Raw genomic sequence first — 144,179 nt, 5'->3', positions numbered from 1 at the left:
AAATCTAATAATTTAGAAGAGACTGTGGTCTCCTGGTCTAGATTATACATATATATATATATAGTTTTGTATCAAACTTTTGTAGTTCCTCTCCAGATGCGGGGACACGGATGATTCACCTGTGTTTCCGGTGTCTCTCATATAAATCAATTGGCAGGTGATGCTCTTGAGATTGTCTCCTTCCCCAGTTGAAGCCTGTTAGAAGGGCGAAACGCAGCGTAGGTTGGAGCCTATATTTTTCCAAAGACATTGCCATGTTTTAGCTTGCTGGTTGTTACCGAAGCTATTTTGATTTTAAAGATACCGCTTTTTGTTTCTGTGTAAACTGTTGCTTCACAAGTATCAAAACTGTGCTGTTCTTACTCAGAAACTTTTTTATTAAAGAAGTGTTTTGCTACAAAGTATTACACTATGAAGTCTTCCTTTTCTTTTTTCATTTTGTTGCTACTTGTTTCCTAAACACCCGGGGAGAGCTGTATATGCTAATCATCTCACTGCTGAGGAGTGGATTACAAGCGCTGCTGCACCTGAAGCACAGAACGCCAGATCCTGTCGGCTTGCATGAATTACAGCTCCCAGGTCGGGGATGACATGCCTATGAAATCGTCTCTCTGGTAAGAGGCTCATTTATCTGCACTTTCCACCGTATTATCTATACTGCATGGATGTAGAATTTTTTCCTATATTGAAGCAAGCTGATCGTTGGTGTCAGAAATTAGGAATTTTGGGGCGCATGCGCGGCGCTGAACAGGATGGTCGCCTGATGGAATAGCTCCGCAGCTACAGGGCTTATACTGGCTCACGGAGGGCTATAATCTTCTTTTACAACGCCAAACTGATCACCCCTCGAGCCCCTAGACTGTGGTGCATGTCGACCGCCAAGAAGAAGAAGAACAAGGGCACGGCTCAGAAGACCCTAACTCACTACCTACTCCGCACCCAGGAGACCTGCGGCATGTCTCAAGATGACGCCGCTGCACGTGGGGATGACTCGCTCTCCCGGTCTCCTCTCCCCTCCCAACTCTTTGCTCCGGAGCCCTCGGAACCTTGTGCTCCGGCCCTATCGAAGGCTGATCTGGACTCCAGCCTGGAGGCAATGTATTCTCGGCTGGCTACCAAGTTCCAGACGGAGCTCCACAAGACCTCTAACACCCTATCCCAGGAGATTGCGGCCTTGGGCACGAGGACGGACAGGCTCGAGACTAAACACGATGAGCTCGCCCTGGCCTACAACGATCTCAGCCGCGAGCATGAAAGTCTCGCCTCGGCATTCTCCCTTATCCAAGCCCAAATGGAGGATCTGGACAATCGCAATCGACGCAATAACCTACGTCTACGTGGTATCCCGGAGTCGACTACGGATCTGATCCCCGCGGTGGTCCGCCTTTTCAAATCCCTGCTACCGGACTGCAATTCGGCTGCTTTTACCTGCGACCGGATCCACAGGGTGCTTCGACCAAAACCCCCGGCTGACAAACCGCCCAGAGACGTTGTTCTCTGCATGAAAGACTTCCTGGTTAAGGAGGATATTCTCAGGGCCGCGCGGAACCAGAACCGGATTACCCTAGATGACCAGGTAATACAGATCTTCCCTGACATCTCCCAGGCCACCTTGGAGAGGCGCAGAGGCCTCAGAGAGGTCACCACGGTGCTCCAGGCTGCACGTATCCGGTACAAATGGGGATTCCCCTTCAAGTTAGTAATTCCCCACAACGGCTCCACCTACGTGGCTACTACCCTTCTCGAAGGCCAAGAAATTCTGGTCAAGCTGGGCCTTTTGGCCGCCGAAGCAGTTCGTCGTCTCCCTGCTACCCCCCGTCTATCTCCCCTGTGGCACACCCCCCCTCCACGCAGAGACCGCAGGCGGATCAGGTACGATCCCGGAGGTATGGTGAATGACTGAGAGCTGTGTCCGTTTTTTTTTTTTTTTTTTTCCTGAATTTTTTATGTTTCTGGTGTGCACCGTATTCATCACCCTGTTATAGCCCTGGCACCGCGGGCTCCCCTGTTTGAGCCGCTGCATGACCTCCCCGCCCAGCCACAGTCGGACCTATCCCGTTTTGGACCTGAGCACCCATGAAACTCGGATGCCTTTGCTCATTTTGCTCCGGTCTATCGCCTTATCTTCCCGGCGTGCTCCGGACCTTGTTGCTCTCGACTTATGGCTGGCCCTGAGACCTGGAGGTCTCTTTTGGTTACTTCTTTTTTCAGGTCTGAACTCTCCACCTGATCCAAAAGATTTTTTTTTCTTTTTACTTTCTACAAATCTTTTTTTCTTTTTTCTTCAGGATGTTATTTTTTTTTCCGGTTCTGGACGGTATATGTGCTCTATTTTTCTCATTTGGCTCTATGTTTTAGTATACATATGGTATTTTCAGGCCTGTATTGTCTGCTTTGTGTACATGAGGATGGGGGTTGTGGTGCGTCCCTTGGCTCAGTCACATGGTCCCCTACCAGGTTGCAGCGGGGATACATTTCAGTTCCCGCTGGGGCCTTTCATTCAGCTGCTAGCTCACTTCTGTCATCAGGATGGGGATTAAGTGCATCTCCCATAATGTCAAGGGGTTTAACACCCCTATTAAGCGGAAGAAAGCTTTTGCTCACTATTCTCAGATTAAGGCTAAAATACTATTGCTTCAGGAGACGCACTTCTCTGAATCCTCCCACCCTAAATTTTTTCATAGGCATTTCTCCCAATCTTTCTATACATTGCATTCGTCTAAGAGGCGGGGGCAGCCATATTTCTCCACTCCTCGTTACCCTTTGATGTCAAGAAGGTTTACAAGGATAAGGAAAGCAGGTTTGTCATTATACAGGGCCTGTTGAACAACAAAGAATTGACTATAGCTAGTGTTTATGCTCCCAATGACCCTCCTGCCTCCTTTTATACCACCTTCTTTGATTGTCTTGCTAGGTTCCAGTCCCCACACATGATAGTAGGGGGGGATTAGAACCTGGTTGCTAACCCCTCTCTGGATAGGACCTCAATCTCTGCATCCACTAGGGATTTCCCTAAATCGCTGGTACGGGCACTCAAAGACCACCAATTAATCGACTCCTGGAGGGCCCACAACAATTGGTGCCAAGGAGTTCACTTTTTTTTCACACCCCCATAAGAGTTCAGCCAGGTTGGACTATATTTTTGTCACTCCCATTATTATGGCTAACTCCAGGGATGCCTCAATACTCCCTTGTGCCTGGTCTGACCACCAGATCACCTGTTTTGACACAGACTTTATTGGTCTCGCCCCTATGCCGTTTGCTTGGCGACTGAACGAATCCCTCCTTTCGGATGCAGCGGTTCTGGGTACGGTTCAATCATCAATAGATCAGTATTTTGAGCTTAATTCCCTACCCGAAACCCCGATCGCGGTGATTTGGACCGCTCATAAAGGGGCAAGTTGATTGAACTGGCCTCGGCCCGTAACAGAGCCAACAGGCAGCGTATTCTGGATCTCACTTCGGAGCTAGACTCCCTATACAAGAACACAAATAAACTTTCACTAGATTCTGTCAGGGTTGAGATAGATAAAAAACGCCTGGAGCTGGACACTTTGCTCACCTCCAAGGCCGAGAAGGCTCTGAGGTGGGCAAAGGCGAAATTCATTTTACATGGCAGTTCCCCTTCGGCTATGTTGGCCAGAAGGCTAAACCGCCTCACCGCTCCCCCCCATGTATACAAGCTCAGCACGGGCTCGGGCCTGATGACCTCGCACCCCCAGGAGGTCCTAAAGGTTTTCACTAATTTTTACTCCTCCCTCCTGTCGAGGTCCCCGACGAATCCTTCGGTTGGGGATCTGGCCTGGTTGGATGCAATCCCGGTACTCTCTCTATCCCCTTCCCAGAGAGAGAAACTAAACTCCCCGATCTCACAAGAGGAAGTTTTGGCGGTAATTAAAGCCCTAAAATTAGGCTCTGCCCCAGGCCCGGACGGTTTTTCCTCTCTTTACTTTTTAATTTGCACCCACTCTTGCGAGCAAAATGGCCCAATTGTTCAACTCCTTCTTGCAAGGTCACCCCCTCCCTGAGGAGATGTTGTTAGCCAATATGTCCCTTATCCCCAAACCTAATAAAAATCACTCCCTTCCCCAAAACTACAGGCCCATATCGGTCATTAATAACGATCTTAAAATTTTCAGCAGGATTCTAGCGGACCGCCTGGCGGGTGTGATCTCTTCCTTGATATCCCCTTTTCAGGCTGGTTTTATTCCCCACCGTCTGATCACGGATAACATCCGCCTGGCATCTAATATAATCCAGGATGCAAATCTATACTCCAGAAAGGTGGTCCTGTTGAGTTTAGACATACAAAAGGCGTTTGATAGCGTCTCCTGGGATTATGTTTCGGCCCTTCTGGTCCGTATGGGCTTTACTGGGGAATTCCTACGAGGCTATCTGGCTCTATATAACAACCCACAGACCCGTATTAAAATCCCGGGGTGTAGCTCGGATTTTTTCAGTTTGGGCAGGGGAACGAGGCAGGGGTGTCCCCTCTCCCCCCTTATTTTTGCCCTAGCCCTCGAACCCCTGGCGATTGAATTGTTACGTAACCCGGATATCTCAGGATACCACAAGGGCAGTGCAGAATATAAGTTCTGCATGTATGCGGATGACGTGCTAATGTTTATCACCAACCCTTTGGTCACCCTGCCCAACTTATTTACTACCTTGTCTAAATTTGCTAGGGTCTCTGGCCTCGAGGTGAATGTTTCGAAATCTAGTGCTCTCCCAGTCGGCTACCCCCACTCAGAACTAGACCTTCTTAGGCATAACTTTAAATTCTCCTGGGCTGTTCACTCGCTCCCGTATTTGGGTATCAACCTTACTGACAACTACCATAAACTCTTTGAGGCAAATTTTCCCCCAATGGTTTCCAAAATTAAACAATTGCTCAGAACCTGGGCCCCTCTCCATATCTCCTTTTTGGGCAGAGTAACTGCCATAAAAATGACCTGTCTCCCGAAACTAATGTACCTTTTTAGATCCCTCCCCCTTAGACTACCCAAATCTTATGTCCTTAAAATTCAATCCCTTTTTAATAATTTTATTTGGAAAGGTAGGCCCCCTAGATTTGCGAAAGAGGTTCTCTACTGTTCCTCCAGGGGAGGTGGCCTTGGGGTTCCCCAGATCTGGCTCTATTATTTATCCAGTAGATTTTCCCAACAGGCCCAATGGACTATTGGTAATCCCAGAGTTCCTTGGGTTAGATTCGAAATGGACTCAATTCTCCCATTTTACCTCCCTGGCCTCATGTGGTCCTCTAACCCTGCAGGGTCTGCTCTCAGGTCCAGAAACCTCATAGTAGCTTCTTCCCTACTCCTCTGGGATAGTTATAAACTTAAGCTGAACATGATCTCACAGCCGCCCTTAAATGCCTCATATTTGGGTGACCCACGTTTCCCCCCAGTCTACTCCTGCCCTGAGGCTTTTCAGCCCTGGGTAGATCTGGGTCTGGTTAGACTTCGGGATTTCCTACATAACTCCAAGTTCATACCCTTCGCCACTCTACAGTTAAGGTTCGGGATACTGGAGGGGGAATTTCTTCATTACCTTCAGATCCGTCACTTTTTCCAATCGCATTATGGTACCCCCCCTCAGACCATCCTTCAGGCTTTGAGGTCATATGTAACTCTACTCCTAGGGGCAGGGGACTAATATCTGTGATATATTCTCTGATGGTCGCGGCTCTCCGACCCACTGGCTTGAGATACAGATCCCAGTGGGAATTGGAGTTGCAGTTGGCCGCTGGTGATTTAGATTGGCAGTCCTGCTGGTCCAATATGCGAAAATGTACGCTTTCCCTTTCTATTAGAGAAACGGCGATTAAGCTAATGACCCGCTGGTACTACACCCCTGCTCGCCTCCACAGCATGTTCCCGCAGGTTTCCCACCTATGTTTTAGGGGTTGTGGGATACCAGGCTCTTTTGTCCACCTGTTTTGGGACTGTCCCAAACTTAAACCCACATGGACTGAAGTAATGAAACTGATTGACACTCTAGCAGGCGAACATGTAGAACTTCAGGTGACACAATGTCTTCTCTTTGATAAGGTCGGGGAGGTACGGGGGCCTATGACCAGGTTGATTCATGCAGTTTGCCTGGCCATGTCTTGGGCTATTGCCCTTTGCTGGAAGAAAGATACTGTTCCTTTCTCGTTAATACCAAACAGATGATGTTGTCTGAAAAAATATATCATACTTTATATGACTCGTTACCCAAATTTGATGCCAAATGGAATCCATGGTTTCTTTTCAGACTCCAGGACTGATGTTTCTTTTCTTTTTTTTTTCTTTCTCTTTCTTTTCTCTTTCTCTTTCTTTCTCTTTCCTCTTCTTTCTAGCTTTCCACCTACTTTTTGAATACCCGGGAAGACCGTCCCTTCGGTTTCCTGTTGGTCTATAACCCTGGCAATCTATGTACACCTCGCAGGTTACAGTTTATTTCAATTAGATCTTGAATCAACACATAGTATCCTCTTTCTGTGTTCACTTTTTGGGATGCTTTGGTTACTACTGATACCTGTAACGAACGTTTGTACATTTTGGCGATATGTTTGCCTGTACCTTATTTGTAATGCTTTTTATACTCTTAATAAAGCCTGTTTTGAAAACAAAAAAGAAATTAGGAATTTTCTTTCTTTTTTTTTGGACTGCATTTGATTCTATGCACCTAATCTCAACAGTTTATGTTTTTTGGACTATTTTTTATATTTTATATAAATTTTCTTACACAGGAAAATTTAATTACAGACTTTATGCTTACTTATTTTCACATATGTAAACTTTTTTTCTTCACTTATATGTTTGTGGGTTGCGCATTATTACCATATTAACACCTTTTTATCGTTGTCTAGGGTATTTGTAGTGAGTAGAGCAGTAAACGAATGTCCAATCAGCCAGTAGGATTTTCTGAATGCTTTATTCTCGGCCCAACATGACCAACATCAACATGAGGGAGAGAGGAAAGATTGATGAAGTAAGAGAACTTTGCAGTATCAGGCCCGGATATGAGAAAGAGCAATCCTGCTCTCAGTAGTAGTAGATACAGTTCGTCTCCACTCTAGCCAGAGTGGGTGAAGTGCCTCCGGACAGACTCCTGCCACAAGCCTGGCAGCCGAAGTGTCACTTTAGATTGCTGGGAGGAACAGGCCTCTGAAAAAAGTAATAAAGTGATTCAGCGCTGGAAAAAAATATAATATAAGACTAAACTAAAATAGATTGCAAGCCACTGCAGATATACTGCAGACTGCAGATATAATCCAAAAAATATCTCAAAGTGAATAAATAAATAAATAGTGCAGCGCAAGTGAATATGCCTAAAAATTCAAATTTGCACTCTATGGACTTTATGTATTTATTTTTTATTATGTATCTATTTTTGATTATTTGAATTTTTAGGCATATTCACTTGCGCTGCACTATTTATTTATTTAGGAACAGGCCTCTGCCACAGACCCGGCTCTAGGGACCTCTGCCACAGACCTGGCTCTAGGGACCTCTGCCACAGACCTGGCTCTAGGGACCTCTGCCACAGGCCTAGTACTTGGATGAACTAAATGGATTGAGCGAATCCTCCCAGTAAATTAGGTTTGGGTCACCGGGTGACAGTGGAAGTGTACCTGTCAATGTCCCGGTCACCAGATCCCCGATGGTTCGTTCAGGCCCCTCAGATAACATGCCTCTGGGTTCTCCTTGAGCCGATCCCCCACCGCACAGCACACAGCTTGGGATCTTTAAATTCAGCTGGGGACCCAGTAAGTCACTGGGGCCCCTCTCAGCATCAGCATGGAGCTCCGCGTAGCCTGCGCGCCCGGCCTGGTAGGCCATATCGCCGTGGTCTGTTGGATGCGCACACCCTAAAGGTGGGTGCCGCACCTGGAACCCACGAAGAACCAAGAAAGATGGTGCCTGCCACAGATATACTCTCCCCCAGCATGCCCCGCGAGGGAAAACTCCTCTAATTGGCTGCTGGGGAAAAGTGGCTCTGCCAGAACCCCTCTAGCGCCGCCTGTCGCCCAGGGGTGGGAACGCACCCCTGGAGCGCAGACTGACCTACAGGACAGTTCAGGAATGACAGCAGCCCGAAATTTAACAAATTGTGAATGAGAGCAAAATAACTCTCCCATTCCCCACTAACTTTAGCGTAGTGCCCATACTGAAAGTAAGGGGGCGCTACACACTAAAATGCAATAAATTAAAGAATAAAAATAAATGTAATAAAAAAAAAATATATATATATATATATATATATATATATATATATATATATATATATATACACATATACATACATACATACATACATATGTTGCTTTAACCTCTTGCCGACCAGCCGCCTCAGTTTTACTGCGGCAGAATGGCACGGCTGGGCAAAACATTATGTTATGCCGATACACCTTTTGGGCACTAGGGTGTGAGCGCTCATCAGCGACTCACCCCTGGAGCCGATGTGAGTTCCCGGTGGGAGCGATGATCCCCTAGGCACCCATGATCGCTTGAGCCACCGGGCACCCCTGATCGCTCGTGACAGAGCGAGAACTGGGATCTGTGTATTTATAGCACTGATCGCTGAATAAATGTGAATGGTCCCAAAATAGTGTCAACAGTGTCCAATTTATCTGCCGCAATCCCGAAGAAAATCGCTGATCGCCGCCATTACTTGTAAATAAAAAAACAACAAAAAAATGCCTTAAATCTATCCCCTATTTTGTTAACGCTATGGGCTAGATTCACAAAGACTTACGAGGGTGTATCAGTAGATACGCCGTCGTAAGTCCGAATGCGGCACCGTCGTATCTATAAGCGTATTCTCAATCTGAGATACGCTTATCTGTTGCTAAGATATGACCGGCGTAAGTCTCCTACGCCGTCGTATCTTAGCTGCATATTTACGCTGGCCGCTAGGGGCGTGTATGTCGATAATGCAAATGATCAAGATACGCCTATTAACGAACGTACGCAAGCCTGTCGCATGTAAGATACGCCATTTACGTAAGGCGTTTGCAGGCGTAAAGATAAACCACCAAAAAGATGGCGCAGCCAATATTAAGTATGGACGTCGGATTAGCGTTGAATATTCCACGTTTTACGTCGTTTGCGAAAGTCATCCGTGAATGGGGCTAGGCGTAAGTTGCGTTCACGTCGAAAACATTGAGTATTTGCGACGTGATACTGAGCATGTGCGCGCATGCGCCGTACGATCGGCGCTTTATTTACATGTATGGTAATGAATCGTGAATTCATTACCATACAACACGCCCCCTACCTGCCTATTTTGAATTAGGCGGGGTTACGCCGGGCCATTTACGCTACGCCGACGTAACTTAGGAGGCAAGTGCTTTGTGAATACAGTACTTGCCTCACTATCTTACGTTGGCGTAGTGCAAAGGGGATGTGCTACGCCGACCTAAAGAAGCGCCGCCGTACCTGAATCTAGCTGTATAACTTTTGCGCAAACCAATCACTATACGCTTATTGTGATTTTTTTTTTACCCCAAAATATGTAGAACAATACGTGTCGACCTAAACTGAGGAAACATTTATTTATTTATTTAAATTGGGATATTAATTATAGAAAAAAGTAAAAGATTGTGGCCGGGATTCACGTAGATCGACGCATCTTTATACCGGCGTAGAATCACGTAGAATTCCCGTAGAATCGCGGCGGCGTAACGTATCGTAGATACGTTACACCGCCGCAAGTTTTCAGCGCAAGTGCCTGATTCACCAAGCACTTGCGTGAAAAATTACGCCAGCTGCCTCCGGCGGCCTCTGGCGTAAACCCGCGTAATTCAAAGGGGCGTGTGCCATTTAAATTAGGCACGCTCCCACGCCGGACCTACTGCGCATGCTCCCTTTTGAAATTCCCGCCGTGCTTTGCGCGAAGTGACGTCATTTTTTCGAACGGCGACGTGCGTAGCGTACTTCCCTATTCCCGGACGTCTTACGCAAAAAAGGAAAAAAAATACAATTTCGACGCGGGAACGACGGCCATACTTTATACAGCACATACGTGTGCTGTGTAAAGTTAGGGCACCCAAACGATGACTAACTTTGCGACGGGAAACTAGACTAGCAGCGACGTAGCGAACGCAAAAAAACGTTGTGGATCGCCGTAACTACTAATTTGCATACCCGACGCTGGTTTACGACTGAAACTCCCCCCGGCGTCGGCCGCAGTACTGCATCTTAAGATCCGACAGTGTAAAACAATTACAACTGTCGGATCTAAGGGTTAACTATGCGTAACTGATTCTATGAATCAGTCGCATAGTTAGGAAGACCCTAAAACAGAGATACGCCGTCGTATCTCTTTTGTGAATCTGGGCCATAATTCACAAAGCACTCGCTCCCAACGTTGCAACGGCATAACGTAAATTGGCCGACGTAAGCCCGCCTAATTCAAAGTAGGTGGAAGGTGGGCGTGATTCATTTAAATAAAGCGTGACCCCATGCAAATGAAGGGCTGAAAGAACGGCGCATGCGTGCGCATGCTCAGAATCACGTCGAATATACTCCCTAAGATACGACGGCTCAATACCTATGACGTGAACGTAACCTACGCTCAGCCCGATTCACGTACAACTTACGTAAACGACGTAAAATACAACGGCTGTTCCCTGGTCCATACCCTAACATGACTTACCCCTGCTTTATGTGGAATAACTTTACGCCAGATGTACACCTTACGTAAACGGCGTAGATGACTGCGACGGGCGTAAGTACGTTCGTGAATCGGTGTATCTCGCTCATTTACATATTCGACGTGTAAATCAATGGAAGCGCCCCTTGCGGCCAGCGTAAATATGCGCCCAAGATACAACGGCGTAGGAGACTTGCGTTGGTCGGATGGAGCCAAATTTCAGGTGTATCTTGTATTAAGAGTCAGGCGCATAGATACGAGGGCACATTCGTGCACTTGCGCGGCGTATCAGTAGATACGTCGGCATAAGTGCTTTCTGAATCCGGCCATTGTGTTTTTTAAAAAATTGGCACTCTTCTTTTGTTTATAGCGCAAAAAATAAAAACCGCAGAGGTGATCAAATATCACCAAAAGAAAGCTCTATTTGTGGGGAAAAAGGACGCAAAGTTTGTTTGGGAGCCACGTCGCACGACCGCGCAATTGTCAGTTAAAGCGACGCAGTGCCGCATCGCAAAAAGTGCTCTGGTCAGGAAGGGGGTAAAATCTTCCGGGGCTGAAGTGGTTAAAAGCTAATTAGGAGCATTTTGACGTCGCTTCTGCCCTGCAATGGTAGGAAGACGGGTGGGGGCCATCTTCCCTTCACTCACCTCCATATCACAGAGGGGACAGGATTTGATCGCCTTCGCCACTGCTGGCAGCTCGGGTAATTGGCGGAGGGCACCAAAAAGAGCGGCGGGAGGGGGGCCCCTCTCCCGCTGGCGATAAAAGTGATCTTGCAGCGAATCTGCCGCAGAGACCACTTATGTCTGAAAGCGGACTGCCAGCTGAAGAAGAGGATACCGGGGTTATGGTAGCTGCTGCAATAACAATGAGATTCATCTTCAAACAGCCGACATATAACTACGGCGGGCGGTCTGGAAATGGTTAAAAAACGCTTCTGACCTCCAATGCCCATTAACTTTGCATGTAAGGCCCCGTACACACGACCGAGTTTCTCGGCAGAATTCAGCCAGAAACTCGGTTGGAGCTGGATTCTGCCGAGAAACTCGGTCGTGTGTACACTTTTCAGCGAGGAAGCCGACGAGGAACTCGTCGGGCCGAAAAGAGAACATGTTCTCTATTTCTCGTTAGTCAATGGCCAGTCGGCCCGCCGAGTTCCTCGGCGGCTTCCACACTGAACTTGACGAGGAACTCGATGTGTTTGGCACGTCGAGTTCCTCGGACGTGTGTACGGGGCCTCAGAGATGTAAAATGGATGTTTTTCACCGCCGGTTTCCAGCATTCAGAAAACGGCCCCCGTGTACATGAACATCATTTTCACTCTTATTTGATGTTTTTGCACATCGGGTTGAAGGTGGGATTGGCGCCGGATTTCTTTTGAATTACATGTCTGTGTGTAGCGCTACCCTCTCAGGAGCCGCTGGTTGTTTTCGGGATTGGCATATTAAGTTACCTCTTACTGTTGTTTAGGGGTGCAGTTGGTGAGTAGAGTAGTAAACGAATGTCCAGTCAGCAGGTAAAGGTTTTCTGAATGCTTTATTTCTCGGCCCAACATGACCAACATCAACAAGAAGTGGATAGGAAAGGCTGATGAGGTAAAGGAACTTTGCAGTATCAGGCTTTTGGATGAGAAGAAAGCAGTCCTGCTCTCAGTAGTAGTAGATACAGTTCGTCGCCACTCCAGCCAGAGTGGGTGAAGTGCCCCCGGACAGACCCCTGTCACAGGCCTGATAGCCGGAGCGTCACTTTAAGTTGCTGGGAGGAACAGGCCTCTGCCACAGATCCGGCTCTAGGGACCTCTGCCACAGGCCTGGCTCTAGGGACCTCTGCCACAGGCCTGGCTCTAGGGACCTCTGCCACATGACTATGGTATAAATACATACACCCTTATCTGCTAAGACCCACATTTTACTCAACTTTTACCTTAAATAAATAACTGAGACCACTACTGTAATCTTTGGAGTAAAAACTGGCCGTAGCAGCCTCCATTTATTTTTAAATAACCTTTTTTAAATATTAAAGCACATTAAATAACATTTCCACACATAAACATAAGTAAACCTGAAACACAATATTAACACTACTGGTGCTGGACTTTGCAGGCACATTAAACCATTTTAACCATGCTAAAACTTTTATGAGCACTGCGATACCTAAATCTGGTCTTAGGCCTCAAGCCGAAAACCTGACTCAGAGACGACCTTACCTGACCGCAGTGCCCCTATTAACCCCTTCCCAGCTACACCTTGGTAGACTGGACTACCAGCCCCTTCAGAACCCATACCACCTCTGGGTAATGGCATCCACTTTAGGGTACTTTCTTCTCCTGCAAAGTCCAAAACACCCGCCGCCGCCACGACATCATAACTTCGCACCTGTGTGGAGAGACAGAAAAAAGAAAAAACAGGAAAGCACCCCAGACCACAAACACCATATCACATCCCCATTTTTACCCCCATAAACCAATCGCCCCCTCCAACCAACCAGCAAAAAAGGGAGGGTGGGTGGGAAACTTCGCCCCTCGTGCTGCTTAGCCCGGGAAGCGTGGGAGGGTGATTTATAACCTCCCCTCCCACCGCTCTCCTTCACTGCAACCCCTCCCACTGACCATGGCAGGGCTTTCCTTTAACCCCGTCATGGCCGGCCCTGCGCCTATGCTGTGGGTTTTTTGCTCCGGGCCTCTCTTGACTATGGTATAAATACATACACCCTTATCTGCTAAGACCCACATTTTACTCAACTTTTACCTTAAATAAATAACTGAGACCACTACTGTAATCTTTGGAGTAAAAACTGGCCGTAGCAGCCTCCATTTATTTTTAAATAACCTTTTTTAAATATTAAAGCACATTAAATAACATTTCCACACATAAACATAAGTAAACCTGAAACACAATATTAACACTACTGGTGCTGGACTTTGCAGGCACATTAAACCATTTTAACCATGCTAAAACTTTTATGAGCACTGCGATACCTAAATCTGGTCTTAGGCCTCAAGCCGAAAACCTGACTCAGAGACGACCTTACCTGACCGCAGTGCCCCTATTAACCCCTTCCCAGCTACACCTTGGTAGACTGGACTACCAGCCCCTTCAGAACCCATACCACCTCTGGGTAATGGCATCCACTTTAGGGTACTTTCTTCTCCTGCAAAGTCCAAAACACCCGCCACCAGCACCCAAAGGTAACTCCTTACCTTTGGGCGCCCCTCCACACCCTCAACGCTCGCTGGATCCCGTCTTGCAGGCCCAACACCCACATGTCAATCCCCACGTCGGTCAAATGTACTCCATCTTTCAGCTGATACCTCCACATATCCACCTTCAGCTCAGGGTGTCTAACCACCAAGCCCCCATTCCTGATCACAAACTTAGCCACGTCCCGATTGATCTTTCTCCTGGCCCTGTTCACGCCTTCCCACGATCTGGCCATCCGCCATGATGACCTGCCCACAATGTCGGACCATATCACTACCGTATCCGGGTAGGACATGCGAATTCGCAGAAAATCGAATTTGATGTCGCGTGCGACATCCAACATAGTACGAATCCCAAGGTCGTTGCCCCCCGCATGTATCAATAAAACATCCGGCGGGCGATCCAACCGTGCAAACTTGTGCACTTCCGGCACCACCCTGCTCCACAACATCCCCGGGAACCCCAACCACCGCACCATCGCTTCCTGTCTTGGGATCCCCAGCTGTCGACCGTCCGGTCGCCTATCTGCTCTTGCCGCCCCCCTATGAACGAAGGAGTGGCCCATTATCCAGACCAGCCCTTGTCCCGCACCTGAAAGACAGCAAGTAAGAAAACCATCACAAATAAGTCCCATCGGGAGACGAACCCCATCCCCGACCCCAACATGTTCCCTTAACCAAAAAACCCCCGTTCCACTCCCACCAACATTGGAAGTGGCCCCTTAACCTTCTTGGGACGTATGTTAACCTGCACCCCCACTCACCCCTAGTTCTACCAGGAGCTGGGGCCTAACATATAGTCGAAACCTCCTGGACTCCCATCTGCCAATCTTCTTCACCAATTCCTCATCCAAGCCACAACGGGCCGCTTCCGTCGCAGCCCCAATCCGAAAAGAATGCGCCGAGAACTCCTGAGCCACAAGGCCCAAAGCCCCCAGGCACCGTCTAAACACCGTCACGAATTGATACCGCGACAACGCCGTACCATCCTCATGCAGCAAAAAAGACCCGCCCAACTCCGGCCGTACGTCCAAAAATTCCTGCACCACCCTAACAGGGCATAATTCCGACCCCTCAATAGGGAAAACTCGCACCACTTTTCCCTTCCCTTTCTGGTCCGTCTTGGACCGACGTAGTAACATTTTCACCCCTTCTCGCGTCCATGCCACATCACCGGCCAACATGCCACCCTGTACCGTCTTCGAGGGGCTAACCAATTCCCCTATTCGAAAAGCTCCAAAAAACGCCAACGCGAACGCCACCCTAAACAATAACACCTCAAACTGGGACGAACAAACTGTCCCCAACTTTCCCATAATACCCTTCAATATTTCAAACGACACCGGGCGCCGAGAATCCGCCCGACGCCCCTGTTTCCTGTAACCTTTTAGGGCCTGCCGGACACAAAAGTCCTTCGTAAAGTCCGGACACCCTTGCCACTTAAACAGAAAAGCCAAGCCGGCCAATTTTTTGTCCAACATGGACTGAGACACCCCGGCCTCCATGTTCCTGGCCAAGAAATAAATCACCAATCCCTTGACCTCGGGACCGGCCGGGTCCACCTCGGCCTCCCTAACCAACGCCTGCCATTCTGCCCAAACCTTCTCATAAGCCCTCCAAGTGGTCACACTTACCGACTTTTTGATCCAACTGGAGACAATTCCAACGGAATCCTCCAAAGCCACTCCGGACAGGGTACCCCTTGCTCCTCTGCCTCCGGCGCCAGCTCCCGAAACCGGTCCCACTGAAAGCGAGACAGAGCGTCAGCCACTACATTCTCCACCCCCGGTAGATGCACCGCATACACAAATATGTTCATCTGCAAACAGCGCAGCACCAGGTGCCGTAATAGCCGAATAACTGGAGGAGAGGACGCCGTAACTCTGTTGATCACCTGGACCACCCCCAGATTGTCCCCATGGAACCGCACCTTCCGGTCCCGGAAGGCCGCCCCCCACAACTCTACTGCCAGCACCACCGGAAACAATTCCAACAGCACCAAGTTCTTTGTGAACCCCGCCTCCAACCAGGCCTGAGGCCAAGGGCCCGCACTCCATTGCCCCTGAAAGTATGCCCCAAAACCTGCGCCTCCGGCCGCATCCGTGAACAACTCCATGTCAAAGTTACTAACCGGACCGGACATCCACAATGCCCTGCCGTTGAAGGATTCCAAAAAGGAGTGCCACACCAACAAATCCTCCCTATGTTCTTTCCCCAGGCGCACATAGTGCCTGGGTGACCTGACCCCCGCTGTGGCCGCCGAAAGGCGCCTGCAAAAAACCCTCCCCATGGGGAGAATGCGGCACGCAAAGTTTAGCTTCCCCAGGAGCGACTGCAGCGCTCGGAGTTGCACTTTCCGCAAACCAACCATCTCCTGTATCTCAGCCTTGAGGCCTTCCAGCTTGTCCAGTGGCAACCTACATTCCATCACCTCCGAATCAATTACAATGCCCAAGAATTGGATGACCGATCTCGGTCCCTCCGTTTTCTCGGGCGCCAGCGGCACACCAAAACGCTCCGCAATGTGTTCCAGCGTGGCCAACAACACTGCGCAAATCCGTGACCCCGCCGGTCCAACGCAGAGAAAGTCGTCCAGATAGTGGATCACGGAGCTCACTCCAGACACATCCCGAACCACCCACTCCAGGAAAGAACTAAACCGTTCAAACAGCGCGCAGGAAATGGAGCAGCCCATCGGTAGGCACTTGTCTACGTAGAACTCCCCACCCCAATGGCAACCCAACAGCCGAAAACTATCCGGGTGGACCGGCAGGAGCCGAAACGCCGCCTCAATGTCCGACTTGGCCATCAAGGCCCCCCGGCCATACCGCCTAACCCAGCCCACCGCAGCGTCAAAGGAGGTGTAGCTCACCGTACACTCCTCCATGCTGATAGCGTCGTTAACCGACCCCCCCCTTGGAAACGACAAATGATGAATGAGCCGGAATTTGTTCGGCTCCTTCTTAGGCACCACCCCCAAAGGTGAAACCACCAAATCGTCCAAGGGAGGCGAAACAAATGGGCCCCCCATCCTGCCCAACGCCACTTCCTTCAGCAGTTTCTCCGAAACCACCTCCGGATGTTGTAACGCGGAACGCAAATTTTTTGCCACCGGGGGGACCACCGCCAACTTGCACGGAATGCTGAAACCCACGGAGAATCCCCTTTCCAACAACAGGGCGGCCGCCCTGTCAGGATATCTACCGAGAAACGGTCGCATCCTTTCCACCATCACCGGAGTCCTCCCTCTTACTTGAAGCATCTCCGGAACGGCCCTTGCCTTGTTTAAAACACCGGGAAGAGGGGTGATTGCCACCACAGCCGGAGCACTCGTGCTTGAACCGGCAAGACCCTCCGAACTTGCAGTTTCCTTCGTTGAACTGCCAGCAGACCCCCTTTTTCTTTCCGGCCGACTGTCCTGGGGAAGAGGTTCCACCGGCCCCCCCCTGAAAAAACGGCGTGGACGTCCGTGGGGCCGACATAAGCCGCATCCAAAGGCCGATGTCTTTAGTGTCCCACCTAATATCCGGCCTGATAGCCCGGCGTTGCCGGAACTGCTCATCATACCGGAGCCACCCAGTGCCCCCGTAGCACCGGTAGGCCTCGCTAATCGCCTCCTGGTAACTAAAAAGCGCCGAACAGTGTTCGGGGTTTTTCTCGCCGATCACGCTCGCCATGATCGAGTATGCCTGCGACCAGTTCGCAAAAGTTCTAGGTATAAGCCTATACCTCCTCTTCTCCTCGTCTTCTTTTTTGGACTCCTCCGGCTTAACCCTATCCAGGTTAAACTTTTCCAGCGGTAACAACGCAAATATCTCTACATATTCGCTCTTCCAAATCTTTTCCCGCACCTCCGGCTTCAAATGTGAACCCAGCGGTGCCTCATAACAGGTATACACCTCCCCTTTAGCTGCGTCCGCCAACCGGACCAAATCCCTCTTCTTTGCGGAATCGACCCCCGCATCTCCTTTATCCGCAGGCGGCACCCCATTCCCCGCTGCCACCGCCCCTACCTCTTGCCCCTTGTCCACAGGCACCACTGGCCCCGACACGGCGACCGCCACTGCAGGTGGCGTGACCCCGGACCCCCCCGCCGGACCCCATGCTGCCGCGGGGCTAACGGCGGGGCTGCTCCCCCCCTTCAGCTGGCTCACCAATGCTTCTAGGCCCACCAAAAACCGGTGCAAACCCCCATCCTCTCCCGACTGTTCCCCCAAGGCACCCGAACCCCCACTACTCGCCCCAGCGGGCACCCCTAAACGCCTACGGGGACCCCCCCGTCCCCCCACTGACACCCCCATATTTTGTACATTAGAAGACAAAGCCAAAAACGACTCACCGGGCTGTCTGGAAGCAATCCCATCAGCCGTCCGGCTTGGCTCCCGCGCTGCGACCTCCGTCCTGGGCACGACATCCTCCTCCGACAGCTCCCCTTCCGATCGATCTCCAGGGTGACCCTCCTCACCCGATGAAAGCCCACCAGGCGACTCGGGCCTGGGAGCCGTGGGCCCAGAGCTGGACTCGCTCTCGCTGCGCACCCTGGACCCGTGAACCGACTTCCTCGTTGCTTTCCTCGGTGCCTCGTACATTCTGCCGTCTTCCCCTCCCCCGCGCTCCCTCACCACGGGGCTGGATTGGAGGTGGCTAGCCGCGGATGCTGGGGAGCTAGCCACCGCAGGGACCGATGTGCGTTGCTGAGGCTCTCGGCCCTCCGGTGCAAAACCGGGGTTGGAGCCCGCATCCCTCCGATCGTCTCGCCGAGCGGACCTGGCCGCCGCAGAGGAGCCCCCTGGCCGCCCCCTCCCTGCCCCACGCTGCCGCTCAATGGTCTTCTCCTGGCGCCCCCCCGCCGCTGTACGTTTCGCTGGGGGGCCCGAGGGGGCCCGGATGGGGCTGCCCTCCCTCCTATGGGACCGGGTGGACGGACCAGGTGAATAACGCACAGGGGGCCGGGACACCCGTGAACGCGGGGTGTCCCCCCCCCCCCCCCCCCGGCCCGGTGAAATAGTCACATTGCCCCGCTCCGCAGGACGAGGCCCATGCGTTACTGTGGTGCCCCCCTCCCCCCCCCGGACGGGTGAAACAGACCTGGCATCCCCCTGTGGCATGAGCGGCCCCAGCAAGGACTGGAGCCACCCCTCTCCGCGGCGATCCGCCTCCTCCCTGAGCTGGGCGAGCATGGCCTCAACCCCGGACATGGTACCAGGCGGCTGGGTGGGAAAAAAATCAACTCCCCGGCTGCGGCCTAGCGGCGCTCGTTTTTTTTTTTTTTTTTTTTTTTTTATAGCTTGTACCTGTAGCAGGTAGCCTGGGCTAGCGCCCCCCGGTCGCGGCCTGCCTCTCAGCAGCGGTGTAGATGGTAGCAGGAAAACGGGCCCACCCGGCGCCCCTGTAACAATCCGATCGCCCGAAAATTTAGCCCCCGGTCGCGGCCTGCCCCTCCCTGGAAGTTCTGGCAGAGCAAAGATGCCCAGCAGCTCTAAGTCCGTCGATCCCGCAAATAAAGCCCCCGGTCGCGGCCTACCTCCCCCGGATGGTTCTGGCAGAGCAACAGAGTCCCCAGCAGAAACTTCGCCCCTCGTGCTGCTTAGCCCGGGAAGCGTGGGAGGGTGATTTATAACCTCCCCTCCCACCGCTCTCCTTCACTGCAACCCCTCCCACTGACCATGGCAGGGCTTTCCTTTAACCCCGTCATGGCCGGCCCTGCGCCTATGCTGTGGGTTTTTTGCTCCGGGCCTCTCTGACCTGGCTCTAGGGACCTCTGCCACAGACCTGGCTCTAGGGACCTCTGCCACAGACCTGGCTCTAGGGACCTCTGCCACAGACCTGGCTCTAGGGACCTCTGCCACAGGCCTAATACTTGGATGAGCTCAATGTATTGAGCGAATCCTCCCAGTAGATTGAGCTTGGGTCACCGGGTGACAGTGGAAGTGTACCTGTCAATGTCCCGGTCACCAGATCCCCGATGGTTCGTTCAAGTCTCTCAGACAACCTGCCTCCGGGTTCTCCTTAAACGGACCCCCACCGCACAGCACACAGCTTGGGATCTTTCAATTCAGCTGGGGACCCAGTAAGTCACTGGGGCCCCTATCAGCATCAGCATGGAGCTCCGCGTAGCATGCGACCCCAGCCTGGTAGGTCATATCGCCAGGGTCCGTTGGATGCTCACACCCTAAAGGTGGGTGCCGCACCTGGAACCCACGAAGAACCAAGAAAGATGGCGCCTGCCACAGATATACTCTCCCCCAGCATGCCCCGCGAGGGAAAACCCCTCTAATTGGCTGCTGGGGAAAAGTGGCTCTGCCAGAACCCCTCTAGCGCCGCCTGTCGCCCAGGGGTGGGAACGCACCCCTGGAGCATAGACTGACCTACAGGACAGTTCAGGAATGACAGCAGCCCAAATTTAACAAATTATGAATGGGAGCAAAAATAACTCTCCCATTCCCCACTAACTTTAGCGTAGTGCCTATACTGAAAGTAAGGGGGCGCTACATGTGGAATGGGAGGAAGCTGGACAGGAATTTCAGGACAGGCACTAATGATCCTGGGAAAATGGAAGATCTATGGGAAGTCATGTGATTTCTCAGAAGCCGAGTGCTAAAGAAAAGTGAAAGTAACATTGTTATCAGATTGGAAGACAATAACAGTCTGACTTTTATCGGAGACGCCCCACATTGCTGGGAAATACAAAGAGCGTCACACACACAGTGAGTACATTCCACCAGGGACGTACTTAGAGCATATGGCACCCGGGACGGATCCTGGCATCACCCCCCAACTTTACACACCTTTACATTACACAGACCCATGCACCTCTGGGCCCCTTTACATTACACAGACCCATGCACCTCTGGGCCCCTTTACATTACACAGACCCATGCACCTCTGGGCCCCTTTACATTACACAGACCCCTGCACCTCTGGACCCCTGCACATTGCACAGACCCATGCACCTCTGGGCCCCTTTACATTACACAGACCCATGCACCTCTGGGCCCCTTTTACGTTACACAGACCCATGCACCTCTGGGCCCCTTTACATTACACAGACCCCTGTACCTCTGGGCCCCTTTACATTACACAGACCCATGCACCTCTGGGCCCCTTTACATTACACAGACCCATGCACCTCTGGGCCCCTTTTACGTTACACAGACCCATGCACCTCTGGGCCCCTTTACATTACACAGACCCCTGTACCTCTGGGCCCCTTTACATTACACAGACCCATGCACCTCTGGGCCCCTTTACATTACACAGACCCTGTACCTCTGGGCCCCTTTTACGTTACACAGACCCATGCACCTCTGGGCCACTTTACATTACACATACCCATGCACCTCTGGGCCCCTTTACATTACACAGACCCTGTACCTCTGGGCCCCTTTACATTACACAGACCCATGCACCTCTGGGCCCCTTTACATTACACAGACCCCTGCACCTCTGTACCCCTGCACATTGCACAGACCCCTGCACCTCTGGGCCCCTTTACATTGCACAGACCCCTGCACCTCTGGGCCCCTTTACATTACACAGACCCCTGCACCTCTGGGCCCCTTTACATTACATAGCACCCTGCACCTCTGAACCCCTTTACATTACACAGCACCCTGCACCTCTGGGCCCCTTTACATTACACAGACCCATGCACCTCTGGACCCCTGCACATTGCACAGACCCCTGCACCTCTGGGCATGGGCGTAGGAACCGGAGGGGACGGGGGGGACGCATCCCCCCCAGGAAATAATGCGGGGGGGACAGGTATGGTAAAATCCCCCCCAGGTTAGGAGGACTTGGAGCACTGCTGCCCAGTGGCTTATCCAAGGTATGGCAGCCATGGCAAGTACCATGGGCGCCATGTGGGGGGGGGGGGGGGGCGACAAAAAAAGAAACCAAAAAAAAATTCCCACCCACACCCGTCCTCCTGCGGGCCGCCTCCCACACTATAGCCCCCGGTGAAGGCACAGCACTTCACTTGTAGTACTCTTACTTGGCTGGATGGCAGTGTTTTCGGAGAGTGACAGGTGCGGGCACCCCCATGCTTGTAGATGAGTGTGACTGTCCAGACCATCGTGATTCGGCTAATTGGCGGTGGCGGAGGCGGAGATTTCCTCCTCTGCGCGGCTTTCATCTTCTCCCCGAGCGGGTCGGTGACGTCACGTGAGGTCGCAGTCACTGAGGAGAACTTCAGCTGACAGAGGAATTGGACTCTGGAACCCGAGCCCCCAAGCCAGGCAGCACTGCAGCAGCGGCAGCAGGTACAACATAGCTATCATCATGTGCATATGATGTGACAGTGTGCCAAGCCAGCCCACCTGCCAAGCAGCCAATCAAATATGGTGTCTGCTTGCTCAATATGGATTAAATAAACTGTAATTATGCATAGCCATAGATATCATAAATAAAGTGATTTGTGCAACAGCTGGTACTACTTTCACAAATCACTTTATTTATGATATCTATGGCTATGCATAATTATAATTTATTTAAACAATTTTGAGCAAGCAGACACCATATTTGATTGGCTGCTTGCTTCTGTTTGGGCCTGTGCCTGGCACATTTATGACTATGACTAGGCTATTTTCACACTGGGGCTTTGCGCCGTTGGCGGTAAAGCGCCACTATTTTAGCTGCGCTTTACTGTTGTTTTTGCGGCGCTATTCAGCCACTAGTGGGACGCCTTAAAGATGCGGCTGGCAGGAGTTTTTTGAGCATCCTGCCAGCGCACCACTAGCTGCCCAAAAAAGGTTAAAACCACCCGCAAATCGCCGCTTTGCTGGCGCTTTGCTGGCACTTTGCTGACTGTTTGTGGCGCTGCCCATTGATATCAATGGGCAGGGGCGCTTTAAAAAGCAGTGTTTACACTGTTCCTACAGCGCCACAAAGATGTGGCTAGCAGGAATTTTTTGAGCGTCCTGCCAGCGCACCGCTCCAGTGTGAAAGCCCTCGGACTTTTACAATAGAGTAAGAAAAGAGACTCTTTTAGGGCGCTTTGCAGGGCTTTCCCTGAGTGCTTTCACACTGGAGCGGTGCGCTGGCAGGACATTAAAAAATGTCCTGCAAGCAGCATCTTTTAAGCGCTGTAGGAGCGGCTCCTAAAGCGCCCCTGCCCATTGAAATCAAAGTGGCGCTTTGCGGGCGTTTTTTTTTTACCTGTTCTCGGCCGCTAGCGAGGGTTTAAAGAGCCACACTAGCGGCTGAATAATGCCGCGAATAAGACGGTAAAGCGCCGCTAAAAATAGTGTTGCTTTACCGCCAATGCCCCCACCTCCCAAGTGTGAAAGAGGCCTTAAAGCAGGGCTCAAGTCCTGCGGGAACACGTGGGAACGGAGTCCCTGCACTTTTTTCACAGCAGGAACTCAGTTCCCTTTGCAGGACTAGAGCAGCCAAGCCGCCCGAGCCAATCCTTCACTAAGCGGCGATGCCCAGCTCGAGTCACTGTCAGGGGCAGGCGAACCTTAGTAATCCTTTATGTTACTGGTCGCTTCCTGTATATGCAATCATCAGGTAATGTGCAGGTATTCCGTCACTTCCTCGATGCCGCAATGTCTCCTGGGAGCTTTTGTCATTGTTCCCAGGAGACATTGCGGAGGTCTGCCGCGAGTTATCGCAGGATTTAGAAAGAACTTGCTTCTTTCTAAATCCTGCGATAACTCGCGGCGGACCTCCGCAATGTCTCTTGGGAACAATGACAAAAGCTCCCAGGAGACATTGCGGCATCGAGGAAGTGACGGAATACCCGCACACTACCCGATGAATCCATATACAGGAAGCGGCCAGTAACAAAGGATTACTAAGGTACAGTGGATCGAAAAAAAAAAAACATGCGGTTTAGTAATTATGCATATGAGCATGAGTGTCAGAGGCGCTGGCGCAGCAGTGGCAGAGGACTGTATCCATTATGAGGAAACATCCCCTGCACTGCTGCGTGTCCCTGATCATCACAGTGCCACTGCCAGTGAGTGTGACCTGTCTTTGTTCCACTGCGTGCAGTCACTGTCTCTGATGTTCCGTTCCACCTGGCGAGTAAAAATGCTGTCCCCCCCAGATTTGTAAGGGTTCCTACACCCATGCCTCTGGGCCCCTTTACATTACACAGACCCATGCACCTCTGGGCCCCTTTACATTACACAGACCTATGCACCTCTGGGCCCCTTTACATTACACAGACCCAGGGCCGGCACTACCACTAGGCGGATTAGGCAGCCGCCTAGAGCGCACTGCCCCCTAGAGCGCAACTATGGCTGGTGTGTATACACAGCTCTCTGCCGAGAAGATGACACAGCCGTGTGTGTGTAGAGCCGGGTGTCAGTAACAGGACAGACAAGTGCGAGGAGGGGGGAGGAGCGCAGAGACGGCTCAGTCACTGGGGAATGCAGATTGTTAGTGGAGCCGCTCTGCAGTACATGTGTATGGGAGAGATCTGCGCTCCTCTCCTTCCTAGGAACAATACACAGAGCAGCCTGGAACTCAAGCGTCTTCCGCCCAGCTCCCGACACTCATCCTGAAACTTTCAGGACTGGATTATATGATACCAGCCTTCAGTTCAGCTCTTCCTCCTGATAACCCCCCCAGCTCCTTGGAATGTTCCACCCCCTCCCCTGGTCACATTGCACAGGTCACAGCATGGCAGGTTTTGGAAGCAGAGGATGTGGGTGAGTGATCAGTGCCCAGCTACACCTGTTATTACTGATATCAGTGCTGTGCAGGGCGGTCAGTGTGTTGGGTCTCTTTATGTTTCTTTCTTCTGCTGGTGACCCCCCATGGAAGACATTGCCTACAGATCAGGCTGCTGCCCTGGTTACTGCTGATACTGCCTGGGGGTGCAGCATTTACCAGAACTGGGCTGTATTTTTTACAACCACTGTGCCCATTATGAGGGGTTCCCACCAACCCTGTGCTGAGTTCCCGGGTCTGTACACCTGCAGCGCCCATTATGAGGGGTTCCCACCATCCCTGTGCTGAGTTCCCGGGTCTGTACCCCCCGCTGTGCCCATTATGAGGGGTTCCCACCATCCCTGTGCTGAGTTCCTGGGTCTGTACACCCGCTGTGCCCATTATGAGGGGTTCCCACCATCGCTGTGCTGAGTTCCCGGGTCTGTACACCCGCTGTGCCCATTATGAGGGGTTCTCACCATCCCTGTGCTGAGTTCCCGGGTCTGTACACCCGCTGTGCCCATTATGAGGGGTTCCCACCATCCCTGTGCTGAGTTCCCGGGTCTGTACACCCGCTGTGCCCATTATGAGGGGTTCCCACCATCCCTGTGCTGAGTTCCCGGGTCTGTACACCCGCTGTGCCCATTATGAGGGGTTCTCACCATCCCTGTGCTGAGTTCCCGGGTCTGTACACCCGCTGTGCCCATTATGAGGGGTTTCCATCATCCCTGTGCTGAGTTCCCGGGTCTGTACACCCGCTGTGCCCATTATGAAGGGTTCCCACCATCCCTGTGCCGAGTTCCCGGGTCTGTACACCCGCTGTGCCCATTATGAGGGGTTCTCACCATCCCTGTGCTGAGTTCCCGGGTCTGTACACCCGCTGTGCCCATTATGAGGGGTTCCCACCATCCCTGTGCTGAGTTCCCGGGTCTGTACACCCGCTGTGCCCATTATGAGAGGTTCCCACCATCCCTGTGCTGAGTTCCCGGGTCTGTATACCCGCTGTGCCCCATTATGAGGGGTTCCCACTGATAAGCTGCCCTGATGGAGGTGGAACTCCATATCGCTAGCCTAGAGCACACATCAGTCAGGGGCGCCGTACTGATGCCCCACACCACCTTCAGGCTCAGTGACTGACCCCCCCCCCCCCCCAAGAAAAAATGGTAGCAATCTAAAAAAGGTGGGGTATACATGGGCAGGAAAAAGGGGTGGAGCCAAAGGGGGGGGCGCAAAATGAGGTTTCGCCTAGGGTGTCAAAAATCCTTGCACCAGCCCTGCACAGACCCCTGCAATGAGATGATCAGAGACTGCAGACATAGCACAGGAGATTTTCAGAGACTGCAGACATGGTACAGGAGATGATCAAAGACTGCAGACATGGTACAGGAGATGATCAGAGACTGCAGACATAGCACAGGAGATGGTCAGAGACTGCAGACATAATACAGGAGATGATCAGAGACTGCAGACATGGTACAGGAGATGGTCAGAGACTGCAGACATAGCGCAGGCGATGGTCAGAGACTGCAGACATAGCGCAGGCGATGGTCAGAAACTGCAGACATGATTGATTCAGGAGATGGTGTCCCATTGTGTTTCTTACTGTAGGGGGGCAGGGCTGGACATGTGATGTCACTGATCGTTGTTCCCTTTAACAGGGAACAGACGATCAGTGTCAAGCCACACAGAAGAACCGGGAAGGTTTGTTAACACTCACCTCTCCCCGTTTTTCAGCTTCTGTGACTGAAATGGTGGGACACTGGCAGCGATCGGGTCCGCGGGTCGCGAGTGTGTCGCCAGCGTTGCACTCGCGACGACGTATATCGGCGTGAAGGGTTCCTCAGGTGGTAAATGGGTCTGTGAATCTTCTAGCCTGATCCAGCAGTAAATCCTCCATAAAAAAGAAACAATCAAACAATCAGCGCAGCACGCGCAGAGCTCTGGCTAAATTGCTGATTAGGAGCTGAAATGGTTAACAGCGGCAGCAGCGTCTTCCTGAGATCTTATCAGTGTGATCAGGCAATGTGCAGGTCAGGTTATAGGCAGATAAAAGAAAACAAAGTAACCAGCAAGACTAAGGGGAGGGGAGGCTGATCGGTAACATAGGAAGACACTGCAGCCGACCAGCTACATGTTACTGAGCTCCGCACGATCCTGTTGTTTCTATTTAGCCACAGCTGTGTGTCCTGCAGAACTTGTATTGGGTGGCAGCATTTGATGGCACAGTGGCAGCATTTGATGGTACAGTGGCAGCTATTGATGGCACAGTGGCAGCATTTGATGGTACAGTGGCAGCTATTGATGGCACAGTGGCAGCATTTGATGGCACAGTGGCTGCTATTGATGGCACAGTGGCTGCTATTGATGGCACAGTGGCAGCATTTGATGGCACAGTGGCTGCATTTGATGGCACAGTGGCTGCTATTGATGGGCACAGTGGCTGCATTTGATGGCACAGTGGCGGCAATTGATGGCACAGTGGCTGCTATTGATGGCACAGTGGCAGCATTTGATGGCACAGTGGCAGCTATTGATGGCACAGTGGCTGAGGGCCACAAAATATATATCCAAATTACCAGGGGGGCCCACAATAAACCTGGAACGGGGGCCGCAATTGGCCCTCGGGCCGGACTTTAGACATGCCTGCTATAAAGGTATTTGGAGGAATTTAGTTCCATTTACAAGAAATGAAATCACTGTTCTAAGGACAACCCCTCCAGCATAGAAAGTGAAAGAAAAGCAGATATACTATATAAATCAGGACTAAGTATCTCAGGTTTCTATCCTTAGTCCCGGTCTACAAGTACCATTCAGAAGGAGGGTGAGTTAGTTTCACTTTCATTTCTACACGGGAAGCCATGAGGATACAATGTTACTCTTCTTTACTTTCTTCTATTTCTTTAGGTCTTTATTGTATTATGGCTTTATTTTTATTTTTATGGCTTGATGTCTTTCTCTTTATATCATTATGGCTCTATATATTTTTTTTTATAGCTTTATGTTTTCTACGTCTTTATTGTACCATATCATATTATCATATGGCATTATCTGGACAATTCATGACTATTGTAGTCTGATATTGCAACCCTGTTATTAACCTTCCCCCCTTTTCACCCCAACCCCCCTTTTCCCTTCTCTTAACCCTCTTACCCAGTAAGGACACTGACACAGTAAAATTGGAGTAAATTGGCCACAACAGCCATTTTTATTTTGTAACCAAATTAAATTATATTTTTAACCAAACGTGAAATAGGAATTTCCAACAATTCCAACTTTATTATTAACAAATATTTTATCAAAACTCTTTTATTATTTACACCAGTCCCAATTGGTCTTTGACGGTAAACCCCAGTTAACCTTTTCCTTCACCACCACCACTGCGTTCCATTACCATAACCGGCCTCCAGCCGACCCAGCTCTGAGACACCCCTTTAACCTGCAGTGTACCATCACCGTATTACAGCGGACACCATTCCACTGTAATAACCCCGTAAGGGGGGAGCCATCCCACCGATGAGCCCCCCAACCATTTCCATTCCATCCGTTAACTGCCACCATCAAAGACCAAGGACACCGCCACAGCCCGAAAGGGAAACCCCCCTTTTCCTTACGGGCCCCTCCACACCCGCAGGGCCCTCTGAATTCCCTCCTGCACTCCCAGGACCCACAAGTCCGTCCCCACGTCGGTTAGGTGAACACCATCCCTGAGCAGGTACAGCCCCAAATTAAGCTCCAATTCTCTGTGTCTCACCACTAGCCCCCCATGTTTGGCCACAAACCGCCCTAGCACCTTATTTACCTTTATTCTCCCTTTGTTCACCCGGTCCACTGACCTTGCCATACGCCAGGTAGTTCGCGCGACAATGTCAGACCATACTATCAGCATTCTCGGGAAAGATGCCCGCAACGTCAAGACGTCCGCCTTGACTGCCGTCATCAAGTCCCCTATCGGCCGGATCCCCAAGTCGTTTCCCCCGACGTGCAACAGTAGCACATCAGGAGGTCGGTCGAGCCGAGCATAGCGCTGCACTTCAGACAGCACCCTGCTCCAACCCATCCCGGGGATCCCCAACCACCTGACCGTTGCCTCCCGCCTGGAAATCCCCAACTGCCTACCTTCTGGCCTAGCATCTGCTCTCCTGGCCCCCCTACAAACATATGAATGCCCCATTATCCACACGAGGCCTGGCTTTTCTCCACCTGTAAAACAAAATAAACAATGATCATCCACACCCTAAACATATTGCAATAAACCGGTCCTTTTTTCCTGATCCCACACCTCTCACAAATCCAACGCCAAGTGTGGGCGCACGTAAGAGCGAAATCTCCTAGATTCCCATCTCCCGATTCGTTTTACTGCTGTCTCATCCAACCCGCACCGGGCCGCCTCGGTCGCCGCCCCAATGCGGAAGGAGTGCGAGGCAAACAGCCGCTCGTCCAAACCCGCCTTTTTCAAACATTTTCTAAACAGGGCCGTAAATTGAAACCGTGAAACAAAAGACCCGTCCCCATGCATCAAAAATGGGCCCCCCAACTTGGGGCGTACCTTAAAAAATTCCCTTACCACCCCTACCGGACAAGCCTCTGAACCCGGCAGCGAATACAAAGATACGTCCACCCCTTTTCCCCCTTGATCCGTTTTTGAGCGCTTAAGGCGAAAAACCACTTTGCCCTCTGCTAAATGAACGTCGTTGACCAATAAACCCCCGGGAACCCGCCTGGAGGGACTTACTAGCTCCCCCACCCGAAACGCACCGAAAAACGCAACCGAAAACCCCGCCCGAAACAACCGTATTTCATATGCGGACGAACAAACTTCCCCCAATACCCCAAAAATTCTGCGTAGTACGGAAAATGTCACCGGCCTCCGCGCATCACTGCTCTGACATCCCTTCTTGTATCCCTTTACCGCTTGCCTTACCCAAACGACTTCGTAAAATCCTCCCTCCCCTCCAGTTTAAACAAAAAGGCCAGGGCCGCCAGCTTCTTTTCCAACGCAGAGACTGACCCCACCTTTTCCATGTGTCTGGACACAAAATACACCACTAACCAGCCCATCTCCATGTCTGCCCGCTCCACCTCCGCCAACCGCTTAAAACCAGCCCATTCCGCCCATACCTTAGCATATGCCGTCCACGTCGGCCCACTCACCGACCTCCTGAGCCAGTCTGCTGCGGCTCCAAAGCAAGTCCCCACATCCACCCTGGGCAAGGAACCCCTTCCGCGTCGGCCCCTGGAGCCAGCTCCCTGAACCTGTCCCACTGGAATCGAGACAGGGCGTCAGCAAGCCTATTATCCACCCCCGGAATATGCACTGCATACAGGAAAATATTCCACTGAAGACAACGTAACACCAGGTGCCGCAGCAACCGCACCACCGGAACCGATGAACCGGAGATACGATTGATGACCTGCACCACCCCCATGTTGTCGCAGTTCAACCTGATCTTCAGATCCCTGCATTCTGCCCCCCATAGCTCAATTGCCACCACCACTGGGAATAGCTCCAGTAGCACCAGGTTCTTTTCAAAACCCGCCGCCACCCAGGACTCCGGCCATGCCTCCGCGCTCCACCTTCCCTTAAAGAAGGCCCCGTAACCTGTGGATCCAGCCGCGTCCGTGACCAGATCCAAATCAAAATTGCTGAAGGGGCCGGACATCCAAATGGCCCTCCCGTTGTATGTCTCTAGAAATGTGTCCCACACCTGTAAATCAGCTTTTAGATCCCTTGTCAACCTAATGTAGTGCTTCGGTGCCCGAACACCCGCGGTTGCTGCCGACAGCCGTCGGCAAAAGACCCTGCCCATAGGGATGATGCGGCAGGCGAAGTTCAATTTTCCCAATAACGACTGCAACGTCCGCAACTGAACTTTGTCCTGCCCCACCATCCCCCGAATCTCCATCCGGAGATTCTCAACCTTGTCCCTCGGAAGCCTACACTCCATTTTTTCTGAATCAATCATGATACCTAGAAACATCAATTCCGTGCGCGGGCCCTCCGTCTTGTCGGCCGCCAGCGGCACTCCGAACTTCTCCGCAATGTGCTGCAATGTTGCCAGCAAGACTGCGCACACTTTGGATGACGGGGGTCCCACGCACAGGTAGTCATCAAGATAGTGGATAACTGAATCCACCCCTGCCACGTCCCTGACCACCCACTCCAAGAAGGAACTAAATGTCTCAAACAGTGCGCAGGAAATCGAGCATCCCATTGGCAAACACTGATCCACGTAAAACTCCTCTTGCCACCGGCAACCCAAAAGCCTAAAACTGTCCGGGTGAACCGGCAGCAAGCGGAACGCAGCCTCAATGTCCGACTTCGCCATCAGGGCGCCCCTCCCGTAACGCCGCACCCACCGCACCGCCGCGTCAAACGACGCGTACGACACGGAGCATGCTTCTGGATCTATTGCGTCATTCACCGACCCCCCCTTTGGAAAAGACAAGTGGTGAATGAGGCGATACTTGTTTGGTTCCTTCTTGGGCACCACCCCCAGAGGTGACACTACCAAATCCGGCAGTGGCATCTCCGTGAACGGCCCAGCCATCCTGCCCAGTTCCACTTCTTTTGCTAGTTTTTTCGATACCACTGAAGGATTCTCCAAGGCAGACCGCAGATTCTTCGCCAAGGGTGGCACCTTCGACAAAGAACTGGGAATGACAAATCCCTCGGAGAACCCCGACGCGAGCAGCCGAGCTGCCGCCCTATCCGGGTACCTATCTAGAAAAGGTCCCATCTTTTCCACCCTCACTGGCGTTACCCCCTTTGCTAGCAGCGTCCCCCCCCCCGCTTGCCCTTCTTAAAACACCGTGACAGGGGGTGAGCACCCCCGCATCCGGAGCACTCGTGCTTAAAACGACAGGTTCCCCCAAACTTGCAGGAACCTTCGTTGAACTGCCAGCACACCCCCCATTTTTTCCCGGCCGGCGATCCAGAGGTGGGTGTACCCCCGGCCCCCCCCTGAAAAAACGGTGTATTAGTCCTGGGAGCGGAAATCATCCTCATCCACAAGCTAATATCCTTATGGTCCCAACGCAGAAACGGGCGAACCGCCCGCCGCTGCCGAAACTGCTCGTCGTACCGCAGCCATCCCGTTCCCCCATAAACCCGCTGTGCTTCCCCTATGGCGTCCATGTAGCAGAAAAGCGCCGAACAATGCTCCGGGCTTTTCTCTCCAATGACGCTGGCCATGATTGCAAACGCTTGCAACCAGTTGCTAAACGTACGGGGAATCAATCCATACCTCCTCTTTTCCTCATCATCCTTTTTTATCCCATCCGTTTTAACCCTGTCAAGATTGAATTTTTCTAAAGGCAACAGGGAAAAAATTTCAACATACTCACCCTTTTCTATCTTATCCTTGACCTCCTGTTTCAAATGGGACCCCAGTGGACCCTCAAAGCATACATACATTTCCCCTCTCGCCGCATCTTCCAGCCTGACCTCATCCCCCTTTCCCCCCCCCCCGGGCTTCCCACCCCCTGCGGCGTCTCCTGACCCACCCTCGGGTGCCGCCCCCTTTTCCCCACCAACCAGGGCTGGTGCCCCAACCACTACGGGGGGCACAGCATTAGCCCCCAACCAGGGCGCAGCCTGCGGCGGCGTCACCACCCCGCCCCCCCCGGCAAAACGTTGCATTAGCTCCCCCATACCCCTCAATAACTCTTGCAGCCCACCAGGAGAACCCTGGGCGGCAGGCATTACCCCCGCCACCCCGGGGCCCCCGGAAGGCGGCAGGACATTACTCCCCACATTGCCCCCTGTTACCTGAGGCCCGCCCCCCCCAACCCCCAACAATGAGCATAACAAAGCAGCAACATCCCCAGAAGTAAAATTAGTTAACTTACCAGGCTGACCAGGAGCATCCCTCACAGCCGACAACGGAAGCTCCACCGCTGGCGAATCCTCCACCCGATCTTCCTCATCCGATCCCGATGACTCCACCTCAGAACGACCTTCCAAGACCGGCGTTGCCGACGACGTCAGCCCCCCAGGCCCGGTAAGCCTGGAGGCCGAAGACCCCAGCCTCTCGGCGGGTCGTCCTCTCCCCCTCAACCCGGTCGTGGACGCATCAAAATGTCCGCTCTGTCCCTGGGATCTACCGGACACCTCCCTCCGCCTTTCAAGTGAATCCGGCCTCCCCGCTGACCTGGAGCCGGTGGTCCCGATCCGTGAGGACCCCCCGGCCGTTCCATTGCTTGTCTCTGGTTGGGGCCCCCCCCCTTTTGTTTCCGTCTGCTCCTGAGGGACCCGCTCCTGCTGCTGTCTTCTTTTTGGGCAAGACACGGGCGCCATTACGGCCCGATGCCCCGCCCGCAGGGCCCAAATTGAGTGGCGTATTGCGTCTACCTGCACCCCCGGCCGAAGCATGAGAGCGCTTGGCCGGCGGGGGTGACGGATCCTCCCGAGGGCTCCTATTATGGCGCTGGGTCCTGGCAGTTGTTGCGGGGGAATAACGATCCGGCGCTCGCGACCGCCGAGCATGTGGTGTAGCTACCTCTGCGGCCTGCGACCCCCCCCCCTTCTACTGGAATAAGGGCCCCCATCTGCTCCTCAAGCCATCCTGGTTCTCTATTCGCCGCTGCTGCGCGCAGTTTTGCCAAAAATAAGTCAATTTTCTGCATTTTCTTTTGAGTGAAAACGCTGCTGTGCAGATGGGAGAAAAAAAACTGTCCTCCTTGTCTGCTTCCTTCCCGGGGCTGTGCACGTGGCCCGCCCCCGCCCCCCTTATATACCACTCCTCCCCCTTCTTCCAATTGGTCCCCAGCCTCCTCCCTTGCTACCACCTCCTTCCTTAACCCCTTGGTTGCCTGCATCCACCACCAGTCATGCCCGGCCCTGCATTATATTTCCTTTGTGTTTGTCATTCCGGGCCTCACTGACTGCATGATGGGGCGGAGACTGATGCGTGTGGTTTATTATAGTTATGGGTGTGGCTTAGCATCATGCATGACTCACCAATGGGCGGATGGCAATGAAAAATGGGCGTGGTTATTATAAATAAGAACATGGCTTGACATAATGCATGACCCATCAAAGAGTGAATACCGATGAAAAATGGGTGTGGTTTATTATAAATATGGACGTTGCTTGACATAATGCTTGACCCACTAAGTGGTGGTTACCAATGCTAATGGGGGGGGGGTGTTATTAAAAATAAGGGGTGGTTTGACATAATGCATGACCCACTAACAAATGGATGCCAATGAAAAATGGGTGGGGTTTATTTTAAATATAGATGTGGCTTGACATATTGCATGACCCACTAAGGAGTGAGGGACGCCTACTAGCATACGTATGTAGGCATAGGACACGCCCCCTGACACACCCACTTAAAGGAGAATTAACCAAAAAAAAGGTCAATTAAATCTACAAGGGCTTTTTTTTTTACCACAACTATTCCTTTGTATTGGTTTTTAAAATGTACAAATGCAGAAATGTAGAGATTGGATGAAAGGTTTAGCTCTGAGAAACACTTTTTGATAGATAAAAAGTGGATTTTATATACAACTCTATAGACATCTGTGTTTTGCTTGGAGATCAAATACTTATTTTACTCACTGAACTGCAACTCCATTGATAACATTTGTATCGTGTGATCTCTCTGGAGTTTTGGTTGATATTCTGTCTCTATCATATAAAATACACCTAAAATTATAGACCCTTCATTTCTATGTAAGGGGGGAAATTACACAATCTGCAGGGGAACAAATATCCCCCCCCCCACACTGTGTGTGTGTGTGTGTGTGTATATATATATATATAGATCTCCCTCTTTCTTATCTATCTATCTATCTATCTATCTATCTCTCTATCTATCTATCTATCTTATCTATCTATCTATCTATCTATCTATCTATCTATCTATCTATCTATCTATCTATCTTATCTATCTATCTATCTATCTATCTATCTTATCTATCTATCTATCTTTCTTACCTATCTTATCTATCTATCTATCTTATCTATATATGTATCTTATCTATCTATCTATCTATCTATCTATCTATCTATCTCTCTATCTATCTATCTATCTATCTTATCTATCTATCTATCTATCTTATCTATCTATCTATCTTTCTTACCTATCTTATCTATCTATCTATCTTATCTATATATGTATCTTATCTATCTATCTATCTATCTATCTATCTATCTATCTATCTATCTATCTATCTTATCTATCTATCTGTATCTTATCTATCTATCTATCTATCTATCTATCTATCTTTCTTACCTATCTTATCTATCTATCTATCTTATCTATATATGTATCTTATCTATCTATCTATCTATCTATCTATCTATCTATCTATCTATCTATCTATCTATCTATCTTATCTATCTCTCTATCTATCTATCTATCTATCTATCTATCTATCTATCTATCTATCTATCTATCTATCTATCTATCTTATCTATATATGTATCTTATCTATCTATCTATCTATCTATCTATCTATCTATCTATCTATCTATCTATCTATCTATCTTATCTATCTCTCTATCTATCTATCTCTCTATCTATCTATCTATCTATCTATCTATCTTATCTATCTATCTATCTTATCTATCTATCTATCTATCTATCTATCTATCTATCTATCTATCTATCTATCTATCTATCTATCTATCTATCTTGTCTATCTATCTATCTATCTATCTTATCTATCTATCTTATCTATCTATCTTATCTATCTATCTGTCTTATCTATCTGTCTTATCTATCTATCTATCTATCTATCTATCTATCTATCTATCTATCTATCTATCTATCTATCTATCTATCTATCTATCTTGTCTATCTATCTATCTATCTATCTTATCTATCTATCTGTCTTATCTATCTGTCTTATCTATCTATCTATCTATCTATCTATCTATCTATCTATCTATCTATCTATCTTATCTATCTATCTTATCTTATCTATCTATCTATCTTATCTTATTATCTATCTATCTATCTATCTATCTATCTATCTATCTATCTATCTATCTATCTTATCTTATATTATCTTATTATCTATCTATCTATCTATCTATCTATCTATCTATCTATCTATCTATCTATCTATCTATCTATCTATCTATCGTATCTATCGTATCTATCGTATCTATCTTATCTATCTTATCTATCTATCTATCTATCGTATCTATCGTATCTATCGTATCTATCTTATCTATCTATCTATCTTATCTACATACTGTATATATATATATATATATATATATATATATTCTCTCTCTTGGAAATAGAAAAAATGATATACAAACATTAGATATTTCCAAATCGATCGTTTTCGGCTAATAACTGGTTTGCGCCCGTCTTTAGGTAGGAACGATCACTATATATACAGTACAGACCAAAAGTTTGGACACCCCTTCTCATTCAAAGAGTTTTCTTTATTTCCATGACTATGAAAATTGTAGAGTCACACTGAAAACTATGAAGTAACACATGTGGAATTATACAGAACAAAAAAGTGTGAAAGAACTGAAAATATATTTCATATTCTAGGTTCTTCCACCTTTTGCAGCAGACACATCTCTAGAACTGGTAAGAGGAGACGGTGTGAATCCGGCCTTCATGGTAGAATATCTGGGCCGCACACACGACCAGGCCATTTTTTGCGATACGGTCGTGCTACACTGTACCTAAACAATTTTTTTTTATCATTTTGTTACAACAAATAGAGATTTTGGTGGTATTTGATCACCTCTGGGTTTTTTTTTTGCGCTATAAAACAAAAAAGCAATACAATATTTTTTAACTTTTTGCTATAATACATATCCCCCAAAAAATAAAAATTAATTCTTTACCAGTTTAGACCAATATATATTCTTCTACATATTTAAACAAATTAAATAAATGCAAAGAGTGTATATTGATTGGTTTGCGCAAAAGTTATAACGTCTACAAAATAGGGGATATGTTTATGGCATTTTGATTATTTATTTTTTACTAGTAATGGCGGTGACCTGCGATTTTTAGTGGGATTGCGACATTACGGCGGACACTTCAGACACTTTTGACACATTTTTGGGATCATTGACCATTGACAGCGTTCAGAGCTATAAAAATGCACTGATTCCTGTGTAAATGTCACTGGCAGGGAAGGGGTTAACACTAGGGGGTGATCAAGGGGTTAAATGTGTTCCCTGGGAGGTGTTTCTAACTGTAGGGGAAGGGGACTGACTGGGGAGGAGAGAGATCGCTGTTCCTGATCACTAGGAACAGATGATCTTGCTGTAATCCCCTGACAGAACGTTCTGTCTCTCGTTCCCGCAATCACGGGTGGCCGGGGGACATTGCGGCCCCCAGTCACGAGCATTGGCTCCCCCGCTGTGCTGCGGGCATGCCTGTGGCTATGGCTCCTTAAAGGAGCCGATGTACAGCTGTAGCGATTTGCAGGAACGGCGTACACCTATGGCAGTTTGCGGGAATGGCGTACACCTATGGCGGTTTGCGGGTACAGCGTACATCTATGGCGGTTTGCGGGAATGGCGTACACCTATGGCGGTTTGCGGGAACAGCGTACACCTATGGTGGTTTGCGGGAACGGCGTACACCTATGGCGGTTTGCAGGAACGGCGTATACCTATGGCGGTTTGCGGGAATGGCGTACACCTATGGCGGTTTGCGGGTACAGCGTACATCTATGGCGGTTTGCGGGAACGGCTTACACCTATGGCGGTTTGCGGGAACAGCGTACACCTATGGCGGTTTGCGGGAACGGCGTACACCTATGGCGGTTTGCAGGAACGGCGTATACCTTTGGCGGTTTGCGGGAATGGCATACACCTATGGCGGTTTGGGGGTACAGCGTACACCTAGGGCTGTTTCAGGTATTGGCTTACACCTACGGCGGTTTGCGGGAATAGCTTACACCTATGGCGGTTTGTGGAAACGGCGTACACCTATGGCGGTTTGCGGGTACAGCGTACACCTATGGCGGTTTGTGGGAATGGCATACACCTATGGCGGTTTGCGGGAATGGCATACACGTATGGCGGTTTGCGGGAACGGCGTACACCTATGGCGGTTTGCGGGAACGGCGTACACCTATGGCGGTTTGCGGGAATGGCATACACCTATGGCGGTTTGCGGGAACGGCGTACACTTATGGCGGTTTGCGAGAATGGCATACACCTATGGCGGTTTGCGGTAATAGCTTACACCTATGAGGGTTTGCGTTTACAGCGTACACCTATGGTGGTTTGCGGGAACGGTGTACACGTGGTGTTATTGGATAATGGTAGACAATACCCAGTTTTATTGGATAATGGTAGAAAATACCCAGTGTTATTGGATAATGGTAGACAATGCCCGGTGTTATTGGATAATGGTAGACAATGCCCGGTGTTATTGGATAATGGTAGACAATGCCCGGTGTTATTGGATAATGGTAGAAAATACCCGGTGTTATTGGATAATGGTAGACAATGCCCGGTGTTATTGGATAATGGTAGACAATGCCCGGTGTTATTGGATAATGGTAGAAAATACCCGGTGTTATTGGATAATGGTAGACAATGCCCGGTGTTATTGGATAATGGTAGAAAATACCCGGTGTTATTGGATAATGGTAGACAATGCCCGGTGTTATTGGATAATGGTAGACAATGCCCGGTGTTATTGGATAATGGTAGAAAATGCCCGGTGTTATTGGATAATGGTAGACAATGCCCGGTGTTATTGGATAATGGTAGAAAATGCCCGGTGTTATTGGGAATTTAGATTAAAATGCTCAATGGGTCAGTGGGAGAAAATTGCCACGTGTGATTGAGCACTAGTAAAAAAAAAAGGCCAGTCATCATTGGTCAATCAGAGAAAAATGCCCAGCATTATTGGATAATCATACAAAAATGCCAGGAGTTATTGTATAATAATTCCTGGCATGGGTGATCAGACCCATATGCAGTGTTGTAACTTGGAAATACATTTCTGAGCTTTACGACTTTGTGTACCAGTGGTAGGCAGTCTGGGGTTTTCCATTGCTGCCCAGTTCTCAGTAAGTACAGTTGTCCATGTCGGCAGAGGCCCAGTTTGGTGAAGGTCTATAAAGCTTATGGTGGGATCAAGGCCCTGATGAAACTTGTAGGATGGAGTGGCCTGGGGGGGGGGGGGGGCACACAGAGAATCTTAGATGAGAAGAGACCATGGGAAGAAGGAAGTGATTGGATTGGTGCAGGGTTCTACTTCTTGGTTTTTATTAGGGCTGTGCGTTAAACGCGATATTAACGGCGTTAACGCAAACCCATGTTAACGCCGTCAATATTTTTATCGCGCGATTAACGCAGGAGCCCTCGGGGAGGACATGCAGAGTGTGCAGCGGCACGGCGCGGCTTACCTTCTCGCTGGATTCACAGGCAAGTTACTCACCTTGCCCCTGGATCCAGCGATGCCACCCCGCTGTGTGATCGAGCGGGTCCTCCTTGCTTGGCGGGTCCTCCTCGCTTGGCGGGTCCTCCTCGCTTGGCGGGTCCTCCTCGCTCGGCGGGTCCTCCTCGCTCGATTCACAGTGCCTGTGTGCCGCCGAGCTCCGTTCCCTGCGACGTTACGACGCACGGGAGCGGAGAACGGCGCCAAATTTAAAAAAGTAAACAAACACAATACACACAGTATACTGTAATCTTATAGATTACAGTACTGTATGTAAAAAATACACACACCCCTTGTCCCTAGTGGTCTGCCCAGTGTTCTACATGTTCTTTTATAAAATAAAAACTATTCTTTCTGCCTGAAAAACTGTAGATTGTCCAAAAGTGTCCCTTTATGTCAAAAATGGTTTTAGATCAGCTAGAAAACAGCGATAATAAATTATAATCACTTGCAGAATTGTGCGATATTTGTGGGGAAATTCGTCATAAATTAGAGCGATTAATCGTGAGTTAACTATGACATTAATGCGATTAATCGCGATTAAAAATTTTAATCGTTTGACAGCACTAGTTTTTATACATACTACACTTTGCTGTCCTTTCGTTTCTGTGCTGTTTGAGTTTAACAAGGAAGTGCAATGTAGGACAAGTCCCTATCGTATGTAGACATTTTTTTATCTCAAGGTCCTCATGTTCTGGTGAGTGGTTTGCTGCACACTAAGATAGAAAGTTGAACAGAAACATGAGCAGAGTAAAGGGGAAGACCCGAATGTCTAATAGGAGCAGATGGCGACTGCACTATATACCGTATTTATTCGAGTATAACGCGCACCCGTGTATAACGCGCACCCCTAATTTTCAATTAAAAATCGGTATAAAATCATTGTAATTGCCAAAAATCATTTATGTCCAGCCATGCCCCCTGTATGTCCAGCCGTGCCCCCTGTATGTCCAGCCGTGCCCCCTGTATGTCCAACCGTGCCCCCGTATGTCCAGCCGTGCCCCCTGTATGTCCAGCCGTGCCCCCTGTATGTGTCCAGCCGTGCCCCCTGTATGTGTCCAGCCGTGCCCCCTGTATGTGTCCAGCCGTGCCCCCTGTATGTGTCCAGCCGTGCCCCCTGTATGTGTCCAGCCGTGCCCCCTGCATGTGTCCAGCCGTGCCCCCTGTATGTCCAGCCATGCCCCCTTACCTTTAATCACGCGGCGCGCGGGAACATTACAGACAGCGTTCGTTTGAACAGCTGTTTTCCCTGCCACGCATAGACACTCCCCCTCGTTCGCGATTGGACAGATCCGTCCAAGGGGGAGTGTCTACGCGCGGCAGGGAAAACAGCTATTCAAACGAAAGCTGTCTAATGTTCCCCCGCGCCGCGTGATTAATGTTGTAGCGGCGTTTGTGGCTTCGGTGGCGGCGGCGGTAGCAGCGGCGTGTGCGGCGGCGGTAGCAGCGGCGTGTGCGGCGGCGGTAGCGGCGGGGGGGAAAAAGTCCTCGAGTATAACGCGCACCCAAACTTTGAACTTTTTTTTGGGTATAAAATTTTGCGCGTTATACTCGAATAAATACGGGTATATGAGAGCTGTTATGTGGTTTACAGTGTTTGCTAAGCTCTGGGAAAATGTTCTTGTAAAGTTCAGTCTAATTGCCTTCAGTTACACGGTTGTGGTGATTAGGCAATGAGCTCGGATTTTCTGTTTTTTCTTTTAATCTGAAGAAATAAGAATTAGCATGATTTTTAGCAAAGCTCCACCATCATTTATTTCTAGCAAGATTTTAAATTACAGTAAAACCTCGGTTTGCGAGCATAATTCCAGAAACATGCTTGTAATCCAAAGCACTTGTATATCAAAGCATTTTTTTTACAGGGTATAAAACAGAAGAGAGGCGCCTCTAAGTGTAGCAATAAGTTGCTAAATGTTGTCCCTTCATTACATGTAACCATATTGCTACACTAATGGCGCGTACACACGATCATTTTTCTGCATGTCCAAAAAACAAAGGGCCAGATTCACATATAAATGCGGCGGCGTAACGTATCGTCTATACGTTACACCGCCGCAAGTTTTCATCGCAAGTGCCTGATTCACCAAGCACTTGCGTGTAAACTTACGGCGGCGGCGTCCGGCGCAAGCCCGCCTAATTCAAATGGGGCGTGTACCATTTAAATTAGGCGCGCTCCCGCACCGGACGTACTGCGCATGCTCCGTTTTGAAATTCCCGCCGTGCTTTGCGTGAAGTGATGTAATTTTTTTGAACGGCGACGTGCGTAACGTACGTTCGTATTCCTGGACGTCTTGCGCAAAAAAAAAAAAAATTTGAAATTCGACCCGGGAACGACGGCCATGCTTGTCTAAAGTTAAGCCATGAAATAGCAGGCTTAACTTTGCGACGGGAAAAAAATTACTAACGATGACGTAACGAACGCGAAAACCGTCGTGGATCGCAGTAAAACCTCATTTGCATACCCGACGCTGGAAAACTACGCGAACTCCACCCAGCGGCGGCGGAAGTATTGCATCCTAGGATCCGACGGTGTAAGTCAATTACACCTGTCGGATCTTAGGGATATCTATGCGTAACTGATTCTATGAACCAGGCGCATAGATACTCTCAGAGATACAACGGCGTATTAGGAGATACGCCGTCATATCTCTTCTGTGAATCTGGCCCAAAGTTTTTCCAACTTCATCATTAAAAACGACGTTGCCCACACACCATCGTTTTAAAAAAATGATCAACAAAGCGCGGTGACGTACAACACGTACGACGGCACTCTAAAGGGGAAGTTCCTTCGGATGGCGCCACCCTTGGGGCTGCTTTAGCTGATTCCTTGTTAGTAAAAGACGATTTGCGCTTCTCTGTCTGTTACAGCGTGATGAATGTGCTTACTCCATTATGAACGGTAGTTTTACCAGAACGAGCGCTCCCGTCTCATAACTTGCTTCTGAGCATGCGCGGGTTTTTCACGTCTTTTTAGCCCACACACGATAATTTTTTACAACCCGAAAAACTTCATTTTTTAAAACGACGTTAAAAAATGCAGCATGCTCGAATTTTTTTTTGTCCTTTTTCATGCCAAAAAATGATCGTGTGTATAGTGTATATTAGAGGTTCCTCTCTTCTCTTTTATACTCAGATGTGACATGACGCTACTCTTATTTCAAGACATCGCTTGTATGTATGTATGTATATATATATATATATATATATATATATATATATATATATATATATATATATGTGTATGTATATATATATATATATATATATATACTACCTCTCTCTCTCTTTACTCTCCCTCTCTCTCTTTACTCTCTCTCTCTTTACTCTCTCTCTATACTCTCCCTCTCTCTCTCTTTACACCCTCTCTCTCTTTACTCTCTCTCTATACTCTCCCTCTCTCTCTCTTTACACCCTCTCTCTCTTTACTCTCTCTCTCTCTATACTCTCCCTCGCTCTCTCTCTATACTCTCCCTCTCTCTCTCTATACTCTCCCTCTCTCTCTCTTTACTCTCTCTCTATACTCTCCCTCTCTCTCTCTCTCTTTACACCCTCTCTCTCTTTACTCTCTCTCTCTTTACTCTCCCTCTCTCTCTCTTTACATCCTCTCTCTCTCTCTCTTTACTCTCTCTCTATACTCTCCCTCTCTCTCTCTATACTCTCCCTCTCTCTCTCTCTCTATACTCTCCCCCTCTCTCTCTCTCTATACTCTCCCTCTCTCTCTTTACTCTCTCTCTATACTCTCCCTCTCTCTCTTTACACCCTCTCTCTCTTTACTCTCTCTCTACTCTCTCTCTCTTTACTCTCCCTCTCTCTCTTTACATCCTCTCTCTCTCTCTCTTTACTCTCTCTCTTTACTCTCTCTCTATACTCTCCCTCTCTCTCTATATACTCTCCCTCTCTATACTCTCCCTCTCTCTCTCTCTCCCTTTACTCTCTCTCTCATTACTCTCCCTCCCTCTCTCTCTCCCTTTACTCTCTCTCTCTCTCTTTACTCTCTCTCTCTCTTTACTCTCTCTCTCCCTCTTTACTCTCTCTCTCTATACAATTCAATTCAATTCAATTCAATTCAAATAAGCTTTATTGGCAGGACCAAATACATGTTAGCATTGCCAAAGCAAGAAAAAGAGGAAGGGGGTAATATAAAGGGGAAGGGGGGGTAATATAAAGGGGAATGTCTCTCATGTCCCTCTCAGTCTGTGACACGCGGTCACATATTGGGCAGCTATCTTCACCATTGGCTCCTCTTCTCCCAGTAGAATTTGGAATTTCCTCTTCTCTTCTGTAGAATTGAAGTCCGGGATGAGAGCGGAGAGTCTCTGGAAGTGAGTGTCCCTCACTGATGAGTACTTGGTGCAATGTAACAGGAAGTGTTCCTCATCCTCAGGGACCCCCTGGTCACATTGTAGCAGGAAGTGTTCCTCATCCTCAGGGACCCCCTGGTCACATTGCTGGCACAGTCTGCTCTCCCTGGGCTTGTAGGTCTGTCTGTGCCGCCCTAATTCCATTTCCAGGCTGTGGGCGCTCAGTCTGTACGGCTCATTGTCTGTCTTTGGGGTCTTGTAGCACCTCCAGGTACGGGGCCAGTTTGTATTCTCTCTGCAGTGACTGGTAAATTGTTAGTTTTTTGGAGTTTGTTATTGCGTGTCTCCATTCTCCAACATGTTTCTCTTTGGAGTTATAAGTTATGATTTTTATTTGAGATTTTGTCAGGCCGCATTGCTGAGAGTTTTGGGGAGACAAGGTGTTGATGAGTTGTTGCAGGCCACACGGCTTGGACTGGTTCTTACTGTCCAGTAAGGCTTGATGGTGGTAGGAGTTGGGACTGCTGTTTTGTAGGTGGTCCCAGTATGATAGCGCCCTCTTCTGTACTGCGAGAAGTAAGGGAAATCTGCCCAGCTCGGACCGGCAAGCACTGTTGGAGGTGCTCCGATGAACTTGGAGGAGGTGCTTGCAAAATTCCAGATGGAATATTTCTGTTTGGCTGGGGTCCCATTTGGATTGGTCTGGGTAGGTGACAGGCAGGGCCGGCGCTACCACTAGGCAGATTAGGCAGTCGCCTAGAGCGCACTGCCGCCTAGAGCGCAGCCACGGCCGCTGGCTTAACTACACTCCACTGGGAGGAGAGGGTGCCTGGAGCATATCAATGTGCCTCATCCTCTACCCGGCTGTCAAGCACCATGTGTGTGGCTGCGCGGCAATCAGTAGCACCCTTGGGGAGGCGTGGGCGGCTGGGCATCCATCGCTATAATGGCAGTGAACAGCGAGGGGCCAGCCGACTCAAACGCAGATAAGCCCGGGATTCGGGAGAAGAGCTCCACCGTGACACCGCCTCCTCCTTGACCTCGTCCTCTGACCCCGCCTCCCCAGGAGACAAGCGGGCACAGCGTACCCCATGCTGCCTTCCAGAGCATGGACTGCTCCAAGTTCCTCCGCATGCTCTGATGTGAGGACCGGAGCTGACAGGCTCGCCGCTCACTGGGGGCACAGAGGACGGGCAGGACTCAGGCTGCTGAGCCTGCGGGAGCCACTGGAATTGGACGGATTGTGCAGGAGACTGACATCATTGCATGGAAGGTACTGTCTGTCGTCAAACACACCTGCAGACAGAGACTGGGACAGAGGTGGGACTGCAGGGACAAGGCTAGGAGTCTCTTATCTCCCCCCAACTCCCCCTCCCTTTCTCAAGCCCCCTCCCCTCTTTCTAAGCCCCCCTCTCAGTCCTTCTCTCTCGATCAGCCCCCTCCCTATACCCTCAGCCATCTCTATACCCTCAGCCATCCCTATACCCTCAGCCATCCCTATACCCTCAGCCATCCCTATACCCTCAGCCATCTCTATACCCTCAGCCATCCCTATACCCTCAGCCATCTCTATACCCTCAGCCATCCCTATACCCTCAGCCATCCCTATACCCTCAGCCATCCCTATACCCTTAGCCATCTCTATACCCTCAGCCATCTCTATACCTTCAGCCATCCCTATACCCTCAGCCATCCCTATACCCTCAGCCCTCCCTATACCCTCAGCCCTCCCTATACCCTCAGCCCTCCCTATACCCTCAGCCCTCCCTATACCCTCAGCCCTCCCTATACTCTCAGCCCTCCCTATACCCTCAGCCCTCCCTATACCCTCAGCCATCCGTATACCCTCAGCCACCCCTATAAACTCAGCCATCCCTATACCCTCAGCCATCCCTATACTCTCAGCCACCCCCCTCCTTTCTCTCTCAGCCCCCTGTCTTTCAGCCATCCCCCCTCTCTCAGCCCTCCCTATTTTCTCAACCCCCGTCTCTCTCTAAGCCCCTCCCTTTTCTCCTAGCCCTCCCTATTTTCTCAGCCCCCCCTCTCTAAGCCCCCTCCCTATTCTCTCAGCCCCCCCTTAGCCCACCTGTCTATCAACCCACCCATCTCTATCAGCCCCCCTCTCTTAGCCCTCCCTCCATTCTTAGCACTCCCTCTCTCAGCCCCCACTCTCCTAACACCCCCTCTCTCTCAGCCCCCCTTCTCCCTCTCTCTCAGCCCCCCTTCTCCCTCTCTCTCAGCCCCCCTCTCCCTCTTCTCAGCCCCCCTGTTCCTCTCTCTCAGCCCCCCTCTCCCTCAGCTCCCCTCTCCCTCTCTCTCAGCCTCCCTTCTCCCTCTCTCTCAGCCCCCCTCTCCCTCTCTCTCAGCCCCCCTGTTCCTCTCTCTCAGCCCCCCTCTCCCTCAGCTCCCCTCTCCCTCTATCTCAGCCCCCCTGTTCCTCTCTCTCAGCCCCCCTCTCCCTCAGCTCCCCTCTCCCTCTCTCTCAGCCCCCCTCTTCCTCTCTCTCAGCCCCCCTCTCCCTCAGCTCCCCTCTCCCTCTCTCTCAGCCCCCCTCTCCCTCTCTCTCAGCCCCCCTCTCCCTCAGCTCCCCTCTCCCTCTCTCTCAGCCCCCCTCTCCCTCCTACCTCTCTCTCAGCCCTCCCTCCTACCTCTCTCTCAGCCCTCCCTCCCTCCTACCTACCTCTCTCTCAGCCCTCCCTCCTACCTACCTCTCTCTCTCAGCCCTCCCTCCTACCTACCTCTCTCTCTCAGCCCTCCCTCCCTCCTACCTACCTCCCTCCTACCTACCTACCTCTCTCAGCCCTCCCTCCCTCCTACCTACCTCTCTCTCTCTCTCTCTCAGCCCGCCCTCCCTCCTACCTACCTCTCTCATGCCCCATCTCTCTCAGCCCCCTCTTTTAGCTCTCCCTCCTCTCTTAGCCTTCCCTTCATTCTTAGCCAGCCCTCCCTCTCTCAGCCCCCACTCTCTCAACCCCTCTTCTCTTAAAGCCTCCCTCTCTTACAGCCGCCCTCTCAGTCCCCCTCTCTCTTAGCCCCCCTCTTCCCTCCTCCCCAATTAGCTGGTCGTGCCTAGGGCACAAAATTGGCTAGCACTGGCCCTTTTCAGGTAGGTCAGTGTATGTGTCAAGTCACATGTGTTACAAGGGCAAAGGGGGTGGAGTCAGGGGCAGAGCCAAAGTGGGGGGCGGCAAAATGAGGTTTCGCCTAGGGTGTCAAAAATCCTTGCACCAGCCCTGGTGACAGGACCCCAAACTTCGCTGCTCTCCCTCTCTCTCCCTTTACTCTCTCTCCCTTTACTCTCTCTCTCTCTTTATTCTCTCTCTATACTCTCCCTCTCTCTCTCCCTTTACTCTCTCTCTCTCTCTCTTTACTCTCTCTCTATACTCTCCCTCTCTCTCTCCCTTTACTCTCTCTCTCTCTTTACTCTCTCTCTCTCTCTCTCTCTCTCTCTCTCTACTCTCCCTCTCTCTCTCTCTCTCTTTACTCTCTCTCTCTCTCTTTACTCTCTCTCTCTCTATATATATATATATATTGATATATATACTCTCTCTCTCTCTCTTTACTCTCTCTCTCTCTTTACTCTCTCTATACTCTCCCTCTCTATACTCTCCCTCTCTCTCCCTTTACTCTCTCTCTCTCTTTACTCTCTCTCTCTCTCTTTACTCTCTCTCTCTCTCTTTACTCTCTCTCTCTCTCTTTACTCTCCCTCTCTCTCCCTTTTCCCTCTCTCTCTTTACTCACTCTCTCTCCCTTTACTCTCTCTCTCTCTCTCTCTCTCCCTTTACTCTCTCTCTCTCTCTTTACTCTCTCTCTCTCTCTTTACTCTCTCTCTCTCTCTTTACTCTCTCTCTCTCTCTTTACTCTCCCTCTCTCTCCCTTTTCCCTCTCTCTCTTTACTCACTCTCTCTCCCTTTACTCTCTCTCTCTCTCTCTCCCTTTACTCTCTCTCTCTCTCTTTACTCTCTCTCTCTCTTTACTCTCTCTCTCTCTTTACTCTCTCTCTCTCTCTCTCTATACACTCCCTCTCTCTCCCTTTACTCTCTCTCTTTTCTCTCTCTCTCTCTCTCTCTCTTTACTCTCTCTCTCTCTCTCTCTCTCTCTCTACTCTCCCTCCCTTTACTCTCTCTCTCTCTTTACCCTCTCTCTCTTTACTCTCTCTCTCTTGTAAATAGAAAAAATGATATACAAATATACAAACATTAGATATTTCCAAATCGATCGTTTTGGGCTAATAACTGGTTTGTGCCCTTCTTTAGGTAGGAACAATCAATATATATATATATACACACAGATATACACAAATATAAAATACATTAATAATTAAATATAAATAATAAAATATAAATATTCAATAATAAATACATATTGGGTAACCACATGAATCAGCAAACCTCTGAAGAGAAATCCTCGGCAGAGCAGGAATTCCGGGGGGGTGATAGAAGGTAGAATGTGAAACCACTGAACAGACTGCAGTGATGAGAAACAGAAGTGAAACCAAAACGTGTGATGCCTCATACACGCCATCCGAAAACCGGCCGACAGATCGTTTATTTTTTTTCTTGCATGCTAGTCACATATCGAAAATGGAGAGGATACTAAAGTTACGGAAATTTCCCATACGACAGAATAAAAAAGCGGGAAGTGATGTGACGTGTTGTAATGTATTTGTGTTGTATTTTCGGACGACAACAATACTGACTAAACGAAAATCTGATCTGGAAAATGTTTGTATTTGTCTGATCAGATAATAATATCGGATGAACTGTCGTGATCGGCTCTCGAAATCTCCGATTATCGTACGATCGTACGTAGGGGTGCAACGGATCGTCATTGATCCGTGATCCGCACGGATCAACCTATTCGGATCGGCACACATGTGATCCGTATGATCCGTACATTGCGAGCTCCCTCAGCCTCCTCTCACTGCAGTACACTGACTGACAAGAAAGAAGGAGGCGCTAGCACTCGGCCAATCAGGATGCAGAACAGAAGCGACGACCCAGAGTTGCCCTGCCTCCAAACCAATCAGCGGGCGCGTTACAAGCAGGCAGAGTGTGTTAGTGTTTTGGCCGGAGCCATGTGTGAAGGGAGGAGGAGTGCTGCGGAGCCCGGGGGGGGGGGGGGGGGGGGGGGGGGTGGCCGAGTGTTTGTTATTGTGTTCCTGGACGGGGGACGGGGGAGGATGCTCTTCGGCATCACCAGCACTGGACGAGGACGAGAGCAGAACACATACGGTAGTTAATACATTGCGAGTATATGACACATTCCTCCCCTCCACACTGTGTCCCCTGTCATCACACACACACTACGGGGACACCATCATACCCCACAATAATCACTGACAGGTGAAGCCCTGCTGTGTCCTGCTGTGTGTGTCCGATCATATATTTTTTTATAGTTATTTTCAACACAAAACTGAGCTTATGTGCATAAATACAGTATTTAAAAATCCAACGGACTGTTTAGTTTTAAAAGCAGCAGCAAACCTCACATGCTTAAAGCGGTGGTTCCCCCTTAAAAACAACATTTTTTTATTCCACTGCCCCCCCACATTCCATCACGATTAATGCTCTTAATATTTTTTTCCTGCTGTACATACCTTAGTACAGCATCTTCACCCGTCCATCCGGGTTGCGAGTCCCGCGGGAGTGGGCGTTCCTCACAGGCTGTTGATTGACGTTTTCCCCAAAAACGAGCTCTCCCCCCCGTCGCGTAAGCCGCGTCACGGTTGGCGAAAGGAGCCGAACGGCGAGTCGGCGCTATACTGCGCATGTGCATCGCCGTTCGGCTCCTTTCGCCAATCGTGACGCGGCTTACGCGACGGGGGGGAGAGCTCGTTTTTGGGGAAAACGTCAATCAACAGCCTGTGAGGAACGCCCACTCCCGCGGGACCCGCAACCCGGATGCACGGGTGAAGATGCTGTACTAAGGTATGTACAGCAGGAAAAAAATATTAAGAGCATTAATCGTGATGGAATGTGGGGGGGCAGTGGAATAAAAAAATGTTGTTTTTAAGGGGGAACCACCCCTTTAATAATGTGACAGAACACCTCTGATTTTCACATTTAGTTAAATGTGAAAATCAGAGGTGTTCTGTCACATTAGCAAGCATGTAAGGTCAGCAGGTTTGCTGCTGCTTTTAAAATGTAACATTTAAACAGTCCGTCGGATTTTCAAACACTGGGCCAGATTCATGTACAATGGTGCAGATTTGCACCGGCGTGGCGCATCATTTTTAGACTACACCGGTCCAGCGCGGAGAGGCAGTTAGGTGATTCAAGAAACTTTTTTTGTCTACGATGCCCCAGCGGGGCGGATTTTAGACGGCGTAAGGCGGGGTAAGGCCAACTGGGAGTCACCCTATGCTAATGAAGCGGGGAGCGTGGCGCAGGGGTCACGCCGGGGCGCATCTTAGACCGCACATGCTCAGTGACATCCAGGGGTAAATGCCCCAATCTGCACATGCTCAGAACTGCGCCCCGGCGTGATCCCTGAGCTACGCCGACCCACTACCAAAGCCCAGTCCCTGAATCAGCCCAGACTTCCGCCCTGCAGGTGCAAATGTACTGAAGCTTTTTTTTTTCTAAGCTAGGTTGTTTGCATTGTGGTGGGGCAGTTATGGCTGATGAGGAATCCTCAGGTGGGCAGATGACCAATTTCAGCCCAGAGGAGAGGGCTGTAATTATTGAGGGCCTCTCCCAACATGGGGACCGCCTCTATGTGTTGTCCAGCAAGTGTTGTTGCTCAGTTCGTTTGTAACGCTGCTGCTTTAGCTGCTCTCCAGCTGACCTGTGCAAGTTTGGTGCAAAGTTACCCCTGCTTTTATGAGGTGTAACTTTGCACCGGAAATTTCAGCTCCGCTCACCGGGAGTAGCCTGCGCCGGACAAGCTTAAGTTGATGAATCGGCCCAAAAACCTCATTTGCATATTTAAAACACAAAAACCATGGCCGCGCCAGATCCGACCAGCATAAATCTGCGCCAACGCCGCGCCGGCGTGGAAAGGTTACACCGAGGCGATGAAGTCTATTTGGAGGCGTAATCTGGTTCTCTGGGTAAGGCGCAGAGAAAAAAAACGGTGTAAGTGCTTCATGAATCTGGCCCACTGTATTTAAGCATATAAACTCCATTTTGTGTTGAAAATAACTATGAAATATAAAACTCTGGTGGGTGTAACAAGATTTGTCTTTTTTTTTTTTTTGCTGATCCGAAAATGATCCGATCCGTGACTCCTGATCCGAGGATCGATCTGATCCGTGAGTTTTTTGATCCGTCGCACCCCTAATCGTACGATTTGATGCACAAAAAATAAAAACCGCAGAGGTGATCAAATACCACCAAAAGAAAGCTCATATATATAATATATATAAAAAAAAATTGGGGTACAGTGTTGTACGACCGCGCAATTGTCATTCAAAGTGCGACAGCGCTTAAAGCTGAAAATGGGCCTGGGCAGGAAGGTGCGTAAGTGCCTGGTATGGAAGTGGTTAAGCACGGTTGATGCAGTCTGACCACACCCACAGTTTTTTCCGTGGTTTTGTATATAACGATCCCCCGGAAGGAGCTGCTTATGTTTGTTCAGTTTGTTACTCTGCCTCTCAGCCCCAAAGGACCGTCTCAGCCCCCCTGCACACCCAGCAAACAGTCTACTAACAAACACAGTAAAACAGACACAAATATAGTGAACAGGAAGTTTGTTTACTGGGAGACTTTCCACAATCAATCAAACAGTGATCGGGTGACTCAATAGTCGAGGGTGGCAAACTGTGGTCTTTAAAGGGGTTGTAAACCCACATGCATCCTATGCATTAAAGTGAAAAAACTTCTGGCAGTCACCGGCCCTCCCAGCCCCCCCGTTTTTACTTACCTGAGCCCCGAATTTCCCGCGGCGGGGACGCGTTGTCCCTTTCTCCACGGGTTCCCGGCTCTTGATTGGATAGATTGATAGAAGCGCAGCCATTGGCTCCCGTTGCTGTCAATCAAATACAAAGACGCAGGCACCCGGGGGGCAGGGCTGAGACTGGCATTCGTGTCTATGGACGCAAGTGCTGGACTTGGGAGCCGCAAGGTAACCCCCCCCCCCAGGAGAGCATTTCTCAAAGGGGGTTATCTGATGTGGGGAGGAGCCACGAGAGCCGCTGAGGGACATCAGAAGAGGAGGATCGGGGCCACTCTGTGCAAAACGAGCTGCACAGTGGAGGTAAGTATACCATGTTTATTTAAAAAAAAAAAAAAGAGCCTTTACAACCCCCTTAATGTTGTTAAAGCGGGGGGGGGGGGGGTTCACCCCAAAAAAAAATTTAACATTACATTCAGGCGAGTTGTTAGAATGACAATCGGCTGTTTTTTTTTTTAAATCCTTGCCGTACATACCGTTTAATATATATATGTTCACCGCGGCTTCCGGGTATAATCTGCGGGACTGGGCGTTCCTAATTGATTGACAGGCTTCCGACTGGCGCATACAGCGCGTCACAAGTTGCCGAAAGCACCGTCGTAGCAACTGTGGGCACCCGGTTGTGTCAGCTTATGTCCTCATGGTTGGGCACGCACTGCACATGCACGAGCCATGCTGCGCTCTGCTATTCACCAGCCAATATTCTGGGACCTGTCCCAGAAGATCACTGACAGGGAGGGACTACCTAGGGCGAGAGGAGTCACCTAGGTGGCCATAAAGAGGAAGGAGGAAGTGGGACAGGGTCCCCCACTCCCCCTCCAAAAAATGACATGCCAAATGTGGCATGTAAGGGGGCAAGGAGTGCTTAAAGTAGATCTTCGCTTTAACTCAGTCAGTGAAAACAGGAAGAAGGGGGTAAGGAGGACCAGACATGACAGTCAGCTCACTCCCCTCTTTGAGGCTGGAAAGCCTGTGTACATAGTCATATGTGTTAATCTAAGTCTTTGGCTGCAATTCCCTCTGCATATACATACTACACCCACAGTCTTGGGTAGTGGTTTTATACGTGCTACACTAGGCTGTACTTCAATAACTGTGTTTACATTTGACAAGGAAGAGGAGTGAATAAACATGTGAAAAGTTAAGGGAAGCGATCTTCAATTTTGATGTAAAAAAAGAGAAGTTTTTCAAGAACTGTAAGTCCCGATCCCATATAGACCTCTTTTATGGGCTAAAGGTCGTAGTGAGTAATTTGGTAAACAACAAAGGAGGAAGTTTGCTCGGCAAGGATAAGCAGAGAGGAAAAATAAGCAGAGAAACGATGTACTTTGTAGGCGGACTGTTCTAGATATGGGGTCTATGACAGTTGTTTCCTTGTAGAAGTGTCCTGAACACCTCTAGCACAGTCAGTCAGTGTCAGCGGTGGAGTAGGGTGCTTCGGACCTTCCGCTTACGAGCCTGCTCTCACCCAGACCTGGCAGTCAGAAGCTAGGCAGACTCTCCATACCTGCGCTGCACAAGGAACAGCTCCTAGGAACCAGGAACCAGCTCCTTTCTCTCCTCGTGGACTCCTCTTTCCTCCGCAGGTAAGACCCTGTCTCTCAGGGCCTGACATCCTGGGGAACCACTGGCGGCCGTCCTTCTCAGGGCAGCCGTCACACAGACCCTACACTGCGGCTTCTCTGCCCCGTCTTTCGCCCGGCATCGCCGCCCGCACGGCCACCCACGATTGTGGTGGCCCCCAGACACCCCCCCCTGGGTGTATTTTCGGCGTTTCTACACGCCCGCGCCAGCCTGCTCCTTTTCGCGGCCGCCGCGCCTCAGGAAAGCCCGCGGCTTCAGCCGCGGCCTACCGGCGCGCCGACCGTTCTCCCTGCACTTGCTACCAATAGTGCAGATCGCTCTGGATTTTCGCCCCCGCACCCCTAGAGGTCCCCTCCACCCCCTGTTCAGCAACCAGATCGGTAAAATTATTTTTTTTACCAAAGCTGACAGCCCCCCCAGCCTGGGTCCTGTGTTTGCCTGGCGGCCATCTTGGTACACCCCAGCAGCAGTGACAACCAGCATCCCCCCCTTCTCCCCTCCATAAACCAACAGTCTTTGATCCAGGGTTTGATCCGATCGCCTTTAGGGATCAGGAAGGAATTTTTTTCCCTGCCGCAGCACATTGGCCAGCTTGCCCAGGGTTTTTTTGCCTTCCTCTGGACCAAAATTCCCTCGAGCGAGGATTCTGCGAATCCTCTCTCACCCAACACCCGCACCCCCGCCCACAGTGACTGGCAACAATGGTTAAATTGCGATACTCTGCAGAAACCATTTGGGGTCTGAGACAATTCGCAACAATATTACCTGCCGTCACCACAAGAGCCTTAAAATCAGATCAACTTTTGAGATTCGATCGTCGATCGATCATCAAAAATTTCAACCATTCAACACAGCTCAAGCACATATCATGTGCGTTGCTTAACACTAGATCGGCAGTAAAACACCGATCAGAAATCCATGATTTCTTACTACAAAACGATCTAGACTGCCTCTTTATTACAGAAAGTTGGCTGTCAGACGACTGCAACACCATTCTCGGAGAACTGGTACCAGCAAATTATCGCATCTTAACGGAAAATAGAATAGGGCAAAGAGGAGGAGGCCTGGCGGTGATTCATAAGTCTCATATTGCAATCACTAAACCGGTCCTTCAAAATCCTCTACCCTTTATGGAAACCCTTACGCTTCAACTTCAATCTCACTCCCAGGAGACCGTTCACATTCTCCTCTGCTATAGGCCCCCTGGGCCCAAATCGCAGTTGCTACCAGCATTAACAGAGTTCATATCCACTTACTCCCTTAACAGCAATCATCTTTTGCTGCTCGGGGATTTCAATCTGTGGGCCAACTCCTCACAGGATCCCATCGCGGACGCCTGCATCGACCACCTGGAAGGGTTAGGACTTCAGCAACTTATATGCGGACCCACGCATGCTTCAGGTCACACACTCGACCTAATTTTCAGACAAAATCTGAAAATAAACATTTTGGGTAATGAACCTTTGCCATGGACAGATCACCATGCAATTAGCTTCATAATCCCCAGAATTCCACTAGTTATAAAAGCACCCAAGCCGGTGACAATACACTGGGCTAGATCTCAGAAGAAGCTCCACTCGGAACTCTTCAGATCTACCCTGGGAAACCGAATTGGGGCTATTCCTCCTCAGCTAGCAGCCTCAGATACACTGGACGCCATAAATGCAGCTCTGCTACAGTCAGCCGACTTAGCAGCACCAAAGCGCAAAGTCCGCAGCCGGGAAAAAAAGTCCAGCTGGTTCAATAACCAGCTGTCGCTACTGAAGCAAGAGCGCAGAAGGGCGGAAGCCGCCTGGATAAGAAGTCCTTCAGAAGACCGCCTCAACTTCTACAAAGCAGTAACAACACGATATCACAAAGAAATTTTTAAAGCCAAAAAACATCACTTTTCCATGGTGATTAACAGCGCATTGAATCGCCCACGCGAACTCTTCAGGATGGTCCTATGGACCCAACTCACCGCCGTCCCATAACAGGCCTAAATGTTCTCTCCAAGATAATGGAGAAAGTGGTGGTAAAACAGCTGCAACAGCATCTGGATACCCACAACCTACTTGATCCATTTCAATCCGGGTTCCGTCCCGGACACGGGACAGAAACGGCCTTACTGAAAATATGGGACGATGCGCTCGAGGCCGCAGACGAAGGAGAATCTTGTCTCCTGGTTCTGCTGGACCTAAGCGCAGCCTTCGACACAGTAGACCATAAACTGTTACTGAGACGACTAGCAGAAGTCGCCGGAGTCACAGAAGATGCTTTACCATGGTTCTCCTCTTTTCTCGGAAACCGATCACAAACAGTGAAACTGGGATCTTTCACGTCGGAAAAACGCACGGTGCCATGTGGGGTCCCCCAAGGATCCCCCCTGTCACCGGTGCTGTTTAATATCTATCTTCGTCCTCTCTTTGATATTATCAGTAGCCACGAACTACTCTATCACTCTTATGCAGATGACACGCAACTGTATTTTCGCATCTGCCACAAAAAGGATCATCATCTCAGATTAGAGAAATGTCTCTCTTCAATAGAAAACTGGATGACTAAGAGTTATCTTAAACTCAATAGCGCTAAAACAGAACTCTTTATGTTTGATGCCAGTCGGAAGAGTCAACAGGCAACAAACTGGACTCCATCGCCCATTCTGGGTCAAATCATCTCCCCTAGCTCCAAAGTCAAAAGTCTAGGAGTCACGTTTGACACCTTCATGACAATGGACGCACAAATAGGGTCAGTAGTTAGCGGGTCGCACCATTTGATGCGCCTACTACACAGACTTATTCCATTTATCCCCAAAGAAGACGTAGCAGTCGTGGTGGGAACAATCGTGAATTCCAGACTGGACTATGCAAATGCCCTTTACCTCGGGCTCCCCAAGTACCAAATCGCTCGTCTACAAGTCGTACAGAATACGGCCGCTAGACTGGTGACTGGGAAAAAATCTTGGGAATCAATCTCACCTTCTCTGAGATCCCTTCACTGGTTGCCAGTAAAAGACAGAATTGTATTCAAAGCACTCTGCCTGACACATAAGTGCATCCATGGGAAGGCTCCAAGATATCTTTGCGACAAGATCAAACCTCACAATTGCAACCGCATTCTGCGATCCACCGACCAAAATCTGGTCAAGGTTCCAAAAACCAAATACAAGTCCAAAGGAGAAAGAAGGTTTGCTTTCCAGGGCCCCAGGCTTTGGAATGCTTTACCAACCAGCATTCGGTTGGAGCAAAACCACCTGACTTTCAGAAGGCGGATCAAAACCCTGCTTTTCTGATGGCATGAGACACTAACAACCAGCGCCCAGAAGCGATTCAGTTCGCATGTGCCGCGCTATATAAGTTTTTCATTCATTCATTCATTCAAGTTCTCTTAGGAGGTGACTGTTAACCACTTAAGCCCCGGACCTTTAGGCAGCTAAATGCCCAGGCCAGGTTTTGCGATTCGGCACTGCGTCGCTTTAACAGACAATTGCGCGGTCGTGCGACGTGGCTCTCAAACAAAATTGATGTCCTTTTTTTTCTTTTTGCTATAATAAATATCCCCAAAAACATATATAAAAAAAAAATTTCCCTCAGTTTAGGCCGATACGTATTCTTCTACCTATTTTTGGTAAAAAAAAAAAATCGCAATAAGCGTTTATCGATTGGTTTGCGCAACATTTATAGCGTTTACAAAGTAGGGGATAGTTTTTATTATTTTTTTTACTACTAATGGCGGCGATCAGCGTTTTTTTTCGTGACTGGCGGACACTTCAGACAATTTTGACACATTTTTGGGACCATTGTCATTTTCACAGCAAAAAATGCATTTAAATTGCATTGTTTATTGTGAAAATGACAGTTGCAGTTTGGGAGTTAACCACAGGGGGCGCTGAAGGAGTTATGCTTCACCTAATGTGTGTTTACAACTGTAGGGGGGTGTGGCTGTAGGTCTGACGTCATCGATTGTGTCTCCCCTATAAAGGGGATGACACGATCTATGCAGCCGCCACAGTGAAGCACGGGGAAGCCGCGTTTACATACGGCTCTCCCCGTTCTTCAGCTCCGGGGAGCGATCACGAGGGGGCGGTTAGAAACGCCCTCATCCCGGATCGCTCCCCGACGATTTCCGACCGCCGCATGTAGCGGGGGGGTCCCGATCGGACCCCTGACACGCGGAAAGGCAGGGACGTACATGTACGCCCATATGCTTGTACGTGCCATTCTGTGGACGTACATATACATGCGGCGGTCGTTAAGCGGTTAAAGTAGTGTTCCGGCCCCCAAAAAAATTATAAGCCAGCAGCTACACATACTGTACAAATACTGCAGCTGCTGTCCTGGAGTCCAGCGATGTTGGCACCACAGCTAATGTTTCCATCATCTGTCGGGTGCTGCCGCCGCCATTGCGGGTAAGGGTACCGGGCAGTGTAGCCTTTCAGCTTCACCTACTGAGCATGCGCGAGGCCCCGCTCCTCTGTCCTACTGGCCCGGGGAAGAGGAGGGATCCTGTAACCGTTACAGGATCCCTCCTCTTCCCCGGGCCAGTAGGACAGAGGAGCGGGGCCTCGCGCATGCTCAGTAGGTGAAGCTGAAAGGCTACACTGCCCGGTACCCTTACCCGCAATGGCGGCGGCAGAGGAGGTGACGTCACGAGCCACAGCCCGGACTCCTGGAAGTGGGAAAGGATACCTGTCAAAGGTATCCTGTCCATCCCTCACCCCCAAAAGGTGCCAATTGTGACACCGGAGGGGGCGGGGGAATCAGATAAGTGGAATTGCCGGCAGTATTAACCCTTTTTCGGACGCTAGCGGGGGTTAAAACCGCTGCAATTCCGATGGTATAGCGTCTCTAAAAATTAACAGGAACGCCACCAAATACATTTTTACATAGTTACACAGTTACAGTAGAGAAGAGCAAAAAAAAGAGAAACAGAGGAGGAGGAGCCACTGTGGGACAGAGAAGGAAGAGCCGCTACGGGACAGAGGAGATGCTGCGGGACAGAGGAGGAGACATTGCCGGTCAGAGGGGACGCTGCAGGACAGAGGAGGAGCCGCTGCGGGGCAGAGGAGGAGAGGCTGCAGGACAGAGGAGGAGCCACTGCGGGACAGAGCAGACACTGCGGGTCAGAGGAGGCAACACTGCAGGACAGAGGAGGAGCCGATGCGGGACAGAGGAGATGCTGTGTGACAGAGGAGGAGACGCTGCGGGACAGAGGAGACGCTGCGGGACGGAGGAGGAGACGCTGCGGGACGGAGGAGACGCTGCGGGACAGAGGAGGAGACGCTGCGGGACAGAGGAGGAGACGCTGCAGGTCAGAGGAGGAGATGCTGCGGGACAGAGAAGGAGACGCTGCGGGACAGAGGAGGAGGCGCTGCGGGACAGAGGAGGAGACGCTGCGGGTCAGAGGAGGAGACGCTGCGGGTCAGAGGAGGAGACGCTGCGGGACAGAGGAGGAGACGCTGCAAGTCAGAGGAGGAGACGCTGCAGGTCAGAGGAGGAGACGCTGTGGGACAGAGGAGGAGACGCTGTGGGACAGAGGAGGAGACGCTGCGGGACAGAGGAGGAGACGCTGCGGGACAGAGGAGGAGACGCTGTGGGACAGAAATTATGGCTGCTCTTTAAAAATGATGATTTAGCCCTGGTTCACACTGCTGCGTTATGACATGCGATTTGACATATCAAATCACATGTCAAATCGGCGGCATTTGAAGGCAATGACACCGTCCTAATCGATCTGCAGAATCGGTGCATCTGCGGCGCTGCACCGATTTCAAAAATGAAATCCACCTTGGCTGAAAGCACAAACCCCATAAAATAAAACTGCGATAGCTGCAATTCTTTTAAGTCACACGATGTTAGCACAGCATTATATCAAAGTTCAGTTAAAAAACAAAACAAAAACAAAAAAAAACACTAAAGATAATTCTAGCTGCACACAAACACAATACACTGTATTATGCAAATTAGTAAAATATAAAAGATGGAGGTTTTGTTGAGTAAAAAAAATCCTGAACGTGCCGAGAAACTTGCAGCCTTGTGTGACGAGCGATTAGGCGACTGTAAATACTTTCTTCTAAAAATCCGACAGTCAGGTGTAAACAGGCTGCTAGCAGGCAGGAGTGAGGCTGCGCTCCATTGGATGTAGTAATATACATCCCAGGTGGTGGAAGGGTTAAAAATAAAGGTCCATACAGGAGTTTTTTTGGGGGGGCAGGATCCTCTATTTTCATCCCCAATAGACTTCCCCAGGAGAACCTCAATGGACGGTCCCCTTCTCTTCTCTTAGAATGCAGCTTCTCATTCCATGAAACAAAAGCAATCAAAGCAGAAAAAAATTGCAAAAATAGAGACCACCAGAGACCCCGAGGCTGGATTGTGCATCAATGTGACCTCCACCCTGGAGGGAGTGTTATCAGTGTGCCAATCCTAATGATGATGTATTGCAGAGATTTAAATATCACATGACTTCTCAGAAACAAGTCCATTTACAGAAAGAGTCTTGTTATAGAAAGTGAAAGTAAATTCTCCCTTCAATATTTAGAATAGTAACAGAGGAGGTTACATATCATTCAGAGAAGCAGAGAGCTCTGCAGGCAGGGTGAGTACCTCCGACTCTTCTTATTTTATGTTACATTGTTTACATTTCTCTTGTGGTTTTATTTTCTGCATCATGTTTGTACCCTGTCCTCTTGTAGCTCTGCCTTCTTTCATATTACCCCCCCCCCCCCCCCCCCCGACCACCTAAATTATGGAGGTTTGATGCTCCTAAATTCACAGAAGGGGTAAACTTAGGAGGGAGGGGCTTTTCAAATCAAGGGCGTGGCCTGATCAACTGTTCAGATTTTGGATGCAGCACAAGCAGAACACGGCAACACCTGGGGGGTTATTTACTAAAGGAAAATCCACTTTGCACTGCAAGTGCAAACTACAAGTGCAAAGAGAACTTGAAATTGCACTGAAAGTGCATTTGGAAGTGCAGTGGGTGTAGATCCGAGGGGGACATGCAAGGGGAATAAAAATCAGAATTTTAGCTTGTATATGATTGGATATTAAAATCAGCAGAGCTTCCCCTCATTTCAGATCTACAGGGACTGCATTTCCAGGAGGGTGACCACGTGTCCCGGATTGCCCGCATTTTGCAGGTCTGTCCCGGGCACCTTCATTCCAGGACAATACAGTGTCCCAGAATGAAACTGACACAGCCACCCCCCCCCCCCCCGGGCCAATCTGATGCCCCCAAAAAAGGGCGCCACATCACCGCTTTACTCACTGACAGTAATTGTCCTGGCCGGGATTTTACTGGAGGAGCACAGTCCCCGCCCCCTGCTTGTGATTGGAGAAATTATAAATCCCGCCTCTTGTGTCCAATCACTGTGCTGTGATTCGTTACACCACAAGCTGATTTTTGGGAAGGGGGGGGGGTGTCCCTGAATGGTAGTTTGGAAATGTGGTCACCCTAATTTCCAAGTGCACTTGTAGTGCGAAGTGGATTTGCCTTTTGGTAAATAACCCCCCTTGATTGCTTCTCGCAAAGATGTCAAGAGGTGAAAATGAAAAGTAATAGCTGGATTCAGGTAGGGCGGCTCACTTTTGAGGCGGCGTAGCGTATCACATGTACGCTCCGCCGCCGTAAGTCAGAGGCAAGTGCTGTATTCACAAAGCACTTGCCTCCTGAGTTACGGCGGTGCGCCTAATTCAAATGAGGATGGGGGGGGGTGTTTTATGTAAATTACTCGTGACCCGACGTGATTGACGTTTTTTACAAGCGGCGCGTGCGCGTCCGTGGACATAACCCAGTGTGCATTGCTCCAAAGTACGCCGCAGGGGCGTATTGGTTTTGACGTGAACGTAAATTACATCCAGCCCCAATTACGGACGACTTACGCAAACGATGTAAAATTTTCAAATTTCGACGCGGGAACGACGGCCATACTTAAAATTGACTAGGCCAGCTATTTGTTGGACTAACTTTACGCCGGAAAAAGCCTTGCGTAAACGACGTTAAAAAATGCGCCGCGCGCACGTACGTTTCTGAATCGGCGTATGTAGTCATTTGCATATTTTACGCCAAACTCAACGGAAGCGCCACCTAGCGGCCAGCGTAAATATGCACCCTAAGATACGACGGCGCAGGAGACTTACGCCGCTCGTATCTTAGCCTAATTTAAGCGTATCTGGTTTCCAGAATACGCTTAAATTTACGACGGCGCAGATTCAGAGTTACGTCGGCGTATCTGAATCTAGCCCGAAAATACAAAAATAGGGATTTATTTAAAGAAAGAAAAAAAAACATCCAGTCAATCTGCATTCATTTGTTAAAGCGGAGCTCCACCCTAAAGTGGAACTTGCACTCATCGGAACCCTCCCCCCCTCCGGTGTCACATTTGACACCTTTCAAGGGGGGGGGTGCAGATAACTGTCTAAGACAGGCATTTGCACCCACTTTCAGCCACACAATCTGCGGGTAGACTGCGGGCAGGACGTCAGATCACGTCCCCCCAGTTGTGTTTTTGGAAACACACGGCTCCCAGAACATAGCGGGGACCAGTGAGCACGGCGCAGCGCGACTAGCGCATGCGCCATAGGGAACCGGGCAGTGAAGCCGCAACGCTTCACTTCCTGGTTCCTTCACCGCGGATGGCGGTGGGGGGGCAGCAGAGGTAGAGCGGTTGCTCGTCCTCTGCTGCTGACATCGCTGGACTCCAGAACAGGTAAGTGCCCTTATATTAAAAGTCAGCAGCTGCAGTATTTGTAGCTGCTGGCTTTTATTATTTTTTTTCGCCAGAGATCCGCTTTAATTCCCTCTAGTGTTCTCTAAACTTGTTACAGTAGGGGGTTATTTACGAAAAGGCAAATCCACTTTGCACTACAAGTGCACTTGAAATTGCCCTGAACGTACATGTAACGGGAGTCACTTTTGGACACAGATTGAGCCATAAAATAATGGACATGCAGAATATGGCCCAGATTCACAAAGCACTTACGCCGATGTATAACAAGTTACGCCAACGTAAGTGCAAATGTGCGCCGTCATATCTGTGCGCCGGACCCACAAACAGACATGCGCCTAAACCAGGCTACACCCCACCGATGTAGCTTGCACACGCCGGCGTAGGGTGGCCGCACATTTAGGCTGGGCGCATGGTGCCGCTCCCATTGATTAGCCATTTATACATGCAAATGAGGGCGCATGCTACGCGAGATGCGCGTAAGTTGTACGTCCGGCGTGAAGTTATTCCCCATAAAGGAGGTGCACATGCACAGGTCTGCACCAGGGAACACAAGCCGGCGTATTGTGCGTTGGACGTGTGTCTGGCTGGGCGTACGTTATGTTCACGGCGTACACAGTGATCCGGCGTAGCTTAGGCAGTTTTGCCGGCGTGGTTGTGAGCAGGCGCATGGGGGTGCGTCCACGTCACAGCGCATGCTCAGTTCGTGATACGTACCTGTCTGGCGCTCGGCCCATCATTTGCATGGGGTCACGCCCACTTCCACCTACGCCGACGTGCGCCTTCGGAACCCATGACACACTGGCTTGCTAAATGCAATGCTTGCCTCTGCGCTGCGTTGGCGTAGCGTACAGTGTTTGCTCTATGGCGGCGTAATGTGCGCCCTGCTCTCTGTGAATCTGGGCCTATGTCTTGGACTGCAGCCCACCTGTTTGTCTGTTGTGATGTAAATGAATCTAGGATGGCTTCTAAGGATCTTTCATTGTGGCCTGTGCTAATTGAATGAATGAATGAATGAAAAACTTATAAAGCGCGGCGCATGCGAACTGAATCGCTTCTGGGCGCTAGTTGTTCGTGTCTCATGACATCAAAAGAGCAGAGTTTTAATCCGTCTTCTGAAAGTCAGGTGGTTTTCCTCCAACCGAATGCTGGTTGGTAAAGCGTTCCATAGTCTAGGACCCTGGAAAGCAAACCTTCTTTCTCCTTTGGACTTGTATTTGGTTTTTGGTACCCTGACCAGATTTTGGTCGGTGGATCGCAGAACGCGATTCGAATTGTGAGGTTCTATCTTGTCGCAAAGATATTGCGGAGCCTTCCCATGGATGCACTTATGTGTCAGGCAGAGTGCTTTAAATGCAATTCTGTCTTTTACTGGCAACCAGTGAAGGGTTCTCAGAGAAGGTGAGATTGATTCCCATGTCCTTTTCCCAGTCACCAGTCTGGCGGCCGTATTCTGAACGACTTGCAGACGGGAGATTTGGTACTTTGGGAGTCCGAGGTACAGGGCATTTGCATAGTCCAGTCTGGAATTCACGATTGTTCCCACCACGACTGCTACGTCTTCTTTGGGGATAAATGGAATAAGTCTGCGTAGTAGGCGCAACAGATGGTGCGCTCCGCTGACTACTGACCCTATTTGTGCGTCCATTGTCATGAAGGTGTCGAAGATGACCCCGAGACTTTTGACTTTGGAGCTAGGGGTGATGATTTGGCCCAGAATGGGCGGCGGTGTCCAGGTTGTTGCCAGTTGACTCTTTCGGCTGGCGTGAAACATAAGGAGTTCTGTTTTTGAACTGTTGAGTTTAAGATAACGCTTAGTCATCCAGTTTTCTATCGAAGAGAGACATTTCTCTAAACTGAGATGATGATCCTTTTTGTTGCAGATGCGAAAATACAGTTGCGTATCGTCTGCATAAGAGTGAAAGAGTAGTTCTTGGCTACTGATAATATCAAAGAGAGGGCGAAGATAGATGTTGAAAAGCACCGGTGACAGGGGGGATCCTTGGGGGACTCCACATGGCACTGTGCGTTTTTCCGACATGAAAGATCCCAGTTTCACTGTTTGTAATCGGTTTTCAAGAAAGGAAGAAAACCATGGTAAATCACCTTCTGCGACTTCTGCTACCTTGGCTAGTCGCATCAGTAACAGTTTGTGGTCTACCGTGTCAAAGGCTGCGCTTAGGTCCAGCAGAACCAGGAGACAAGATTCTCCTTCGTCTGCGGCCTCGAGGGCATCGTCCCATATTTTGAGTAAGGCCGTTTCTGTCCCGTGTCCGGGACGGAAGCCTGATTGTAATGGATCCAGTAGATTGTGGGTATCTAGATGCTGTTGCAGCTGTTGTACCACTACTTTCTCTGACACTAATTGACACTGTATTGTGTGAAGGAGTCTTGTTCCCCCACAATCCATACCAGACCCGTATCTGAGCACGCCGCCCGGCCGGTCAGGAAAGGAGTGGGGACAAGCGAGGGCCCCCCCTCCTAAACCGTACCAGGCCGCATGCCCTCAACATGGGGGGGGGGGTGGGTGCTTTGGGGCAGGGGGGCGCCCTGTGGTGTACCTTTGGCGTACATCGTACCCCTACCCATTCACCTGGAGGAAAAGTGTCAAAAAAAATAAACACACAACACAGGTTTTTAAAATCATTTATTAGTCAGCCTCGGGGGTCTTCTCTGCTCTACGGTGTCGTCTCGGCGCTCTCCGGTTCTTCTCCCACTCGCTCTCCGGTGCCTTCTTTGGGGCTGGCCGCCGGCTATCTTTTTTTAAGCTCTTTCACTAGCGGCGGCCAGCACGGTCTTCTTTGTCGCCTTCTGCCTTCTTCCCTCTTCTTTTCTTCCGATGTTGACTCGACGCTCCCTCCCGCTGTACTGCCGGGTGTGCGGTGCGCAACCATTTATATAGGCCTCTTATGACATCACAATCCCAGCATGCCTCGGGACCCACGGCGACAAAGAAGACCGGGCTGGCCGCCGCTAGTAAAAGAGCTTCAAAGAAGATAACAAGATTGACACAATATCACCGTCACCGTATATATTCTTCGATTTCTTGCAATTTTAGTCATGGATTTGTAACATATTTAATTTATTTATTTATATTTGATATATATGTCGGTGTGACTTTGCTAGATTTATCATCTATTTAGAGCCAGTTCACACACAGGGGCGGCACGACTTTGGGGGGCGACTTGGCAAGGCGATCTGAAGACGACTTCAGAGGCAACTTGCAAAATGACTTCTGTATTGAAGTCAATGCGAGTCGCCCCCAAAGTCACACAGGAACCTTTTCCTAAATCTGAGCGACTTGCGTCACTCCTATTAGAACGGTTCCATCAGCAGCGGTGCATCCATAGAGGGCACAGGAGCACCGCCCCCTCTCTCCCCTGCGCCGTCACTCAAATTAGTGTACAATACATAGAGATTCCTGCATTGCACGAATCTCTATGTATTGTCGCCACTGCCGCCCACTATTCAGATGGCCGGCCCCCTGGTAAACAACCATCTGAATAACGGCAGCTGGTTGGCTGTGTGGAATGTCTATCAGAGCCAGCGGCTTACCAGGGGATGCAGGGGTGTGCATTCCCTGGTTAACACTGACACTCGTCTCGGCCAATCAGGTTCACCGGGTCTGGTTACCGGTAACCTGATTGGCAGAAGCGACATCGAGGGTGGGACTCGGGAGAAGACATCGAGGGAGGATGGCTGACCTGAGAAAGGTAAGTGCTCAGGGACGGGGGGCAGCAATCTGGTGTTTTTTGAGGGGGCAAACTGGCGGCAATTGATAGGCACAGTGGTGACAATTGATGGTCACAGTGGTGACAATTGATGGCACAGTGGTGACAATTGATGGGCACAGTGGTGACAATTGATGGCACAGTGGCTGCGTTTGATGGCACAGTGGCGACAATTGAAGGGCACAGTGGTGACAATTGATGGCACAGTGGCTGCGTTTGATGGCACAGTGGTGAAAATTGATGGCATGGCACAGTGGCGACAATTGCTGGGCACAGTGGCTGCATTTGATGGGCACAGTGGCGACAATTGATGGCATGGCACAGTGGCGACAATTGATGGCATGGCACAGTGGCGACACTTGATGGCACGGCACAGTGGCGACACTTGATGGCACAGTAGCTGCATTTGATGGCATGGCACAGTGGCAACAATTGATGGCACAGTGGTGACAATTGATGGCACAGTGGTGACAATTGATGGCACAGTGTCGACAATTGATGGCATGGCACAGTGGCGACAATTGCCGGGCACAGTGGCTGTGTTTGATGGGCACAGTGGTGACAATTGATGGCATGGCACAGTGGCGACAATTGATGGCATGGCACAGTGGTGACAATTGATGGGCACAGTGGTGACAATTGATGGCACAGTGACTGCATTTAATGGCATGGCACAGTGGCGACAATTGCTGGGCACAGTGGCTGCGTTTGATGGGCACAGTGGCGACAACTGATGGCATGGCACAGTGGCGACAATTGATGGCATGGCACAGTGGCTGCATTTGATGGCACAGTGGCGACAATTGATGGCACAGTGGCTGTGTTTGATGGCATGGCACAGTGGCGACAATTGCTGGGCACAGTGGCTGCGTTTGATGGGCACAGTGGCGACAACTGATGGCATGGCACAGTGGTGACAATTGATAGCACGGCACAGTGGCGACACTTGATGGCATGGCACAGTGGCGACAATTGATGGGCACAGTGGTGACAATTGATGGCACAGTGGCTGCATTTGATGGCACAGTGGCTGCGTTTGATGGCACAGTGGCGACAATTGATGGCACAGTGGTGACAATTGATGGCACAGTGGCGACAATTGATGGCACAGTGGCGACAATTACGGGGCACAGTGGCTGCGTTTGATGGGCACAGTGGCGACAACTGATGGCATGGCACAGTGGCGACAATTGATGGCATGGCACAGTGGCTGCATTTGATGGCACAGTGGCGACAATTGATGGCACAGTGGCTGTGTTTGATGGCATGGCACAGTGGCGACAATTGCTGGGCACAGTGGCTGCGTTTGATGGGCACAGTGGCGACAACTGATGGCATGGCACAGTGGTGACAATTGATAGCACGGCACAGTGGCGACACTTGATGGCATGGCACAGTGGCGACAATTGATGGGCACAGTGGCTGCATTTGATGGCACAGTGGCTGCGTTTGATGGCACAGTGGCGACGATTGATGGCACAGTGGTGACAATTGATGGCACAGTGGCGACAATTGATGGCACAGTGGCGACAATTACGGGGCACAGTGGCTGCGTTTGATGGGCACAGTGGCGACAACTGATGGCATGGCACAGTGGCGACAATTGATGGCATGGCACAGTGGCTGCATTTGATGGCACAGTGGCGACAATTGATGGCACAGTGGCTGTGTTTGATGGCATGGCACAGTGGCGACAATTGCTGGGCACAGTGGCTGCGTTTGATGGGCACAGTGGCGACAACTGATGGCATGGCACAGTGGTGACAATTGATAGCACGGCACAGTGGCGACACTTGATGGCATGGCACAGTGGCGACAATTGATGGGCACAGTGGTGACAATTGATGGCACAGTGGCTGCATTTGATGGCACAGTGGCTGAGTTTGATGGCACAGTGGCGACAATTGATGGCACAGTGGTGACAATTGATGGCACAGTGGCGACAATTGATGGCACAGTGTCGACAATTACGGGGCACAGTGGCTGCGTTTGATGGGTACAGTGGCGACAATTGATGGCATGGCACAGTGGTGACAATTGATGGCATGGCACAGTGGCGACAATTGATGGAATGGCACAGTGGTGACAATTGATGGCACAGTGACTGCATTTGATGGCATGGCACAGTGGCTGCGTTTGATGGCACAGTGGCGACAATTGATGGGCACAGTGGCTGCGTTTGACGGGCACAGTGAGGCTGCAATTGATGATTTTTTTTTTGTTTGCGCCCCCCCAAAAATTTGGAGCACCAGCCACCACTAGATTCCATTGAATAGAGCGGACCGTGACTTGTAAGGCGGCTGAGTCGCCTGACAGGTCGCCCCTGTGTGAACCGGCTCTTAGGAGAACAACACCTAAAAATAAATGTTTTGAAATCAGCAGAGCTTCCCCTCATTTCAGATGTTCCCCTCAGATTTACAGCAACGGCACTTCCAAGTGTACTCTCTGTGCAATTTCGAGTGCATTTTGCACTTGTAGTTTGCATTTGTAGTGCAAAGTGAGTTTGCCTTTCGTAAATAACCCCCAATGTATCTCTTGTTACATTCCTTTTCTCTTTTACCAACAATACATACAGGGGTCAAGTCCTGGGGAAAAAAGTGTGGGAACTCCCACCCAAGATCCACTCCCCCACCAAAACAAAAAATGATACGCTCATATGCATATATATTTCACAGAAAATAAAGTGCAACATTTATTGTAAAGTGCCAGTTTACAAAAACAAAATAAGTTAACATGTCAAACAGAATAATCACCACAATGGGTGATGATCTTTCCCTCGCAGGGAATTTCTAACACAAATACTGTAGTGTATAAAAAAAACAAAACTGAACACACAGCCCATTAGAAAATACCCCACAAACTGGAATAACGTTGTCCTTGTCGTGCAAGATTATCAACCTTACGAGATCTAGTATCATCTGCGCTGCGATGTGTGGTCAGCCATTTTGTGACATATGGTAAAGGATCCCATAAATGCACAGGGGGGCCAATGAGACTGATAAACATAAGAGAAGACATGCGTTCAATGCCAAGCCCACTCCTAATGGGTGACATCACCAAATTCATTGTACTGAAGCCCCTTTCACAATCACCGGATGTCACTTGACTAGTGTAGTCCAATATTGCAACCTTACCTTTTACCATCCCCATTGTAACCTTCCCCTTTACCAACCCCCCTTTATCCACCTCTATTGACCCTCTTACCCAGTAAGGACACTGACACAGTAAAATTGGAGTAAAATTGGCCACAACAGCCATTTTATTTTGTAACCAGAATTAAATATTTAACCAAACTTTGATATAATAGGAATTTCCAACCATTCCAACTTTATTATTAACAATACTTTTTTCCAAAAACTCTTTTATTATTTACACCAGTCCCAATTGGTCTTTGACGGTAAACCCCAATTAACCTTTTCTTCACCACCAACACTGCGTTCCATTACCATACCAGGCCTCCAGCCGACCCAGCTCTGAGACACCCCTTTTTAACCTGCAGTGTACCGTAACCGTATTACAGTAGACACCGTTCCACTGTAATAACCCCATAAGGGGGGCCATCCCACCGATGAGCCCCCCAACCGTTTCCATTCCATCAGTTAACTGCCACCATCAAAGACCAAGGACACCGCCAACGCTGTTGCGACAATCCTGACATCAACCTGAAAGAAAAGAAAACAAACGCACAACACCAAACACACAACAAAACAAGGGAGGGTGGGTGCTAAAACCTGTCCTCCTGTGCTGAAAACTCCCCGGGCTGTGCACGTGGGCCGCCCCGCCTCCCCTTTTATACCGCTCCTCCCCCTCTCCAGAAAATGAACTGCAGCCTCCTCCCCTGAGAGCAGCTCCTTCCATTAACCCCTTAGTTGCTTTCTTCCACCCCCAGTCATGCCCGGCCCTCCATTATTCTTCCCTTTTTGTCTGTCATTCCGGGCCTCACTGGAAGACTGTTAAATGCTGTCACCACTGGTTTCAGCTTTTCAGGAATCTCTTCACCACCATTGTCAATGTAGTCTCTGAAACCTTCACAGATGGACTGATAGCTGAGACGCAATCTTTTGCACAGCTGCTCCAGCTTCACTTCACCTTCAAACCACGGACTGTCTACATTGATTGGCCAGCGTTGTGAATTCAGGATGTCAATTTCAGAGACAAGACTTTCAAATTCACCTGACTGTGATGAAGCTGCAGGTCTGTTTCTCGCAGTTAAAGCAAAGAGTCTGGAGCGCAAATTATCCACCAAACATTGGTAAAATCGAGGTAGATTTATCTTCACTTGACCTCTTGAACTCTCTCGATTCATGGTCACACCTTTGAAATTCCCTTTCTCCAGCGATTCCATGACTTCTTTCAGATGTTTGCCAGGCATGTCTTTCATTTTTTCAACTTCACGAATTGAGCGATTTATCAGCTGATAGGCTCGTGGAAGTGTGATGTCATCTCTTTGTAGAGCTTCAGATAGCAGTCCCATTTCCTGAACAGCATCTGCAACCCCTGCAAGGTTTAACAAATAATCTTCTGATGTAAGGACCTTGTTAAGGCCACTAAATAGAGATTTCTGTTGACTGTTATGAGCTGAGCTTAAGCTTGCTTTCAAGAAATGACTATGTAGTGCAGGATATGACTCCCAAACTGCTCGTATAGCTCTCTGGCTTGAAGCAACCCATCTAACTGAAAAAACTTTTCCAATTTTAAGAATTTGTACTTCTAACTCTTTTGCACATTCGGAGAGCTCTGCCAGACTTTTTGGTGACTTATGATACACAGCATACAACTTCTCAAAAAAAGATGTTAGATGATGAAGACCAGGAATAGAATCAATTGTATCAGAAATGGACAATTCGAGCCTATGACACAAGCAGTGCCATTTCACAAGCTCTGGATATTTTTGACTGAGTCGTTCCAGAACACCTGACTTTCTTCCAAGCATTACACTTGCACCATCACTGCAAGCCCCAATCCAGTTTTTGTCAAGAAAGTCATTACTGAATCCAAATTTAGAAAGAGAAGCTAGAAGAGTGGCTTCAATAGACTGTGCATCTGCTTTAGGCAAATCAAGCAAATCGAGAAAGAAAGTAACTGGGTCTTTTCCGTTAACAGAGGCACGAATATAAACGATTAACACTGAATGGGTAGAAACTGTTGTAGACTCATCAATATAAACAGAAATTTTTGAAGCCTGCTCAACAATTGCTTTGCAAAGCTTTTTCCTCATTTCACTAGCAATGCAATCTATTATTTGTGCTGCTGTGTACTCGCTATGGAGAATACATCCTAAGTCAGCTCCATTTGTAACTTGCAAGCTGATAAGATCTGGGAAGTCTGTGAAAGGGCGATTTTTTTTCGCACAAAAATATGCAGTGCGAAAGACTTTAGTGGTGGACACAAACTTATGCTTCTGCTGTTCTGCAATATTGGATTGCAGTATCTCCTTTCTGGATACTGCTTGGATATTTCCTGCCTTTTACATGTGCTTCTGAAATCCTATGTATGTGGATTTTTTTACGCAGCGATGTCAACATATCTTTTTTGTTTTGCCATATGGAGTAATTGTACCAGTGCTCCATTCTTTGGAAATGCATACACCCTATGAAACAGATACTCCAAGATGTTTAACCTCACGACACACTTTGCACCCTAAAAGACCATTTTCTACAAACAGCCAAGGGAATTTTTTTTTTTTTTCTAGCCACTGATTCTGGTCCCAACATTCTGGAAGAATAATGATATCACTGACATCTGCAGTGGTATCTTCAGCCACATCGGTAATAAAGTCAACGACCGATTCACTGACTAGTGTAGTTTCTGCAGCGGACACCGCCTGCTGAAGCAAAGGCTCAGCCTGAGTTGAGCAACTTGCAGAATCAGCATGAGATTTCATACTGGATGCCTTTGTGAAGAAATCTGTAATGCTGCTTTTTCGTTTGCTCATTTCTGTAATGATAAAAACAAAAAGAAAATGGTGTAAAAAATTTCCTGGGGAAAAAATCTGATAAAGTGACCTATTTAGGGAAGGAATTCCACATCCGTTCTGTCATTACCTCCTATTGTGAAGAACTCTTTCCTCTGTTGTCTCTAGTGGCAGTAGTGGGGGTGGTCCGGTGACTGTAAGGTGCAGGGTAAGGCACAAATGTATGAAATAAAATATATCATTATTCTAAAAATTATAAAAAAAAAACAATGCCCAATCTGTCTTGTGATCTCCTACTCTGTCCACTTTCAGGCGATCCCTGAAAACTCATCTCTTCAGGGAGGCCTATCCTGCCTCCAGCCAATCAAATCTTATCAGTTCATCTCTCAAAAACACTAACTTTGTTTGACCAGACCCTCCCTCTTAGATTGTAAGCTTCAAGGAGCAGGGCCCTTCTAATCCTCTTGTTTTTTAATTGTACTGTTGGTGTATTGTCTCCCTTTATATTGCAAAGTGCTGCGCAAACTGTTGGCGCTATATAAATCCTGAATAATACTAATAATAAACAAAGGTAGTGGTATTAGGGTTATTCGATTTTTTTTTCACTAGCCCCCCACCCCCTCCATCCACCCTCCCCCCCCTTCTCCAACCACCACCCCTCCCTCCCACCACCCAGCCCCCTTACCCTCATCAAACAAGTAATAGCTCCCCTTATATATGTACTTACAGTTCTGAAGACTTGCTCAACTTGAGTTGAAGACTTGGCTCATACTTGACTCAACGATCAGTGCTGTGTTGGGCTCAGGGTGCTGGCTGGCGTCGGGGTGCTGGCCTGGCTGGCCTCTGGGTGCTGGTCTGGCTGGTCTCAGAGTGCTGGCTGGCTGGCGTCAGGGTGCTGGCCTGGCTGGCCTCAGGGTGCTGGTCTGGCTGGTCTCAGGGTGCTGGCCATGCGGGCCTCAGGATGCTGGTCGTGCTGATCTCAGGGTGCTGGCTGGCCTCAGGGTGCTGGCCTCAGGGTGCTGGCCTGGCTGGCCTCAGGGTGCTGGTCTGGCTGGTCTCATGGTGCTGGCCGTGTGGGCCTCAGGATGCTGGCCGTGCTGATCTCAGGGTGCTGGCTGGTCTCAGGGTGCTGGCTGGCTGGTCTCAGGTTACTGGCCTGGCTGGCTGGTCTCAGGTTACTGGCCTGGCTGGCTGGTCTCAGGTTACTGGCCTGGCTGGCTGGTCTCAGGTTACTGGCCTGGCTGGTCTCAGGTTACTGGCCTGGCTGGCTGGTCTCAGGTTACTGGCCTGGCTGGCTGGTCTCAGGTTACTGGCCTGGCTGGCTGGTCTCAGGTTACTGGCCTGGCTGGCTGGTCTCAGGTTACTGGCCTGGCTGGCTGGTCTCAGGTTACTGGCCTGGCTGGCTGGTCTCAGGTTACTGGCCTGGCTGGCTGGTCTCAGGTTACTGGCCTGGCTGGCTGGTCTCAGGTTACTGGCCTGGCTGGCTGGTCTCAGGTTACTGGCCTGGCTGGCTGGTCTCAGGTTACTGGCCTGGCTGGTCTCAGGTTACTGGCCTGGCTGGCTGGTCTCAGGTTACTGGCCTGGCTGGCTGGTCTCAGGTTACTGGCCTGGCTGGATGGTCTCAGGTTACTGGCCTGGCTGGTCTCAGGTTACTGGCCTGGCTGGCTGGTCTCAGGGTACTGGCCTGGCTGGCTGGTCTCAGGGTACTGGCCTGTCTGGCTGGTCTCAGGGTACACAAAAAATGGATTCAAATCAGTGCCGCAATGGATGCCAATCAGTGCCCACAATAGGCATCACTGATTGGCAGGCATTGTTTGGCACTGATTGGCATCCATTAGTAAAACACATACAATAGTGCCCATCAGTGCCGCCTATCAGTGCCCATCCGTGCCGCCTATCCGTGCCCATCCGTGCCGCCTATCCAAGCCCATCCATGCCGCCCATCCAAGCCCATCCATGCCGCCTATCTGTGCCGCCTATCAGTGCCTATCCGTGCCGCCCATCAGTGCCGCATATTAGTGCCCATCAATGCCACCACATCAGTGCCACCTCATCCGTGCCCATCAGTGCCACCTTATCAGTGCCCGTCAGTGTAGTACCATCAGTGCCCATCAGTAAAGGAGAAAACTTACTTATTTACAATGTTTTATAATGGAAACAAAAAGAAAGTTTATTTTTTCTAAATTTTCGGTAATTTTTTATTTTTTTTTGCAGAAAATAAATATCCCAGAGGTGATCAAATACCACCAAAAGAAAGCTCTATTTGTGGGTACAAAATGATAAAAAATTTGTTTGGGTACAGTGCAGCACGACCGCGCAATTGTCATTCAAATTGCAACAGCGCTGAAAGCTAAAAATTGGTCTGGGCGGGAAGGTGTATAAGTGCCCGGTATGGAAGTGGTTAACTGGTTAAAAAATAAAGGAAATGTGATGAAATCTGTGACTACTTATCTGATTACTTAGTAATGATTCAGCATTACCATAGAACTATACGAGTTCTTCCGCATATAACTGACTCTTTATATTTCTTCCAGGAGGAGAAGTCACTTCACAATCTACAATGGCGTTCAAATCACAGGTGAGATTCGAAAGATTTATTGGATTTCTTTTTTTATACTTCTCTGAACGCTGATCACCCGTTTCCTTTGTTATTCTGAATGTGATAAATCTACATTAACAAGGAGGAGATGTAGAGGTGCTCTAGGAAAGGTTGGGCCAGGGCTGTCTTAATAAGAGGGCACACCTGGGCACTGCCCAGGGGCCCCCGCTGCATGGGGGGCCCCTGCACTTTCCCCAAAGCAGCTGGTCCTTGAGCCCACGCTGCCCTGAAATTGGGGGCCCCCCATGATGGCACTGAGAGTGATAGATACACAGGGGAGGCAGTCTGCCTCCTACCTACTTGATGTCTGTTTACCTGCACTGTCATCATTGTAGGGGCCCCAGAGCATTACTTTGCCCAGGGGCCCATGATGCTATTAAGATGGCCCTGGGTTGGACCGATTTTGGGATGATTGGAGTTTATTCACATTGAGGAGTTTTCATCCCCTTGAGGAGCAAAGTCTAATTCCGCGTACACACGGCCGTTATTCATGTCATGGAAAAAAAACAACGTTTTTCTCGACGCGATTTCTCTCAAGCCTGCCTTGCCTACACACGATCGTGATAAAAAATGGCCGAGCAAAGCGCGGTGACGTACAACACGTATGGCGGCACTATAAAGGGGAAGTTCCATCCGAATGGCGCCACCCCTTGGGCTGATTATACAAATTTCCCTTCTCATAACTTGCTTCTGAGCATGCGTATTTTCCCCCCGTCATTAACCCCCGGACCATATTGCTGCCCAAAGACCAGAGCACTTTTTGCGATTCGGCACTGCGTCGCTTTAACTGACAATTGCGCGGTCGTGCAACGTGACTCCCAAAGAAAATTTACGTCCTTTTTTCCCCACAAATAGAGCTTTCTTTTGGTGGTATTTGATCACCTCTGCGGTTTTTCGTTTTTGCGCAAAAAAATAAATAAAGCAACAATTTTGAAAATTATAAATATTATTTACTTTTTGCTATAATAAATATCCCCAAAAAATATATATATAAAAAAAATTATTCCTCAGTTTAGGCCGATACGTATTCTTCCACTTATATTTGGTAAATAAAATCGCAATAAGCATATATTGATTGGTTTGCGCAAAAGTTATAGCGGCTACAAAATAGGGGATAGTTTTATCGCATTTTTATTGATATTTTTTTTTAACTAGTAATGGCGGCGATCAGCGATTTTTTTTCGGTACTGCGACATTATGGCGGACACTTCGGACAATTTTTACACATTTTTGGGACCATTGGCATTTTTATAGCGATCAGTGGTGTAAAAATGCATTGGATTACTATAAAAATGCCACTGGCAGGGAAGGGGTTAACACTAGGGGGCGGGGAAGGGGTTAAGTATGTTCCCTGGGTGTGTTCTAACTGTAGGGGGGATGGCCTCACTAGGGGAAATGACTGATAGCTGTTCATACATTGTATGAACAGACGGTCAGGCATTTCTCCCCCTGACAGGTCAGGCATTTCTCCCCCTGGGAGCTGAGTGTTTACACACACAGCTCCCGCTCCTCGCTCTCTGTAACGAGCAATCGCGGGTGCCCGGCGGCGATTGCGCCCGCCGGGCACACGCACAGGAATCACGGGAGTTAGTGGCCACTTAGAGAGCCCGACGTATAGCTATGGGCTCTCGCGCAGGGGAGCCGACCTGCCGCCGTATAACTTTTATACGGCGGCTGGTCGGCAAGTAGTTAAAGCCTACACATGACCGTTTTTCACGATGAGAAAAACAACGAGAAAAAATAGTACAGGTTCTAAATTTTAGTGGCCATTTTTCTCATCGCGAAAAATGCTCTGGAGCCTACACACGACCGTTTTTCACGACCAATTAAAAAAATGTCATTTTTATCGTCATGAAAAATGGTCGTGTGTACGCGGTATGACACTCTCTTCAGACATTGGATGGGGTTGGGCCATCATTGTTCACCCAATGATCGTACATTTACACATGGTGAACATGTATGTCTGTTCCTATAGGACAGTGATGGCAAAACCTTGGCACCCCAGATGCCTACATTTCCCATGATGCTCAACTACACTGCAGAGTGCCTGAGCATCATGGGAAATGTAGTTTCAAAACATCTGGGGTGCCGAGGTTCACCATTACTGCTATAGGGGAGGATGATGGGAACACTGGGATTGACCTACTTCAATGCAGCTCGTAGGGCACCATGGACAGCTGAGGGAAGGGAAGGGCAACTACAGCCTGACCGTAGGTAGAGCACCTTATTTCTCTCCTGATGATGGTGCTGGCTTGTCTAAGGACAAGAGAGCCAAAGGAATTAAGGAATATCTCATGCGAAGTTGGTTTTGTGTGGCAGATACCCCAAGGGAGTAAGCTTACAGCTCACCCTACTACAGGTGGTTGACATCAAACACAAAATGAGGGCAATTTACTAAACCAATCAAGTAGATACAGAGTTGGGGTAAGGCCAGGGGTTGAGATGGATAGGAGGCAGATGTTGTTGGTAAACACGAACAGGTAAGGTTATAACCAAGAAAATCAGACAGCGTAGTGGCAGGCAGTGACGGCCCATCCATTAGGGTGCCGGATGCATGGATTCCAATGGGGGGAGTTTTTTTATTTATTTTTTACACAAGTGATTAGAGCCAGAGGCTCTAGTAGGCTTCAAAAAATGTTGGGCTCAGGCCGCAGAGAGTTGCACTCCAAGCCCACCTGGATGTGTGACATTGTGTAGATCGCTGCACAGGATTGCGACAATCTTTCCATAGAAGTGGGAGCAGATACTTGTTTTTGACTGGTATCCGCTCCCCCCCCCCCCAAAAGATGCCAAATGTGGTGTGGCACCGAAGGGAGGGGAGGAATCCGTGGAAGTTCCACTTTTGGGTGAAACTCTGCTTTAAGGTATACCAGGGATGGACTGGCCATTGGGACTACAGGGAGTTTCCCGGTGGGCCGATGGCTCAGTGGGCCGGCTTCAGTGACAGCGGACCGCCGCCCCCTTCCGCTCCCCTGTCTCACCCTTCCCGCAGCGCTCACCTCTTCTCCCTCTCTGCAGCGCTTACCTGGGGGGAACAAAGAAGCAGGGGGAGGACCAGAGGAGCAGGGGGGACGACAGAGGAGCATGGGGGGAGGGGACAGACAGCTGACTCAACAGCTATGGCCTGGTAGTTTCTCACTTCTGCCTAATCTTGTCCCATAAGGGGGGGGGGCACCGAACTGATTCTTTGCCCCGGGTGAAATAATGTCTAGCTTCCCCACTGGCACTGCCTATAAGAGTACCAGCTGTTCTACTCTAATAAAGTAGAATGGCTAGTGGCTAGTGAAGGGGGAGGGGGGGCTTGGGTGGCCGGGGGGGGGGGATGTGGTAGTTGTCCGGCCGCCATGGGAGAGACCTGTCAAAATGGGCCAGTCTGGATGAAGTCCAGGGCCAAATTTTTGTCCCAGTCCAGCCCTGAGGTATACAGTGCTGTGAAAAAGTAATTGCCCCACCCCCACACCTTGCTAAATCATGAATGAACTGACCCCACATTTTTTGGAAAGCTGAGTTAAATTTCACTTACCGCACCCAGACCTGTTGAATTGTGAAATCACTTGAATAGAAGTCGTCTAAATAGCAACCTAAAACAGTGCAAAAAAAAATTCTTATTTTTGAGGTTTTTTTTTTTATACACGGACAGGGCAGCCATGAGGAATTATGGGGCCCCTTACACAGCTTCAGGCATGGGCCCCCTGGAGCTCCAGAGAACCCCGGGGGGGGGGGTGCTGCCGCCTCAAATTGAGAAGCGCGGGGGGGGGCTGCCGCTAGTTGAGAAGCAGGGCGGTGCTGTAGGGGGGTTGTCCTAGGGACCTCTAGGCCCCTTACAAAAAAAAGAGGGGGACCTCTGGACCCTTTAATAAAAAAAAATATATATATATATATATATATATATATATATATATATATATATATATATATATATAAAATTTACCTTATTTTAAAAAAAAGGGGGGGGCTGCCATCCGGGGCCCTGGGGACCTCTGAGCCCTTTAATAATATATATATATATAAAACATTATAAAAACACATTTAAAAAAAGTGGGGTTGTACCTTACAGGTGTACTGCCTGTACCCCCCTGATGGCTGCCCTGTACATGGTGGACAGTGTGTTACATTCTTGCATACTGTCAGTTTAAACTTTTCAAATGACTATTTTTTTATGCATTTTTTTCCCCTATTGTGTAAAAAAAAAAAAAGCAAAAGAGTAAAATCTAATTTACAGATATTAGCGGCTCATTATTACTGACTGAAAAGCAGCCTGAAGTGAACGGTTCTGATGGCCTCACACACAGGAGATTTTATCTGCCCCGGGTCTGCATGGACTGGTTCTTTGTCTATAAACAAGTTCCTGATCCAACAATCCTCATTGTAAGCTCTGTGTAACACACAAATCTGTATTCTGGTTTATCCCCCATGACACCCTGCTCTGTGTAAAATTATAACAAGAAGATACTTTGTTTATTTTTGGATAATCTTTATTAAATATTTAGTATCCATGTACTGACTATGGTAACATTTATATGTTGTAGGTTACAATAGTAATGTGCACACTATTGCTGCCTGTGTCCTGCTTGGGTAAGTAGAACTTTTTTACTTCTTAAAGGACATTTCCAAATGTCTGGTAAAGAATAGAAAGCCAAAAATATATAGAGGACTTTTACGGGAACTCTAACATGCATACAATTTACATCACAGTTAAATGTCAACATTTTAACTTATAAACATGTTATCACTGTTTTTTTAATATACAGTTAGGTCCATATATATTTGGACACAGGCACAATTTCATTTATTTATTTACCACAACCTCTTCAAGCTATATCTCTATAATGGATATGGGCTGAAAGTGAGGACTCTCAGGTTTAATTTGAGGGTATGTACATCTAAATTGGAAGAAGTGTTTAGGAATTACAGATCTTAAAGTGGAGGTTCCCCCTAAAAAATGTTTCTAACAATACATTGAGAAGACTGATTACACTGCGGGTAGGCTGGGGTTTTTTTTTCCGTACATACCTCGATATCGCCGTTTCATCCCTCGGCTTCCGGGTATGATTCTTTCGGGTCTGGGCGTTCCTAGTTGATTGACGTTCCTCCGACCGACGCATACTTGACGTCACGACTTTCCGAAAGAAGCTGAACGTCGCTGTGCAGGCGCCGTATAGAGCCGACTCTATACGACGCCTGCGCAATGACATTCGGATTCTGTCGGAAAGTCGTGACGCACAGTATGCGCCGGTCGGAGGAACGTCAAGCAACTAGGAATGCCCAGACCCAAAAGAATCATACCTGGAAGCCGAGGGATGAAACAGCGATATCGAGGTATGTACGAAAAAAATAAAAAAACAGCATAACCGCAGTGTAATCAGTCAGCTCAATGTATTGTTAGAATTTTTTTTTAGGGGGAACCTCCACTTTAAGAATAGCCCCCCCTTTTTCAAGGGACCAAAATTAATTGGACAATTTAATCAAAAGCTGTTTCATGGCCAGGTGTGGGCTACTACTTAATTGTTTCTTCATCAATTAAGCAGGTAAAAGTTCTGGAGTTGATTCTAAGTGTGGTATTTGCATTTGGAATCTATTGTTTTGAACCTACATCATGTGTTCAAGGGAGCTGTTCATACAATGGAAACTGGCCATTGGGAGGCTTCAAAAATGAAACAAATCCTCAGAGAGATAGCAGCAACATTAGGAGTGGTCAAATCAACAGTTTGGTACATTCTTAGGAAAAAAGAATGCACTGATTAGGTCAGCAACATAAAGACGCATGGACGTCCATGGAAGACAACAGTGGTGGATGATCGCAGGATCCTTTTTATGGTAGGACATCCAGACAAGTGAAGGACACACTCCAGGAGGTGCAGACAAGTGAATGACAATCTCCAGGGAGGTGCAGACAAGTGATGGACTCTCTCCAGGAGGTGGAGACAAGTGAAGGACACTCTCCATGGAGGTGGGCACAAGTGAAGGACAATTTCCAGGGAGGTGGAGACAAGTGAAGGACACTCTCCGGGAGGTGGAGACAAGTGAAGAACACACTCCAGGGAGGTGCAAACAAGTGAAGGACACTCTCTGGGAGGTGGAGACAAGTGAAGGACACTCTCCGGGAGGTGGAGACAAGTGAAGGACACTCTCCGGGAGGTGGAGACAAGTGAAGGACACTCTCCGGGAGGTGGAGACAAGTGAAGGACACTTTCCAGGGAGGTGGAGACAAGTGAAGGACTCTCTCCATGGAGGTGGGCACAAGTGAAGGACACACTCCAGGAGGTGCAGACAAGTGAAAGACACTCTCCAGGAGGTGGAGACAAATCAAGGGCACTCTCCAGGGAGGTGGAGACAAGTGAAGGGCACTCTCCAGGAGGTGGAGACAAGTGAAGGGAACTCTCCAGGGAGGTGGAGACAAGTGAATGACACTCTCTGGGAGGTGGAGACAAGTGAAGGGCACTCTCCAGGGAGGTGGAGACAAGTGAATGACACTCTCTGGGAGGTGGAGACAAGTGAAGGACACACTCCAGGGAGGTGCAGACAAGTGAAGGCACTCTCCAGGGAGGTGCAGACAAGTGAAGGGCACTCTCCAGGGAGGTGCATACAAGTGAAGGACACTCTCTGGGAGGTGGAGACAAGTGAAGGACACACTCCAGGGAGGTGCAGACAAGTGAAGGACACTCTCCAGGAGGTGGAGACAAGTGAAGGACACTCTCCATGGAGGTGGAGACAAGCGAAGGACACTATCCAGGAGGTGGAGACAAGCGAAGGACACTCTCCGGGAGGTGGAGACAAGTGAAGGACACTCTCCGGGAGGTGGAGACAAGCAAAGGACACTTTCCAGGGAGGTGGAGACAAGTGAAGGACACTCTCCGGGAGGTGGAGACAAGCGAAGGACACTCTCCGGGAGGTGGAGACAAGCGAAGGACACTCTCCAGGAGGTGGAGACAAGCAAAGGACACTCTCCAGGAGGTGGGTCTATCATCGTCAAAGTCTACAATCAAAAGAAGACTTCATGAGAACAAATACAGAGGGTTCACCACAAGGTGCAAACCATTCATAAGCCTGAAGAATAGAAAAGCCAGATTAGACTTTGCCAAAAAAAATCTAAAAAAGTCAGAGCAGTTCTGGAAAAAAATTCTTTAGACAGATGAAACTAAGATTAATCTGTAGCAGAATGATGGGAAGAAAAAAGTGTGGACAAGGCTTGGAACAGCTGATGATCCAAAGCACAGAACGTCATCTGTGGTCACATGGTGGAGCTTGGTGTGTGATGACATGCACATGCATGGCTTCCAGTGGCACTGGGACATTGGTGTTTATTGATGATGGGACAGAAGCAGCCACAAGAATTCTGCCGTGTTTAGAGATATACTTTCAGCCAATGGACAATGATCCAAAACACACTGCAAAAGCAACCCAGGAGCTTTTGAAGGAAAAGAAGTGGAATATTCTGCAATGGCCAAGTCAATTACCTGATCTCAACCCAATTGAGCATTTCACTTTCTGGGCAAAACTAAAAGGCAGAAAGACCCACAAACAAAGAACTAATGAAGACAGCTGCAGTTAGAGCCGGGCAAAGCATCAGAAAGGGGGAAAGCCAGTCTTTGGCAATGTCAATTGGTTCCAGACTTCAGGCAGTCATTGCTAGTAAAGGATTCTCAACAAAATATAAAAAAATAACATTTTATTTATGATCACAGTCAAACCTTGGATTACGGGCATAATCCATTCCACATTGACTTCTATGGCATTGTCAGAACCATTGGTATGCTTCTACAATCAGATATGAACAATGGTTGAATATTCGGATAATATTTACATTATATGACAAGGTATATGCATAGCTCTTATTTAAATCATCTTGACGTATTTAAAACCTTTTAGCTTTTAGTGACATAACCTTGACCTTGTATTATTGTATTTATGAAAATATGTAAATCTGTGCTTTGGGAGATATACTATTTTCCTACCATCCAAAATATCAAAATTATTTTATCCGTGCTATTTTGAGGACAAGCAATACAAATGAATATTTAAAACATATATATTTATTAACCAAAGATATAGTGCAAAAACTAAAATCAGGTACAATTCGTGTTACAACACATAATTGGTATGCTTCTACAATCAGATATGAACAATGGTTGAATATTCAGATAATATTTACATTATATGACGAGGTATATTCATAGCTCTTATTTAAATCATCTTGACGTATTTAAAACCTTTTAGCTTTTAGTGACATAACCTTGACCTTGTATTATCTCTTCTCAATGACAAACAGATCTCTTGCTACTACTTATTATATATGTGTACAGAACAAATGTTATATTTGTACACAAGCTCTGCAATGCAAACAAGCTTAATTTTAAATTTAAGAAAAATTTATTTTCACATACCTCACTCCAAAACTGATTTACCATCGTTGGCACTTAGCTTTTCAAAGACAAACGTAATATGTATGTCTTTAATATTTGGAATACAATTACGTCATACTGCAGTTAGACATAACCAACTCCCAAATTATATTTGCCAAGTATATTTAAACGGTCTTGGTTGTGTGTATGTGGAAACCTTCAAATTACCAAAAGGTAAATAATCAAGATTATACATTACCAGTATGTAAGAGATCTTGCTGTTTGAGAAGTGAGAAAGTCCTACTGAAGGACTTCTGTGAGCCCCCTACATGTTTACGGCCAATCTCTGCCTTCCAGCTTCCTTCAGAGATCAGAGATCAGATCAGGCTCCAGCCATCAGCTCCCATCAGCCTTGCCATCTCTCTCCCACCAAGCTTTTTCCGAGATCCCCTCCTGTCTTGTGTAATCACTTTTTATCTCCCCAAAGAAGTGGGTGTGTATTTTACTATCACATGACTGGCGATGTCACATGACAATATGTTTTGGTGGGTGACCATCTTGAACCATGCCGATATTAACCTGTAGGGGGCAGTGGTGTCTAAAGAATAATTCCTAATTTGAGGGTTATTCAGAGTTAATCAGGATTATGGGCCTATAAAAACCGCCATAAGTTGTCCTGTATGTCAAACAATTGTCAGACATCCTGGCACTTCTTAGTGAATTGTGGGTTGGGAATGTTTACATATCATTAGCTCATACATCTGTTTAATTTATAAGACAAGTGAAAACCTTTGAAGTACCTTTACAGGAGAACCCTCGCTCCTCAAATATAGATTCTTAGTGTCACTTGTGATCTCACACTTGTAAGGATTATAATATATGTATATGTGCTTAACGAGTTATACTCTATGAACTACTAATACACATATATTGTTAAGGCATTTCAAATACACAATACTATTTTAGATATATGATATATTATTCCACCGGGATTGTGAATAAGCCCCATGACCTCAGTATATAAAGACAATACTGTGTTGTCATGCTGTGCATGGCCTTTTATCTCCCATGAAACCAGAATTCCTCATCATTCTCTTATCTTATAAGTGTCAAACCCAAAGAGATATGACCTGGGAGATGGCACAGGCAAGGTTTATACACCCCCCCTGTGAGACATAAAGTCCTTCTGGTAACACAGCCTTATTCACAGGTTTAGAACTGTGACTCAATTTAAGACACAAAATGGCATCTCTTCTGCTAAACATAATATGAATATGGAACACTATGAAACATATAAAATGTGCGATCTTATATGTATTCTTTTAACCCCAAATGTTCTGACAGCATGCAATACCGCATGTGGCCAGAGGTGGCGGGGCGCCGGAGAGACTTGGAGATCGTTCGGCTGCCCTTGGGAACGGAGTGTTTCCGAGTATTTCCAAATAGCTCCGGTGCCCCCGCACCTCTGGCCAAATGCGGTACTGCACACCGCAGAGGCTTGAATCCTGCTCGTATTCGGAAACGCCCGTTAACTGCAATCTGAGGTTCCACTGTATATTCATTTCTCCAATTACATTTGAGCCTCTGAAAATGGGGGGGGACTGTGTATAAAAATGGTTGCAGTTCCTAAAATTTGTACTTGCTATTTATGTCCAACCCCCTGAATTAAAGCTGAAAGTCTGAACTTCAAATTAATTTGGATTGTTTCGTTTTAATTTTATTCTGGTGGCATATAGAGCCAAAAGTATGAAAACTGTGCCTGTGTAGAAATTTAGATGGACCCAACTGTATTCTGTACCTATTAGATTGATCTATTACTGCTCTTGCAAAATAAAACAAGGTTACTTTTTTCCTTCTGATGGAATTTCCTAATGCTTTCTATGTAATAGTTTATTGGTTTATTCGTTGCTCTATTCGTTACATTTTTACATTGTTATGTACTCCTTTTGTTCATAAATTGATATGTTTAGCTTTATTTATTATTATGTATCAATTTGAATATTGTACCACCATCCTTGTATATACTCAATTTGTCAATCTTTGTTATAGTTAAAAAAAATATAAACACATTTGGCTAGAAGAGGTATTCATATCCCTTGAAATTTCCCACATTTTTGTCATGTTACAACCAAAAATGTAAATTTATTTTATGTGATAGACCAACATAAAGTGGCACATAATTGTGAAGTGGAAGGAAAATAATAAGTGGTTTTCAACATTTAAAGGGGTATGAATACTTTTTCAGGCACTGTAAATATTGGGATATTTCTTACCTTTTAGTCATGAATACATGAAATGCATTTAAACATTCAGGGGTAGATTCAGGTAGATTGGCTTATTTATATGCGGGCGTAGCGTATCTCAGATACGCTACGCCGCCGTAACTTAGTGAGGCAGGTTATGTATTCAACAAGAACCTGTGCCCTAAGTTACATCGGCGTAGCGTAAATCTGCCGGCGTAAGCGTGCCTAATTCAAATTGTGAAGAGGTGGGCGTGTTTTATGTAGATAACATGACCCCACATAAATTATGTTTTTGACTAACGGCGAATGCGCCGTCCGTGAAAATAGCCAAGTGCGCATGCTCCAAATTAACCCGCAAAAAGCCAATGCTTTCGACATTAACGTAAATTACGCACAGCCCCATTCACGGACGACTTACGCAAACAACGTAAAATATTCAAAATTCGACGCGGGAACGACGTCCATACTTAACATAGGATCTCATATAGCAGGGGTAACTTTACGCTGGAAAAAGCCCAACGTAAACTACGTAATAAAATGCGCCAGGCGGACGTACGTTTCTGAATCGGCGTATCTACCTAATTGACATATTCCTTGGGTAAATCGACGGAAGCGCCACCTAGCGGCCAGCGTAAATATGCAACTAAGATACGACGGCGTAAGAGACTTACGCTGGACGTATCTTAGAGAAATTCTGGCGTATCTGATTCTTTGAATCAGGCGCCAGGATACGACGCCTCACACTCAGAGATACGACGGCGTATCTGGAGATACGCCGTCGTATCTCCTACATGAATCTGGCCCTCGAAGTTTACAGTAGCTCTTAAAAAATAAAAATAAAAAATAAAAAAGTCAACATTAAAATTTTTGTTCTTTGAAAACATTGATTCTGTGATCCAATAAAATACGGAACGTCAGGGCCTTGAAAATCCCACAAAGATGCTTGTGTGTGATTTTCAAGGCCCTGACGAAGCGGGGCTACCCACGAAATGCATAGGCCATACTTTTGATACATCTGACCAGGATCTACACACCCTGGACCAAAGTAACAGTAAAACTGTATTTTGTATCAAACTGTGACATATTGTTTTAACGAATTCCATCCAAGGATGGTAAATAAAATCTTTTCTATGTTGTTTTAAAATTGTGATACAACTTATTTACTGCAGGCCAAACGTCAAGTCACTCCGTGTACTGCAGGCCTAGCTATGATTTTAAAGCCTCCTAATAAGGAGCACAGGCGTGCTAATCAATAGATAGAGTGCCTTGACGTTTGGCCTGCAGCTTAAACAGGTATTTGCAAATACATGCAACTAAACCTCTGTTTTTAATGACATACAGTTAGACAGATCAATTTGGTTTAGTGCTTTTTTGTTTGGCAACTTTGACCCTGGCTATTATGGAAAAAAAAATTATATTCCATATATATATTTAATCGCATACTGCTAAAAACGCATCTCATTCAAAGTCCCAACTCTCCCCCCTTTTTTATACATTTACAGGGATGGAGGCCTGAGGTAGTGTCTATCATATGCCTCATTCAAAGTCCCAACCCTATCCCCCCTTTTTAGCGCCTCTAAGTGTAGACTGTAATATAGTTTAATAAGTTCATAATTGTAGCAACTCACATAATGTAAAACGTAGGAAGACTCATCAATGCTAAAACTCCATGGAATGGTCGGTACTGCACCATGGGGGGGGGGGACACTGGAGGAGTGTTGATGTACAGCACTGTCGGGGACATGGAGCCAGCCGAGACCATCTTACATAGTAGTTAGAGAAATGCTTACATAGTTGAGTGAGTAACTTGTATAGCGCTACAAATGCAAACTAAATCGCCTCAAGGTGCTTATTTCCATCCAGTGTCATCTTTATCCTTCAGAAGAGATGAGTCTTGAGTTTCTTCCTGAAGGCCCGATGGTTTTCTTCCATGCGGATGTTTGTGGGAACAACGTTCCATAGCTGAGGTCCTTGGACTGCACATCTTTGTTCTCCCTTCGATTTGAAGTGGGATTTGGGGATGTGGAGGAGGTTTTGGTTGGTTGATACAGATTCCAGTTAGTCAGGTTGAAAAAAAAGACACAAGTCCATCTAGTTCAACCATCTTTCATCAGGCACTGCACCATCAGTGTGGTGTCAGCATGGTGATGTCACTGGGGAGGAGATGTGACGCTTTCTGAGCATGTTCAAATACATTCAAAATTCATATAAATTAATATTTGTAGATATTTATTTGTAAATCATCTTTTATAAATATAAGAATTTTAAATGTATTTGAACTGAGCATGCTGGGCACTGCAGTGCCATGCTATTCAGAGCCCGCCTCCTTGCATCCACTTATAAGGCTCCACTAGTCCTCTCCCCTCCAGTTTGAGAAAGGAGCGTGCTTGCCTTTCCAGACCTTGCGCATGCTAGGAAACGCATCGCATCTCCTCCCCAATGACGTCACCATGCTGATGGGGCGGTCCACGGAGCGGTCCAGCCCTCAATCATGATGACAGACAGTCTTGGCCGGCTCCATGTCCTTGTCAGTGCTCTACATTCATCCCCCATGGTGCAGTGGCGGCCATTCCATGGGGTTCTATCATTGATGAGCCTTCCTATGTTTTACATTATAAGAGTTGCTACAATTATGAGCTTATTAAACAATATTACAGTCTACAATTGGAGGCCACTGGGAAACCAGCGGCTGTAGCTGTGCCCTAGGTGACTGCCTAGTTTACCTAACGGTAGCACCGTCCCTGCCCATATGCTGAGCACTGATACACCTTTATGGCCTGTATTTTATAAATAGGATGCCAATCGTAGCAATGGTCTTCTCTTATTTTCTCCCTTTTGGTCTGTAAAATAAACCATCAAAAAAAATGTTAATATATGTGCTCAATAAGACAAATAAATACCCGTTGGTCCTGCCAGAAATCCAGTGTGCTGATAAATTCCTGTGCTCTCTTCATGTGCTGCACTCCTGTTGGCTATATTGTTTGCTGGCATCTTTACAGAACTCCTTCCTCTATGTTATTGAGAAGAGGAGGGGGGTGCTCTGTAGAATTGTCTTTTTTCTGTTGTCCTAATACAGTAAGGTCAGGGGGCGTTGTCACCCTAGGACAGGTCACCAGGTAAAAGTAAAGGTGAAAAACCCCTGGAAAAAAGAAAACCAATGGAGCCATCATGTCTAAGGGTTTGTGAGTCGGGCCGAGCTGCTCTGTGTTCGTCAATAGATACAGAGAGGGTGGCTCGAGAGTGAGCCCACACAAGTGCCCACATAGAAAACTGATTTCTATAGGGCCACTCACTGAAGAGGAGGAGCCAGGCGTGTCGGCGAGGGACCCCAGAAGAGGTACAACCATTGCACAGAGCCCGGTAGGTATAACATGTTTATTATTTTGTTAAAAAAAATCAAAGCTTTACGAACACTAAAATGTACAGATTGTTACCTATAATTTGGTTAGGATCTGAGGAAATTTTGTGTTCTTTTTCGTTTTATTGTTGTATTTATCTCTGCACTGGAGACGTTATGATGTATTTCCCTAATGTATGTTGATGAGGGACTTTTTCTGAAATGATGATGAACCTAATGACACACTTTGTAAGAATGTCTCTCTACCCTAAGTGGAAATTATTGTAGGTAGATGCTGGTAAAGTGAGTCACTGTCTGACTTCTTATATCTCCTGGGAATCAGGAAGATTTTTCTGTTATTTTCCACTTCTGAGATTCCAACCTACAGACAGAAACCACTCGTATCCTACATTATAGAGGAGGATGTGATGTCACTGCAATGACTCTTCTGAAGAATTACACATCGTAGGGGCAATTCGTGGCAACAGAACAATATCCTCCCTGACCACCAGACAATATCTTTCCTGGCCACGGATTATTAAAACCTTTCTGGCCACCAAACAATATCCTACCTGTCCACCAGACAACATCCTTCTTGGCCACCATACACCCTTTCTGGCCACCAGGCAATGTCCTTTCTGACCACCAGACAATGCCCTTCCTGGCCACAGATTAATAACCTTCCTGGTGGCCACAATGTCCTTCCTGGTGGCCACCAGACAACATTCTTTATGGCCATTATGCACCCTTTTTGGCCACCAGACAATGTCCTTCTTGGCCACCATACACCCTTTCTGGCCACCAGACAATGCCCTTCCTGGCCACAGATTAATAACCTTCCTGGCCACAATGTCCTTCCTGGTGGCCACCAGACAACATTCTTCATGGCCATTATGCACCCTTTTTGGCTACCAGACAATGTCCTTCTTGACCACAAGATAACATCCTTCCTGGTGGCCACCAGACAACGTCCCGACCACCAGACAACTGTGGGTATATAATTGGGTATATGGGATTGTATGATATTTTTTATTTTATTTTTTTATGGTTGAACTGGATGGACTTGTGTCTTTTTTAACCTGACTAACTATATAACTATGTCCTTCTTGGCCACCATACACCCTTCCTGACTACAAGACAATGTCCTTCCTGACTACCAGACAATGTCCTTCCTGACTACCAAACAATGTCCTTCCTGACCACCAGACAATGTACATCCTGGCCACAGATTAATAACCTTCCTGGCCGCAATGTACTTCCTGGTGGCCACCAGACAACATTCTTCCTGGCCATTATGCACCCTTTTTGGCCACCAGACAATGTCCTTCTTGACCACAAGGCAACATCCTTCCTGGTGACCATACACCCTTTCTGGCCACCAGACAATGTCCTTCCTGGCCACAGATCAATAACTTTCCAGGCCACAATGTCCTTCCTGGTGGCCACCAGACAACATCCTTCCTGGCCATTATGCACCCTTTTTGGCCACCAGACAATGTCCTTCTTGACCACAAGACAATATCCTTCCTGGCCACAAGAAAACATCCTTTCTGGTGACCATACACCCTTTCTGGCCACCAGACAATGTCCTTTCTGGCCACCATACACCCTTTCTGGCCACCAGACAATGTCCTTCCTGGCCACCATACACCCGTTCTTGTCACCAGACAACATCCTTCTTGGCCCGCATACAACATCCTTTCTGGCCACCAAATATATTCTTACTGGACACAGAATAATATCCTTCCTGGCCACACAATATCCTTTCTTGCCTCTGACTAATATTCTTCCTGGCCACAGCACAATATCCTTCCTGACCTCTGCATAATATCCTTCCTGACCACTAGATAATTTCCCTTCAGGCAACAGGACAATATCCTTCCTGGTCATAAGGCAATATTTATCCTGGCCACCAGACAATGTCCTTCCTGACTACAAGACAATATCCTTCCTTGCTCAACACTGTATCCTGCCTGGCCACCATAATCCATGCTTCCTGGACCAAAAGACACACTCGTTTGCCCCGTACACACAATCGAGTGAGATGAGAGCTTTTGGTTGGGAATCCCGACCATGTGTATGCTCCATCGGACTTTTTCCAACAGGAAAACGGCCAAAAAAAGCCGGCAAAAGATAGAGAGCTTTTTTCACGTCGGAAATCCTTCCTGGCCAATGGTCAATATTCTTCCTGGTCACCAAACCATACATTCTTCCTAGTCACCAAACCATACATTCTTCCTGGTCACCAAACCATACATTCTTCCTGTTCACCAAACCATACATTCTTCCTGGTCACCAAACCATACATTCTTCCTGGTCACCAAACCATACATTCTTCCTGGTCACCAAACCATACATTCTTCCTGGTCACCAAACCATACATTCTTCCTGGTCACCAAACCATACATTCTTCCTAGTCACCAAACCATACATTCTTCCTGGTCACCAAACCATACATTCTTCCTAGTCACCAAACCATACATTCTTCCTGGTCACCAAACCATACATTCTTCCTGGTCACCAAACCATACATTCTTCCTGGTCACCAAACCATACATTCTTCCTGGTCACCAAACCATACATTCTTCCTGGTCACCAAACCATACATTCTTCCTGGTCACCAAACCATACATTCTTCCTAGTCACCAAACCATACATTCTTCCTGGTCACCAAACCATACATTCTTCCTGGTCACCAAACCATACATTCTTCCTGGTCACCAAACCATACATTCTTCCTGGTCACCAAACCATACATTCTTCCTGGTCACCAAACCATACATTCTTCCTGGTCACCAAACCATACATTCTTCCTGGTCACCAAACCATACATTCTTCCTGGTCACCAAACCATACATTCTTCCTGGTCACCAAACCATACATTCTTCCTGGTCACCAAACCATACATTCTTCCTGGTCACCAAACCATATCCTTCTGGCCACAGGATACTATCCAGAACCTCCACCGATCTCAAGGATTTGACAGGCAGAATGCAAATCCTTCCATCTATTGTCTGGTTGTGTATTACACATGCTTGATGTGTAGTTTGTTGGTTCAGCTACTAAGGTTTGATACAAAATTGAAAATGATTATATATATATATATATATATATATATACACACACACACAGTATCTCACAAAAGTAAGTACACCCCTCACCTTTTCGTAAATATTTTTGTTGTATCTTTTCATGTGACAACACTGAAGAAATTACACTTTGTTACAATGTTGTGTAGTGAGTGTACAGCTTGTATAACAGTGTAAATTTGCTGTCCCCTCAAAATAACTCAACACACAGCCATTAATGTCTAAACCACTGGCAACAAAAGAGTACACCCCTAAGTGAAAATGTCCAAATTGGGCCCAATTAGCCATTTTCCTTCCCCGGTGTCATGTGACGTGTTAGTATTATCGTGTTAGTATTACAAGGTCTCAGGTGTGAATGGGGAGCAGGTGGGTTAAATTGGTGTTATCGCTCTCACTCTCTCATACTGGTCACTGGAAGTTCAACATGGCACCTCATGGCAAAAAACTCTCTGAGGATCTGAAATTAAGAATTGTTTCTCTACATAAAGATGGCCGAGGATATAAGAAGATTGCCAAGAGCCTGAAACTGATCTGCAGCACGGGGGCCAAGACCATCCAGCGGTATAACAGGACGGGTTCCCCTCCCCCCGCCTCGCTATGGTCCACCATAGAAGTTGAGGTCACGTGCTCAGCGTCATATCCAGAGGTTGTCTTTGGGAAATAGACCTATGAGTGCTGCCAGCATTGCTGCAGAGGTTGAAGGGGTGGGGGGTCAGCCTGTCAGTGCTCAGACCATACACTGCACACTGCATCAAATTGGTCTGCATGGTTTTCGTCCCAGAAGGAAGCCTCTTCTAAAGATAATGCACAAGAAAGACCACAAACAGTTTGCTGAAGACTAAGGACATGGATTACTGGGATTACTGTCCTGTGGTCTGATGAGACCAAGATAAAGATATTTGGTGTCAGATGGTGTCAGGCGTGTGTGGGGACAACCAGGTGAGGAGGACAAAGACGAGTGTGTCTTGTCTGCAGTCAGGCATGGTGGGGGGAGGGTCATGGTCTGGGGCTGCATGAGTGCTGCCGGCACTGGGGAGCTACAGATCATTGAGGGGACCATGAATGCCAACATGTACTGTGACATACTGAAGCAGAGCATGATCCCTTCCCTTCAGAGACTGGGCCGCAGGGTAGTATTCCAACATGATAATGACCCCAAACACACCTCCAAGACGACCACTGCCTTGCTAAAGAAGCTGAGGATAAAGGTGATGGACTGGCCAAGCATGTCTTCAGACCTAAACCCTATTGATCATCTGTGGGACGTCCTCAAACAGAAGGTGGGGGAGCGCAAGGTCTCCAACATCCACCAGCTCTGTGATGTCATCATGGAGGAGGGGAAGAGGACTCCAGTGGCAACCTGTGAAGCTCTGGTGACCTCCATGCCCAAGAGGGTTAAGGCAGTGCTGGAAAATAATGGCGGCCACACAAAATATTGACACTTTGGGCCCAATTTGGACATTTTCACTTAGGGGTGTACTCACTTTTGTTGCCAGCGGTTTAGACATTAAGGGCTGTGTGAGTTATTTTGAGGGAACAGCAAATTTACACCATTATACAAGCTGTACACTCACTACACAACATTGTAGCAAAGTGTAATTTCTTCAGTGTTGTCACATGAAAAGATAGAAGAAAAAATTTACAAAAATGTGACTGAGGGGTGTACTCACTTTTGTGAGATATTGTGTATGTATATATATACACACACACACATTTCTTAGTATCATAAATGAAAAAATAATACACACATTACACAATGTAACAATCAGAGATCACGTGAAAGAAGTTCAGAATGAGGCTGATTGTAGAAAGGATTTTTATCGAATATTTCTGTTCTCCTCCACAGATGAGACTGAAGTGGTGGCTTCCCTCTATGGAACTGTCACCCTCCGGTGTTGGTTTCCCTTTATACAAGGACGGGAAGGTCTGTCGGTGGTCTGGGAGAAGAATGATAAGGATGGGAGAAGATCGATCGCACACAAGTTTATAGATGGCCAGGATAATCTCAGAGATCAAGATATAAACTACACGGGACGCACAGAATTGTCTGGAGATTTCTCCTACGGAACAGTGGACCTGACACTGCGAGAGGTCACCTTCAATGACGAAGGAACTTATTACTGCAGAGCAGCCAATAGAAGAGGCCATTGGGACAAGAAGGTGGACCTAACCATAGGCAGTAAGTTCTGCTCCACCTAGTCTTTGGCCTAATATACACAGCTTTTCTGGTTTCCCATTCCATCAACTCTATACTGTCATGTATGGCTGCAGATTATGGGCCCACCATGCAGCCTGCACGTATGATATTGGCATACCTCCCAACTTTTCAACTTCGGAATGAGGGACAAATGAGCATACCCCCCTAAACGAAGTTGTTGAGCGGGGTCCGCGGATGAAAGTTGTTGAGCGGGAAGGGGGGGGATTCAAGTTGTTGTTGAGCGGGGGGGGGGGGGTCCGCGGATCAAAGTTCTTGAGCGGGGGGGGCCCCGGATGAAAGTTGTTGAGCGGGGTCGGAGGATTAAAGTTGTTGAGCGGGGGGGGATTCAAGTTGTTGAGCGGGGGAGGGTCCGCGGATCAAAGTTGTCGAGCGGGGGGCGCAGATGAAGTTGTTGAGTGGGGTTCGGAGGATTGAAGTTGTTGTTGAGCGGGGGGGGCCCTGATCAAAGTTGTTGAGCGAGGGTGGGTACAGAGGTCAAAGTTGTTGCGCGGGGGGGTGGAATTCCATGGATCTGAGTTGTTGAGCGGGGGGGGGGGGGCGCTGATCTATCGGGATCGCGGGATTTACCGCGAATCGCGGTAATCGCGGGGGGGAGCCAAATTGCGGGACAATAGCACTGCTCGCGGGATTTAACGTGAAGCGCGGGACATTTGCGCGAAATCCTGGATGGTTGGGAGGTATGTGGCGCAGTATTCACCAGAGTACCCTGATATAATGGCCAGAACAACTCCCAGGTTACAGCCCACAAATGCACCCATGCATGCTACAGCTGACCAGTTATCGGAAAGGAAGTAGGGATCTTGGAGGTACTTAAAGGGGTTGTAAAGGTAAAAAAAAAATCCTAAATATCTTCCTCTACCTTAGTGCAGTCCTCCTCCACTTACCTCATCCTTCCATTTTGCTTTTAAATGTCCTTATTTCTTCTGAGAAATCCTCACTTCCTGTTCTTCTGTCTGTAACTACACACAGTAATGCAAGGCTTTCTCCCTGGTGTGGAGTGTCGTGCTCACTAACACACAGCTCCTTTCTCTATCTGAAAAGTATAGAGCATCCTGACTCTCCTGTAGTCCAAGGGAGGGGGCGAGCACGACACTCCACGCTATTGACTCTGGTGTAAGGGGTAATTAAAGCGCTTGACTTGTAGTTTTGGTAGCTGTTTTTTTTTTGTTAAGGTTATCTGAAAGATGGGTTTCAAATATTTTGACAGGGGCGCAGTTTCAGTGCTTGCCATAGGCGCCATTTTCACTAGATACGCCTCTGCTGACATTTATAGGTAAAGTTGATCCGGGGAAAATCCGATTGCCTCTCGGGGAATCAGGAAGGAATTTTTTACCCTGCTGTAGCAAATTGGATCTCATGCTCTGCTGGGGTTTTATGCTTTCCTCTGGATCAACTGTGGGTATAGAATTGGGTATATGTGATTGTATGATATTATTATTGTTTTATTTATTTTGGTTGAACTTTATGGACTTGTGTCTTTTTTCAACCTGACTAACTATGTAACTGGGGCTACATGTGTGCTAAGTTTGGGGTCCAGGGGAAATTTTCGTTTAACATGGGAGTCTACGGAAGGCGTGCCCGGCTTTGAAAAATCGGTGCTCCCTGGCCGTAGGTCCCCCGGACAACAAACTTTGCGCACTTGTAGAGGAAGAGTGGGGCTAAGGTACATGTGTGCCAAGTTTGGTCAGCCGGTACCAGGTTCCCAAAGTCTGGGAGATCAGGCGCAAAAACTGAGATCCCTTCATTGGTTGCCAGTAAAAGACAGAATCACTTTTAAGGCACTGTCTAACGCATAAGTGTATTCTGGGAAATGCCCCCCAATATCTATGCGAAAAACTAAAATCTCACAACCCCAATCGCGTTCTGCGATCCACCAACCAAAATCTACTCAAGATACCCAAAGCCAGATACAAGTCCAAAGGAGAACAAAGATTTGCGGTCCAAGGACCCAGACTATGGAACGCTCTACCAACCAGCATACGGTTGGAGGAGAACCACTTGGCCTTCAGGAGAAAGATCAAGACCCATCTCTTCTGAGGGCCCAGGGAATGAATACCAAGCGCCCAGAGGCGATTCAGTTCGCATGTGTTGCGCTATATAAGTTTCTCACTCACTCAAAAAGGTGACTCAAGTATAAAATGAGGGGGGGCATTTTCAGCACCAAAATATTTGCCGAAAAACTCGGCTTATACTCAAGTATATACGGTAAACGTAAGAACTGAATTGAAACATTATAGAACTCTATTACGTCTTAGGCCATATAGACCAATGTTTGTAAAACTTAATGCATTGTAGAGAATTAGTTGCTATATGGCCCCGTACACACGACCGAGTTTCTCGGCAGAATTCAGCCAGAAACTCGGTCGGAGCTGGATTCTGGCGAGAAACTCGGTCGTGTGTACACTTTTAAGCGAGGAAGCCGACGAGGAACTCGTCGGGCCGATTAGAGAACATGTTCTCTATTTCCTCGTTGTTCAATGAGGAAAGTCGGCCCGCCGAGATCCTCGGCGGCTTCAACACTGAACTCGACGAGGAACTCGATGTGTTTGGCACGTCGAGTTCCTCGGACGTGTGTACGGGGCCTGAGACGTTCAATTGTGTAGTTCCTTTGGACTGCTTTTGTAACATCAGAGAGGTTTATGGAATTTTTGATTTTTCCAGTTATGTAGTATTAGTATTTGCGTTTCCAGTAGGATGTGAGTCACGACTGGTCTATAGTCCAGTGGAAACTTTTCTATGCCTAATGCCGCGTACACACGACCGTTATTTATGTCATGAAAAAAAAACAAGCCTGCCTTTCATACACACGTTCGTGAAAAAACAGTCGAGCATAGCACAGTGACGTACAACACATACGACGGCACTATAAAGGGGAAGTTCCATTTGAATGGCGCCACCCTTTGGGCTGCTTTTGCTAATTTCCCAGTATCATAACTTGCTGCTGAGCATGCGTGTTTTTTCCCCTTCGTTAAATCGTAAACATGACCGTTTTTCACGACGTGAAAAACTACGAGGAAAAATAGAGCAGGTTCTAAAAAAAAAATTTAGCCATTTTTCTTGTCGAGAAAAATGCTCTGGAGCCTACACACGTTACGTTTTTCACAACCAATTTAAAAAATTGAATTTTCTCGTCATGAAAAACAGTCATGTGTACGTGGCATAAGTCCTGGTTCACACTACCACGACTTGGGATCTGACTTGTGTCGCCCCAAGTCGTGCAACATGAGAAATTCAATTGAAGTGAATGAGAGCTGTCTTAATATACACGTCGCTCTGACTTCAGAAAAGGTTGCTGTACTACTTCAAGGTGACTTCTAGGCAACTTGTACCCATTGATTTCAATGGAAGTCGCCTCCAAAGTCCGATCACTGTTTTAACTGAAGCAACTTTACAGGAAGAGAAAATAGTTTTCTCAGGCAAACCCCTCCCTCCCACAGAGCTGATTATTGTTTGATTGGCCACTGGCAAAGTTTCCTGTACTGGAGGCAACTTGAAGTTGCCTCCAAGTTGCCCTCAAATTGCCTTGAAGTTGCCTCAAGTTGCCTCAAAGTCCTGCCGTCTTTCATGTCGCTGTAGTGTAAACTGGCACTAAGTTTAGAATTGCTGAGGTTGGGGCAGGAGGGGGGCAGTATTTCTGTGAGGGAAGAGATTAATTGTAATGTTTGGTTCCACAGACTTCTTACATTTGGGCATTGCCATAACATGTGTAGCAAGTTTCCTATTTGCCCACAATTAGAGTTGAGCGAATCGGGTTCGGTACGGACTTTGGGTTAATAATTGGAAAAAGTTCGGGTCCGGGATCGGAGTTCGGGGAAAAAAAAATGTGCGGAGATCCCTGCAAATTCACTAACCAGACCCTTTAGGTCTGGTTATGGATATTAAGGGGAACCCCGCCGGCAATTTAAACAAAAAAATTACGTGTGGTTCCCCCTAAATATCCATAACCAGACCCGTTATCCGAGCACGTTTACCTGGCCGGCCGCAGAAAAGAGGGGGGGACAGAGTGCGGCCCCCCTCTCCTGAACCGCACCAGGCCACATGTGTTTTTTTTTTACAAGAATTTACACTTCCTTCGTGAAATGGTAGGGGTACAGTGTACCCCATTACCATTTCACACAGGGGGGGGGGGTCAGGATCTGGGGGTCCCCTTTGTTAAAGGGGTCTTCCAAATTCTGATAAGCCTCCCGCCCGCAGACCCCCACAACCACCGGGCAAGGGTTGTGGGGATGAGACCCTTGTCCCCATCAACATGGGGACATCCTCCCCATGTTGAGGGCATGTGGCCTGGTGTGGTCGGCCAGGTCAACGTGTTCGGATAACGGGTCTGGTTATGGATATTTAGGGGGAACCGCACGTCAATTTTTTTTTTAAATTGACGGCGGGGTTCCCCTTAATATCCATACCAGACCTAAAGTGTCTGGTTATTGAATTTGCGGGGACCTCCGCGCATTTTTTTTTCTAAAAGTCCCTGTCCCATTGACTACTACTTTTTTTTTAAAGTTCGGGTTCGGACCCGAACATCCAGGTGTCCGCTCAACTCTACCCACAATCTCTTCAGCATTGTGGTGATGATCCTAAGTAGTTTGCTAATCTTCTGATTAACTTCTTCATTGCAAGAAACCATTTCCCCTGGAGTTCCCGCCCCCCTGGGGCTTTATTTTACTGCATGTTAAGACAAAACAGAGGAGAACTGGCAGTGGAGAGGACTTTCTGTAAGGGACAGTGCTGGAGACACCCATTGGGTACCTGCAGCAATCCTGTTCTATTCTTAAAATGAGTGGTCAACGTATTTAAAACAAAATGTGAATCTGGAGTTCTTTTGTAACGTTAAGTTTCTTTTATTTTTAGATTTAAATGCAGAGGAGTCAACAGTTACTGTCATTCACATTGATGGGAAGAAGCGTCTGAAGTGTATCGCTATCGGCGTGTTCAGGAATCCCTGGGTCAAGTGGTATGATGAGAAGGGCTTCCATCTGTCCGAACATGGAACGCGTAACATAACCGACATCCGTAATGGCCGTAAGATGGTGGAGTCTGTGCTGAACTTGGATGTGGAAACAAATAAATCATACTTTTGTCTGCTGAGAGAGGGGAGACTGAAGAGGACCGCCCGAGCTGTGCTATCAGGTATTATCACCTAACAAAGTCTAATATAAGGGGGGAATTACAACAAAGAAACGGGGAGAAAGACCAGAGGAGCAACTAGAAGACCCGGACACAGCCAGCACAGATATGAAAGTATATCTAACATGGGGCTAGATTCAGGTACCGCTGCGCACTTCTTACGGAGGCGCAGCGTACCGTTTTTTCCCTGCGCCCCCGCAAATTATCTGCGCTTCGCTTCATTCACGAAGCAGTAGCCACGTAATTTGCGTGGGCGCTCCTCAAAAATGCCCGGCGTAAGGGCGCGTAATTTAAATGATCCCGTAGGGGGCGTGGATCATTTAAATTAGGCGCGTTCCCGCGCCGAACGTAGTGCGCATGCTCCGTTGGGAAACTTTCCCGACGTGCATTGCGGCAAATGACGTCGCAAGGACGTCATTTGCTTCAAAGTGAACGTAAATGGCGTCCAGCGCCATTCACGATTCACTTACGCAAATTACGTAAAATGTAAACTTCGCGACACAGGAACGACGGGTATACGTAGCATTGGCTGCCCCTGCTAATAGCAGGAGCAGCCTTACGCGAAACCCGACGAACGTAAACAACGTAAACTGCGTACGCAGGGCTCGCGTAGGGTAGTGAATCGGCGTTAGTATGCAATTTGCATACTCTACGCTGACCACTACGGGAACGCCCCCTAGCGGCCATCGTAAGAATACAGCCTACGATATGACTGGCGTAAGAGCCTTATGCCAGTCATATCTTAGGCTGCAGTCGGTGTATCGAGGTTCCTAAATCAGGAGCATTCGAAACGCCGGCGCAAGTAAGCAATTGCGCTGCGTAACTATGGTTACGCAGACGCAATTGCTTTTTGAATCTGGGCCATTGTTTTTTGTTTTGGCTTTGGATAGAGGGGAAGGGTTAAAGTGGTTGTAAGGGGGACACATGCAGGGGTCAGGGAATATCTTTCAAACCCTGCAGGTTTAGGAGATATTCTGGGTAGCTATAGGTAAGCTGTCACATACCTGGTGGAGATCGAGCTGGAGAGGGGGTTTCTTTTGCACCTCCTGTCCAACACCCCTGGTAGTGAAGACAGGGAGTGAAGGACACAGAGTGGCACGAGGGCCGATGCTGTGGATTGCGCTGGCTGGGCCTTGGCAGGAACCAGGTGGCTGAAGAGCGCTGGGCAGGCTCTGAGAACTGGAGCTCTGTATCGCTAGGTCAGCAGATGGATGCGTAGCTGGGACTTAAGTCAGGAGGTCATCAACAGCCTGACAGAGCAGGTACCGAGACGAGAGGCAGAGATGGGACACAGGCCGGGTTCGGTACACAGACGGGCAGCAAGGTACAGGAACATCAGACAGAAGCGGAGTCAAACACAAGCCGGGATCAGGTAGGCAGGCGGAGGTCAAGGAGAGTCGTCTTAATGTACACTACTGAAGTCTCTCTGACAGATCCAAGGTGGAGAAGAACTTGTCCAAGGGCCGTTAAGGATTCCTCGACCTTGACCTAGACTGCCATCGTTTTTTCGCATCAGGATGACAGGAGTGGCCGATGGACTGCAGCTTTCCTTGATCACTCCACTCTGAAGCATGTTGCAGAATAACGCCTTGACCTCTTGGTACAATGATGTGGGAATGCGATGGTACCGTATCCCCCATGAGTATGGGGTAAAAGATGGTTTAGTTGAACCCATAGTCCTCTGGACTGGTGACAAACATTAGCAGGTGTTTTTCCAGCAGTTGATGAAACAATCTTTGTTGGGGTAGAGAAAATTCTTTAAAGGGGATATCCAGCTCCTCTAGTAGGGACCTGATATAATGGCAAAGCACTGCATGGAGATCAGCCAAGATGGGGTGTCTGTGCAGCGATATTGGCATAGTATCCAGGTTGACGAGTTGCACCAAGACTCTTCCCCAATGGACCTTGGATAGGGTACGGCCCACCAACCACTCCCCTGATGTCATGGGATGCTTTTGATGTTCTACCATAAACGTGGCCCCCTGTCATTTCTTGTGGGCCCCAAAGGGAAGTTACCAGACCACCTCTTGCATGTGTGCCAAGAGTAACTTTTGCTTGGGGGTGTACGGACCACTCCTGCTTTCTCCAGTTGCTTCTTGCTTGTCCTGCACTGGGCCTTATAAGCCTGGAGCACTCAGAGCCACACAGTTCAGACCACAGCCAAGCACCCCGAATATTCATATTTAGCCAAGGCAAGGTAAGTCCTGGTCTTTCAAGACATTCATGACCACCGCAACAGGCGCTGCTGGGTCTTGGTTCACCTCTACCCCTAACCACTCCACCACCTGGTCTTCAATTTGAATCCTCACCCAGGTGACGCCATCGACCAGGATAGATAGATTATTGTCCACTCTGAGGGACAGCCAGCAAGAGTCTAACTTTTCTCGTGCTTCAAACTTCTGCACATAGAAATTGTACTTCATAACCATGACTTCTGACCTTGAGTCAATCAGGCATGGGACTTCTTGCCTGTTAACTAAGGCAGCCACAACTTGGTCTGGTGCAACCATGTCCTCTGACTTGCTGGGTTGTTGGTCCCAGAGTTGTCCCTCTGCCCCAGGAGTCAGTTTTTTTTAAGATAACTTGGAAGGGTTTCTGAATCCAGACCGCCCACAGTAATATGTCTATAGTGGCCCCACCTCCAGCATTTTCGGTCTTCTTCGAGGTCCCTGCGCAGTGGGTTCTTGCTTCGATGGGGTTGTGGTAAGTCCTTCTTAGAGGATTCTACCTCCTGTTTGAAGGTGGCCAGATCCTGAACTAGCTTTGCCAGTTTATCCATAGCTGAAAGGGGTGAAGCTGCCAGGGCCTTCTCTTTGAAGTATGCAGGTCCAAATTCCTTGGTCACTGCCACCTTTGCATTAGTCTTCCTATTTCAATGCAACCGCATCCACTACCACATTATAGAAGGAGGTGGTGGGTTGTGCCTTAACTTTCACTTGCAAAGCTCTCTGGACTGAGCCAGCCTTCAGGCCAGCTATGAACTGATTCCTCGATATATGATCTGAGTCACTGATGTCAGCGCTCACACCCACATCCCTCTTCTCCAGGTGCCCACAGAGGTTCTGCATGGCTACTGCATAATTGGCAAGGTTCTTGTCGTCCTGCTGTTATCTTAAGAAGAACCTTCACCTCAGCCCTGGAAGCGGTATCTTTTCTCAAAACAGGCCCTCCAAATGTGATACAATCTGTTCTACAGTAGCTCACTTGTCCTTTGGCAGTTCCATCATCATGTGGCGGGCATCATCCTCTAAGGCGTTAATAGCCAGCTCCGCCACCAACCGGGCCAGGACCTGGTACAGGTGCACGGTACTCCCCAGTCTATCCTCCCACTCTGCCAAGGAGATGTTACTTTGGTACTTCCGTAATAGTCTAAGGCCAATGCTAGCGGAGCCATGCTGGAGCACATTTTTTTTTTATTTTTTTTTTAAATAGGGTGGTGAATGGTAGGTTTTATTGTTGCTGGGTGCCTGCAGGGAGATTTTCCCTTTTTTATTGTCTTGGAGTCACCATAGTAAATAATGAAATATCAGCAGAGTGCAAACATCAATAAAAACCTGGCAATAGGAGTTCTATTTTGTTTATATCTACATAGGTCTATATTAAGTTATATTTTGTAAGAACTTTGAATATTATGGGCCAGATTCACAAAAGAGATACGCCGTCGTATCTCTGTTTCTATCTATGCGACTGATTCATAGAATCAGTTACGAATAGATATCCCTAAGATCCGACAGGTGTAATTGTTTTACACTGTCGGATCTTAGGATGCAGTACCGTGGCCGCCGCTGGGGGGAGTTTGCGTCGTAAACCAGCGTCGGGTATGCAAATTAGGAGTTACGGCGATCCACAACGGATTTTTGCGTTCGCTACGTCTAGTTTCCCGTCGCAAAGTTAGTCGTCGTTTTGGGTGCCTTAACTTTAGTCAGCAAACGTATTGCTGTCTAGAGTATGGCCGTCGTTCCCGCGTCGAAATTTAAAATTTAACGTCGTTTGCGTAACACGTCCGGGAATACGGAAGTATGCTACGTGCGTTCGAAAAAATGACGTCACTTTGCGCAAAGCACGGCAGGAGTTAAGAAAGGGAGCATGCGCAGTAGGTCCGGCGCGGGAGCGCACCTAATTTAAATGGCGCACGCGCCAGACGTCTTTACGATACACCGCTGCAAGTTTCCAGGTAAGTGCTTTGTGGATCGGGCACTAAAACTGGAAACTTGCGGCGGTGTATCGTAAACGGGTTACGTTACACCGGCGCTCTTGTACGGGAATCTGGCCCTATATGACTAATTATATTCTGGGTCATGCCAGTCCCACTAAAATAAACGTTCATACACTTTGGGGTGTATTTATAAAACAATTTGCATAGTTGAAGCGACTGAAGTAAATAAAAAAGAAGGAAAAAAAATGAAAAAAGGAAACAAGAAAAATAAAAAATACATGATATAAATTAAGTGAAAAAAAGTAAACCATGAAAAAAGGAAATAAAAAAAAAGGAATGGAAAGAAAAAAAAAGAAAAAAAAACATTATAAAAATGAATGGAAATAAAAAAAAATAGAAAAGTAAAAAAAAAAAAGAAAAGAAAAAACATGATAAAAATGAAATAAAAAAATGAATGGAAATGAAAAAATAGAAAAGTAAAAAAAAAAGAAAAAACATGATAAAAATGAAATTAAAAAAAGGAATGGAAATAAAAAAAAAATTTAAAAGTTTGAATAAAAAAAAGAAACAAAAGAAAATAACAAAGAAAATATGTATGTTTATAAGGCCTACATGCCCTATTTCTAACTCACTGTTGATTTTGAAGGTATAAATCTCTGATATCTTATATGGCATACTACTTTGTTCTATCCTTTTCCAATAGATGCAATTGTAAGTCACTGATTTACAATGGATGCTGTGACCTTTTGTATTCTGTATGCAAGAGCTTGAATTCATCAATAAAGAATTTATTAAAAAAAAAATTGTATTCAGACCACCTGGTTGTATGGTGCCAAGTGTATAAATCCAGACAGTCTCTTACAGTATGAGGAGTCAATACCCATCTCCACCTCTTGCGGGTAAAATTCATATACTATGCCCCTGAGCTTGTGCATTTTATGTTTGTGTGCAACAAATTGAACTGCCACTGGTTTGCTCAAGTCAATTCTGATCACCCTCAGCAACTTTGGCTAAAGTCGTTCTGGCATCCCTCCTGTGTCATTTGAAACATGGTTTGAATGGGCCAATCATCTTGCCTACATATCTCAATGTGCACGCCAGCAACAGCGGTCCTTAATATCTCCAGTCCCAGTGTCACCACGCCAGTGTAAGCCTGCAGTGGTGTCTTTGATTGTTGCCACTACTGTCCCAGTGTCACCAGACCAGTGCATGCCAGCAACAGTGATCCTTCTTACCTCCACACCAGTCCCAGTGTCACCACACCAGTGTAAGTCAGCTATGGTGTCCCTGATTGTCTCCACACCTGTCCCAGCGTCACCAGACCAGTGCATACCAGCAAAAGTGGTCCTTTTTAACTCCACACCAGTGTAAGCCAGCTACGGTGTCCCTGCTTGCCACCACACCTGTCCCAGTGTCACCAAACTAGTATATGCCATCAACAGTGGTCCTTATTGTCACCACACTAATGTAAGCCAGCAACGGTGTCCCTAATTGTTGTCACACCAGTTCCAGTGCCACCAGACCAGTGCATGCCAGCAACAGGGGTCCTTTTTAACTCCACACCAGTCTCAGTGTCACTACACCAGTGTAAGCCAGCAACGGTGTCCCTGCTTGTCACCAACCCTGTCTCAGTGCCACCAGACCAGTATATGCCAGCAACAATGGTACTTATTGTTACCCCCATCAGTGTTAACCACCAAAGGTGTCTTTGATTGTCACTACACCTGTCCCAGTGCCACCAGATCAGTGCATGCCAGCAACAGTGGTCCTTATTACCTCCACACCAGTCCCAGTGTCACCACACCAGTGTAAGCCAGCTACGGTGTCCCTAACTGTCACAAAAACCTGTTCCAGCGTCACCAGACCAGTGCATACCAGCAAAAGTGGTCGTTATTGTCACCACACCAGTGTAAGCCAGCAACAGTGTCCCTGATTGTTGCCACACCAGTCCCGGTTTCACCAGATCAGTGCATGCCAGCAACAGTGGTCCCTATTACCTTCAGACCAGTGTAAGCCAGCTATGGTGTCTCTAATTTCCGCCACACCTGTGCCAGTGTCACCAGACCAGTATATGCCACTAACAATGGTCCTTATTGTCACCACACCAATGTAAGCCAGCAACAGTATCTTTGATTGTTGCCACACCAGTCCCAGTGCCACCAGACCATTATATGCAAGCAACAGTGGTCCTTATTGTCACCACACCAGTGTAAGCCAGCAACAGTGTCCCTGATTATTGTCACACCAGTCCCGTGTCTCACCAGATCAGTGTATGTCAGCAACAGTGGTCCTTTTTAACTCCACACCAGTCCCAGTGTCACTACACCAGTGTAAGCCAGCAACGGTGTCCCTGCTTGTCACCAACCCTGTCTCAGTGTCACCAGAACAGTATATGCCAGCAACAATGGTACTTATTGTTACCCCATCAGTGTTAACCACCAATGGTGTCTTTGATTGTCACCACACCTGTCCCAGTGCCACCAGATCAGTGCATTCCAGCAACAGTGGTCCTTATTACCTCCACACCAGTCCCAGTGTCACCACACCAGTGTAAGCCAGCTACGGTGTCTCTGATTGTCGCCACACCTGTCCCAGCGTCACCAGACCAGTGCATACCAGCAAAAGTGGTCCTTATTGTCACCATGCCAGTGTAAGCCAGCAACGGTGTCTTCGATTGTTGCCACACCAGTCCCAGTGCCACCAGACCGGTGCATGCCAACAACAGTGGTCCTTATTACCTCCACACCAGTCCCAGTGTCATCACACCAGTGTAAGACAGCTACAGTGTCCCTGATTGTCACCACACCAGTCCCAGTGTCACCACACCAGTGTAAGACAGCTACAGTGTCCCTGATTGTCACCACACCTGTCCCAGTGTCACCACACCAGTGTAAGACAGCTACAGTGTCCCTGATTGTCACCACACCTGTTCCAGTGTCATCAGACCATTATATGCAAGCAACAATGGTCCTTATTGTCACCACACCAGTGTAAGCCAGCAACAGTGTCCCTTTTGGTTGCCACACCAGTCCCGGTGTCACCAGATCAGTGCATGCCAGCAACAGTGGTCCTTATTACCTCCACACCAGTGTAAGCCAGCTATGGTGTCTCTGATTTCCACCACACCTGTCCCAGTGTCACCAGACCAGTATATGCCACTAACAATGGTCCTTATTGTCACCACACCAATGTAAGCCAGCAACAGTGGTCCTTTTTAACGCCACACCAGTCCCAGTGTCACTACTCACTACACCAGCGTAAGCCAGCAACGGTGTCCCTGCCTGTCACCACACCTGTCCCAGTGTCACCAGACCAGTATATGCCATCAACAATGGTACTTATTACCTTCACACCAGTGTAAGCCAGCTATGGTGTCTGATTGTCACCACACCTGTTCCAGTGTCACCAGACCAGTATATGCCAGCAATAATGGTCCTTATTGTCACCACACCAATGTAAGCCAGCTACAGTGTCTTTGATTGTTGCCCCATCACTCCCAGTGCCACCAGACCAGTGCATGCCAGCAGCGAGAGTGTTCCTGATTGCCTCTACACAAGTCCCAGTTTTACCAAAGCAGTTCCTGATCACTGCCACACCAGTGCAGTGTTGCCTCCGTCTGCCGCCTGTACTAACCCTGGCCTGTTTATAGACACCATTTCTGCCTGCCGCCTGGACCAATCCCTGGACACTTTTTTTTATTCACACTTTTGGGTGTTGGAGCTTCTTGATGGATACTTTGTAGTTTGTAATTGTCACTTTTTGCACTTATAAAGAGATACACCTTTATCAATTGAGTATATTGACTTGTATGTGATTATGAGTAGCTGCTGCACGGGATTTGCACCGTACACTATAATCCCCCCTCCACACCATAATCCCCTCTCCCCACACCAGGGGAACGACGGCCATACTTAATAGGGCTTAGTCAAATAGGACTCAGCCCTATTTTTACGCGGCATAACTCAACGTAAACGACGTAGATTTAGCGCGACGGGCCCGTCCGAACGTTCGTGGATCGCCGTAAGTGTTCATTTGCATATTCTAGGCCGGCCGCAATGGCCTCGCCACCTAGCTGCCGGCCTAGAATTGCATCCTTAAGATCCGACAGTGTAATTCAATTACACATGTCGGATCTTCTGCCTATCTATGGTAAAATGATTTTGTGGATCAGTTCCATAGATAGAAACAGGGATACGACGGCGTATCAGTAGATACGCCGGCGTATCCCTTTTGTGGATTACCCCCTAAGTCTCTGCCACAGACCCTCCTTGGTGAACTTGGGAGAAAGTCTCTGCCACAGACCCCCCTCAGTGAGCCTCAGAAGATACCTCTGCCACATGTCCCCTCTGGGTTGAATACTTGGAGGTATGCCTCCTTAATTGAGTTACGTCTGGATCTCCTTCAACTTGTCGCCCAGGTACCAACCAACAGGTGATAAATCCCTCAGAGTCCGGCTACCTTGATCCCCGGTGGTTTGTCGAGGCCCTTTTGGACCACCAGCCTCTCAATGGCGCTCCTCAGACAGACTCCCCACCGAACAGCAGTACAGCTTAGGATCCTCAAAAGAGGGAACCCCAGTCACTCACTGGATCCCCACCGCTGGTTCAGATGCTCCGGGTCAGCATGGCCCCGTAACCAGGAACACTGCGTGGCACGCACGCCCTAGCCAGGTAGGCCATAACGCCGGGGCTCCATGATGTGGCCACCCTAAAGGTGGGTGCCACACTGGACGAAGAAGACCCAGAACCAATGGCGTCTGTGCCATAAATACCCCTCCCCAGCATGCACAGCGAGGACAAACCCTCCTGATTGGCTGCTGGGAAGGGCACCCAAACCTTGACTCCACTGCTGCCACCTGTAGTACCGGAGTTGGAAGAACACCCAAATACTGCAGAATGACCCACAGCACAGCCAAGCTGAGACAGAGACCCTATTTTCACACCTAACAATCAGGATCAGAGTCTAAGTACACTCTGATCTATACTTAAATTTGAATAGCACCAGTACTATAAAGTACATAGGCGCTACATAGTGTGTATATATATATATATATATATATATATATATATATATATATATATATATATATATATATATATATATACACAGTAAACAGTTGGCGCTATATAAACCCTATATCATAATAACAATAATAATAATGCATTGCATGTAGGTGGGGTGCAGCGTGGTGCGGTGGCAATAACACAAAGCTCAAATGTGATGAAAGAACTTGTATTGGAATAATACAAAGACAGTTCACAATAAGCCTGGTGGGCAAGGCTGGGAACGATCACTGGTCCATCAGCATGCAGAGAACCGGTCTCAGCCGAACTGACAGTGCCTGATAGGAGGGGCAGAATGCTGCCTGGTCATCTTGCCCCCAAATGGGAAGATGTCCAGAGAAGTTGTGAACCTTATGCTTTCCCTCTTCATCTGGAACCTTTCCCTGCCACTCGTTGTGTCTCTACCAGGTGGGGTACCAGTGTCAAGCCTGGGAGCCATGGCCTTAAAGCGAAGTTCCACTCAAAAGATCTCTCCCCCTGCCGGCCCCCGCCTCCCATGGGACTAAGTGCAGCCGTCCTTTTTAAGGATAAGCCGCAGCTTGTGGCCCGGCGGAGATAGGGCCTGAGAAAACGGCCGATGCTGTACTCCCCCACACTCCACATCAGCCACCATTACATCCCCAACCATCTCCCCGTCATCTCTCCTCCATCGCGCTCGCCATCCCGCATAATTTCCCCTCAAAATCACGGCGGCGGCAACTAGGAAAGTCCGCGGCTTCAGCCGCGGCCTAGTACGGACCGCTCCCTCAACTAGTTAAACCCACCCCCCTCCTCCTCTCACAAACCTCTCTTAATCGACCATCATCCCTCGCCGCCCCAGCAGAAGCTCCACTGGGCTTCCTGCAGTACCCCGAACCTCAGCCCCTGGCTTAGCCCTAGACCCGGCGCTGTAGCCATCCGGGTACATCTCAGCAATCACTGTCACCCCCACCACTCACCCCTACTTGGCTCCCTACCTGGGAACTCAGGGGTGCGCATACCCCACCCCCCATTGGCTCTAGTAGCCATAAATCAAGGGACTTCAATCATTCTGTGTTGATCCAGGGCTCGCCGATCGCCGTTGTGGGTTCAGGAAGAATTTTTTTCCTGTGCGCCGCAGATTGGTTACAGCACGGCCAGGGTTTTTTCGCCTTCCTCTGGATCAAACGGGGAGGGAAGACTTAGCGTGTGGAGGCCCACTTGGAAATCTTCCTTCCTCATTGCCATCAAATACCTCCCCGATTTAAGCCACCGCCCCCTGCATTTGCTGCGACTATGCCTAATCTCAGATATTCTGCCAAAACCATCTGGAACTTGAAAACATTTGCCTCAATATTAGCAGCGGGCACAAAAAAAGTTCTGTGCAGTGAGCGACTGATCAGAATCAATCGACGATCGACAGTCAAAAACCATACGCACACACCCCATCTGAAGTGCATATCATGCGCTTTGGTCAACACAAGATCGGCAGTAAGACACAGACAAGAAATCCACAATTTCATCCTACAATACGATTTAGACTGTCTCTTTATCACAGAAAGCTGGCTTTCAGCTGACTGTAACACCATTCTAGGAGAACTGGTGCCAGCAAATTATCGTATTTTAACGCAAAACAGAGTGGGGCAAAGAGGAGGAGGCCTGGCGGTGATCCACAAGACTCACCTCTCAATCACAAAACCAGTCATTCAAAACTCGCTTCCATTCATGGAAACCCTCACTCTGCAACTGCAAACAAATCCCCAAGACACTGGGGTGGATTCAGGTAGCTATTACGGCGGCGTATATCCAGATACGCTGCCGTAATTTCAAATCTGCGTCGGCGTATCTTTACGCCGATTCTCAAAGGCAGATACGCTCCAAAAATAGGCTTCCTCCGTCGACGTAACTTGAATGCGGCGGCGTATAATTGTGTGCAATATTACGTTGGCCGCTAGGGGCGCTTCCGTTGTTTTCGGCGTAGAATATGCAAATTACCTGGATACGCTGATTCACAAACAGCTGTCATTGCTAAAGCAAGAGCGTAGAAGAGCTGAAGCTGCTTGAAAAAAAAAAGAGGAAAACCACACCATTTATAAGAGAATAACTAAGAAATATCACAAAGAAATTTTTATGGCCAAAAAAAAAAAATCACTTTTCCAACATCATCGTAAATGCCCTAAACCGCCCCCGCGAACTCTTCAAGCTGGTCACTTAGACTATGAACCCAGCTTGTTTAGAGGCCCCCAATTCTGACTCACAAGAAGTTTGCAACGAATTATCGGATTATTTCATTAATAAAATTGAAAAAATCTGTGAAAATATTCAGCAAAAAAGAACCGTCATCAATCCCTCCCCAAACCACAAATCTAATACCCACATAAAACCACCGCAATCAACTAACTTCTCCCTTAAACCCATTTTCATCGATGCTACTAAAAGTCTCATCAGTACGCTGCGGAACAGCACATCACCCAATGATATCATCCCCACTAAATTGCTGAAAGAATGTGCCGATATATTGGCACCAGCTATCATGCAGCTCATAAACCAATCGTTTCAGGAGGGCACAGTGCCCACCTTGCTGAAACAAGGTATAATAAAACCAATTCTAAAAAAAAAAACACCCTTGACCCCAAAGATCCAATCAACCGTCGACCCATAACAGGCCTAAATGTCTTCTCCAAGGTTTTGGAGAAAGAAGTTGTACAACAGCTGCAACAGCATTTAGACACCCATAAATTACTCGATCCGTTTCAATCGGGTGTCCGTCCGGGTCACGGAACAGAAACTGCGCTGCTCAAAATATGGGATGACGCCCTCGAGGCAGCAGACGAAGGAGAATCCTGTCTTCTGGTACTGTTGGACCCAAGCGCAGCGTTTGACACAGTAGATCACAAATTATTACTGACTCAGCTAGCTGAAGTAGCCAGAGTCACGGAATGTGATTTAGCTTGGTTCTCCTCCTTCTTGGAAAACCGATCTCAAACAGTGAAACTGGGGCCTTTCACCTCTGAAAAACGTCATGCGGAGTCCCTCAGGGATCCCCTCTGTCACCCGCACTGTTTAATATCTATCTCCGCCCTCTTTTTGAAATCATTAGTAACCAGAAGTTACTTTATCATTCTGATGCAGGTGACACACAACTGTATTTTCACGTATGCAACAAAAAGGATCATTATCTCGGACTAGAGAAATGCCTTACCTTGATAGACAACTGGATGACGAAGAGTTATCTTAAACTCAACGGTTCGAAAACAGAACTTCTCCTGTTTCACGCCAACCGCAAAAATCATCCCGCGACAACATGGACACCCTCGACCATTCTGGGTACAGCGATCACCCCTAGCACCAAAGTCAAAAGTCTTGGAGTTATTTTCGACTCCAACATGACAATGGATGCACAAATAGGGTCAGTGGTCAGCGGATCGCGCCATTTGCTTCGCCTACTACGCAAACTCACGCCCTTTATCCCGAAAGAGAGCATTCCAGTAGTGGTGGGAACAATTATTAATTCCAGACTTGACTATGCGAATGCCCTCTATCTCGGACTCCCCAAATACCAAATCATTCGCTTACTAGTCGTTCAATATACGGCAGCCCGATTCGTGACTGTGAAAAAAACATGGGAATCAATCTCACCTTCACTGAGATCCCTTCATTGGTTGCCAGTAAAAGATAGAGGGCCATATTCTGAGTATAGTTACGATGGAGTATCTCAGGATACTCCGTCGTATCTCTCTTTTTTGGCCCGCGTATTTATGCGAGTGATTCTTAGAATCATTTTCGCATAGATACGCTTAAGATCCGACATGTGTAAGTCACTTACACTGTCGGATCTTAAATGTAATTACCCAGCCGGCCGCTAGGTGGCGTTTACGTTCAGGTCTCATTTGTTTATGCAAATGAGCCTGATACGCCAATTCCCGAACGAATTTGCGTCGCGTAACCGTCGCTAACGTCGTTTGCGTAAGAGTAAGGTTACCCCTGCTATATGAGGGGTAACCTTACGCCAGTCCCACGTACGCCATGTTAAGTATGGCATCAGGTCCGCGTCGTCTTTTCCCGTCAGGTACGTCGTTTCCCTAAGTCGTTCTTGAATACGACTTTACGTCAATGACGCACACGTCGGCGTCATTGACGTTTTTCGCCGAGAACTGCAGCATGCGCACTGGGCTATTTTAAGCCCGGCGCATGTGCAGTTCGTTCGAATCGGGGGCGCGCTTAATTTAAATACAAGCTGCCCCCTTGGAGTTACGCGGGGATACGCCGGGCCAATTACACTACGCCGCCCCAAACTACGGAGCAAGTGTTTGGGGAATACGGCACTTGCTCCTGTAGGTTGGGGCGGCGGAATGTAAATGGCTTACGCGACGCCCGCCCGAAATCTGGCCCAGAATCACTTTCAAGGCACTCTGCCTAATGCATAATGCCGCGTACAGACGGTCGTTTTATGCGATGTAAAAAAACAACGTTTTCTGTGAAGTAAAAAACTACGTTTTTGAAACTTCAATTTTCAAAAACGATGTTGCCTACACACCATCGTTTTTTCACAGTGCTCTAGCAAAGCGAGGTTACGTTCACCACGTTTTTCCATTGAAGCTTGCTTCATAACTAGCTTCTGGGCATGCGCGGGTGTAAAAACGTCGTTTGAAACGTCGTTTTTTGCTACACACGGTCAATTTCTGTGAAGTAAAAAACCACGTTTTGAAAAACGACACATAAAATTGAAGCATGCTTCAGTTTTTTTTGGTCGTTTTTCAGAAGACATAAAACAACGTTTTCTCCCACACACGGTCAATTAAATTGACGTTTTTAAAAACGTCGTTTTTTTACATCGCATAAAACGACCGTCTGTATGCGGCATAAGTGTATTCAAGGAAACGCCCCCCCAATATCTATGCGAAAAAATAAAAGCTCACAACCACAATCGCGTTTTGCGATCCACCAATCAAAATCTAGTCCAGATACCCAAAGCCAAGTATAAATCCAAAGGAGATCGAAGATTTGCAGTCCTGGGACCTCGTTTGTGGAACGATCTACCAACCACCATTCGGTTGGAGGTGAACCACTTGGCATTCAGGAGAGAGATTAAAACCTATCTCTTCTGAGGTCAAAGGGGCTCTACGCCTGGAATCGATTCAGCGCCCAGAGGTGATTCAGTTCGCATGTGCTGCGCTATATACGTTTTTCACTCACTCACTCAATTATGCCAAGTACACAAAACATGGTTCTTATGTATACAGGATTTTAGATGGAATTCCCACATTCTGTGCTTCCTCAGGGGAAGGCAGCTAGAGTAGGAGATACCGGGATAGATTGAGGTAGAGCAGGTGTGCCCAACCAGTGGCCCGGGGGCCACATGTGGCCCACGGAGCCCTCTGATGTGGCCCATGACCTCCTGCCCTGGGATGGAATAAAATAGAATAGAATACTGTTATTAAAGGGAAGTTTTTATTACTAAAATCACAGTGTATATATGGGCATATCTGTTCTGCAGCGTTTACTGGGCTGCTTTCAAACTTATCCACAGGTACAGAGAAGTGCGGGTTACCTGCCCTGAGCCACAGACTTCTATTACCTGCGAGTTTGGTGTGCTGAGAGTAGAGTGGGCTCTATAGAGCCGAGTGGGCTGTCATTCACCCGCTCCGCTCATTATGGCCCGCAACTGGTTACCAAGTCGCTTAAGTGGCCCTTGCTCTTAAAAAGGTTGGGCACCCCTGAGGTAGAGAGTTCCAGAGAATGGGAGAGGCTATGGAGAAGTCCTGGAGATGGGCATGAGAGGAGGAGATGAGAAAGCTTTTAAGAGGAATGTTTGGGTGATATTTGGAGACAAGCTCGGGGCAGAGTTGTGAATGGCTTTGTATGTTGTGGTTAGTATTTTTAATTCAATTTGCTGGCCGATTGGGAGCCAGTGTAGGGATTGGAGGAGAGGGGTGGTGACCAGTGTAGGGATTGGAGGAGAAGGGTGGTGACCAGTGTAGAGATTGGAGGAGAGGGGTGGTGACCAGTGTAGGGATTGGAGGAGAGGGGTGGTGACCAGTGTAGGGATTGGAGGAGAGGGGTGGTGACCAGTGTAGGGATTGGAGAAGAGGGGTGGTGACCAGTGTAGGGATTGGAGGAGATGGGTGGTGACCAGTGTAGGGATTGGAGGAGAGGGGTGGTGACCAGTGTATGGATTGGAGGAGAGGGGTGGTGACCAGTGTAGGGATTGGAAGAGAGGGGTGGTGGTCAGTGTAGAGATTGGAGGAGAGGGGTGGTGACCAGTGTAGGGATTGGAGGAGAGGGGTGGTGACCAGTGTAGGGATTGGAGGAGAGGGGTGGTGACCAGTGTAGGGATTGGAAGAGAGGGGTGGTGACCAGTGTAGGGATTGGAGGAGATGGGTAGTGACCAGTGTAGGGATTGGAAGAGAGGGGTGGTGGTCAGTGTAGGGATTGGAGGAGAGGGGTGGTGGTCAGTGTAGAGATTGGAGGAGAGGGGTGGTGGTCAGTGTAGGGATTGGAGGAGAGGGGTGGTGGTCAGTGTAGAGATTGGAGGAGAGGGGTGGTGACCAGTGTAGGGATTGGAGGAGAGGGGTGGTGACCAGTGTAGGGATTGGAGGAGAGGGGTGGTGACCAGTACAGTGTTGCTCATCTTACTTTAAAAAAGTAATTAGTTACAGTTACACATTACTTCTCCGAAAAAGTAATTGCGTTAGTGACTCAGTTACTACATTGAAAAAGTAATTAGTTACTCAGCAAAGTAACTGTGACTTTTTTTTATATTCTACAACATGCCTCACTGTGCCATCTGTAACATGCCTCACTGTGCCATCTGTAACATGCCTCACTGTGCCATCTGTAACATGCCTCACTGTGCCATCTGTAACATGCCTCACTGTGCCATCTGTAACATGCCTCACTGTGCCATCTGTAAACATGCCTCAATGATCTCCCTACCTTCTCCTGTTTGCTGAGATGTCAGACGGCGGCCATCCATTATTCAAAAGCCGCGCCTCCTCCTCAGGCTGTTCCGTGATAGGCGGAACAGTAATTTTCCCAGCAGAGCCTCTGTTCAGTGTTCCGCCTATCACGGATGTCCTCTCGTCCGAGGCTGAGGATGAGAAGGCATCCGTGATAGGCTGTACACTAAACAGAGGCTCTGCTGGGAAAATTAGTGTTCCGCCTATCACGGAACAGTCAGAGGAGGAGGCGCGCTTTTTTAATAATGGATGGCCGACGGCTGACACAGGTAGGTGTAATTGCGGTAACGCCGCCCAAGTAATGGGAACGGCGTTACCGTGAGGGGAAGAATAATCAGGTAGATTACTCGTTACCCTCAAAAGGGGCATCGTTAGGTAACGGCGTTTATTTTAACGCCGTTACTGACAACACTGCCAGTGTAGGGATTGGAGGAGAGGGGTGGGGACCAGTGTAGGGATTGGAGGAGAGGGGTGGTGTCCAGTGTAGGGATTGGAGGAGAGTGGTGGTGACCAGTGTAGGGATTGGAGGAGAGGGGTGGTGACCAGTGTAGGGATTGGAGGAGAGGGGTGGTGACCAGTGTAGGGATTGGAGGAGAGGGGTGGTGACCAGTGTATGGATTGGAGGAGAGGGGTAGCAGATACTGAGTGTTTGGTGAGGTAGATGAGTCTGGCAGCATCAATCATAATAGACTGAAGAGGGGATGAACCTATGGAGAGGTAGTCCTATGAGGAGGGAGTTGCAATAGTCAAGGCGAGTGACAACAAAGGGAGTGATTGAGGAGTTTGGTGGTTTTATTTGTTAAAAAGGGGCAAATTTTAGAGATGTTATGTAGCTGAAGTCTACAAGTCTGTAGGTGAAGTCTGTACTGGATCGTAACCTGTTACTCTGTGTGCCCAGATTGTGCCCTGTGATTTTGAACTAAGTCTCTGTTGTACTAGATTGATGCCTCTGGACTTATCCCTAGATGTGCCATATTGCCAACGTTATATTTTGCATGTCCCCCACCATGTTGGAATTGTTGCCCTGTGGCCTTCCCTTATCTGACTCCTTGTTTTTTAACCCCCCAAAATAAAGAACCCCTTAGTCAGGGGCCCTAAAATTCCTCCTACTCTCCATGTGTGTTCTGTTTCACCCACACCTCCATCACAAACAAAGATGTTCTCATAAGTTCCTTCACATTCTGCCTGGAGGTCAGAGAGTGAGGCCACCGGGCCTTTTTGAACAAGCTCCAAGTTCATGGAATAAATAGGAAGGAATCTCATCTGGTCTTGGAGAATGGGTTGGATTTGGAGGGCTTACAATATTCATGTATGTTTTATCAAAGCTCAGGAGAATGCTTGGATGAAGATGAGACATTTACCATGATGTTTTGTTTTACAGATGGGAAACCGGTCAGCGTCCCTGAAACAAAACTTCTAGAGTAAGAAACAGCCACATTAAAAGAATATCCTCCTCCTGATGACCCCTCCTCTTCTGAGGCTGCCACTTTGCCCATCAAACGCAGCCACTGTGCCCACCAAATGCAGCCACTTTGCCCATCAAACGCAGCCACTGTGCCCATCAAACGCAGCCACTGTGCCCATCAAACGCAGCCACTGTGCCCATCAAACGCAGCCACTGTGCCCATAAAACGCAGCCACTGTGCCCATCAAATGCAGCCACTTTGCCCATCAAACGCAGCCACTGTGCCCATCAAACGCAGCCACTTTGCCCATCAAACGCAGCCACTGTGCCCATTAAACGCAGCCACTGTGCCCATCAAACGCAGCCCCTGTGCCCATCAAACGCAGCCACTGTGCCCATTAAACGCAGCCACTGTGCCCATCAAACGCAGCCACTGTGCCCATCAAACGCAGCCACTTTGCCCATCAAACGCAGCCACTGTGCCCATTAAACGCAGCCACTGTGCCCATCAAACGCAGCCCCTGTGCCCATCAAACGCAGCCACTGTGCCCATTAAACGCAGCCACTGTGCCCATCAAACGCAGCCACTGTGCCCATCAAACGCAGCCACTGTGCCCATCAAACGCAGTCACTTTGCCCATCAAACGCAGCCACTTTGCCCATCAAACGCAACCGCTGTGCCCATCAAATGCAGCCACTGTGCCCCAAATGTTGCCACTGTGCTCCAAATGCTGCCACTGTGCCCCACAAAGTGGCTGCGTTTGATGGGCACAGTGCTGCCACTGTGCCCATCAAACGCAGCCACTGTGCCCCAAATGTTGCCACTGTGCTCCAAATGCTGCCACTGTGCCCCACAAAGTGGCTGCGTTTGATGGGCACAGTGCTGCCACTGTGCCCCAAGGGCTGCCACTGTGCCCCAAATGTTGCCACTGTGCCCCAAATGCTGACACTGTGCCCCAAGGGCTGCCACTGTGCCCCAAATGTTTCCACTGTGCCCCAAGTGCAGCCACTGTGCCCCAAGTGCTGCCACTGTGCCCCAAGTGCTGCCACTGTGCCCCCACTGTCTGCCCGGCTCTTACCTTGTCTCGGGTGGGCAGCGGGTGACAGCGGCAGGCGGTTAGCAGTGTCCAGTGTCCTCCATTGCTTACCCAACCCCGATGTCTTCTCCCGCCTGCTCCTCCTCTTGTCCTCTGCTACAAATGGACGCCTGATAGGCATCCAATCACAGCGCCTATTGTTTCAGCCAATCAGGTGACAGGTAACACAGACCCGGTGCACCTGATTGGCTGAGAGGCGGTTCAATGTTAGGAAAGCGAATTCCTTCGCTTTCCTAACATACAGCTGAGTGATAAGCGCCTGTTTCTCACATTTCTGGACACCTATTGGAGTCTCTGGCTCTAATCAGGTGCTTCCAAAAAACACCCCCACCGCTGTAATTCAGGTGCCCGGTGCCCAAAAATCTGCATCAGGTGGCATGTGACTGTGGCATGTGGCAATCTGGCAATTTGGGAATTTCAAATTTCCGAATTTCAAATTTCCGAATTTCAAATTTCTGAATTTCTAATTTCCAAATTTCCGAATTTCACATTTTCTAATTTCAAGTTTCAAATTTTCTAATTTCCGAATTTCACATTTTCAAATTTCCGAAATTCACATTTTCAAATTTCTGTATTTCACATTTTCAAATTTCCGAATTTCAAATTTCCGAATTTCAAATTTCCGAATTTCAAATTTCCGAAATTTGAAAATGTGAAATACAGAAATTTGAAAATGTGAAATTCGAAAATTTGAATTTCGGAAATTCGAAAATTTGAATTTCGGAAATTCGAAAATTTGAATTTCGGAAATTCGAAAATTTTGGAAATTTGAATTTTGGAAATTCGAAAATTTCGGAAATTCAAGATTTCGAAATTTTGGAAATTCGAAAATTGTGAAAAATAGAAAATTAAAAAATCGGAAATTAGAAAATTCCGAATTTTGGAATTTCGGAATTTCTGAATGTTCAAATTTCCGAATTCCGAATTTCTGAATTTTTAGAATTTCCGAATTTCCAAAAAAAAATTAAAAAACAATGAAACGAAAATGAACTAATTTTTCGGCAGTGCACGTGTCTTAACTCCCGTTGCAGTACCGATATTGTGAAATTAGTAATCCCTTCATACAGTTCATAAAGTTTCCTTGACTGATCTGGTTGGGAGTTTTTGCAGAGTCTCAAGAGCCCCCAGTCTTGCCTGTCCAACCCACACAAGTAGGGGCAGATTTGGTTTCTCCTGAGTTGCAGAGCACAGAATTGTTGGCATTCCACTACTAAGGTTCTCTACTGTAATGTCTGAGATGTCCACCCAAGCCAGTCCCACCATCAGGAACCATCTAGATATATTTTTGCATTGCACACAAAGAGAGAGAGAGAGAAAGAGAGAGAGAGCACGAGAGAGAAAGAGAGAGCACGAGAGAGAAAGAGAGAGAGCACGAGAGAGAAAGAGAGAGAGCACGAGAGAGAAAGAGAGAGAGAGAAAGAGAGAGAGAGAGAAGAGCGCGAGAGAGAAAGAGAGAGAGAGAAAGAGAGAGAGAGAAGAGCGCGAGAGAGAGAGAGAGAGGGATGTCGATTGAGAAATACCATGGGATTGATTGACGATTAACCCCTTAACGCCCGCCGCATGACTATATACGTCCGCAAAATGTCACGGACAGGCAGATGGGCGTACAGGTACGTCCTTGCCTTCTAGCGGGTGGGGGGTCCGATCGGGCGGCGGGCGGATTCCCTGGGGGAGCGATCCGGGATGAGGGGGCGGCTATTGGTTTCTAGCCGCCCCCTCGCGATCGCTCCCCGGAGCTGAAGAACGGGGAGAGCCGTATGTAAACACGGCTTCCCCGTGCTTCACTGTGGCGGCTGCATCGATCGAGTCATCCCTTTTATAAGGGAGACTCGATCGATGACGTCAGTCCTACAGCCACACCCCCCTACAGTTGTAAACACACACTAGGTGAACCCTAACTCCCACAGCGCCCCCTTGTGGTTAACTCCCAAACTGCAACTGTCATTTTCACAATAAACACATCACGAGATACGCCGCGTAATTTCTTTGAGGATCCGCCCCTCTGTGTCATTAGAGTTCCGTTTTGAAATAATTGCTGTTTTTTTTTTTGTTAAGCCAAATTAATGAGTCGTTTTAATCATTTGATGACGAGTTTTCTTTTGTCTTTTCATTTTGCCGTATTTGAATCGAAAAAAAAAAGATATTTAACATTTTCGGTTCGGCCGATTCAAAATGTATCGATTCGAACGTTTCGAATCTGTACATTTTGAAGAAAATTCGAAAGAAGACATAAAACTAACTCGGAATAAGAATTGAACGAATCGAATAAATTTAACAAAACTAAATAATGAAACGAAACAAAACACATTGCCCTCCTGCTGAGAACCGCCCACATTTGTGGGCGGGCCTCTGAACACCTCTGGGAGGCGCTTTAATAAAATATATCCAAGGATAATGCACAAGGTTGGTGCGCCCTCTTTTTTCTCTTTTGACTGCTGGGATATCCCTATGGGGGAGGGGGGGATTCCTCAGGAGGTTATCTTATTAAAAAAAAATACAAAATTAAAGAAAAGGAAAAAAAAATACATGTAAGTAATTTTTCAGATTGTAATATCCAATTAGCCCCGGCCTTCTGGTTCCTGCTGAATTGTACGCTGTACTGTCTGCCCTTACATTCTGAAGTGCTGAGCAAACTGTTAGCACGATATAAATCCTGTATTTCGATAAAAATCATATTATCTGTATGCTTAGCCGCTTTCTGTCCTAGGACATACCTGTACGTCAGTCCTTCCTTAGGACATACCTGTACGTCAGTCCTTAGGACATACCTGTACGTCAGTCCTTAGGACATACCTGTACGTCAGTCCTTAGGACATACCTGTACGTCAGTCCTTAGGACATACCCAAACATCAGTCCTTGAACATACCTGAAAGTCAGTCCTTAGGATGTACCCATACATCAATCCTTAGGATGTACCAGCACACCAGTCCATAGGATGTACCCGTACACCAGTCCTTAGGACATACCCGTACACCAGTTCATAGGATGTACCCATATACCAGTTCATAGGATGTACCTATACATCAGTCCTAGGACGTACCCGTACACCAGTTTTAGAATTACCTAGCTATACATCAGTCATTAGGACGTGCCCATACATTAGTCCTACGATGTTCCCGTACACCAGTCCAAGGCTTTTTCGTAAACCAGTCCTAGAATTACCTATCTATACTTCAGTCCTTAGGACATACCCGTACATCAGTCCATAGGACATACCCGTACATCAGTCCATAGGATGTACCCGTACATCAGTCCATAGGATGTACCCATACATCAGTCCATAGGATGAACCCATACATCAGTCCTTAGGACGTACCCGTACACCAGTCCACCAGTCCATAGGATGTACCCGTACATCAGTCCTAGGACATACCCGTACATCAGTCCATAGGATGTACCCGTACATCAGTCCATAGGATGTACCCGTACATCAGTCCATAGGATGTACCCGTACATCAGTCCATAGGATGTACCCATACATCAGTCCATAGGATGTACCCATACATCAGTCCATAGGATGTACCCATACATCAGTCCATAGGATGTACCCATACATCAGTCCATAGGATGTACCCATACATCAGTCCATAGGATGAACCCATACATCAGTCCATAGGATGTACCCATACATCAGTCCATTGGATGTACCATACATTAGCCCTATGATATACCTATACATCAGTTCTAGGACGCACCCTTACATGAGCCCTGGGACATACCCATACACCTGTCCTAGGATGTACCTATACATCAGTACTTAAGACATAACCGTACATCAGTCCTAGGACGTACCTTTACACCAGTTTTAGAATTACCTATCTATACATCAGTCATTAGGACATACCCATACATTAGTCCTAGGATGTTCCTGTACACCAGTCCAAGGCTTTTTCGTAAACCAGTCCTAGAATTACCTATCTATACTTCAGTCCTTAGGACATACCTGTACATTAGTCCTAGGATGTTCCCGTACACTAGTCCTAGAATTACCTATCTATACATCAGTCTTTAGGACATACCCGTACATTAATTCTAGGACGTTCCCATACACCAGTCCTAGACCTACCTATCTATACATCAGTCCTTAGGACATACCCGTACACCAGTCCTTAGGACGTACCCGTACATCAGTCCTAGCATGTACCATACACTAGTCCTATGATATACCTATACATCAGTCCTAGGACGCACCCTTACATGAGCCCTGGGACATACCCATACACCTGTCCTAGGATGTACCTATATATCAGTACTTAAGACATAACCATACTTCAGTCCTAGGACGTACCTTTACACCAGTTTTAGAATTACCTAGCTATACATCAGTCCTTAGGACGTACCCATACATTAGTCCTAGGATGTTCCCGTACACCAGTCCAAGGCTTTTTCGTAAACCAGTCCTAGAATTACCTATCTATACTTCAGTCCTTAGGACATACCCGTACATTAGTCCTAGGACATACCCGTACACCAGTCCTAGAATTACCTATCTATACTTCAGTCCTTAGGACATACCCGTACATTAATTCTAGGACGTTCCCATACACCAGTCCTAGACCTACCTATCTATACATCAGTCCTTAGGACATACCCGTACACCAGTCCTTAGGACATACCCGTACACCAGTCCTTAGGACATACCCGTACACCAGTTCATAAGATGTACCCATACATCAGTCTATAGGATGTACCCATACATCAGTCCATAGGATGTACCCATACATCAGTCCATAGGATGTACCCGTACACCAGTCCATAGGATGTACCCGTACAACAGTCCATAGGATGTACCCATACATCAGTCCATAGGATGTACCCATACATCAGTCTATAGGATGTACCCATACATCAGTCTATAGGATGTACCCATACATCAGTCCATAGGAAGTACCCATACACCAGTCCATAGGATGTACCCATACATCAGGCCATAGGATGTACCCATACATCAGTCCATAGGATGTACCCATACATCAGTCCATAGGATGTACCCATACATCAGGCCATAGGATGTACCCATACATCAGTCCATAGGATGTACCCATACATCAGTCCATAGGATGTACCCGTACACCAGTCCATAGGATGTACCCATACATCAGTCCATAGAATATTCCTGTACATCAGTCCATAGGATGTACCTGTACATCAGTCCATAGGATATACCCATACATCAGTCCATAGGATGTACCCATACATCAGTCCATAGGATGTACCCATACATCAGTCCATAGGATGTACCCATACATCAGTCCATAGGATGTACCCATACATCAGTCCATAGGATGTACCCATACATCAGTCCTTAGGACGTACCCGTACACCAGTCCATAGGATGTACCTGTACACCAGTCCATAGGATGTACCTGTACATCAGTCCTTAGGACGTACCCGTACACCAGTCCATAGGATGTACCTGTACACCAGTCCATAGGATATACCTGTACATCAGTCCTAGGATGTACCCATACATTAGCCCTATGATGTACCTATACATCAGTCCTAGGACGCACCCTTACATGAGCCCTGGGACATACCCATACACCTGTCCTAGGATGTACCTATATATCAGTACTTAAGACATAACCGTACATCAGTCCTAGGACGTACCCCGTACACCAGTTTTAGAATTACCTATCTATACATCAGTCATTAGGACGTACCCATACATTAGTCCTAGGATGTTCCCGTACACCAGTCCAAGGCTTTTTCGTAAACCAGTCCTAGAATTACCTATCTATACTTCAGTCCTTAGGACATACCCGTACATTAGTCCTAGGACGTACCCGTACACCAGTCCTAGAATTACCTCTCTATACTTCAGTCCTTAGGAAGTACCCATACATTAGTCCTAGGACGTTCCCATACACCAGTCCTAGAATTACCTATCTATACATCAGTCCTTAGGACATACCCGTACACCAGTCCTTAGGACATACCCGTACACCAGTTCATAAGATGTACCCGTACACCAGTCCATAGGATGTACCCATACATCAGTCCATAGGATGTACCCATACATCAGTCCATAGGATGTACCCATACATCAGTCCATAGGATGTACCCATACATCAGTCCTTAGGACGTACCCGTACACCAGTCCATAGGATGTACCTGTACACCAGTCCATAGGATGTACCTGTACATCAGTCCTAGGATGTACCCATACATTAGCCCTATGATATACCTATACATCAGTTCTAGGACGCACCCTTACATGAGCCCTGGGACATACCCATACACCTGTCCTAGGATGTACGTATACATCGGAACTTAAGACATAACCGTACATCAGTCATTAGGACGTACCCATACATTAGTCCTAGGATGTTCCCGTTCACCAGTCCAAGGCTTTTTTATCGTACACCAGTCCTAGAATTACCTATCTATACTTCAGTCTTTAGGACGTACCCGTACATTAGTCCTAGGACGTACCCGTACACCAGTCCTAGAATTACCTATCTATACATCAGTCTTTAGGACGTACCCGTACATTAGTCCTAGGACGTTCCCGTACACCAGTCCTAGAATTACCTATCTATACATCAGTCTTTAGGACGTACCCGTACATTAGTCCTAGGATGTTCCCGTACACCAGTCCAAGGATTTTTTCGTACACCAGTCCTAGGATTACCTATCTATACATCAGTCCTTAGGACATACCCACCGTTCATTAGTCCTAGGACGTTCCCATACACCAGTCCTAGGACATACCTATACAACAATCCTAGGACGTACCCATACATCAATCCTAGGACGTACCCATACATCAATCCTAGGACGTACCCGTACATCAGTCCTAGGACGTACCCGTACATCAATCCTAGGACGTACCCGTACATCAATCCTAGGACGTACCCGTACATCAATCCTGGGACGTACCCGTACATCAGTCCTAGGACGTTTCCGTACACCAATCTTAGGACGTTCCCATACACCAGTCCTAGGACGTACCCGTACATTTCATGGAATTTTACCAGGATCCTGATGTCTTTTTTTTTTTTTCAACCGGCAATGGGCTTCACTGTAAAAGTGATCCTAGAAGCTCTACAGCCACCTGATCACCTTTACAGGGTGCTCAAGGGGGAACCCCTTCTGCCACAATTCACAGGTTTTAGGGTGTGATCAGGGAGCCCAGGACCGTTGGTCTCGGTGTGGATGGCTGAACTCCGAGGAGGAGAACCTAAATCTGTACCCTCCCCTCCTCTGCGATGAATGAAGCCGGGGGCCACAAGATTTCAGTCTGTTGTTCACACGCTGTTACCGGTAAATGATAAAAACCAACCTTGGCTTGTTCAGTTCCTTTTGAGGAGAGACTATGTGAGAGATTAAAAAATATATATAAAAAGACAGCATAAAAAAAAAAATAGATAATCAAATTAAATATAAAATATATAAAAAGACAGCGTAAAATGTATAAAAAAAATAGATAATCAAATTAAATATAAAATATATAAAAAGACAGCGTAAAATGTATAAAAAAAAATAGATAATCAAATTAAATATAAAATATATAAAAAGACAGCGTAAAATGTATAAAAAAAAATAGACAATCAAATTAAATATAAAATATATAAAAAGACAGCATAAAATGAAAATTAAAAAAATAGACAATCAAATTAAATATAAAATATATAAAAAGACAGCGTAAAATGTATAAAAAAAAATAGATAATCAAATTAAATATAAAATATATAAAAAGACAGCATAAAATGAAAATTAAAAAAATAGATAATCAAATTAAATATAAAATATATAAACATAAAATAAATAAAATACTAAAGTTCCCCTGTTCTCAGGTGCCCCCACACAAATGTAAACGCATAATCAAGTCCCGCACACATATATAAACAGTGATGCCACCACACATGTAAGTTATAGTTGATTGATGTTGGATTGAGATCAATAATTCTAGTGCCAGAACTTACATTTAAAGCTGGGTTCTGAGCAATTTTTTTTTTCGCTGCTTGTTTGGTCATCAGAAAGCTATATCCTCACCCGATCCTCCGCTCCAGCAGCTAATGGTGCTCCCCCACATCCAGCGGTGGACTGTTCCTGATAGCTTCACGTCCTGAGCAAGTCTATGGGCGTGATGACATCAGGGACAGTCCACCACATAAGACTGCTAGACCTTAAGGGTCAAGGGGGGGCAGGAGCCAAAGGGAGGATCGGGTAAGTATATCTCGGCTCTCTGGTCCCCTACACAAAAATAAGCAGATAACTCCGCCCACTCCAGTTCAACCAGTCCATAGCAACCACCATAGCAACCAGTCCATAGCAACCAGTCCATAGCCATAAGTCCATAGAAACCAGTCCATAGCAACCCTCCATAGCAACCAGTTTTTGATGGGGCAAATAGAATGGTGCAGTTTTGATGGGGTAGTTTATGATGGAGCAATTTTTGATGGGGCAATGGATCAAAATGGATCGACACACTGTTGGATCACATAGCAACCAGTCTATAGCAACCAGTCCATAGCAACCAGTCCATAGCAACCATCAAAAGCAACCAGTCCATAGGAACCAGTCCATAGCAACCAGTCCATAGCAACCAGTTTTGATGGGGCTGTTTTGATGGGGTAGTTTTTGATGGGGCAGTTTTTGATGGGGCAATGGATCGAACTGGATCGACACACTGTTGGATCACATTTACATCTCCAGGGGCACTGTCTCCAGTCAGAAGTATTGTTGAAGGCAAGACCACGTCGCACAATTTCCCCAGAAATTTTATCTGTTCTAGTTCTTATTATTATACAGGTTTTATATAACGCCGGCAATTTACGCAGCGCTTTACAATATAAGCTTTAATTCTAAGCTGCTAACCTGTTTTTTTATAGCATCCCCTGTGAAAAATGTACCGCAGTAGCCACTATTCTACGGGCTTTTAAAACCATGACATGTATTTATTTACTTGCAATATTTTATATATATATTATATATATAAAAAATGGGTATTGTAATATGGATGTAAAACTTTTTTGCAGAAAATTTGCATTTGATTAACTGCCGTGCAAATTTTTTTATGACAGAAAAAATTGCAACAACCACCATTTTATTCTCCGGGGGCCTTTGCCTTCAGAAAGGTTTGGGTGGTTCTAGACACATTTTCTAGCAAAAAAAATAATAAAAAAGTCTATAATCCTTTGATAAAAAGGAAGAAAAACAGGCTTTATTGTCAGAAAAGATGGAAAAAAAATTGAAGAAAAACAAAAACAAGCAATAACGGGCCAGATTCACAGCGGAAATACACCGGCGTATCTACTGATACGCCGGCGTATTTTCAAATTTCCCACGTCGTATCTTGTTTTGGAATCCTCAAACAAAGATACGACGGCTTTTGGCTAACATCCGACAGGCGTACGGCTTCGTACGCCTTCGGATCCTAGGTGTAATTTTCCGGCGGCCGCTGGGTTGAGTTTGCGTCGTATTCCAGCGTCGGGTATGCAAATTAGCTGATTACAGCGATCCACGAAGATATGCGCGTCCATCGCAATCTCTTACGTTGTCGCTAGTCGGTTTTTCCTGTCGCAAACTTAAGCCTGCTTTTTCATGGCTTACATTTAGACAGCCATGTTAAAGTATGGCCGTCGTTCCTGCGTCGAATTTAAAAAAAAAAATTTTGTGTAAGACGTCCGGAAATACGAAAGTATGTTACGCACGTCGCCGTTCAATAAACACGTCGGGGCGCCGTAATTTCACGCAAAGCCCGTCGGGAAATTTTCAGACGGAGCATGCGCAGAACGTCCGGCGCGGGAGCGCGCCAAATTTAAATGACACACGCCCCATTTGAATTAGGCGGGTTTGCGCCGGACGGCTTTACGCTACGCCGCCGCAAGTTTACAGGCAAGTGCTTTGTGAATCAAGCACTTACGATGAAAACTTGCAGCGGAGTAACGTAAAGGGGATACGTTACGCCGCCGTAATTGTTCTTGAATCTGGCCCTATATTTTTTGCAGAAGATTTGCATTTGATAAACTGCCGTGCAATATATATATAAATATATTTTTTTTATTATTTATATTGAACAAAAATATACAATAATTTGATACTGGAAAGTATAAACAATTAAAAACTAAAAGTGGGAAAAAAAACTATAAAAAAAAATAGGAGATCCAAAAGAGAATTACTCCTAATTATATTCATGATCCAGTCTTGTGCTGACTCATCAGGACTTTGGACAACGTGCCTTGAAGTAGGCAGACTGTCCACATGATATTACAATATGTATAGATTTATTACAATACTTTTATTATTACAATGGTTTTATGGTTTGTATAATATTTTGTGTTCCATCTCTTTCCCTGTGGCCTGACCACGAAAGTGCCACATCGGCTGTTCCTATCTTTGTGTGCGATTGTTGTTGACATGCCTGTTGAAAATGTAACACTTTCTTGTACCTGTTTTAATAACATTACAAGTTTTTGTGGAATTAAAATAAAATAAAAATTAAAGATGAGAAAATTTACTATAAAAATAAAATAAAGCTATAAGATGAGAAAATAAACAGTAACAATTAGGGGGGGGGGGGGGGGGGATCCTTCTAAATATTCTTTTTTCTCCAAAATGTCTATGAATGTGATTTAATGGGCATTTTACTGAACGGGGTTCCTAAAAGTCAAATGTAATTATAAATGGATTGTGGTAATGTTCTGCTTCTATCTGTATCTAGTTGATGATCAATAAAATTATTCTAGAGTATTGCATCCATTTGTGTGAGTTGTGAGAGATGATTCCATGAAGATTTATTTTGTTTCCGAGTAACAAGATATAATTCACTGCAGGAAACAGGAGATGGGGCAAACGGTATCATCTTCCATGGTCATTATAACAGTATTACAACACACAGGAAAATTGCATAATCTTTTGTTTGTCATGACCTAAACATTGAAGTACCAGCACTTTACAATATCATGGTATAAATGTCAGCAAGCCTTTAGGTTTGCTACTGCAAGATCAGTCATTATTTTATATGCTTTTTATATGATTGTATATAATTTTTATATCATTTTTATATTTTATATGATTTTATATTTTATATGATTTTATATTTTATATGATTTTGATATAATTTATATGATTGTTATATCATTTTTATATAATTTTATATAATTTTTATTTTTAATATGATTTTATATGATTTTTTATATGATTTTCATATGATTTTATATTTTATATCATTTTATATGATTTTTATATTTTATATCATTTTTATATGATTTTATATGATTTTAATATTTTATATCATTTTTTATATCATTTTTTTTATAATTTTATATCATTTTTATATTTGATATAATTTTATATCATTTTTATATAATTTTATATAAAAAAAAATATTTTATGATTTTTATATGATTGTTTTTTAATTTTATATGATTTTTATATTTTATATAATTTTATATGATTTTTATTTTTAATATGATTTTATATGATTTTTTATATGATTTTCATATGATTTTATATTTTATATCATTTTATATCATTTTTATATTTTATATCATTTTTATATTTTATATCATTTTTATATCATTTTTTTATCATTTTATATCATTTTTATATTTGATATAATTTTATATCATTTTTATATAATTTTATATTTTATTTAAAAAAATATTTTATGTTTTTTTTTTATTTTATATGATTTTTATATTTTATATATGATTTTTTTTATATGATTTTATATGATTTTTATATCATTTTATATGATATTATATGATTTTTATATTTTATATATGTTATATGATTTTTTTTATATGGTTTTTATATGATTTTATATTTTATATCATTTTTATATAATTGTATATGATTTTTATATCATTTTTTTATAATTTTATATGATTTTTATATTTTTTATGAATTTATATGATTTGTATATGATTTTATATGATTTTTTTATTTTATATGATTTTTATATGATTTTATATGATTTTTATATTTTATATGATTTTATAGGATTTTTATATGATTTTTAGATCATTCTAGATCATTTTATATGATTTTTATTTTTTATATGATTTGGATATCATTTTAAATAATTTTTATATGATTTTATTTTTGTAACTTTATTGTTACAAAATTAAAATCATATAACATTTAAAATGATATCCAAATCATATAAAAAATAAAAATCCTATAAAATGATCTAAAATGATCTAAAAATCCTATAAAAAATCATTTGTTTGTAATTTTCTACAAATATTTTTTTTTCTTGCGGATTTTGGTGCCGTCTAACCACTTTTTGCTATTTAGCACTTGCGCTATTTTAGCTGCCAATTGCGCTGTACCCAAATGAAAACTGATATAATTTTTTTTCACACAACTACTGTAGAGCGTTCTTTTTGTGGTGTTTGATTGCCACTGGGTTTTTAATTTTAATTATATAAACAAAAAGAAGATGTAAAGTTTGAAAAAAACGAGGGGAATGCAGAGAAGGTCCCTCCACCCCCGGGAAATGCAGAGAAGGTCCCTCCACCCCGGGGGAATGCAGAGAAGGTCCCTCCACCCCCGGGAAATGCAGAGAAGGTCCCTCCACCCCTGGGGAATGCAGAGAAGTTCTCTCCACCCCCGAGGAATGCAGAGAAGGTTCCTCCACCCCCGGCGGAAAGCAGAGAAGGTCCCTCCACTCCAAGGGAATGCAGTGAAGGTCCCTCCACCCCGTGGAATGCAGAGAAGGTCCCTCCACCCTGGAGGAATGCAGAGAAGGTCCCTCCACCCCAGGGGAATGCAGAGAATGTCCCTCCACCCCAGGGGAATGCAGAGAAGGTCCCTCCACTCCAGGGGAATGCAGAGAAGTTCTCTCCACCACCGAGGAATGCAAAAAAGGTCCCTCCACCCTGGGGCAATGCAGAGAAGGTCCCTCCACCCCCGGGGGAATGCAGAGAATTCCCCTCCACCCTCTACCTCAGAGAATGTCCCTCCACCCCCAGGGAATGCAGAAAAGATCCCTCCACCCTGGAGGAATGCAAAGAAGGTCCCTCCACCCCGGGGCAATGCAGAGAAGGTCCCTCGACCCCCGGGGGAATGCAGAGAAGGTCCCTCCACCCCCAGGGAAGGCAGAGAATGTCCATCCACCCCTGGGGAATGCAGAGAAGTTCTCTCCACCCCCGAGGAATGCAGAGAAGGTCCCTCCATTCCCGGGGAATGCAGAGAAGGTCCCTCCACTCCCGGGGAATGCAGAGAAGGTCCCCCATCCCAGGGAATGCAGAGAAGGTCCCTCCACCCCCGGGGCAATGCAGAAAAAGTCCCTCCACCCCAGGGGAATGCAGAGAAGGTCCCTTCCCCCCGGGGAATGCAGAGAAGGTCCCTCTACCCCAGGGGAATGCAGAGAATGTCCCTCCACCCCAGGGGAATACAGAGAAGGTCCCTTCACCCCAGGGGAATGCAGAGAAGTTCTCTCCACCCCAGAGGAATGCAGAGAAGGTCCCTCCACCCCCGGGGAATGCAAAGAATGTCCCTCCACCCCAGGGCAATGCAGAGAAGGTCCCTCAAACCCCGGGGGAATGCAGAGAATTTCCCTCCACCCTCCACCTCAGAGAATATCCCTCCACCCCCAGGGAATGCAGAGAAGGTCCCTCCACCCTGGAGGAATGCAGAGAAGGTCCCTCCACCCCCGGGGGCAATGCAGAAAAAGTCCCTTCACCCCGGAGAATGCAAAGAAGGTCCCTCCACCCTGGGGCAGTGCAGAAGGTCCCTCGACCCCCGGGGGAATGCAGAGAAGGTCCCTCCACCCCCAGGGAATTCAGAGAAGGTCCTTCCACCACCAGGGAATGCAGAGAAGGTACCTCCACCCCCGGCGGAATGCAGAGAAGGTCCCTCCACTCCCGAAAAATGCAGAGAAGGTCCCTCCATCCCGGGGAATGCAGAGAAGGTCCCTCCACCCTGGAGGAATGCAGAGAAGGTCCCTCCAACCCCGGGGCGATGCAGAAAAAGTCCCTCCACCCCGAGGGAATGCAGAGAAGGTCCCTCCACCCCGGAGAATGCAAAGAAGGTCCCTCCACCCCGGGGAAATGCAGAGAGGGTCCCTCCACCCCCGGTGGAATGCAGAGAATTTCCCTCCACCCTCCACCTCAGAGAATGTCCCTCCACCCCCAGGGAATGCAGAGAAGGTCCCTCCACCCAAGGGAGAATGCAGAGAAGGTGCCTCCACCCCAGGGGATGCAGAAAAGGTCACTCCAACCTCTGGGAATGCAGAGAAGGTCCCTCCACCCCAGGGAAATGCAGAGAAGGTCCTTCTACCCTCTGGGAATGCAGAGAAGGTAATACAAAAATATATACTGCGCTCATTTGAAAATCTAAAGTAAAAAAAAGCTGCAACCAAAAGATGTTATACTACACCAAACAATATATAAACAGAGAGAAGGTCGCGCTAATATAGCATAAATAGCGCTGTGTGCTGAAAACAGCTAACAAAAAAGGTTTAAATGAAACAAATAATGGTGACTATAGGTGAATATACTGATTAGTAATTATATCAAAAATATAATACATTGATGCAAAATTATATATGTAAAAATCAGTGAACAGTAGCAAATAAATCGTGATCCAATATAGAGTCCACCATAAAGGAAAGAAAGTTCATAATGAATAATCTCCCAAGTGAAAGGTCAACGAAACATCCCAGGAATAAGGTGATGAGAAAGGCACTTCCACCAAGGTCACACACTGCCTCTTACAGAATTTCAATGATCTCTAAATTATAGGAGATCAAAAACAGCTTAAACGGAACCGCCGAGCTGCATGGACGCTTGACTCCTCAGCTCCCGCACAGACCGGAGATTCTATCACCGCAGCACTAACCCCCACAGTCTAGGGAACCCGGCTGGAACCTCCCGCAAAAGAAAAGAATACCGCCAACTGCGGAAACTCACAGACTTCTTCTCCTTCTCGCCGGGAGACCAAGTCCAAGATGGCGCCCGCGATCATTCCCCGCGCAGAGAGCGGGCATACACCGACCTGCCGGATGATGAGGACCCTCTATCTCAGCCATCATCAAGCTCCCTGGCTCCCGCATCATCCCCTGAGCCATCCTCCTCCTCTAACAGCCCGGCAAAAGCACGGATGCGCCTGGACACCGGAGCACAGGCTTCTGAGGTAAGCCCTGCGCTGGATAACCTCCTCAAGATGGCGCTGAAATGGGATACATGGGCAACAAAGTGGGCCACATTGAATGCCAAATGGGTGATATGACAATCACAGTTAATGATCTAGTGGATGCGCACAAACATGTTAAAGAGGAGCAGCAGTGGGTACGGGCCAAAATGGCGGACCTGGAAGACCGCTCGAGACGCAACAATGTAAAGATATGAGGAATACCTGAAACGATCGTTCCAGCCGACCTGAATGCATATGCGCGACAGATGATTTTGCCGATCCTGCCAGAGCTTCCGCAAGTAGAAACAATCATCGATCGCATCCACCGACTACCTAAGCCATCGCACCTTCCACCTGAAGTGCCCCGTGATACTCTTATGCAAATCCACTTCTATCATACCAAAGATATGCTGTTATCCAAAACAAGACGTCTCGACCACCTACCACCGCCCTACGCAAAATTGCAACTCTTCGCAACTCTTGCAACTCTTGGCTGACATTTCCCAATACACTCGCCAACAAAGGCGCCAACTCCAAACCATCACTAAACCGTTAAGCAATCACAAAATACCCTATCAGTGGGGATTCCCGACCAAACTTCTGGTTACCAGGAATGGAGTAAAACACAGTGTCGACACAGTGGAAGAAGGCGTTCTACTTCTCAAAAAATGGAAGCATCACCTCCGCTACATGCCTCAGGCAACACTACCTCGCTTTCCGACAGAGGGCGCCCCAGTGCTACCAAGTGATTATAAGGTTAGTGCACCTATTATGTTCATCTTACTTAAGCACTCCGGTTCAGTGCCTGCTCGTTGCAGTTTATCCATGAACTTTCACCCTCGACAGTGCTCAGTCGTTCATCTGGTATACTACTGACCCCCGTGTACCCCCACGGACCTCATTGCTAACTATCCTTGACTGTTTGTTAATCTCTGTTTCCCTCCCTCCCTGCATCCCTGGAGAGAACCTGATTTCTGAGGGCACGCTTTCCTGAGCTACAGAATACACAGACCACCTTCCGTTCCCCTGCTGTACCTCAAAACCTGACAAGAACTGTAAGTACCGCCCTTTCATTTTATTACCCTCAGCGCTTCACAAAATGCCAAAATTCCTGTCAATAAATGCAAAAGGACTAAATCACCCTGCTAAAAGATCATCTCTATGGAAGACAGCACAAAATTCTCTCTGCGACATTCTCTGTGTCCAGGAGACACACTTCAAAATAACAGCGGAGCCACAATGCTCCAACAAGCAATTTACGAACATCTTTAAAGCATCAGGTCCTGAGAAAAAAAATGGAGTCTTAATAGCCATCAAAAACTCGCTGTCATTTACGCTCCACGGCAGTCTAGCCGACACCAATGGACGATACTTAGCCTTGGACTGTTCCTTAAATAATACCAGGTATACCGTTGTGACGGTGTATGCCCCCAACAAGAAGCAAATTAGCTTCTTATCCAAGCTGATGAAAAAAAATTATTGTTTTAAGCAAGGACATCTCATTATCTGTGGAGATTTCAATATTGTTCCGGATAATTTGATTGACGCCTCGGCTCGCTCCAGTAGAATCCCATCGCCTATGGGCTCCTTTATCAGATCACATGATCTCTATGATGTTTGGAGGTGCCACCATACCACCAAGAGAGATTATTCCTTTTTTTCCCCCCGCCACAACTCATATACCCGGATTGACTATTTTTTTGGTAGACAAATGGTCCCTGCCCAAAGCCTCGTCATTGGAAATTTCTACTATTACGTGGTCTGACCACGCCCCTGTTACCTTGACTCTGTCCGACTCACCTTCCTCTTCGACAACTCGGATCTGGAGAGCGAATGCTTCCCTCATCCACTCCCCGATATATTCTGAACACATCCAAACAAGTCTTGCAGAATACTTTGCTCTAAACACTAATTCTGTTACTGATAACTTTGTTTTATGGAATGCTCACAAGGCGTTCATAAGAGGTATTTTTGTTCAGCTGGGAGCTAGAGAGAGGAGGAGGAGAGCACAGCGCCTTGATGATCTCACATCTGAAATTAAAACGCTAGAAACCCAAAATCAATCTAATCCTACTCCTGACACAAAAAAACGACAAGAACTGAACGCTCACCTGTTAGAATCCTTTGAAAAAGCTCACACCCACTTTAAAGCCAAACACTACTCCACTGGTAACAAAGCAGGGAAAGCCATGGCCACCAGAATCAAAGGCCACTACATAAAAACGAGAATTTCCCACTTATACCATCCTCAAAAAAAAAACTAATTGATCCCTCTGCCTTTGCGGATGCATTTGGCCACTATTACAATTCATTATATAACTTAAAGGACGATCCTTCAGTTAGCCAACCCACTCCCCAAGACATAGCATCGTTTCTCCATGAAATTGCCCTTCCTAAACTTTCAGAGGAACAACTTCAACTGTTAGCCCCCTACACACGACCGAACATGTCTGCTGAAACTGATCCGCGGACCAGTTTCAGCAGACATGTTCGGTCGTGTGTAGGCCCGAGCGGGCAGGATTCCAGCGTACATTTGCCCGCCGGGCCTTTTTCCAGCGGGCAAATATTTCTAAACTTGTTTAGAAACAGCCCGCTGGAATCCTGTCTGCTCGGACATGTTCGGTCGTCTGTACAGACCTACCGTACATGTCCGAGCACCCGCCATCCCTCGCATGCGTCGAATGACTTTGACGCATGCGTGGAAGCATTGAACTGGCAGGGCCGCCCACGTCGTCGCGTCATCGTCGCGGCCACGCCCCGCGTATTGTTTACGCGCGGATTTCTGTATGATGGTGAGTACAGCCATCATACAGAAATCCCCGGGCAGACATGTACGCTGAAAACGGTCCGGCGGACCGTTTTCATCGTACATGTTTGCCCGTGTGTACAAGGCCTTAAACGCTCCATTTACCCAATCGGAAATTACTCGTACAATCTTAGATCTCCCCTCGAATAAGTCACCAGGCCCTGATGGCCTAACTAGCGAATACTACAAGAAATTTGGATCTATTTTGGCACCCTTCTTAACTAGAGTATGTAATCTCCCTCCAGAAATGTTATCCGCTCTAATCATCACACTGCCGAAGCCAGGTAAGGAACCCACAAGCGCGCAAAATTTTCGGCCCATATCCCTTCTCAATATAAACACAAAAATATACGCGAAACTCATAGCCAATCGTTTGATCGACCTGAGACCCATTCTCATACACGACGATCAATTGGGTTTCACCAAGGGCAGACAAACCTTTGATGCAACACGTAGGATTATTAACATCATCCATAATGCTGAGTCGACTCGTACGCCTTCTCTGCTGCTATCTTTGGACGCAGAGAAGGTGTTCGACAGAGTCCACTGGGACTATATGAAAGCGACCCTTACTAAGTTTGGTTTTCAGGGACCCATACTGTCCGCTATTATGGCATTGTACTCTTCCCCCTCAGCCCGAGTCTACACCTCTGAAATGCTTTCAAAACCTTTTCATATCACCAATGGCACCCGCCAGGGGTGTCCATTGTCGCCATTAATTTTTAACCTAGTGATGAAACCTCTGGCTGAACATGTCAGACGCCAAAAAAGTGATTAAAGGTTTTAAAATTGGCTCCATGGAGCACAAAATAAATGTATTTGCTGACGACGTCATAATGATGGTTACAGACCCCCTTTCTTCCCTGGCTTCGGTACAAACGCTACTGCAACGCTTTAGCAGTGTTTCCTATTATAGAGTTAATGAAGGTAAATCCTACATCCTGGACATGGGCCTAGACGCAATCACTAGTACACTCATTAGGAATAAGTGCCCTTATCCCTGGGCTGATGCCGGGATACCATACCTGGGTATCACTCTCACTAAATCCACTAAGGGACTGTTCACCCACAACTACACGGAAGTTAAACAAATGTTGATCCGTGAGACAACAAAGATTTCCAAATATGAATTTCCCTGGGCTGGTCGCCTCGCAGCCTTAAAAATGATGATATTACCTAAGCTACTATACATCTTTCGTACGCTCCCTATACCGTTCTCTCACTCTTATCTTACTTCACTACAATCTATTTTGACGAGGTACTTATGGCAAGGTAAAACACCCAGATGCAACCATGCAAAGCTTATCAAACACAGATCAGTGGGTGGGATGGGTCAGGTAGATGTCAAGGACTACTATACAGCCACTATTCTCTCACAACTGAGAGAATGGATGTCCTCAACCCCCTCTACACCTTGGAGTAATATAGAAAATAGTATGACCCCAGGCCCTAACCTATCTCTATGACTGTTGAGTACACCTAGCAGAAGCCTACATCTCAATCTTTATTCTCCTACCGTACAAGCCTCTGTCAAGACTTGGAAAGCGATTCACTCCACTAAATGGGAATCTCTTCCAAAAACAGCATAAACGTTGATGTCCTAGAAAGGATTGTCCAGCTCAGGATGATCAGAAAGGTGGATGGTCTCAATCAGTATGCCAACACGAGATATATATGAAAAGGAAGAAGGGACTCACATAGTGTAAAATCCTCGCGTTTAATATGTAGTAAAAGGAATTGCACTTACATCAGGTCAATGAATATAAAGCATCCAGTAAAATAAGCCGGCCAGGTCCCAAACAAACAGCCCATATCTTCCGGGTCAGATCGCAATGCGTGGTGACGTCAGAACGTCGCCTCCCTAGGTTTCGTCTCGAAGGGGACGTGGTCACGGGACACAGGCGGCGTACTGAATCACCGCATTTATACACAGGTCATGTGGTACAGCCTCGATGTGGGTCACACCCAGCCGCACCTCCGCCATCTTATCTAATGGAAAACAAAATATAAGCAGAGAAACTAGACTCTAATTAACCTACAATAAGTTAAAAACTGGAAAAGAAATTAATCTCCCCGCACTTATATTTGTGTTCCCGCAGCATCATCGCACCTTATTATGCAGGATATCTACCAACTGCATCATAGAACAGAGAAAATAGTTAATAAATAAAGGTACTGGCAATTACGCCTAAATATATATCCTAAAAGCCCAAATAATTAGCTAAAAAAATATATAATAAAAATTCTGCCTTCCAACACTGTATGTGTCAACCCTGGTCCAGCAAAGCCAACACCATAAAGTTGATCATCACTAAACACTTGTATAATTGGATGGAGCTAAAGCAAAGAGAACCCCAGACGCTGGATGCAAAAAAGGGCGCCGATGCTCAGCTGTGCACCTCCAAAAAACAAAACATCATGATAATCGAGGCATCAACCACAAGATAAAAAAAGAAAAAAAAAGTGTAAAATTGACATAAAGAACAGCTGGATGGAACCCACATCGAGCCTGCAACTAATTATACAGTTATCACATGAATTCACTTCTCAGCCTATGGGTGGCATCAGAAAACCCAAAGGGGAAATCCATGAAAATAACAAACAGTACTGTAAAAAGCACAGAAATAATTTGCATAATCTGACATTTACGAATTTTCAATAAAACAATTGATGTCGACATCTATATTCAGGCCAAAAGGGGTATAACATTTCAATTCATACACCCATGACATTTCTAATTTGGATATGGTTCTTACCAAATTACTACCCCTCCAATGTGGGCTGAATTTAGACACTGATGCCCGGATTCACAAAGCACTTACGCCAACTTATCTCGAGATACGCCGCGTAAGTGCAAATATGCGCCGTCGTATCTATGCGCCGTGCTCACAAACCGAGATACGCCTCAAAATAGGCTTCATCCGACCGACGTAACTTGCCTACGCCGGCGTATCGTGGGCACATATTTACGCTGGACGCTAGTGACGCTCCCATTGATTTCCTATTCAAATATGGAAATGAGGGAGATACGTCGATTCACGAACGTACTTGCGCCCGGCGCATAATATACGCGTTTGCGTAAGTCGTACGTCCAGCGTAAAGTTATTCCCCATATAGGAGGCGCAATCCATGCTAAGGTATGGACCAGGGAACACAGCTTTTGTATCTTATGTCGTTTACGTTGTACGTGAATATGACTAGGCGTAGGTTACGTTCACGTCGTAGGTAGTGATCCGTCGTATCTTAGGGAGTATTTCCGACGTGATTCTGAGCATGCGCAGTGGGATGCGTCCACGGGACGGCGCATGCACCGTTCGTTATTCGTATCTTTATGGCGCTCGGTCCATCATTTGCATGGGGTCACGCCTCATTTGCATGGCTCATGCCCACTTCCACTTACGACGACTTACGCATAGGAAACCCAGCGCAGATTTAGCAGCACTGGCTTTGTTAATCCAGTGCTTGCCTCTCTGCGCTACGTCGGCGTAGCGTATATGAGATACGCTACGGCGGCATAAATATGCGCCGATGTATGTGAATCCAGGCCTGAATGTTTAGTGTAACCTAGTCTGATGTTATTAATGTGTTCGTTTAAGCAAACCTGCAAGGGGCGTTTGGTCCTGCCCACATATTGCAGGCCGCAGGGCACTGGAGCATATATACTACCCCAGTGGTAGAACACGTAATAAAAGGTTTGATGGCGTAACTTTTAGACGTACAGGTAGAACCTGTAATGCAGTGAAGGTCCCTCCACCCCGGGGGAATGCAGAGAAAGTCCCTCCACCCCGGGGGAATGCATAGAACGTTCCTCCATCCCCGGGGGGAAAGCAGAGAAGATCTGAGCCGGTGAGAAGAACCGACACATAAAGTAAGTATGGAAATTGTCAATTTCGTCATTATATTTGACCAAGAAAAGCTTCAGATCTTCAGAGACAACAGTGTGATTTAGATTCAAAATACTTTATTAATTCTGATTAGGAAACAATTACGCTCCACAAAGAATAAAACAAAAACAATAACAACCAACCCATAAGTCACCACTAATTGGTCATCTTTACATATAGAACATGCAAAACTTTAAAATCATGATTTTGTATAAATAAAAGGTAAAAATCCCTTTTAATGCAATCTCACACCTCCCAACTGTTTGAGATGGGAACAAGGGACAATCGAGGGACTATTAGAAAAAGTATGTAGGCATAGGACACACCCCCTGCCACACCCCCTTAAAGGAGAATTATACAAAAATATGATTGGTTAAACCCACAAGTGCTTTATTTTACTACTATTTCTTTATATTGGCTTTTAAAATTGACAAATGCAGCAATTTAGAATTTGGATAAAAAGTTTAACACTTTTCGAAAGATAAAAAGTACATTTTATATACAACTCTATAGATCAGACCAAAATGAGGGACAAATGAGGAGGACAGAGGGAATTTGTTCGAAATCAGGGACAGTCCCTCAAAATCAGGGACAGTTGGGAGCTATGCAATCCTGTGTACATTTGCATACGATTGGGCTGTGGTATTTAATATTTGTATAATTAGAAATTAGACCGTACACATGATTGGGATTTTGCCTGGCAAAAAGCACATCAGAATTCCGACGGAGTAAAATAGAACATGTTCTATATTTAAACTCTGGTGGAATTCATCGGAATTTCCGATGGAATTTCTCCGATGGGACTACACACGGTCGAAATTTCCTATGGAAAAAGTCCGTCTGACTTGATCACCTCTGCGGTTTTTCAAAATTGTCGCTATTTTTTGGTTTATAGCGCAAAAAATAAAAAACGCAGAGGTGATCAAATACCACCAAAAGAAAGATAAATATGTGGGAAAAAAATGACGTCAATTTTGTTTGGGTGCCACGCCGCATGACCGTGCAATTGTCAGTTAAAACGACTCAGTGCCGAATCGCAAAAAGTGGCCCCAGTCCTTTGGCAGCCAAATCCTCTGGGGCTGAAGGGGTTAAAAACAATCCCGTAAGCATTTTCTTCTTCTATGTATAGAATATGCATAGACGATGTTCAAAAAGAAGCAGAAGTGGTTTAAAGGAATGAAACGTTTGTGTCTCCAGTTGCGGTTCTTCTTTCAGTGTTGTGAAGGACGGGGGGGGGGGGGGGGGGGGGAACGAGTGAGAACAAGTCTTGCTCCACAAGGACTCAGGAAGAAGACAAAGCAAATCTTGTGACAAAAGTTCATCAAACATTAGAAATCTGAAGCCAAAGGAGAAGTGACAGAGAGAAGGAGCTGAGCAATACAAAGCCGCTGAGAGGAGAGAGAAGGAGCTGAGCAATACAAAGCCGCTGAGAGGAGAGAGAAGGAGCTGAGCAATACAAAGCCGCTGAGAGGAGAGAGAAGGAACTGAGCAATACAAAGCCGCTGAGAGGAGAGAGAAGGAGTAGAGCAATACAAAGCCGCTGAGAGGAGAGAGAAGGAGTAGAGCAATACAAAGCCGCTGAGAGGAGAGGGAACGAGCTGAGCAATACAAAGCCTCTGAGAGGAGAGAGAAGAGCCGAGCAATACAAAGCCGCTGAGAGGAGAGGGAACGAGCTGAGCAATACAAAGCCTCTGAGAGGAGAGAGAAGAGCCGAGCAATACAAAGCCTCTGAGAGGAGAGAGAAGGAGCTGAGCAATACAAAGCCTCTGAGAGGAGAGAGAAGAGCTGAGCAATACAAAGCCTCTGAGAGGAGAGAGAAGGAGCCGAGCAATACAAAGCCTCTGAGAGGAGAGAGAAGGAGCTGAGCAATACAAAGCCTCTGAGAGGAGAGAGAAGAGCTGAGCAATACAAAGCCTCTGAGAGGAGAGAGAAGGAGCTGAGCAATACAAAGCCACTGAGAGGAGAGAGAAGGAGCCGAACAATACAAAGCCTCTGAGAGGAGAGAGAAGGAGTAGAGCAATACAAAGCCGCTGAGAGGAGAGAGAAGGAGCTGAGCAATACAAAGCCGCTGAGAGGAGAGAGAAGGAACTGAGCAATACAAAGCCGCTGAGAGGAGAGAGAAGGAGTAGAGCAATACAAAGCCGCTGAGAGGAGAGAGAAGGAGTAGAGCAATACAAAGCCGCTGAGAGGAGAGGGAACGAGCTGAGCAATACAAAGCCGCTGAGAGGAGAGAGAAGAGCCGAGCAATACAAAGCCACTGAGAGGAGAGAGAAGGAGCTGAGCAATACAAAGCCGCTGAGAGGAGAGAGAAGGAGCTGAGCAATACAAAGCCGCTGAGAGGAGAGAGAAGGAGCTGAGCAATACAAAGCCGCTGAGAGGAGAGAGAAGGAGCTGAGCAATACAAAGCCGCTGAGAGGAGAGAGAAGGAGCTGAGCAATACAAAGCCGCTGAGAGGAGAGAGAAGGAGCTGAGCAATACAAAGCCGCTGAGAGGAGAGAGAAGGAGCTGAGCAATACAAAGCCGCTGAGAGGAGAGAGAAGGAGCTGAGCAATACAAAGCCGCTGAGAGGAGAGAGAAGGAGCTGAGCAATACAAAGCCACTGAGAGGAGAGAGAAGGAGCTGAGCAATACAAAGCCGCTGAGAGAAGAGAGAAGGAGCTGAGCAATACAAAGCCGCTGAGAGGAGAGAGAAGGAGCTGAGCAATACAAAGCCGCTGAGAGAAGAGAGAAGGAGCTGAGCAATACAAAGCCGCTGAGAGGAGAGAGAAGGAGCTGAGCAATACAAAGCCGCTGAGAGGAGAGAGAAGGAGCTGAGCAATACAAAGCCGCTGAGAGAAGAGCTAAGCAATACAAAGCCGCTGAGAGGAGGGAGAAGGAGCTGAGCAATACAAAGCCGCTGAGAGAAGAGAGAAGGAGCTGAGCAATACAAAGCCGCTGAGAGGAGAGAGAAGAGCTGAGCAATACAAAGCCGCTGACAGGAGAGAGAAGAGCCGAGCAATACAAAGCCGCTGAGAGGGGAGAGAAGAGCTGAGCAATACAAAGCCGGTGATAGGAGATAGAAGAGCCGAGCAATACAAAGCCGCTGAGAGTAGAGAGAAGCTGAGCAATACAAAGCCACTGAGAGGAGAGAGAGGCCCCGAGCAATACAAAGCCGCTGAGAGGAGAGAGAATGATTAGAGCAATACAAAGCCGCTGAGAGGAGAGAGAAGGAGTAGAGCAATACAAAGACGCTGAGAGGAGAGAGAAGAGCTGAGCAATACAAAACCGCTGAGAGGAGAGAGAAGGAGCCGAGCAATACAAAGCCACTGAGAGGAGAGAGAAGGAGCCGAGCAATACAAAGCCACTGAGAGGAGAGAGAAGGAGCTGAGCAATACAAAGCCGCTGAGAGGAGAGAGAAGGAGCTGAGCAATACAAAGCCGCTGAGAGGAGAGAGAAGAGCCGAGCAATAGAAAGCCGCTGAGAGAAGAGAGAAGAGCCGAGCAATACAAAGCCGCTGAGAGGAGAGAGAAGAGCTGAGCAATACAAAGCCGCTGAGAGAAGAGAGAAGGAGCTGAGCAATACAAAGCCGCTGAGAGGAGAGAGAAGAGCTGAGCAATACAAAGCCGCTGAGAGGAGAGAGAAGGAGCTGAGCAATACAAAGCCGCTGAGAGGAGAGAGAAGAGCTGAGCAATACAAAGCCGCTGAGAGGAGAGAGAAGGAGCTGAGCAATACAAAGCCGCTGAGAGGAGAGAGAAGGAGCTGAGCAATACAAAGCCGCTGAGAGGAGAGAGAAGGAGCTGAGCAATACAAAGCCGCTGAGAGGAGAGAGAAGAGCTGAGCAATACAAAGCCGCTGAGAGGAGAGAGAAGAGCTGAGCAATACAAAGCCGCTGAGAGAGAAGGAGCTGAGCAATACAAAGCCTCTGAGAGAAGAGAGAAGGAGCTGAGCAATACAAAGCCTCGGAGAGGAGAGAGAAGAGCTGAGCAATACAAAGCCGCTGAGAGGAGAGAGAAGGAGCTGAGCAATACAAAGCCGCTGAGAGGAGAGAGAAGGAGCTGAGCAATACAAAGCCGCTGAGAGGAGAGAGAAGGAGCTGAGCAATACAAAGCCGCTGAGAGGAGAGAGAAGGAGCCGAGCAATACAAAGCCGCTGAGAGGAGAGAGAAGGAGCTGAGCAATACAAAGCCACTGAGAGGAGAGAGAAGGAGCTGAGCAATACAAAGCCGCTGAGAGAAGAGAGAAGGAGCTGAGCAATACAAAGCCGCTGAGAGGAGAGAGAAGGAGCTGAGCAATACAAAGCCGCTGAGAGAAGAGAGAAGGAGCTGAGCAATACAAAGCCGCTGAGAGGAGAGAGAAGGAGCTGAGCAATACAAAGCCGCTGAGAGGAGAGAGAAGGAGCTGAGCAATACAAAGCCGCTGACAGGAGAGAGAAGAGCCGAGCAATACAAAGCCGCTGAGAGGGGAGAGAAGAGCTGAGCAATACAAAGCCGGTGAGAGGAGATAGAAGAGCCGAGCAATACAAAGCCGCTGAGAGTAGAGAGAAGCTGAGCAATACAAAGCCACTGAGAGGAGAGAGAGGCCCCAAGCAATACAAAGCCGCTGAGAGGAGAGAGAATGATTAGAGCAATACAAAGCCGCTGAGAGGAGAGAGAAGGAGTAGAGCAATACAAAGACGCTGAGAGGAGAGAGAAGAGCTGAGCAATACAAAACCGCTGAGAGGAGAGAGAAGGAGCCGAGCAATACAAAGCCACTGAGAGGAGAGAGAAGGAGCCGAGCAATACAAAGCCACTGAGAGGAGAGAGAAGGAGCTGAGCAATACAAAGCCGCTGAGAGGAGAGAGAAGGAGCTGAGCAATACAAAGCCGCTGAGAGGAGAGAGAAGAGCCGAGCAATACAAAGCCGCTGAGAGAAGAGAGAAGAGCCGAGCAATACAAAGCCGCTGAGAGGAGAGAGAAGGAGCCGAGCAATACAAAGCCGCTGAGAGGAGAGAGAAGGAGCTGAGCAATACAAAGCCTCTGAGAGAAGAGAGAAGGAGCTGAGCAATACAAAGCCTCTGAGAGAAGAGAGAAGGAGCTGAGCAATACAAAGCCGCTGAGAGGAGAGAGAAGAGCTGAGCAATACAAAGCCGCTGAGAGGAGAGAGAAGGAGCTGAGCAATACAAAGCTGCTGAGAGGAGAGAGAAGGAGCAGAGCAATACAAAGCCGCTGAGAGGAGAGAGAAGGAGCTGAGCAATACAAAGCTGCTGAGAGGAGAGAGAAGGAGCTGAGCAATACAAAGCCGCTGAGAGGAGAGAGAAGGAGCTGAGCAATACAAAGCCGCTGAGAGGAGAGAGAAGGAGCTGAGCAATACAAAGCCGCTGAGAGGAGAGAGAAGAGCTGAGCAATACAAAGCCGCTGAGAGGAGAGAGAAGAGCTGAGCAATACAAAGCCGCTGAGAGAGAAGGAGCTGAGCAATACAAAGCCGCTGAGAGGAGAGAGAAGGAGCTGAGCAATACAAAGCTGCTGAGAGGAGAGAGAAGGAGCAGAGCAATACAAAGCCGCTGAGAGGAGAGAGAAGGAGCTGAGCAATACAAAGCTGCTGAGAGGAGAGAGAAGGAGCTGAGCAATACAAAGCCGCTGAGAGGAGAGAGAAGAGCTGAGCAATACAAAGCCGCTGAGAGGAGAGAGAAGGAGCTGAGCAATACAAAGCCGCTGAGAGGAGAGAGAAGGAGCTGAGCAATACAAAGCCGCTGAGAGGAGAGAGAAGAGCTGAGCAATACAAAGCCGCTGAGAGGAGAGAGAAGAGCTGAGCAATACAAAGCCGCTGAGAGAGAAGGA

The 144,179-nt window shown here is 47.5% G+C and overlaps 2 protein-coding genes across 3 annotated transcripts; both read left to right on the top strand.

The window, feature by feature from the left end:
* Positions 1-37,710: 37,710 nt before the first annotated feature.
* Positions 37,711-38,238, top strand: LOC120928394 (putative uncharacterized protein FLJ45035). Its single transcript, XM_040339492.1, has one exon. It carries the CDS (start codon positions 37,711-37,713, stop codon positions 38,236-38,238), a length of 528 nt encoding a protein of 175 aa, XP_040195426.1.
* Positions 38,239-48,350: 10,112 nt separating this feature from the next.
* On the top strand, positions 48,351-115,635 carry LOC120928118 (butyrophilin-like protein 3). Of its 2 annotated transcripts, none has more exons than XM_040339231.1 (6): positions 48,351-48,418; positions 73,551-73,594; positions 78,145-78,190; positions 92,473-92,805; positions 97,693-97,971; positions 115,486-115,635. In XM_040339231.1, the coding sequence occupies exons 1-6, from the start codon at positions 48,367-48,369 to the stop codon at positions 115,527-115,529; spliced, it is 798 nt and encodes a 265-aa protein (XP_040195165.1). In that variant the 5' UTR covers positions 48,351-48,366; the 3' UTR covers positions 115,530-115,635. The 2 variants fall into 2 exon arrangements, with proteins under 2 accessions (XP_040195165.1, XP_040195163.1); XM_040339229.1 differs by lacking the exon at positions 115,486-115,635 and adding an exon at positions 99,402-101,665.
* The last annotated feature ends 28,544 nt before the right edge of the window (positions 115,636-144,179 follow it).

Source organism: Rana temporaria, chromosome 2 (genome assembly GCF_905171775.1).
Source record: "Rana temporaria chromosome 2, aRanTem1.1, whole genome shotgun sequence".
Taxonomy (NCBI): Eukaryota; Metazoa; Chordata; class Amphibia; order Anura; family Ranidae; genus Rana; species Rana temporaria.
The sequence above is the reverse complement of the archived record's forward strand: the minus strand, read 5'-3'. Positions and strand labels throughout refer to the sequence as shown.

What these genes read in the sequence shown, in the direction of transcription:
- LOC120928394 (XM_040339492.1), top strand. Translation starts at nt 37,711, where the DNA reads ATGGTGGTTTGCGGGAACGGTGTACACGTGGTGTTATTGGATAATGGT.
- LOC120928118 (XM_040339229.1), top strand. Translation starts at nt 48,367, where the DNA reads ATGCTCTTCGGCATCACCAGCACTGGACGAGGACGAGAGCAGAACACA. An exon ending in CAATGGCGTTCAAATCACAG is followed by an intron (nt 73,595 to 78,144) that starts GTGAGATTCGAA and finishes TATATGTTGTAG; the next exon opens with GTTACAATAGTAATGTGCAC. An exon ending in GGTGGACCTAACCATAGGCA is followed by an intron (nt 92,806 to 97,692) that starts GTAAGTTCTGCT and finishes TTTTATTTTTAG; the next exon opens with ATTTAAATGCAGAGGAGTCA.